The 144,179-nt window shown below is 35.1% G+C and overlaps 2 protein-coding genes and 1 non-coding gene across 3 annotated transcripts; 2 read left to right on the top strand and 1 right to left on the bottom strand.

Moving 5' to 3' along the window:
* Positions 1-27,092: 27,092 nt before the first annotated feature.
* Positions 27,093-86,233, top strand: LOC131158594 (abietadienol/abietadienal oxidase). The gene is made up of 9 exons (XM_058113461.1): positions 27,093-27,355; positions 28,499-28,820; positions 28,911-29,060; positions 29,600-29,845; positions 31,624-31,713; positions 51,652-51,730; positions 52,407-52,528; positions 61,406-61,533; positions 86,087-86,233. The coding sequence occupies exons 1-9, from the start codon at positions 27,093-27,095 to the stop codon at positions 86,181-86,183; spliced, it is 1,497 nt and encodes a 498-aa protein (XP_057969444.1). The 3' UTR covers positions 86,184-86,233.
* LOC131158933 (5S ribosomal RNA) lies at positions 35,276-35,394 on the top strand. Its single transcript, XR_009137560.1, has one exon. It is a non-coding gene; the product is annotated as a 5S ribosomal RNA (ribosomal RNA).
* Positions 86,234-121,058: 34,825 nt separating the features above from the next.
* LOC131158593 (uncharacterized) lies at positions 121,059-121,583 on the bottom strand. The gene has a single exon (XM_058113460.1). The coding sequence runs from the start codon at positions 121,581-121,583 to the stop codon at positions 121,059-121,061; it is 525 nt and encodes a 174-aa protein (XP_057969443.1).
* Positions 121,584-144,179: the final 22,596 nt, after the last annotated feature.

Genomic DNA, 144,179 nt, shown 5'->3' with positions numbered 1-144,179 from the left:
TCTATAAAGGATTTTCACTCATCATTTCAAAAACATTTTTAGTAAAATCATTTCTGATTTCATTTTTTAGAAAGGTTTTACAAAATTTCGGCAGCATGCCAACTGTAATTTGAACAATTTCCCAAAAAAAAATTGACCTGAAAAGGAGTTTATATATATATATATATGTAGAGAGAGAGAGAGAGAAGGGCATGCGAGAATCCTAGATTCATTACCAGTATGCAATACACAAATCTGCATCACCTATGTAGATGACATTTATACTACCAGTATCAATTCATTCTAGTATATTCACAAGATATTCAATGAACACGCAATAGTTGTGATTAGCATGCAATAAATAAATAAATAGTTATATGCAACCTAATAGGTAACCAAAAAGAACTTAGTCATCGTTTCGGAGCACTTTAAAAAAGCTTTTATAGCACTTATCACTTAAAATAAGCACTTTTGTTAAAAAAAAAAAAAAAAAAGTGGCGTTTGTTTGTACTACAATGAACACTTATTGCAGAATGTATCAAACTTACTCATACATTGTGCACCCCGATTAAAATTTCAAAGATGCCTAGGCAATTCCATATTATGAACTGTTCATTTATTTTTCAATGTGTTATCTTCTTCACATGCATAAGGTTGTAAACTGTAAATTGTAAGTCTGCTTGGATTTTAGAAGGAGCAAGGAATATAAGGAGGTTCAAAAAGACTTAAATTTTTCAAAAAATTGATGTGCATTATTAGTATTTTGAGCTTCATCTTTCCCTTATAGGTTCATACTTTCCAAGACCCACATAAATGCTAATTATACCAAGTAATATTAAATTCATAATACAGAATGTACTGATTTCATATTATTACTATGAAACCCCATAATGGCAAATATGTTGCAAAATCAAACTACCTTTTACATACCATCTAATGAAAGGAGGAGCCACCTACATCATCTGGATGAGATTGGTGCATCATTTGTTTGAGCTGCGCTTGCCTATTCATAAGGAACTCCAACTTGGCTTCAAAGTTGGACACCTTCTCCTTCAGCTGCTGGTTCTCCAAGCCATAGTTGGAAACTGTCTCTTTCAGCTGCTAGTTCTCCATGCCATAGTTGGACACCGTATGGTTCTTCATTTCCATCATCTGCATTCGGTGAATCATCTGATCCGCCCGAGACTCGGCGGCTCGACACGCTCATTCAAACTTAGCATGAGACGCTGCACTCATAGAAGATGATGCTGTTGAGGCTATGTATCCACTCCCAAGACCTTTCACCTAGCCCCGCGCTCATTCCCCAAGCACCTGAGTGGAGATCTCGTAATCCGTCAATGGCTGACTCCTTTTTGGAATGGGTACATCCCTCAGCTAAAGCATCTTCGCCTATTTTCAGTCATGAAAATGATAAAAATGAAGAAATAAGAATACAACTTCGACGTTTTGAATAAAATAATGAACTAAATAATATATTTGACTTACATGTTGCCCCTGCGCAACTTGGCACCACTTGCCTGATCGCCTTTGGTGTGTTCTCTGATAAAGATTAGCAATCAGCTCCTTTGCGCCAATCTCGGGATCACACTACATTATCATATAAAACATCATTAATATTAATTTGGCAATATAAACATAAATAACACTCATCAGGTAATGGTTAGATAATTTTATAGCAATTACCATTCGATGATTGATGAATAACCTCGACCCACCGCAATGCGTCGTGGGGAGTTTGTTGTGCTTCTCAGCATTTTTTTCATATATACTCCACAAAAAAGATGCAATGACTTTTTATTAGCCACATCAATATAAAAAAAGTAGTTATTATAATACAAACACATCACCTGATAGTATGGGTCTCAGAAATGGCGACACACCACCTCCTAGTCCTCTTAGGTTATCTTATCATATGGGTGCGCTTCTACTTGATCACCCATTGCCCTAAAATGTTTGCACATTTTGGTGCGATAGGTCTTAAATTTGTTGCATAGCTGCATGTTGACCGCCCTTTTTACATGGTTGGCATGGAGAATGTCCATATCGAACTCCTCCTGCATATGAAATGCAGTTAGAATGTTAGACAATTATTTGGATAGTATATTAAAAGTGAAAAAAAAAAAAGTTTGGAATTACTTACCAATATGTGCCTGTATAGCACCATGCGCTGAGCCTTTGTCACCTACGGCCAGTTGAATGCGGTGACTGGAGCATATTGTTGGCATATAATGTTGAGCTCCGGGGTCCAAGCTTTGCACCAAATGCCGCCACGCGGGGCCATGAAGCCTGGAGGAATGTCGATCCGTATCCGTTCCCCAGTCCTATGTAGGTGCTTATGTAGCTCGGTGTTCTTACACCACAACCTGACCTCGTCGTCTGTGCTGTAGAGGTTAATGCTGAAAGAAGAGTTAAAAAACAATATTTTATTCATACATGTGAACGACCAGCAATAGTTTTATTCTAAATCAATTACTCATAACCTTACGAACGCTGCTCACTATGGTGTGCAACTGACCTTAGGTTTGATCCCCAACTAATGGATCCATGTCTAGCTGGGCTCCCGAGCGCTGAGATCGTGATGGTGTCGTACAAGGACCGACATCCTCTGCTGGTCTCGAGGATTTCGGATCATCTACTAGTGATGATGTAGTTGAAAGAATGGACTGAAGTCGGCCTCGACGACCTCCTGGCGTCATGTCTGCAAAATATTACACAAGTAAATATAAGAAGATTGGATATTATATGGATCAATAATAAATATATTTTTAGTAGAATACACATGTCAGATACATAGTGACAACATAACATGTGTACCTAAACCTATGCGTCCTCAATATCGGTATCATCCTCACTTTCTAGAGTGTTTTCCTTTTCACTACAATACTCGACCATAGTTTCATCTTCCCCATCAATTTCATCATTGTCGATGAAGTCAACGTGTGCATATTGTTCAATTATAATGTCAATAGTCCCTATGTGTTCTGCTATAGCACCAACCCTATTCAATGGTATAGGATCGGCTCCTTCCGCTATAGAAGTCCCTATGTGTTCCACTGTAGCACCAACCCTATTCAATGCTGATCTTCTTGGTAAGCCTTATTGTCGACACTTTTCTCCCCATATGCGACTTCTTTTATATCATACGAACTTCGAGGAGGAATTTTTTGGGCCACATGCCATTTGCCCTTCAATTTTGTGCCCTTAAGGTAGAACACTTGTTCTGCCTACGTTGCTAGCACAAAAGGGGTCATTTTGATACCATATTTTGCTCAAATTGATATTGGTAAAGTAGGCGTCCGTGTTTATGCCACTTTTTTTTATTGATAATGTCCCACCATAAACACTTGAACATGTGGACAAGTCTGTTAGCTCCATACTGAAACTCTATAATGTCATCCAAGATACCAAAGTAGTTAATTTCTTCATCTCCTTCTGTGCCTAGCACTGCAACCCCACAATTTTGGGTTATTCTATGTAGTTTGAGGGATTTCGTATGAAATCGTAAGCCGTTGACAATACAACCGCTGTAGCGGTACACTCATTGATCGGGACCACATGCTAACGCATAGAAATCTTTACTTGTCGTTGGTTCTTTATTATAATACATGACTTTCATCTATTAATTAGAAATAAGCTTAGATGAGTAAACCATCAGTATTGAAAATATACATTGCTTACAAATCACATAAAATTTGTTACTTATGCGGCTCCCAAGCCAACTGACAAATTCCTTCTTATGTCTTTCATCAACATTCCTTTCATTTTAGGCCAGAAGTTCAGTTTTATGTTCGCTATATGCAATAATATTACATGTTAATGTCAACTAAGTATATATATGCATATGTAAATACAATGCAAAGTAAGGAGTGTGGAACCATGTACTCGATATATGGAACAATTTCATGACAATTATTGAGGACATAAAAATGCGCCTTTCGTAGGTCGTCCATATCAATAAAATTGTAAATCCGTGCACCGAACGGTCGAACATTTTTTTGAAATATAGAGATGCTAGGTTCTTCATCTTCGATATTAATAGCATGAATGTCTACATTTCGCTCATCATGAGTGAACCTTGTCCCTATATCATGTAGATACATTGAGAAAAATGTAAGACACTCACTGTCAATGTATGCCTCAATGATTGAACCTTTCAGTTGTGTTTTATTGCGCACATACCCCTTCAAAGTGGATAAGAATCTGTGCATTTTACATAGCATTAGTGACTTCTACGTACAAAGATAGTGAGGAAACCACGTGAATATTATAGAAAGACTTTATAATTTACCTCTCAATAGGATACATCCAATGATATTGCACTAGTCCTCTAATTATGGCCTCCCTTGGTAAATGGACGGTTAGGTGGACCATCACAACAAAAAGTGTTGGTGAAAATATTTTCTTTGGCTTGTATAGTATGATCACGATGTCCTCCTCTAACCGTTCAAGTACGTTACGCTCAATTTCTTGGAGCACAACTGTTAAAAGAAGATCCCCATCTCAATTAGCACTAAGCAAACATCATCAGTCAAGTGTCCATGAAGGAAAACGGGTAGAACCCATTGTAGAAGGACGTGACAGTCATGACTTTTCATTCCTACAATCTTCCCTTCCTTCATGCTTATGCATCGAGTTATGTTTGAAGCATATCCATCAGGGAACTTCACTAATTTCAACCATTTGAAGAAATTATTCTTCTTATCCTTCGAAAATGTGTGACAGGCTGATGACATGAGAAGTTTGTCCCCATCATGAATCAGATGAAACTCAGCCATATTCCCATATCTTCCATATCCTGACGAGCATTTGTAGTGTCCTTTGTCTTCTCATTTATATCCAGCAATGTACAAATGATATCAGAGCAGATGGGCGATACATGTATGGGCATGTGATCTCCTCTATCCTCGGGAACTTTCGCTGATAAATATTAGTTGCATGTGTATGAATTTGAGAAATGGAATTAAAGCTTATAAAAGATTATGTTTTATATCTATATGATTATGAGTACATACCAGTATATTTTATCAGATGATATAATCACTTAAATGAGTATATTATGATATAACTAAACTCATACTACCACACACTATAAATAATTTATTTCGTCTTACTGAGAGTTGTCTCACCCAAATATTCAAATATTTTAGAAACCATAACAGATCAGGAGATAGAGCTCTGAGATAGAGGGGAGCAAGTACCTTGATATATAGGGTAAGTATTTTGTGTAGGGGATGTGTTTGTGTAATCCCCTAGAGCGTGTTATGAATTTTTGGGTTGTGTATGGATGTATAGAACTCTGGTTAATTGTATTCTGGATAGTTTGTAAATATTGACTTTCACTGTTAGGTTTGTTTGTATAAGATAGATTGATTACCCGGTACCCTATTTCGGGTTGGGTTATGTTGATATGGTATCAGAGTTTGTGACATGGTAGATGATTGATTTATGGTTTAATGTAATGACTCGAAGAATAATGGTATTTAAATAATAAAGAGGGAGGGAAATGGAAACAAAAATAAAAGGAGGCGCGTTCGTCAACGACATTGCACTTTAGGAGTAATAACTGAGGCATTTAATCAAGGACTCGTCGACAAATACAGGGGATTCGTCAATGAGGATAATATAGGGTCTCGTCGACGAGGGTATGTTTTGTCGATGAGAAGATACCGAAAGGATATTTCGGGTGACTCTGAATTTCGTCGACAAAGGAGAGAGCTAGTCGATGAATTTCCTATTGATCTCGTCGACGAGGTGACGTGGCGCATCAACGAAGTTACTAATATAAATTGTGTGAAATTCGGGTTTAAAAGCAGAAAATTGGGAAAAATCACACACACACACACACACTCTCTCTCTCTCCTCTACGGTTTCTCTCTCCTCTCTATTCGATTTCGGCTCCGTCATTCGTCGGATCGACGATTTGAGGCCACTATGACGCTCCTGGGGAAGTTCTCTCCAAATTTGCCGAAGCGGATCATTGGTGGAAGCGAGTTGAAATTCATCCACGAGTTGAGGTAAGGCTTTTTATGCCAAATTTGGTCTTTCCGCAGTTGAAGAAAATGATGTACTCGAATAAATACTGACGTGTAGTTCTGGAAGTTATCATTTTCAGGGTACTGCTCAGGGTTTCCTACGGGTGTAAGACCAGCATTATAGAGGGACTTTTTAGTTGTCAGGTAAGGGAATAAATTAAAGCAGTTATTTTTCATTGAAATTACTATTATTTAATAGTAGAATAATTTTCAGAAAGCATGTGATTATATATGAGTATAATTGAGAAAATGTAAGTTTGGGAAAATACTATAATTATACAGGAAATGTGATTTTAAAACGGAATATATGGTTTCATTCAATTCGTTTGGCGTGAATATTATTTTATATATATGTTATACCATGTTAAGTTAGATTTACAAAATAAAACATGTTTACAAATATTTTTAGGAATAACATGATAAAACACAGTAAATTATGATTTCAGAATATATGATATGGTCGGCATAAGGCCGCAATTACTCATGTTATTTGACGCAAGGCCGCATTTATTCATATTTTCAGCGCGAGGTTGTAATTATTATGTTAATATAGGATTTAGAAAATGCTATTATTTGATTTACGATAAACAATATATGTTTATGTATTATATACTATTAGAACCTGAATGTTAGTTTAGTTTAGTTTCAGAAGCACGGTACTGTAGCTTATAGATCAAATATCTATGTTCAGATTGGTGCTAACCACCCCACGAGGGGGTGGGAGATGGATAGTCGATATGGCTTTCAGTGTAGAGTTGTAGACATCCACTTGGCAGTCCGTACTAGTGTATGGCGGGCCCATCGTACTTACATACATTTTTGAATCAGCAGTGGTCGGCCAACCATTGTTAGGTCATGCCTTCGGGCTGCACAACCCGTCATGGGGGGTAATACATGACATCAGTTAGTTATACATCCTGGATAGTTTTCAGTATTATAGATTATATCAGAAAATACATAATTAGTATGATTACTTGGAAGTATGAAATTATATGTTTATCTAACCATATTACGATTTATGTTTTATGATATGTGAAATGTATGGTATATGTATTACAACATTAAATATTCATATTGCCACACAGTTGATTTTAATTTATCTACCCTTACTAAGAGGTGTCTCACCCTAAGTTTAAATTATTTCAAGAAACCTGGAGAGACCTGCGGGTCAGGGCCGCCGCTGAGTGAGTTGAGCTTCCCTGCTAGAAGGGTAAGTTTTGATCTAGGATTAGGAGATTTTTGTTGTAAGATCTTAGGTTTATTTTGATTTTTTGGAGATTGTATATAAATACAGTATCTTTGGCAATATAGTAGACTATGATATTATGTAATTTATGGTTGATGAATGTGATTTACATTTACTGTTGCCTAGGTTCCGCTGTGTATGACAGGTGTCCCCACTACCCATGAGTTCAGGTTGACTATTTTATTTATTATGTTCTATTATATGATTAGTAAAGTAGGTTGTTAAATATTGTTTATAAAAAAAATTTGTATGAAAAATCAGGGCGTCACAGGAAGTCTCCGGTAAGTACTCTTAAACTTTAAATTTGTTTATGAAACTCTTAGGAATAAATATTGGACTTAAAGGATTGTTTATAAGCTTCAAAAATATTTTTGTAAAGTCCAAAGTTCTTTTCAAAGTAATGCAAACAAGTTTTGGAATCAATAACATGGAAATACACTGAGTTATAGAGTGTTCAGGGGCCTGAGTAAACTTAGTTAATTGAATTGCTACTACCAATGTAAAGAAATCAAAATAGTGCTAGTACAGGCGATTGAATGGAATTCAGGTCACCCTAATAGGGTCAGGGGACTGAGCTCACGAGTTCAGGTGACTGAACCACTACTACTAGTTTTGGAACACATATTTTAAATGGTTCAGACGACTAAAGTTCATGTTTTAAACTTACGAACTGCACTGATTTCTTTCCTATTTTGAGAGATATGGTTTCCAAACTTGGGGAAACGATAAGATTCCTTCCTAAGCTATAAAAGACTTATTATATGCCCATTAATTAGGGCACCAATACACATTGATATACATTTTTTATACATTGATTCATACTCTAAAAAGCTGTTGTGTGCATTCTTCAAGCCCTAAGTAGATTTCTGATTCTATCTTCTAAAATTCTCATACCACAAATCATAAAACCCTTAAATTCTTTGTAAGCTTCATTGTAAATTTTTGTTTAGAGTATGTGGCGTTTTTATTATTGTACAAAATCTGCTCTACTATGAGAGTTATTTGATTGTACGCACAATTGTATTGCTGTTTTGCAAACTGACGACTCAGGGATAGAGTTGTTGTGTAGCGAGAGGGTGTTCTTACTAGAGAGGGGTCTCCACCTTCTAATGGAGAGAGGGAACTCTACCTATTGAACGAAGAGAGTAAGGAAAATTCTCACAGCAAGTTGCTTAGGGCAAGGATGTAGGCAAGAAGCCGAACCTTGTAAAAAATCCTTGTGTTCATCTTCTTTCCCAAACTCTCTTTAATTTTTGCACTAATTGACTATAGCGTATGTTTTAAATTTATTGGGAAAATCTGTTGAATGCTGAGATTTGATTGGGATCACTTTGAATAATTAAATTGGTTTGTTAATGCTTTGTATGGTTTAAGTTTTCGGTTGAAAATCAGACGATTTCTGAAACTCTAAATTGAATTTGATTGGCTGAAGTAAGGTTATTTTTGTGCTTTGATTGTTCAAGCATAAGAAGCCTACTTGCTTGAGTCATATTGTTGAACCTTGTTTTAAATAAATACTCGTTCATTGTCTAAATTTAGAATGGATATTTAAAACTATTGAAGGTAAAATTCAAATTGGGTTTTTCAAATTACATATATACTTAGGATTGCTGGTATAGCCTTTCGCTGATTAGTTATTATGTGGTGATTAAGATTATTCATAAAGATTTAAAATAAATCAAGTTTCTGCGTGATAAAAGTTTAAATACCTAATTCACCCCCTCTTAGGACTACACTGTACTTTCAATTTCAGTAACACCCTTTGATTTTTTGAAAACTACAAACCCCCTAAGGTTTAAATTTATTGACAAAATAAACCTTCTACTAGCTTATCATTATTAGTCAATCATCAAGTATAAGTGAAAAAAATAAATTTATCTTTATTAAAATGATGTTTTAAATAACATCAAATTAATAAATTAAATTAAGAAAATTGGGTAGTCTAATGTCTTGAAAATTGAATAAGTAAATCTAAGACCTCATCAATTCTCGAATTAAATGATCTAATAGGTCCGATAGCTTTGAGTCAACCAATTGACATCAACATTATAAAATAGTTCTATTATTATTTTAAAATTTTTTAAAAATATATTTTAAAAATTAATTATAAATTATAAGTAAAATACGTGGTAGTTTTGATGCTACAAAATGTTTGTTAGATGTAATTTTAATAAAAATTTACTGACTAAACACGTCATAAAAAATAAAGCATATTTCAATATTTTTGAATTCAAGTAATCTAACTAACATATTGTTAAAAAACATATAAACTAAAATTTCAAAATTCATACTTATTAAATTAAAATTATAAAGTTGAATGTTAGTTCTTTTGTGTGCAGAAAATGAATGTTAAATGGATAAAAAATTTATATTAATTGGTTGATCTTTGGTCAAGTCAATTTACATTTTTTTTTTATCCAAGTTGCTATGTTATTAAATATTGGATTCAATCATACCCAAAAAACAAGCTGCAATTTGACCTATCGACCAACTTGAGCCCATTTTTAAGCTACATTTTATTTTTGAAAGATGTTTTTAGTCATTTAATGTACATGAAAATTATATATAACAAATATTTGGAGAAATATAATTACCTATGCATTTTTCTAAATTATTAGAATTTTTATTTTTTCTATGCATTTTTATAGTTTTAAAAAAATAATTAAATTAGTTGTCATGTTTATGTCAACGGTTGACCTAAACAAGCTAATAAGGCCACTTGCGTACACCAGTCAACGCAAGAATTTGGTACCTAATTCATTCACAAGTTCAATTTTCAAATTATATTCTGCTCAGTTGAACCATTAATCTGCGTTTTTCATCTAGACAAACTGTTGATCGCTAATGGTTGACTGATTGGGAGGTTTTTTTTTTTTTGAAGATAAAATTTTTTGATAGTTTTCCTCATATTCAAAAACTCAATGTCATCATGAAGGGGAGAATTAAATAAACTGCGGCGGAAATTGAGGGCCTATGCATGCTTTGAAACCGACAATTTAGTTTGCCAGCGGCTGTTCGCAGCTTTGACCGCCTTTATCAATCATCGCCGCTGCAATCTTTAGTTAATTATGCACTTCAACCCAGCGCAGCGCTGCGCTGCCGTGAAGTTAAGTCCGGCCGTTGGGTGCACAGCTCAAAGACATAAAACCCGACCCCAGTCCTTTCTCGAGCTCACAGCCACACCTCTCTCTCTCTGACAGATGCCCGCTATGCCTATAAACAAATTGAAAAGCGAGAAAGTCAAACTGGCTTGTGCTTACTTTTTATCGTCGTGTTGTGGTTCTCTTCGACTTGAAGGTTACTCCCCTGGTTTTATGCTTTTGCCGTTGAATGCCAGTCTGAAACATTAGCTTTAAACTAAGCATACTTGGATATATATACTGATTTACACAGGTCCAAATCAACTATTCAAATCCTAAACTCTTTAACATTTATATTGATTTCTACTGTAAATCTAATTCTTTATGTTAATTATCTGTCATGGTTCAAAGATTTAGATAAATCAATTCTTTGACAGTCATAATTAATTATGTGCATGTGAATTTGATCCATATATTTGGTACATATATTCATACTAGTAAAGGACCCCACATGTTTATATATGAGGGACTATATTTAATAAAGTAATTTTACAACATGGAACTAAAAGTAACTTATAATATTCATATAGAAAATAATAAAACTTTCAGAAGAACTTTTAGAATCCAGCATTCTTATTGCATATATGCAGCTACTTCACACATGTCTGTGTACAAACAGCAAAGTTCAATTACTGTTTTTTAAGTCTCACCAAACTCTTGATAAACACTCAATCAATTATATGTGATTATATATATATATATATATATATGTATACACACACATACATATATATTGATTAAATCACGTCTCCTATGTCTTAAATTAAAAAATATGTAAATATTTATAAAATACTTAGGCGACGTGGGAGTACTTAGATCTGCAAAACTTAGGGTCAATGAAATGAGTAGCACGCCAATCATATTACTTATTTATTTATTTATTAAAAATTTTGTTTATTTATTTTTTTATTGAATAATGTTCATGTCAAACTACAGTTGCTTATAATTATTAGATTCCAACTAATTGATGGGTGGAGAGGAGCACTCAGCCACTGGTTGTGGCTGAAACTCAGTGAGGATAAATTGCCAAATCAGTAGTTTCAATCTGAAAATAAATTACAGAGGAATAAAATCTCTCTCACGGCTCACTGGCTAATCTCTCTCACACACCACATTGCTCACATTTACTCACACACAACTCAGCTATTTATAGTAATTATAGAAATCAAATAATCAACAATGGTGGGTGCAAATCTTCAATAGAGGTGGGCTGGTAGGTGGAGTAGGTTGCCTGCAAATCTCCAATGTCCACAACGGTGGGCTGCCGGTCTTCAATGGAGGTGGGCTGCCGGTCTTCAAGTTTAATCTTCAACATCCCCCCTTAAACTTGACTCTCCTAATTTTGTCATTCCGAGCATTGTCTTCAGTCTTGCAAAAATATCATGTCTGAGTGGTTTTGTGAAAATGTCAGCAATCTGATCATACGTTCTGCAAGATATCAATTTTATTTCTTTCTTCCTGTAACCCTTGGCGACATGTTTTGCTTTGTATCTCTGGACTTCTCTTTGAGTGTTCTTCTTGGTCTTGTAGACCCATTTTACACCAATAGTTTTGTGGCTCTTCGGGAGATTTGTCAACTCCCAAGTCTTGTTCTTCTTGATGGATTGAATCTCCTCATCCATCGCTTTTCTCCATTTGTCTTCTTCGTTAGCTTCCTCAAAGCTAACCGGGTCGCTGGTTAACAATAGACAGTAAAGAGTAACATACTCTTCAATTGGTTCTGTAGTTTCATATAGGTCGGCTAGATTTCGAGCTCCTCTAGGTCTCATGTCTGAGATTTCACGCTCAATTGGTGATGGAGCTTCATTCCTCTGTGGTGAACCATGTGGAGGTGTCTGCAGCTCAGGAATTTGTGGCTCGATAGCCACTTCTCTTGTCTGTGTAGGTTCTTCTCCTTCAAGTGTCAATTCCGCATCTTTGGAACATTCAACCTGGTCCCATTTCCAGGATTCATTTTCTTCAAAGATGACATCCCGACTGTGAAAGACTTTCTTATTAATGGGATTGTAAAGTCGATATCCCATGGTGCTGTCACCGTATCCTACAAGGATACACTTCTCTCCTTTATCATCCAGCTTTGTCCTTCTTGCTTCTGGGATCTTGGCGTAGGCTATGGAGCCAAACACCCTAAGATGACTCACACTGGGCTTGTGAGTACTCCAGGCTTCATATGGTGTCTTTGTATTAAGACTCTTCGTCGGACACCTATTGAGCAGATAGACTGCACATAACACTGCTTCTGCCCAAAAACTCTTGGGCACATTCTTATCCTTTAACATGCTTCTAGCCATGTTAAGGATTGTGCGGTTCTTCCTTTCAGCTACACCATTCAACTGGGGAGTGTATGATGGTGTGAACTGTTTCTGAATTCCTTGTTGTCTAAGGAATTCCAGGAAAGCTTCGTCTTTGTACTCTCCTCCTTGGTCTGACCGGAGTGACTTGATGCGGAAGCCACTCTGTTTCTCCACAAGAGTTTTGAACTCTTTGAACTTATCGAATACCTCTGACTTCCTTTTCAAGAAGTAGACCCAGGTCTTCCTACTGTAGTCGTCGATGAAGGTGAGGAAGTATCGAATCTGTCCATTCGAAAATGGTCTTAATGGACCACACACATCTGTGTGTATTAGCTGGAGCGGCATGGTTGATCTCCAGTCGGTTTGCTTTCCAAAGCTGTTTCTGTGTTGTTTGCTCAAAATACAGCTTTCACATATCACATTTGGATGATGGATATTTGGTAAGCCTTTCACCATCTTCTTGCTTCCCAATTGTTTCAAACTTTCAAAGTTTAGATGCCCATACCTTAGATGCCATAGCCAGTCTTTGTCTTTGATGATAGCGCTCAAACACCTTGGCGTATCATGTTGGATGGCGAGCGGAAACATTCGATTCTTTGCCATTTGAACTCGAGTAACAAGCTTTCCTCGAGCATCTATTATCACCATCTGCTTATCACTGAGGCTAATTCGATAGCCTCTCTCCACGAGCTGTCCGAGACTAAGTATATTAGTCTTCATGGCTGGCACATAGTAGACGTTGGAGATGTAAGCATGATCTCCAGACTTCTGTTTGATCAAAACATCTCCTCTCCCTTGGACTGCAATTTTAGAATTATCTCCGAAAGAGATCTCCCCCTGAACTTTCTCATCAAGTTCAAAGAATAGGTTCTTTCTGCCAGTCATATGGTTGCTGGCTCCAGAATCAAGGTACCAAACACTCTGGTCCTGAGGAGTTGCATTGTGTGCCATCAGCATCAATGACTCTCCATTTGCATGATCTGTTTCGGCAAGGTTGGCCTCCTCGCTAACCTTTTCTTGTTGTCGTCCCCAACACTCATTGCTATAGTGTCCATACTTGTGACAATTATAGCATTGAATGTTTCTTTTATCTTCATTCGAACGATTTTTGTATCCTCCCCTTCTTCCTTGTCCTCTGCCTCGTGGGATATAGTTCTGTTGATTTCGTCCTCCTCTAGTGGGACCTCTTCTGTCTCTGCCACCTTCTCTGGAATTAAAATTTCCAGAATTTCTTCCACGAGATCCTCGGTCTCGTCCTCTTCCTTGCTGTGACGTCCCCCCTTTGTCGTATCTATCTGTAGTGAGGGACAACTTCGTTTGGAGAGCTTGCTCCATTGCTTTATCATCACTTCTTCTATTGACTTTTTGCTCATGGGCTTGGAGTGAGCCCACAAGTTCTTCTACAGACATTGTTTCCAAGTCTTTTGTTTCTTCCAGGGTCACAGCTATATAATCATATTTTGGATCTAAAGATCGCAAAATTTTTTCACAAATTCTCTCGTCATTGAGAATTTCTCCATTTCTTCTTAATTGATTTGATACTACCATTACTCGTGTATAGTAGTCTGAAATGGATTCAGTAGACTTCATTTTGAGAGATTCGAACTCACCTCGCAATGTCTGAAGACGAATCTTTTTTACTTTATCTGCACCTTTGTGTGTTCGATGGAGAGAGTCCCAGACTTCTTTAGATGTCTTCGCGGAGGCAATGATTTCGAACGTGGCCTCATCAAGGCCTTGGTAGATTATGGATTTTGCCTTGCAATCTTTCTTTCGATCGACTCGCAAGGTCGTTCTTTGAGCTTCGGGCATAGCTGCTTCGGCTTCTTTTGATGGGCTTTCTCTGTACCCATCTTCAACGATATCCATGACATCCTGAGAACCTAGAAGGGCTCTCATTTGAATCGACCAGTTGTCATAATTCTCTCGGGTCAATTTTGGAATGACCGATTGGATAGTACCGTTAGCCATCGAATTCAATATATAAAAAATAGAGAAATGGGGGCTGATTTCGGTAAATCTAATGCCACCAATAAATTCAGAAGATTGAAAAACCTTAGGAACCGGTTTTGGTTTGCAAAGAACCGGTCTAAAAATCACCGAACCGGCTATAGGAAAATTCTGGTGAATTTTTGAACTAACCGGTTTAACTTAACGGCCTTTAAACGGCGTTAACCCCTCCGTTAGGCCACGTGGCGCTTTCTGGGCGCGCCGCGTGTCGGCGCTTAGGAGCGGGTCGGAGGCGGGTCGGACCTCGTTCACGGATCCGGGTTGCAGGTTTGGCACGCGGGTCGCTGACCGGGTCGCGGGTCGTAGATCCGGGTCGCGGGTCGCTTTGCGGGTAGGATCTCGCCAATCGGGCGAGGAAGACGCGTGCAGGCGCGTGTCGCCGTCGTCGGAGTCTTGCCGGCGCGTGGGCAGAACGGTGCTTAGGTGGGAGGCGCGTGGAAGCGCGTGGGGGATATCCCGGTGTCTGTTTGAGACGTGGTTTTCACCGTTGGAATCGTCTCGAGCTTAATTGCACAATGGTAGGCTCAATTTGATATTTGGAGCAACTTCAAAACTGGGAAGAAACTTGAATTTCTTCTCTGTTCACCTCTGTTTGGTGAATTCCGGCGTACCTGGACGCTCTGATACCACTGATGGGTGGAGAGGAGCACTCAGCCACTGGTTGTGGCTGAAACTCAGTGAGGATAAATTGCCAAATCAGTAATTTCAATCTGAAAATAAATTACAGAGGAATAAAATCTCTCTCACGGCTCACTGGCTAATCTCTCTCACACACCACATTGCTCACATTTACTCACACACAACTCAGCTATTTATAGTAATTATAGAAATCAAATAATCAACAATGGTGGGTGCAAATCTTCAATAGAGGTGGGCTGGTAGGTGGAGTAGGTTGCCTGCAAATCTCCAATGTCCACAACGGTGGGCTGCCGGTCTTCAATGGAGGTGGGCTGCCGGTCTCTGATACCACTCTCTTTATCAGGCATTTTCTCTTCTTCAGATGAAGATTTTCCTTGATCCTCAAGAACCATCTCTTCAACTATTTCTCGAGTCCGAACCTCTTCACAATCAGGATCCAAACCAGGATGAGCTTTGGTTTCATTTTGAGGTTCAAGTTCAGATACATGTTCTGGTTCAGGTTCCAGCTCCCCTTCTTCCATTTCACTGCCGCCACCGCTCTCAACCTGCAATTCTTCATTCTTCTTCACTTCAATACTCTTTGACTGCTCACTACCCGAGTCCTTCGACAAAGCTGGTGATTTTGTTTCTCTCAATCCCCGTGGTGACCTTGCACTTCCTCTATCCTCTAAAAAGGAACGCTCTGATACCACTGATGGGTGGAGAGGAACACTCAGTCACTGGATGTGACTGAAACTCAGTGAGGATAAATACCAAACAAGTATATTTCAATCTGAAACAATAATACAGAGGAATTCAAACAACAAAATCTCTCGCTCACTCACTGGCTTTCAACTCTCAACACACCACATTGCTCACATTTACTCACACACAACTCAGCTATTTATAGTAATTATAGAAATCAAATAATCAACAATGGTGAGTGCAAATCTTCAATAGAGGTGGGCTGGTAGGTGGAGTAGGTTGCCTGCAAATCTCCAATGTCCACAACGGTGGGCTGCCGGTCTTCAATGGAGGTGGGCTGCCGGTCTTCAAGTTTAATCTTCAACATCCCCCCTTAAACTTGACTCTCCTAATTTTGTCATTCCGAGCATTGTCTTCAGTCTTGCAAAAATATCATGTCTGAGTGGTTTTGTGAAAATGTCAGCAATCTGATCATACGTTCTGCAAGATATCAATTCCACTTCTTTATTTTTGACATGCTCCCTGATAAAATGAAACCGAGTATCAATATGTTTACTTCTTTCATGGTAAACTGGATTTTTCGCAAGTGCAATCGCTGATCGGTTGTCGATGTAAACTTCTGTGGGGTTACCTTCAAGAAATCCCAGATACTTCAGTACATTCCTAATCCATATACCATGACAAACAGCTGAGCTAGCAGCAACATACTCAGCTTCACATGATGATAGCGTTACGATGGGTTGCTTCTTCGAAGACCATGTAAACGATGTATCTCCCATAAAAAATGTGAATCCCGTCGTACTTTTTCTTTCATCAAGATCTCTTCCCCAATCGCTATCTGAATAGCCGATAAGTTTGCAATCATCTCTTGATGAATAAAACATACCATCGGTGATGGTACCTTTGACATATCGGAGTATCCTTTTCGCTGCATTCAGGTGGGACTGGTCAGGAGTCTCCATGTACCTGCTGACAAGTCCAACTCCATAGAGTATATCTGGTCTGGTGCACGTCAAATACCTTAAGCTTCCAACCAGACTCTTAAAATATGTGGGGTCAACATCTCCTTGCTCATTCTTTCTCAACTCCAATCCTGTTTCAACTGGAGTTGTCACTGGGTTGCATTTGTCCATCCCAAACTTCTTCAATACTTCTTTTGCATAGTGGCTCTGGGAGATGAAAATTCCTTTCTCGCTTTGCACGACTTCTATGCCAAGAAAATGAGCCATCTGGCCAATATCTGTCATTTCGAATTCTTTGACCATGCTCCTTTTGAAAGCGGCAAACATCTCTGGATTGTTGCCGGTGAAGATCAGATCATAAACATATAGGCAGGCTATGAGCATGCTTCCATCTGTCTCCATCTTTATATATAGCGCATGCTCGTAGGGACACTTCTCAAATCCATTCTTCTGGAAGTAGTCATCAATCCTCATGTTCCACGCACGAGGTGCTTGCTTCAAGCCATAGAGTGTTTTCTTCAACTTGTACACTCTATCTTCTTTGCCCTTCTTTACATATCCAGGTGGTTGATCGATATAAATCTCTTCTTCCAGAAAACCGTTCAGAAAAGCTGATTTCACGTCTAGCTGGTAAATCTTCCATCTATTTTGTGCTGAAAGTGAAATAAGTAATCTGATGGTTTCAAGTCTAGCAACCGGGGCAAAGATTTCTCCATAATCAATCCCTTCTTTTTGCTTGTAGCCTTTGGCGACAAGTCTTGCTTTATATCTTTGAACTTCTCCTTGAGCATTCTTTTTGGTCTTGTAGACCCATTTCACACCAATGGTTTTGCGGCCCTTCGGGAGATTTGTCAACTCCCAAGTTTTGTTCTTCTCGATGGATTGAATCTCCTCATCCATCGCTTTTCTCCATTTGTCTTCTTCGTTAGCTTCCTCAAAGCTAACCGGGTCGCTGGTTAACAATAGACAGTAAAGAGTAACATACTCTTCAATTGGTTCTGTAGTTTCATATAGGTCGGCTAGATTTCGAGCTCCTCTAGGTCTCATGTCTGAGATTTCACGCTCAATTGGTGATGGAGCTTCATTCCTCTGTGGTGAACCATGTGGAGGTGTCTGCAGCTCAGGAATTTGTGGCTCGATAGCCACTTCTCTTGTCTGTGTAGGTTCTTCTCCTTCAAGTGTCAATTCCGCATCTTTGGAACATTCAACCTGGTCCCATTTCCAGGATTCATTTTCTTCAAAGATGACATCCCGACTGTGAAAGACTTTCTTGTTGATGGGATTGTAGAGTCGATATCCCATGGTGCTGTCACCGTATCCTACAAGGATACACTTCTCTCCTTTATCATCCAGCTTTGTCCTTCTTGCTTCTGGGATCTTGGCGTAGGCTATGGAGCCAAACACCCTCAGATGACTCACACTGGGCTTGTGAGTACTCCAGGCTTCATATGGTGTCTTTGTATCAAGACTCTTCGTCGGACACCTATTGAGCAGATAGACTGCACATAACACTGCTTCTGCCCAAAAACTCTTGGGCACATTTTTATCCTTTAACATGCTTCTAGCCATGTTAAGGATTGTGCGGTTCTTCCTTTCAGCTACACCATTCAACTGGGGAGTGTATGATGGTGTGAACTGTTTCTGAATCCCTTGTTGTCTAAGGAATTCCAGGAAAGCTTCGTCTTTGTACTCTCCTCCTTGGTCTGACCGGAGTGACTTAATGCGAAAGCCACTCTGTTTCTCCACAAGAGTTTTGAACTCTTTGAACTTATCGAATACCTCTGACTTCCTTTTCAAGAAGTAGACCCAGGTCTTCCTGCTGTAGTCGTCAATAAAGGTGAGGAAGTATCGATTCTGTCCATTTGAAAATGGTCTTAGTGGACCACACACATCTGTGTGTATTAGTTGGAGCGGCATAGTTGATCTCCAGTCGGTTTGCTTTCCAAAGCTGTTTCTATGTTGCTTGCTCAAAATACAGCTTTCACATATCACATTTGGATGATGGATATTTGGTAAGCCTTTCACCATCTTCTTGCTTCCCAATTGTTTCAAACTTTCAAAGTTTAGATGCCCATACCTTAGATGCCATAGCCAGTCTTTGTCTTTGATGATAGCGCTCAAACACCTTGGCGTATCATGTTGGATGGCGAGCGGAAACATTCGATTCTTTGCCATTTGAACTCGAGTAACAAGCTTTCCTCGAGCATCTATTATCACCATCTGCTTATCACTGAGGCTAATTCGATAGCCTCTCTCCACGAGCTGTCCAAGACTAAGTATATTAGTCTTCATGGCTGGCACATAGTAGACGTTGGAGATGTAAGCATGATCTCCAGACTTCTGTTTGATCAAAACATCTCCTCTCCCTTGGACTGCAATTTTAGAATTATCTCCGAAAGAGATCTCCCCCTGAACTTTCTCATCAAGTTCAAAGAATAGGTTCTTTCTGCCAGTCATATGGTTGCTGGCTCCAGAATCAAGGTACCAAACACTCTGGTCCTGAGGAGTTGCATTGTGTGCCATCAGCATCAACGACTCTCCATCTGCATGATCAGTTTCGGCAAGGTTGGCGAGGTGAGTTGTGAGGTCGAATCTCTAAAAATGAAGTCTACTGAATCCATTACAGACTACTATACACGATTAATGGTAGTATCAAATCAATTAAGAAGAAATGGAGAAATTCTCAATGACGAGAGAATTTGTGAAAAAATTTTGCGATCTTTAGATCCAAAATATGATTATATAGCTGTGACCCTGGAAGAAACAAAAGACTTGGAAACAATGTCTGTAGAAGAACTTGTGGGCTCACTCCAAGCCCATGAGCAAAAAGTCAATAGAAGAAGTGATGATAAAGCAATGGAGCAAGCTCTCCAAACGAAGTTGTCCCTCACTACAGATAGATACGACAAAGGGGGGACGTCACAACAAGGAAGAGGACGAGACCGAGGATCTCGTGGAAGAAATTCTGGAAATTTTAACTCCAGAGAAGGTGGCAGAGGCAGAAGAGGTCCCACTAGAGGAGGACGAAATCAACAGAGCTATGTCCCACAAGGCAGAGGACAAGGAAGAAGAGGAGGATATAATAATCGCTCGAATGTAGACAAAAGAAACATTCAATGCTATAATTGTCACAAGTATGGACACTATAGCAATGAATGTTGGGGGCGACAACAAGAAAAGGTTGTAGACCGGCAGTCTTCCCTTCCCTTCCTTCAATCTTCCCTTCCTTCATGCTTATGCATCGAGTTATGTTTGAAGCATATCCATCAGGGAACTTCACTAATTTCAACCATTTGAAGAAATTATTCTTCTTATCCTTCGAAAATGTGTGACAGGCTGATGACATGAGAAGTTTGTCCCCATCATGAATCAGATGAAACTCAGCCATATTCCCATATCTTCCATATCCTGACGAGCATTTGTAGTGTCCTTTGTCTTCTCATTTATATCCAGCAATGTACAAATGATATCAGAGCAGATGGGCGATACATGTATGGGCATGTGATCTCCTCTATCCTCGGGAACTTTCGCTGATAAATATTAGTTGCATGTGTATGAATTTGAGAAATGGAATTAAAGCTTATAAAAGATTATGTTTTATATCTATATGATTATGAGTACATACCAGTATATTTTATCAGATGATATAATCACTTAAATGAGTATATTATGATATAACTAAACTCATACTACCACACACTATAAATAATTTATTTCGTCTTACTGAGAGTTGTCTCACCCAAATATTCAAATATTTTAGAAACCATAACAGATCAGGAGATAGAGCTCTGAGATAGAGGGGAGCAAGTACCTTGATATATAGGGTAAGTATTTTGTGTAGGGGATGTGTTTGTGTAATCCCCTAGAGCGTGTTATGAATTTTTGGGTTGTGTATGGATGTATAGAACTCTGGTTAATTGTATTCTGGATAGTTTGTAAATATTGACTTTCACTGTTAGGTTTGTTTGTATAAGATAGATTGATTACCCGGTACCCTATTTCGGGTTGGGTTATGTTGATATGGTATCAGAGTTTGTGACATGGTAGATGATTGATTTATGGTTTAATGTAATGACTCGAAGAATAATGGTATTTAAATAATAAAGAGGGAGGGAAATGGAAACAAAAATAAAAGGAGGCGCGTTCGTCAACGACATTGCACTTTAGGAGTAATAACTGAGGCATTTAATCAAGGACTCGTCGACAAATACAGGGGATTCGTCAATGAGGATAATATAGGGTCTCGTCGACGAGGGTATGTTTTGTCGATGAGAAGATACCGAAAGGATATTTCGGGTGACTCTGAATTTCGTCGACAAAGGAGAGAGCTAGTCGATGAATTTCCTATTGATCTCGTCGACGAGGTGACGTGGCGCATCAACGAAGTTACTAATATAAATTGTGTGAAATTCGGGTTTAAAAGCAGAAAATTGGGAAAAATCACACACACACACACACACACTCTCTCTCTCTCCTCTACGGTTTCTCTCTCCTCTCTATTCGATTTCGGCTCCGTCATTCGTCGGATCGACGATTTGAGGCCACTATGACGCTCCTGGGGAAGTTCTCTCCAAATTTGCCGAAGCGGATCATTGGTGGAAGCGAGTTGAAATTCATCCACGAGTTGAGGTAAGGCTTTTATGCCAAATTTGGTCTTTCCGCAGTTGAAGAAAATGATGTACTCGAATAAATACTGACGTGTAGTTCTGGAAGTTATCATTTTCAGGGTACTGCTCAGGGTTTCCTACGGGTGTAAGACCAGCATTATAGAGGGACTTTTTAGTTGTCAGGTAAGGGAATAAATTAAAGCAGTTATTTTTCATTGAAATTACTATTATTTAATAGTAGAATAATTTTCAGAAAGCATGTGATTATATATGAGTATAATTGAGAAAATGTAAGTTTGGGAAAATACTATAATTATACAGGAAATGTGATTTTAAAACGGAATATATGGTTTCATTCAATTCGTTTGGCGTGAATATTATTTTATATATATGTTATACCATGTTAAGTTAGATTTACAAAATAAAACATGTTTACAAATATTTTAGGAATAACATGATAAAACACAGTAAATTATGATTTCAGAATATATGATATGGTCGGCATAAGGCCGCAATTACTCATGTTATTTGACGCAAGGCCGCATTTATTCATATTTTCAGCGCGAGGTTGTAATTATTATGTTAATATAGGATTTAGAAAATGCTATTATTTGATTTACGATAAACAATATATGTTTATGTATTATATACTATTAGAACCTGAATGTTAGTTTAGTTTAGTTTCAGAAGCACGGTACTGTAGCTTATAGATCAAATATCTATGTTCAGATTGGTGCTAACCACCCCACGAGGGGGTGGGAGATGGATAGTCGATATGGCTTTCAGTGTAGAGTTGTAGACATCCACTTGGCAGTCCGTACTAGTGTATGGCGGGCCCATCGTACTTACATACATTTTTGAATCAGCAGTGGTCGGCCAACCATTGTTAGGTCATGCCTTCGGGCTGCACAACCCGTCATGGGGGGTAATACATGACATCAGTTAGTTATACATCCTGGATAGTTTTCAGTATTATAGATTATATCAGAAAATACATAATTAGTATGATTACTTGGAAGTATGAAATTATATGTTTATCTAACCATATTACGATTTATGTTTTATGATATGTGAAATGTATGGTATATGTATTACAACATTAAATATTCATATTGCCACACAGTTGATTTTAATTTATCTACCCTTACTAAGAGGTGTCTCACCCTAAGTTTAAATTATTTCAAGAAACCTGGAGAGACCTGCGGGTCAGGGCCGCCGCTGAGTGAGTTGAGCTTCCCTGCTAGAAGGGTAAGTTTTGATCTAGGATTAGGAGATTTTTGTTGTAAGATCTTAGGTTTATTTTGATTTTTTGGAGATTGTATATAAATACAGTATCTTTGGCAATATAGTAGACTATGATATTATGTAATTTATGGTTGATGAATGTGATTTACATTTACTGTTGCCTAGGTTCCGCTGTGTATGACAGGTGTCCCCACTACCCATGAGTTCAGGTTGACTATTTTATTTATTATGTTCTATTATATGATTAGTAAAGTAGGTTGTTAAATATTGTTTATAAAAAAAATTTGTATGAAAAATCAGGGCGTCACAGGAAGTCTCCGGTAAGTACTCTTAAACTTTAAATTTGTTTATGAAACTCTTAGGAATAAATATTGGACTTAAAGGATTGTTTATAAGCTTCAAAAATATTTTTGTAAAGTCCAAAGTTCTTTTCAAAGTAATGCAAACAAGTTTTGGAATCAATAACATGGAAATACACTGAGTTATAGAGTGTTCAGGGGCCTGAGTAAACTTAGTTAATTGAATTGCTACTACCAATGTAAAGAAATCAAAATAGTGCTAGTACAGGCGATTGAATGGAATTCAGGTCACCCTAATAGGGTCAGGGGACTGAGCTCACGAGTTCAGGTGACTGAACCACTACTACTAGTTTTGGAACACATATTTTAAATGGTTCAGACGACTAAAGTTCATGTTTTAAACTTACGAACTGCACTGATTTCTTTCCTATTTTGAGAGATATGGTTTCCAAACTTGGGGAAACGATAAGATTCCTTCCTAAGCTATAAAAGACTTATTATATGCCCATTAATTAGGGCACCAATACACATTGATATACATTTTTTATACATTGATTCATACTCTAAAAAGCTGTTGTGTGCATTCTTCAAGCCCTAAGTAGATTTCTGATTCTATCTTCTAAAATTCTCATACCACAAATCATAAAACCCTTAAATTCTTTGTAAGCTTCATTGTAAATTTTTGTTTAGAGTATGTGGCGTTTTTATTATTGTACAAAATCTGCTCTACTATGAGAGTTATTTGATTGTACGCACAATTGTATTGCTGTTTTGCAAACTGACGACTCAGGGATAGAGTTGTTGTGTAGCGAGAGGGTGTTCTTACTAGAGAGGGGTCTCCACCTTCTAATGGAGAGAGGGAACTCTACCTATTGAACGAAGAGAGTAAGGAAAATTCTCACAGCAAGTTGCTTAGGGCAAGGATGTAGGCAAGAAGCCGAACCTTGTAAAAAATCCTTGTGTTCATCTTCTTTCCCAAACTCTCTTTAATTTTTGCACTAATTGACTATAGCGTATGTTTTAAATTTATTGGGAAAATCTGTTGAATGCTGAGATTTGATTGGGATCACTTTGAATAATTAAATTGGTTTGTTAATGCTTTGTATGGTTTAAGTTTTCGGTTGAAAATCAGACGATTTCTGAAACTCTAAATTGAATTTGATTGGCTGAAGTAAGGTTATTTTTGTGCTTTGATTGTTCAAGCATAAGAAGCCTACTTGCTTGAGTCATATTGTTGAACCTTGTTTTAAATAAATACTCGTTCATTGTCTAAATTTAGAATGGATATTTAAAACTATTGAAGGTAAAATTCAAATTGGGTTTTTCAAATTACATATATACTTAGGATTGCTGGTATAGCCTTTCGCTGATTAGTTATTATGTGGTGATTAAGATTATTCATAAAGATTTAAAATAAATCAAGTTTCTGCGTGATAAAAGTTTAAATACCTAATTCACCCCCTCTTAGGACTACACTGTACTTTCAATTTCAGTAACACCCTTTGATTTTTTGAAAACTACAAACCCCCTAAGGTTTAAATTTATTGACAAAATAAACCTTCTACTAGCTTATCATTATTAGTCAATCATCAAGTATAAGTGAAAAAAATAAATTTATCTTTATTAAAATGATGTTTTAAATAACATCAAATTAATAAATTAAATTAAGAAAATTGGGTAGTCTAATGTCTTGAAAATTGAATAAGTAAATCTAAGACCTCATCAATTCTCGAATTAAATGATCTAATAGGTCCGATAGCTTTGAGTCAACCAATTGACATCAACATTATAAAATAGTTCTATTATTATTTTAAAATTTTTTAAAAATATATTTTAAAAATTAATTATAAATTATAAGTAAAATACGTGGTAGTTTTGATGCTACAAAATGTTTGTTAGATGTAATTTTAATAAAAATTTACTGACTAAACACGTCATAAAAAATAAAGCATATTTCAATATTTTTGAATTCAAGTAATCTAACTAACATATTGTTAAAAAACATATAAACTAAAATTTCAAAATTCATACTTATTAAATTAAAATTATAAAGTTGAATGTTAGTTCTTTTGTGTGCAGAAAATGAATGTTAAATGGATAAAAAATTTATATTAATTGGTTGATCTTTGGTCAAGTCAATTTACATTTTTTTTTTATCCAAGTTGCTATGTTATTAAATATTGGATTCAATCATACCCAAAAAACAAGCTGCAATTTGACCTATCGACCAACTTGAGCCCATTTTTAAGCTACATTTTATTTTTGAAAGATGTTTTTAGTCATTTAATGTACATGAAAATTATATATAACAAATATTTGGAGAAATATAATTACCTATGCATTTTTCTAAATTATTAGAATTTTTATTTTTTCTATGCATTTTTATAGTTTTAAAAAAATAATTAAATTAGTTGTCATGTTTATGTCAACGGTTGACCTAAACAAGCTAATAAGGCCACTTGCGTACACCAGTCAACGCAAGAATTTGGTACCTAATTCATTCACAAGTTCAATTTTCAAATTATATTCTGCTCAGTTGAACCATTAATCTGCGTTTTTCATCTAGACAAACTGTTGATCGCTAATGGTTGACTGATTGGGAGGTTTTTTTTTTTTTGAAGATAAAATTTTTTGATAGTTTTCCTCATATTCAAAAACTCAATGTCATCATGAAGGGGAGAATTAAATAAACTGCGGCGGAAATTGAGGGCCTATGCATGCTTTGAAACCGACAATTTAGTTTGCCAGCGGCTGTTCGCAGCTTTGACCGCCTTTATCAATCATCGCCGCTGCAATCTTTAGTTAATTATGCACTTCAACCCAGCGCAGCGCTGCGCTGCCGTGAAGTTAAGTCCGGCCGTTGGGTGCACAGCTCAAAGACATAAAACCCGACCCCAGTCCTTTCTCGAGCTCACAGCCACACCTCTCTCTCTCTGACAGATGCCCGCTATGCCTATAAACAAATTGAAAAGCGAGAAAGTCAAACTGGCTTGTGCTTACTTTTTATCGTCGTGTTGTGGTTCTCTTCGACTTGAAGGTTACTCCCCTGGTTTTATGCTTTTGCCGTTGAATGCCAGTCTGAAACATTAGCTTTAAACTAAGCATACTTGGATATATATACTGATTTACACAGGTCCAAATCAACTATTCAAATCCTAAACTCTTTAACATTTATATTGATTTCTACTGTAAATCTAATTCTTTATGTTAATTATCTGTCATGGTTCAAAGATTTAGATAAATCAATTCTTTGACAGTCATAATTAATTATGTGCATGTGAATTTGATCCATATATTTGGTACATATATTCATACTAGTAAAGGACCCCACATGTTTATATATGAGGGACTATATTTAATAAAGTAATTTTACAACATGGAACTAAAAGTAACTTATAATATTCATATAGAAAATAATAAAACTTTCAGAAGAACTTTTAGAATCCAGCATTCTTATTGCATATATGCAGCTACTTCACACATGTCTGTGTACAAACAGCAAAGTTCAATTACTGTTTTTTAAGTCTCACCAAACTCTTGATAAACACTCAATCAATTATATGTGATTATATATATATATATATATATATATGTATACACACACATACATATATATTGATTAAATCACGTCTCCTATGTCTTAAATTAAAAAATATGTAAATATTTATAAAATACTTAGGCGACGTGGGAGTACTTAGATCTGCAAAACTTAGGGTCAATGAAATGAGTAGCACGCCAATCATATTACTTATTTATTTATTTATTAAAAATTTTGTTTATTTATTTTTTTATTGAATAATGTTCATGTCAAACTACAGTTGCTTATAATTATTAGATTCCAACTAATTACGTTCTTTGAAATATGTATAAAATGTTGGATCTTGCTGGGCAAGGTGCCAGCCAGCCAGCTCTAAATCTTAACTGCTCTCTCTCTCTCTCTCTCTCTCTCTTAAAGATGGAGAATATGATGAGAGAAATTTATAGAGCAGTAGGAGTTTGGGCATTTACGACGATCACGACGCTGTTGTTGGTAGTAGTTTTAGTGGCGAAGAAGTATGGAGTGCGGAGCCGTGAGAAAAAGCACTACGTGAAGAAAGGGGGTAGGCATAAACTGCCGCCGGGAAGAAGAGGGTGGCCGTTGATCGGAGATGGCTTCAACTGGTACAATGCTGTTGCTGGCTCCCATCCTCCTCGTTTTGTTCAACAACAGGTTCAAAGGTGCGTACATATTTATGTATAGCTGCCCATCCGCCAAACTTCATTAAAGCATGCACGTCTATCTACCCGTATGTGCAGAAGGCAAAAAATATTAAAGAAAAACTCGTCGCAAAAGATTAAGTTGTTGTTCCTTTTGATACCCCCATGCAGCTTTTCTATGATTTCTAGTTAATTTGATTGGCACTTTTCAAGAGCTGGATATAATTTTATATCTGAAAGTTAGCCTTGTTTTGATTTTATATTTTGTTTTGATTAATTTTCCTCTGGCAGAGTTTACTCTTTTTTTGGATTTTCTTTTCTGAATGTAGAACTTGTTTTAGTCTTTCTTTAATTTCATCTTCTTAATTAACAGTCTTTTCCTTCATAAGCCAACTCAATTCATCTGTCTCCTTAATTTGTTTTTAGCTCTGTTGAGAGGTTCATTATGCCTCCCTCAGTCAGACAAGCTAGCGTATATCCCTTTTCACTTCCAAGACTAAAAATTAAAACCTGTACTGTAAAAATCACATGTTCTAATAATTGGGATCTTTCCTAGCATAGTAGTCATGTAGTCAAGCAATCGTTGCTGATTAAACAAATGTTCAACCATTTTCAATCATCATGCATCTTTTGCTCCTTGTGCTAACAAAACCCTTCATCTCACCATTTTAACAACGATTAGCATTTTCAAAATATATATATGAGTATATAAACATATAAATATATATAACTATTTTCAAGGGGTCTGACGACATGCGTGCACCACTTTATTTTTCGTTTTGATTCATTAATTCATATCTTTTATCATAAAATTGAGCTTTTTAAGTTCTAGCTTAAAAGATCTCCAAATTTTTTCATCTTCAAGTTAAAGGATCCTGTTGTTAAAATAATGACATAGTTACTCTTAAAGCTCCGTTGCAATGCATTGGTATAGAGTATTAGTACTTTGCAGCATGCTAAGATTTTGCTACTTAATTAATAAATAAAAAATCTCGTCAGAACAATTTCACATCACTCAACTCGTATTAATATTGCATGACAAAATCTTAACATGTGAAGGTACGATTCCAATGCATTGCTCCTAAAAACATGGACTACGTATATGCCAAGATTTTGACAACAATTAAAACATAAAGTGTTATATTGGATGGGGTACTTGAACAGGTACGGGAGGATATTTTCTTGTTGTCTGTTTGGGAAATGGGCAGTTGTGTCAGCAGACCCTAATTTTAACCGATTCATAATGCAAAACGAAGGGAGGTTGTTCCAGTCGAGTTACCCAAAATCGTTCAGGGATCTGGTCGGGAAAAATGGAGTGATCACAGTGCATGGAGAGCAGCACCGAAGACTCCATGCCATTGCTTCAAATATGATGCGCTTAGACAAGCTCAAGCTGCACTTCTTGAAAGACATTCAAACCGTCATGCTTCAAACCTTGAACTTCCCCAACAACCAAGTCATTCTTCTCCAGGATGCGTGCAGAAAGGCAAGATATACAAACAAGCATGCATACGTACATATTTATAAAGCTAAGAGGTTTGATTACAAATGACTTGTTGGGTATACCTTTAACCAGGTTGCTATTAATTTGATGGTTAATCAATTACTTGGAGTGTCGACTGATTCCGAAATCAATGAAATGGCTCGATTATTCTCCGATTTTGTGGATGGTTGTCTGTCAATTCCTATCAACTTGCCTGGTTTCGCCTACCACACTGCCATGAAGGTATTCACCGAATACATTTCAGGGCGTGTTATTCTTTTTAACCTGCAACTAAAGAATTACAAATTATTGCCTTGTTTTTTAATTTTTGAAAATTTACATCAATTTTTCTTGTTCAAATTTCCAGCCCCTTATGTATATCAAAGTTGAAAATTTGAGGAAGTGATTATTTAAAGAACGAAATAAAAAAATCAAAACCATTTCCACAAAAACAAACCCTTAAAGTTCTCCATCTGTGGCATATATTAACTACTTGTCAATAACATGTCTATCTTTTACTTTTAAACTCATTAATATCCTAAGAAACCCATTATTGGTGGTGTTCCATTTAGATACAAGGATGACCCGACTTCGAGATGGGTCTTACACCCTCATGTCTAGTACCAAAATACCCCTCGATTGGGATGAGTTTTCCCAAATCTATATTAATCATTTTCCTAATTTTATATACATATATGCTCACAGACACACAATTATACTGCTTGGATCACGTAAAGGCAATTTTAGTTATTTTTGAGAGTGAATTGTGTATGCTTTAACAGGCAAGGAAGATCATAATAAGCAAGATCAACAAAATAATAGAGATGCGGAGAAAATTAGGGGGTGCTGCAACAGCAATCGGCAATGGCGTACTTGGAAGATTACTAGACGAAAAAGACATACCGGATGATGCTGTAGCTGACTTCATTATCAATCTGCTGTTTGCCGGAAATGAGACCACTGCTAAAACCATGCTTTTTGCTATTTACTACCTCTCTCGCTGTCCCAGGGCATTGAAACAATTACTAGTACGTTCCTGTATGAATTCTCACTCTCCTTACATTTAATTTTTCCACCTTCGCTCAAAAGAATATGAGGTTATGCTTGTTTTGCGAAACCTTTATTTTAACTGATAGAATGTCATTGTATTAGAACTTGATAGCTTACAAAAGGGAAAGTATTGTCATTATAAAACAAATGACAAATACTTTTTATTGGAAAATAAGAATTGATTAATCTTGTCAAATTTAACAATGAGAATGTATATTCCTATTATATTCTCTATCATGGTTAGAATAAGATTAACTTTTTTACAGATGACATATATTTTTATAAATTATATATCCTATACAATTTCTATTATATATATTCTCACCTTACATATAATATAAGAGGGATTAGTAGCTCCCTTGAAATGCTGGTGCTGGAAAATATATAGTGCTAAACTCAAGTCCCTGCTTGAAACCCTGTTTCTCTTGGTTTTAATAAGATTATTGTTGGTTTACAACCCAATAAGTTAAACTTTTAAATAAAGTGATAATCTAATATGATATTAAGGCTAGTAATCAGGAGGTCTTGGGTTCTAGTCTTGTTGTTCTATGTTTATTGTGTGGTATTTTAAATATTATTGTATTTGCTATAATGGGTCATATTATCGTGTATTTATCTCTCCATATAAACTTTAAAATAAAGTGATAATCTAACATGATATCAAGGCTAGTTATGAGAAGGTCTTGGGTTCTAGTTTTGTTGTTCTATACTTATTGTGTGGTATTTTAAATATTATTGTATTCCCTATAATGGGTCATATTATCATGTATTTATCTCTCCATATGAGTTGGACTGCACGTGCGGTGGAATGTTAAAGTTTGATATACATTATTGGTCCACAACCTAACAACTTAAACTTTTAGATAAAATGGTAACTTAACATACATACATACATACATATATATATATATATATATATATATATATATATATATATATATCCATGCTACAACCCTACGCAAAGTGATTGATTTTAATTGTGCCCAAGGCTATGTAGATGGGGCTATTTGGTGATTTTTTTTTTTTTAGTTTTTTGTTTTCATTGCATTATATTGAAGAGACATGTGATAACATGTTTCTTTGTATTACAAGTTGTCCATTTTTATTGTTGATTTTCAATTTTATTTGTTATAGCAAACGTGTTGCTACATTACTTTAAAATCAAGAACTCATTTTTGTAGATTAAATAATACTAGATATACATATCTTTTAATAAAAATATAAATAATTTTTAATAAAAATAAGAATGAAATAATGATGTGAACTTAATTTTTAACATTTTTCAATTATTATATACAATAGAACTGTTATTAGAAATGAGTTTTAAAATATAATAATCATTAGGTAAAATAATTATCGCTTACTGCAATATTTTCTAATTAATGTATTTCTTTTGCATATTCATATCACATTTTTTTTACTATTAGATTTTAGGATGAGGACAAATATGAACAAGCATTGTTAGGTTTTTTAATTTGTTTTATTCTTGAAAGTATAAAAAAATAAGGTTGCTAGCTCTTAGGTTTTAGCTTTTGCTTTTATTTTTTAGCTTTCATTTCTAATTCTTATTTCATAATTTTTTAAAGTGATACCAAACGATCCTTGAGTTGTGAAGCGCATTATGCTTACTTCTAATTATTAATAATATTTAATTAATTTGCTTCATAAAAAAAGGGTGCATGCTTGACTTTGACATAGCAACTGAGTTTTTTTCATCTTCCTCCCCTCACCAATTTGTGATCTTTTGGATATGTAGGATGAACAAGAGAGTCTAATAATAAGTAATTCTATAGGAGAAGACACACCTACATGGCAAGATTACAAAGCAATGTCTTTCACTCAGTGTGTAAGTATTGTATTTTTACTAAATGTGTAAGTTAATCTTAGTACAAACTATCCCTCTACTTCGTATTAATTTCCTATTGATTACCAATTAGACTTGATTGAATTACAATATAAATTCATATAAATAAGTTTCTAAACTGCAATCTTCACTTGCTCCTTATAAAAGTAACTTCTTATATGGAAATGCATTTATGCAACATGCATGAATTAATGTCAACACTTCTTCTGTGTACACAAGTTGTTGATACAATAATTAGACAAGATTAGTAGGAAGATGCGCTAATGCAAACCTTGCAATGAGAAATTTGGGCATCTTGCACGTACCTAGGGACAAAACTATTCTCCTACAATTATGCCCATTTTTTGTTTGACACATATTTGGAAAGGGCATTAATTGCAGCGTACATGAGTCGCTTTAGCTAACTATTTGATCAATGTGAAGGATGCAAATTCTTACTAAACCTATATTAATTACTTGGTTATCATAATGTTTAAATTCTTGCTAAACCTATATTAATTACTTGAATATCATAACATTTGCATTCACATTCACTACACTCGTGATAAAGGTATATTAACTGTGTTTGACCAACAGTTTTTTAAATACATACCAATATAATTAAGGTTGGGTCAACTTATTTCTATCTACTCTATTCATTCTCATCATGGTAGCACGTTATGTGATATTATTTGTTCCATTGACCTTTTACTACAGTCAACCAATTTAGATTTAATGTTATTCTTATTGATTGGCTCCGATTTTCATTATTGATCTATTTAGGTCAAGGGTGTTAGAATTAAGTGTTTTCTTTCACTCATTTGATAACTCAAAATTTAAACATCAGAAAGTGATTAATGAGATGCATCTCTCTGATAACACTAATGGCACCTTAATTTATTGCGTCCCATTTTATTTCAAGATGACTTGGTGCACATAGCCCAAATATTCTTTTCCAAGTGCTGGTTTTGACAAATAGATCCTAACCATTCATATATACATACATACATACATATATATATATATATATATATATATATATGTCCCATCATGTTCATTGAATGCTTTTATTTTAATTGTTTCTTTAGTTAATCTTTTCACTTTCTTGTTCTAAATATTTTTCAAATGAATTTAATCTTTTGCAACTCCATTTCATTTGATATTCATTAAAACTGATTTCATAGCATCTTCCCATTAATATGTGTTTTCTTTAACCAACTAGGTATGACTTCTTAGTACTTTTTTTTTTCTACCCTATTAGTCCTCTATTTCTCATTTTATATTTAATTTATTTAAGTTCTTTTCTTCTTTTGTGCTTCATTTGAGAAATTTAATCTTCTCTTGTATTTCCAAGGCAGAGTTCGATTCTTCTCATTTAGCTTTTTTCCATGAGCAAAATCAGTAAGCATTAGGCTAATCCGACCACTGACTGGGTTGATAGTAGTGAGCCAATACCATTTTGTGGGGTTCGTCAAATAGCGGTCTTGGGTTGCACTTAAGTTGAGTTTTCAAACATCATTTGGCCTATTGCTCAAGCTAAAATAGTACTCTTCTCGATTGAGGCTCCTTTAGTGATAGTCCTTTCTCTACACCTCCAAGTACTCAAAAATTATATATGTTATCCTCATTTCCTAAGGATCTTTAACCACTTAAAGGTATTTCTTACATCCCTCTTGAAGTTGACTCCCTATCCTTTATCTCCCTTCCAAATGAGCTTGCACTTATATTTATGGCAAGGTTTGCCCATATATGGATGATTTTATGGTAGGCTTTAGTTTCCTTTATCCTCATTTGTGAAGAATTTTCTTCACCACTCTTAGCTCAATTCTACCTAGTTGGCTCAAAATGGCTAGCAATTTCTCTTGGATTTTGCATGCATTGGCTTAGAGGTTCAGGTCCAATTGAAAATTGTCACTTTTCAAGGCCTCTTTCTCTAAACAAACCACATAGAAGCAATGATGGTCAACTTGGATTTCATCTTTCAAGTAGCTTTTTAATAGCAAAAAGTTGTCAAATGGGCAATAAAAGAAACTCTTAAAGTAGCTTTAAACAAGAGAAAGGGCAAGGAGTTTGTGTTGACTTATGGAAGGGCTCCAATAACATCTCCCCCTCCTCATGATATTAGAAATAAGAAAATAGGAAGAGTGATGAGAACCAAAATAAGGTGACCTAGAATAAGATCCAATCAGGATGTCCTCTATAGTTATATAGGTCTTGATGCATCCTCTTAAATTGAATTATATCCTTCAATGGGATTTAGATACTGATAGGATGTGGGTCCTAAATAAAAGGGATACAAGGCTAGCATGAGAAAAATAAGGACTCAAATTCTAATCAATTAGGTTCTTCCTCGTTTATTGAGGGTATGTGGTACATAATTTTGATTCACATTTTCTTTGGATTATGTGCAACATACCAACCTAAACCTTCTTTAATTTTTTCTTCTAATTCACGACTTAATTAAGTTGCTAAAGGTCAAACTAGATACTAAGCATAAGAAGAATAAAAGGGAGTTAATGTCAAACGTGTAGAAAAATCTCACCTATGTTAAGGAAGTTGAGAATTGATTGTTATTAAGGCCAACTCCATGGCTTTGGCTCCTAGACTAATGCCAAGGCAAACAAAGTTGTGTAGAATTTTAAACTAAAAAATGGGCGATTGCAGAGAAGTATGTGTAGAAGACCCTGGATAGACATTGCTCACAACTCTACTCTTGCCTTTCTAGGGGACTTTTCCATATGCTAGCTTTAGCTTTGGCAAGCTAACCTTGTACATACTAATTAAAGACTTCATAAATGAATCATAAATATATGAAGCCCTTAATGAAGAAAGAGAAAAAATGTGGCCAAGTTTTACTTTCTAAGTAGATCTTAGATGTTGCTTAACAAATCAATAACATTAATGATGGCAAGGTTGGAGGAAAGGATGACGAAATTTCCTTTGAGCTACTCAACCCAATCCTTGATCTACTAATCTTTTTTATTTCTTATATACTCATCTTCTAGTACAATTTCATTTTTAAGTCTACTAAATAGTTTGATGATTGTAGTGGTTTTAACCAAACTATTTGTATAAATTTTTTTTTTTAATTATACTCATCTTATTCTTTAAAATTACTCTTCCCTTTTCCTCATGGTGTGACTACTTTGACACTGATCATGCATAGAAAAATAGAAATCTTAAAGTAGTAGGCCAATTGCTCTTGCTAATTAATCAATTTAGAGGTTACCATTTATTAGTAAGTAAGATTGTGTTGCTAACCAAACTAGAAGACATTAATTGATATATTTTATAGGTACCAATCTAAAGGGAGATTAGCTGGCTGACAACCAAATTGACTTGGATAAATCAAGGAAACTTTACAAATTTAAGCTATTTTGAACCTAAAAATACCAGCTTACTTTGTGTACAAATCTATTGTCTTGATTTCTATAATCAAAGGTACCCTTGTACATGGAAGTAGATATCCTAGGACATCAACATATTAAGATGACGAAAATTGTTAGACATAGTGCAACAATTTATAATAGTGCACTTTTAACTTGTCTCCCGATTTAGCATTCAAGGGTGCAATCATGCCAGCACTAGTACACCGAATCTCATCAGAACTCCGTAGTTAAGCGTGCTTGGACGAGAATAGTATTAGGATGGGTGACCTCTTGGGAAGTCCCCGTGTTGCACCCCTCTTTTAAATTTTTTTTTTTTGAAACCTCATCTCTCAACTTAAGTAGCTTCCTAGTATAACAAAAAGTCTATATATATTATAGAGATAAGCTTTTCTAATTGCCCCTCATTGGATTAACCTTAATGCATTAACATGGCAATGTGTTTTTTTTCCACTGCGATGTCATCATTCCACCCTAGTCTAGATTGAGTTAGTTTAAAATATTCCCAAGTTCCTACTTGATAGTGACTTCATAAGTCCTTTTAACTCCTTTTTTTTTTCCTTTTTATTTTTTAGGTTTGGCAGGGGTAGTTTAGAGTGGATAATATTGCTTCAACAACAAATTTTACCCATTTTTAGTGAGAGTGTGTCTTCACATGCTCCTTTAACACTCAAATGGGACTAAGAGCATAGAATAGATCATCATTAGCACTTTTCATCTTTTTATCAATTTTAGATTTTTATGCCCATTCTTAAAATTCATGGCATAAGGGTTTGTCAACTATAGTAATTAGACCCTTTAATGTTTTTGAAAATGTTAGAATTTATAATTATGATCGACATTTATGAATATTTGGAATTTATGATTATGATTAATGTTTTTAATTGATGATTTGGGTCTATTGTTACCATAAAATTGATTTAGGGTTAATCTAAAATGAGTATATGTAGCCTAGATGAGGGTTTTGTAAGGACGTTTAATTCACTTCAACATACCAATGTAACTAGCCAAGTGCTAAATGACCTAGTGTCATTTTATCCCTATTTTCGATTTACCAAACATATTTAATCCAAATAAAGAAGCAAAAATCTAGGAAAAATAAAGAGAAAAGAGCAAACTTTTTATTAGGCAGTTGACCGGCTTTCCCCCCAAAACTAGTCATTGCCTAGAACTTGCACGCAGCAAACCCCTCACGGTGTTTAACTAACTTGTGACAAATTCAAATTTTGTGAGTTGACTCCACTAGATAGACTAAAGATTCTTGGCCAGCCATGTGTCCAATTAATGTCGCATGTCAATCTCCGACATAGGCGGTTAATAGTTGGCAGTACGTTATTGGCAGTTATTTTTGAATTCGAATTTCAAAATTTGAATTCAAAAATGTTTTCCCTGCCTCTACTAAAGATCTATAAAATAGCATCCTCATGGAGATTTTATGGCAGATAGAAGGGAGGGCAAAGCGAAGACTTTTAAGAGAGAGTTTCAATAGGATCTTCATTTGAAGAAGGGAAATAAGAGAAATCATACTTCTTTTCTTTTGAGAGACACTTTTGGGATGCGATTCGAAGTGAGAGTTCTTCCACTTTATCTACAGAGGTTATTGCTTCAAAAAGGTCAATGTCAAACCCTTTACTTCATTCTTTTCCATGCATACGTTTGATTTTGGCATGTGGAAGCATTCATGTGTTTCCTTGAATATTATTATCTATGCTTCATGATTCCTCTACTTTCATATGCCCAAATTGCATTTTAGGGATCACAGTACATGTTTCTTTCATATTTGCAAAGGAATAGGCATGATAGGATGTCAAAAATTCATGTGTGCATTGAATCCTTCTTCAAGCAGCCGATCAGCCACAATAGGTGGTCGATCAACCTCTTCTTCTTTCGAAAATGTAGTTGTTAGCTACAGGTAAATGACTGGCCCCTATATGTGGTCAACCACTAATTCCCAAGAGTGCATATTTTGCTTTCTCAGTTGACTTCTTTGGTGATTTCAAGTATGTTAATGTCTCTAAACATGGTAGAATACTTGTGATTGATATTTGGGGATCTTCTCTTCTGAGTTTTCATGGTTTCTCTATAAAAAAAAATCAACTTTTTCATCAACAACCAATGGATTTGCATGATTTTTCAAAAAAAGCATCAATGTTTTTGCAAAATGCTTCAAATCATTGGGGTCATAAATCCATGAAGTGGTGTTTGGGTGTTCTCCAATCTCTTCATCTCAAAGACATTAAAGTTTTTGCTAAACATTTTCATTTTACTTAGGGTCATACACCCATGAAGTGGTGTTTAGGTTTTCCAATATTTTTCAAATTAACGGCCAAGGCATGTTTGTGGTTCTCCTCCCAAAAAATCCACACTTTTGAAATGAGTTTCCTTCAAAATACACTAAATTTGTCTTTTAATAAATTTACCCTTTTAACAGACCATTCATGATGTGGTAGTTAAGTGGATTAAAATGCCTCTTTTCTAAGAGATAGTTCAAGGGATTTTAATTCGAGTTTTATGATTTACCTCCCAAAGAAACCAAAATCATGCAAATTCACAGTATTTGATATATTTTTTAAAAAATAAAAATGTGTTTTTTCGAGCTATAGATGACTTGATTCCTCTTTTGAGGATATGTAGGAAATTTACTTTGTAGATTCAAGCATAACAAACAAAAAACTCAAATCCCCTTGCATTTCTAACTTGTTTGGTATACATGTGTATGTTATATGTGTTATTTGTATTGTTTGTTTTGATTTTTATTAGGTATCAAAGTAGTAGAATCTTCATAAGTCCTATGAAAGCATTTTCAAAGGCTGATTGTTTCAAAAATCATTTTAAAAATCACACACACACACACACACACACAAACACACACACAAACACATAGAATGGGTGTTTTAGGGTGCTAACCATTGAGTTTTCAAAAATTAGGATTTGAAGTATTACCCTCTTTATACACAATCATACTCTCGAACTCAATGTCCTTAAAAGGCTTTCCTTTATTTTTCCTTTTCAAAAATAAAATAAAGTGGTGACTCCGTTCTCAATTTTGTGTTTGTGTGTTGTTTTTATGTATATGTGGTTGTTTGTGCTTGTCTTTCCCGTGCCTTGTGATGTTTATTTTGTATATGCAATTTTGGTTGATGATGTATGCTATGTATCAAGTCTTGTCCATGTCCATGTATTTGCATTGATAAGTGCTCTAATTCACACACTTCGCTACACCGCACGAGTCTTTTACCCATACTTCTTACCTTTTAGGAAATAGGAGAAGGAGGAAATAGTGAGAACCTTCATGAGGCTTGACTCCCATATAGGCCATTTGAAAATTTCATCACTCATTGTGTTCACTTTGAAGACAATCTAGGAGTGTTTAGAGTCATATTTCGTAAAGCCTTACCATGCACTAGATAACTTTCATCCTTACTATAGGATAGAGACTTTCGCTCGGTGCTTGATGTTGAACAAGAATGTTAGGATACATAGAGGCATGGACACTATCTAGGGGCATATCATTCATTTTTTATGTTTGTCTTAACCCTAATAGAATTTAATTGCATAAAAGGTATAACATGCCAATTGGATTAATTAAAGAGGTTCATGAACCATCTTATATCAAGACCATTTGATATATTGCTATTCCACCCATAAGGAAAATTTATCATACTACTATTAACCCAATCATTATTAGAGCTCAGCCACATAACATAGTGTTACTAGAATCTAGTCAAAATGAGAATTTTGATGATCTATGCATTCTCATTGATATAGAGACATTCCAATGAATTCAATGTCCCTTACTTTGATAAGTATAATGGAAAGGGTGTCCTAAGATGCATCTTCAGTTGCATGCTCACAAGATGACACCATATGCTAAAAATGAAAAACTATTGATTCACATATTCCATGAAAGTTTATCCAACCTAGCTTTGAAATGGTATGCTTCACTTGACAAAAAACGAGTTCAAGAATGTCAAGACTTAGCCAAATTATTATTGAAACAATACTAGTTCAATGCTAAAGTTTTCATAGATCGAATAAGTCTTCAAAATATCGAAAAGAGGGATTTAGAAACTTTTAAGGAATATGCTCAACAATGGAGGATGCCTGCAGCTCAAGTAAATCCACTATTATTGGATACCAAAATGGTCAAGACTTTTGTGGGAACATTGGAAGTTGTCTACTTTGACAAATTGATTCCACAAAGTCTATCTAACTTTGCAACAATTATGGCTATTAGGGAAAGATTTGAAAGTGAGCTAAAATTTGGGAAACTGACTGATTACAGCACTTTGAAATCAGTAAAATAAGTTTCTAGGAAGAAAATATTTGTCAACAAAGAAAAACTTGGAGGAGAACTGAATGCAGTTTCTAAGATCAAGGCACAAAATCCAAATCCAACTCAAGCTATTTGCACCAATACCACCTAACCTGTAATCAAGCCAATCTTAACCTAAAAACAAGAAGGGAATTCACTACTCTTCTAGTTCCCTAGGTTAACCTATACCAACAATTTCTAGCTCAAGGGAAAATTGTGCTAGTATCCATAAAATTGGGCAAAATATGAAATTTTATTATCTGAATTAAAATTGTAAAAATCATATGAATGCACCAGACTATGTTACTAATGTTTGTATAGCTCTGAAGCACCAAGTTCAATACCTTAATGATGCTAGTATCATGAAATTCTAGGAAGTAAAAAAATGCTTCAAATCCTAGTGTGAAAATAAATTGTTGTGATATGGACAAGATAAATACGAAGCACGACGGAATAAATACAACAAGTAAATAAAACTCAACCAGAAAATGATAAACAACAAGAACAACAACAAGATTTACGTGGTTCGGCAAAACTTACATCCACAGAAGTAATGACACAAAAATTAACTAATGAAATCTCAAAGTACACAATACACTTCTTAAATGACCACTCTCTCTCTCAATAAATGCCCAAAATGACATATATAAGAGTCTCTTAGAGGTTTCCCTCCAATTACCCAACCACCCTAACGTTCAAATTCAAAAGTCAAAAAAACTATCCGCAGTCTAGCCACACTCGTTGACAAGTACAAGGGATTCGTCAATGATCCAGAGAAGGACACTCGTCGACAAGAACATGACATTCATCAACAAGCCCATTTTCTACGCTCGGTATCTCCAAAACTCTGAGATTTTTCTGCCATCAGGATCAACTCGTTAACGAGCATAGGGCACTCATCGACGAGTCCCTGCTATGCTGCCCCTTTATTTTTTTTCTTCCTTCTCTGTTTATGAAATCCAAAGTATAAGAGTCACACCATAAACAACAATCTCCACCTTGGTGATTATACGCCCTTTAGGAGAATCCTGAAAAACATATCTAACTGCTTCACCTTGAACTTGAACCGCTCGGTTGAGTTTGTCTCCCTTCTATCAATTGGAGACATGGAGTAAGTCCAAGCAATGCTTGAACTTATTAAAAGTAACTGATTTTGTCAGAATATTTGCTGCATTTTCAAACATGTGAAATTTCTCCAACACAAGCTCACTCGAAGCAATCAATTCCCGAACCCTGTGGAACCTCACATCAATATGCTTGGTTTTAGCATGGTATATCTGATTCTTCGCCAAGTAAATGACACTTTGATTATCACAATGCAGCACCACTCCATCTTACTGTAACCCCAACTCTCTAACTTAACCGGTAAGTCATAGGACTTCCTTTGCAGCTTCAGAAACTGCCATATATTCTACCTTAGTCGTGAATAATGCTACCAGAGACTGTACTATGGATCTCCAACATACTGGTCCTCCTACAAAGGTAAATACATATCCCATTGTAGACCTTCTATCATCCATATCTCCAGCATAATTAGCATCTATAAACCCCATAACTGAAGGACAACCCCGTTGCTTGCCAAACATATTGCCATATCCCGATGTACCCCGTAAGTATTTGAGTATTCATTTGATTGCTTCCCAATGTTGCATTACTATATTAGAGAGAAACATACTTTCCACGCTCATGGCATGAGACAAATCTAGCCTCGTACACTCCATGACATACATTAAACCCCCTCACAGCACTAGCATAGGGGACCTTTGACATGTCCCGAATTTCCTCATTCGTATATAGGCAATCTACAGTAGACAACTTAAAATGATTCGCTAAAGGTGTACCCACTGGTCTTGCATCAACCGTGCTAAACCTTTCCAACACCTTCTGTACATAACCGCCCTAAGATAGTCATAACCTCCCTACAGTTCTGTCCTGGCGAATCTCCATCCCAAGTATTTTCCTAGTCAAGCCAAGATCCTTCATGTCAAATTCCTTATACAATAGGTCCTTTAATTGATTCACCTCAGTTAAATCTTTTGCAGCTGTCAACATGTCATTGACGTACAATAACAAGAAAATAAGAGAACCATCCTCAAGCTTGTTCACACATACGCAGCAGCTATACTCACACCTTTTGCAGCCAATCTTGATCATGTAAGAATCAAACAGTTTATACCATTGCCTTGGAGACTATTTTAGCTCATAAAGAGATTTCTTCAACCTATAAACTAAATTTTCTTTTCCCGGTTCAATGAATCCCTCTAGTTGTACCATGTAAATTTGTTCCTCCTAGTCACTGTGAAGAAATATCGTCTTCACATCCATTTGTTCCAAATGAAAATCATAATAAGCTACCAACCCCAACACAATAGAAGTATGTCAGATTACGGGAGAAAAGATCTCATCATAATCTATCCCCTTCTTTTGTGAGTATCCTTTTGCCACCAATCGTGCCTTGAATTTCTCTCTTTCCTTTTCTTAAATTTCCTCCTTTTTCCTATATACCCATTTGCAACCTATCAGTCCCTTCCCATCTGGAAGCTCCACCAAATCCCAAGTTTAGTTCTTATGTAGTGATTCCATCTCCTCAATCATCGCACCCATCTGCCTATCTTTCTCCTGGCCGTGCACTACCTCTTGAGATGTAGTTGGATCATTGCAACTAATAAGGAAAGCATTTGATACTAACTCTTCAAATTCATACCTTGGTGGAGGTCTGATAGTGCATCTAGATTTTCGTATAGGAATATCGTCGACTTATTGGTTTCCCGAGCTAGAGCTCCCTACAACTATAGGATCATGATCATTGTCGTTGCCCTAAGCTTTCAACTCTACCTACACAACATGTTCATTACAGCCCCAACTTTCTGTCTCTTGTTTCTGTTCATCACACTTTTGAGTACGCTTCACCATAGCCTTCTCATCAAAGACTACATCCCTACTGATCACCACGTTATTTGCCGCTAGGTCCTATAGATTGTACCCCTTTACACCCTCTGGATATCCCAAAAAGATGCAACGAAGAGACTTTGGGTCAAGCTTAGACCTCTCCTCAGTAGATATGTGAACATAGAGTAGACACTCGAATACCTTCAATCTGGAGTAGTCTACTACATTTCTCGTTCAAACCTCTTCTACCACTCTATCATCTAGTGACGCCCTTGGTGATTGGTTTATCAGAAAACAAGTCATACTCACTGTCACAGCCCAGAAGTTCTTTAATAGACCTGTATTTAATCTGAGACACCGAGCCCTCTTAGAAAGAGTCCGATTCATCTGTTTTGCCACACCATTTTGCTAAGGTGTCCAGAGAATTGTAAAGTGTCTCTTGATGCCCTGATCCACACAAAACTCCATAAATTGAGAATCATCATACTCGGTCCCATTTTTCAACCTTAAGTATTTGATTCTCCTCCCTGTTAGGTTTTCCACTTCAGTTTTCCAAATCTTAAACCTAGCAAACGTATCTAATTTGTGACGCATGCAGTAAACCCATACCTTCTGTGATTAATCATCAATGAAACTCACATAATACACATGTACACCCTTTGATGCAACTTTCACCGGGCCCCTAACATCTAAATGCACATAATCAAGAATACCCTTTGTCTTGTGTATAGCTGATCTAAACCTTGCCCTGTTCTATTTTCCAAGAACAAAAATCCTACAAAATTCCAACTGACATAATTTCAAGCCCTTCAACAATTTCCTCTTGTGTAGTTCTTTCATGTCGTGTTCCCCCATGTGCCCAAGGCGCATATGCCACAAGACCGTCTCATCTGATTTAGCATCTATGGCTACAGATCCACCTACAAAGGTAGTTCCCTGCAATGTGTAGATATTCCCATATAATTTCTGCCCTTTCATTACAGTCAAATTACCTTTCCATACCATCAGAATCCACCTTTGAACTTGTAATTAAAACCATTACAATCCAAAGTACCAAGTGATATCAAACTCTTCCTCAACTCTCGTATATGTCTTACATTACACAATTTTATTACAACACCATCAAACATTTTTATCTTTACATTTCTTGTACCAATAATCTTGCAAGAAGCATCATTACCTATAAGAACTGATCCAAAATTCACTAATATGTAAGTGTTGAACCACTCCTTGTTCAAAGTCATGTGATAAGAACATGTTGAGTCAAGTATCCAAGAGTTCGTTAGATTATCCGACATCGCTAAAACTGATAGAACATCATCATCACTACACACTGAACCTCCTTCTTGAACAACATTCACGGATTTTGAAGTACCCTCATGTTTCTGAGAATTTCCCTTCTTCCAATCCAGACACTCCGGTTTCACATGCCCCTTTTTACTACATTTATAACACCGGATTTCTTTCTTCTTCTTGGATTGATTTCAGGATTTCTAATTTGACCCATGTTTAGATTTTCCTTTGCCTTGCTCATTATTACCCTTTACCACAAGTCCTTCTCCTTCATCCCATATTTTCAATCTTTCATGAATATTTAACAAAGCACTTGTTACCTCTTCAAGATCAAGAGTTTCTTTTTCCCACGTAAGAGTGGTCACAAGATTTTCATAGGTATGTGTCAAGGGCAAAGGGTTTAACAAAATCAAAGTTTTGTCATCCTCATCAAACTTAACATCAACTCTCATTAAATTACTAATAATTTGATTGAAGGCATTAATATGTTGATCTAAGTTTGATCCTTCAACCATCTTAAGCCAATACAAACATTGCTTAAGAAAAATTTTATTATTTAGGGATTTGGACATGCACCAGCTCTCTAACTATCGTCATATAGCCGCTGAAGAATCCTCCCCCATCACCCGATAAAGTACTTCGTCGTCCAAACACAAGCGTATTGTAGAAGCGGCCTTTGCTTGCGATTCTCCCCATGTTGCCTCATCCATTCCATCCGATTGAACACCAAGTAATGCCCTTCCCATTCCTTGTTGTACGAGAATGTCTTTCACTCTACTATGCCATAAACTAAAGTTCCCGGTTCCATCAAATTTGACGATGTCGAATCTTGCAGAAGATGATCCCGATGCCATAACAACAATCGCTCTGATACCAATTTAATGTGATATGGACATGATAAATACGAAAGCCCAGCTGAATAAATACAACAAGTAAATAAAACTCAACTAGAAAATGATAAACGACAAGAACAACAACAAGATTTACGTGGTTCGGCAAAGCCTACATCCACGAAAGCAATGGCACAAGAATTTCACTAAGGAAATCTCAAAGCACACAATACACTTATTAAATGATTACTCTCTCACTCAATACATGCACAGAATGACATATATAAGAGTCTCTCGGAGGTTTCCCTCCAATTACCCAACCACCCCAACGTTCAAATTCAAAATTCAAAAAAACTGCCCACGGGCCAGGTGCACTCGTCGACGAGTACAGGGGATTCGTCGACGAGTATAGGGAATTCATTGATGAGAGCAGGGCATTTATTGGCAAGCCCATTTTCTACTCTTGGGATCTACTCATCGATGAGCACACGAAACTCATCGACAAGTCCCTAGTGTGTTGCCCCTTTATGTTTTTCTTCATTCTTTGTTTATGAAATCCAAAGTATAAGAGCCACACAATAAACAACACAAATCCAGTGCAAAATCATGGTAGCATGTCCATTAATTCTTTTGAAGTATGTGAAATCCATTGCATCATTCACTTCACACCTTCTACATCTTCCATTATCATTAAATTCACGCCAACAATCATTCAATACAATCTGTCATCCCTATCCAACATTGAATCTTTAATTCTCAAACCACCTATCCCATTTCCATATTCCTTATATAGAGTCATGCCTTGGAAATATGAAATAGAAGTTGTGAAAGCAAGAGGGTTGACCAAAGTAGTTGATTTATCTAGTACAGGTGGTATAAAAAGAAGTGGTCATTTCTACACTCTAGAAGAGTTGGAAAGAAAGAGAAAGGGTAAAGAAAAAAATGAATAAAGAGGAAGAAGATGGAGTAAACACAAAGAAGAGCAAAGAGGTTAATGACGAAGAGGTTCAAAAGTTTTTAGAACAACTCAGGATTAGTGACTACAATATTATAAAACAATTGAATAAAACTCTACCAAGAATTTCCACACTCAAATGGCTTGTAGCATTAGAGGGTCACAGAAATGCCTTATTAAAAGTATTAAAGAAGGCTCAAGCACCTTTGAAGGTATCAACAGAATAGTTTGAAAACTTTGTCAATGTCATGTCAACAATAGACAATATTTCTTACATGAATAATGAAATTCCACTAGATGGAGGAGTTCATGTGAATCGTTTACACTTAACCATAAAGCATGAGTAGAAGATCATACCCCAAGTCTTGGTTAATAGTGGTTTAGCACGTAACTTATGTCTGTACTTTACACTAGTGAAATTGAAAATAGACAAGTCCTCATTAAGAGAAAGTAATACAATAGTTAAGGCTTTTAATGTAACCACATGAGGAGTTGTGGGAGAGATTGATATTGACATTGATGTTTGTCCTTGTATCTTCATAATAGAATTTAAAGTCTTCAAAATTAAGCCTTCCTTCAATTTTTTACTGGGTAAGCCATGGATCCATTCAACAGGGGCAATGCCATCTTCATTGCACCAAAAGCTGAAGTTTATTCATGGTGATCATTTGATTATTGTGAACGGAGATGAGAATATTGGGGCAAATTCAACTAAATGCGGGACCCTACATTGTAGCTGAGTGAAATAGTTCAATATTTCAGAATAAAAAAACCTGGAGGTTCCAAAAATAAACATAGTAATTGCCGAATAAATATTAGAACAAAAAGGTAAAACAAAAGGAGAAACTTTATATGAGTTTAGACTAGTGATCTTAGATATTTTCAACAATTTTTCTAAGCCATCGTATGTTTTAAGAAATGGATTGAAGATTATACTAGGAGAAGATGTCAAGTTCAAGAAGTTCACTGAATTGTTTGAAAGCAATCCATCAATTGATCTATGGGGGGCATCGAATCGATGTTCCCATGTAGAAGTTATTTTCTAAACACATACCCTTCTTTGGTTTGACTTGTAGCCAGAGGATGAGTCCTCATTGTAAACAGGCTTATCCCTTCTAATTTCCCTTGTTTTTGTACCTTTACCATTCCCTTGTACCATTCCTTGAACCCTAAGACATTGTTGATTGCAATGAGAAAACCTTATCTAGTCATAATATAAGAAATAAGAGATTAGAGACATGAAAAATCTTTTTAAGACGACTAAAGCATGAAGATCAAACAAATGGAAGACACAAAAATAATATTCAAGGCAAAGGACTATATTTGGTATCTCATTGAGTCAAAACTAATGGAGGTAAAGGATATAATTATTTGCTCTAGCCAAAAAGGAGGTTGAAGGCAACAATCATTATCAACAAAGAAAGATCTACACTACCAAAAGCCCTATGTAGTGAAGAAAAATCTTTGGAGGAGTCCGATCTAACAACAGAGCCTAAGTTTTAGAGCTTTGTTCTCAAAAATGACATAATGACATTTTGAGAAGCAATAAAATTCAAATTTTCACCTTAATATGTCTTCAATTTCATTGTGATTTCATTATTATACATAGGATATGGTATTTAAAAAAGATAGAAAAAAAATAGAAAATATGTGATTATCGTTAAAAAAAAAAAAAGAATTTGCAAGTACCATCCCAATAACATATAAACTACAGAGAGACTTGATCTCCAAAAATGGGCTACGTGGGAAACCTATCGAATCAAATGATGGGTTTGGTCCAAACAGTTACAAGGTTGAGGTTTTCCAAATAAGATTTTATTCTTGTCAATTGGCTTCAGAAATCAAAGCTTATGATTTATACAAGACTTATAATATCAGAAAGAAGATTGACTCAATTGAAACTGAAGAAGTTAAAGATGTTCTTTGAAGTCCCAAAAGTTTAACTAGGGTAGTTTTAGAGAATGGATAGTCATTTTAAAGAATTCATTATTTTACATTCGAATTTCTTAGTCATTTCATGAGGAATTGAAAAGGTATTGTCAAAGCAATCAACAACAATTTTTCCATCAACCAAATTTTTCCTTAACCTCAATTTCTAGCATTCCTTTATTTCCTTAACCTCATCATTTGGAATTCCAAACTCATAATTGTCCAAACTCACACTATCCAAACTCACTCCATTTACAAAGTGTTTAGCATGGCAAGGGATGCCAAGAACTTGAATGCAAAAGACGTATTGTAGAAGAATGTGGAGATATGAATTAGTTTTGACAGTTTCACAAATTTCATGAAGGTGTTTGCCCAAAATAATGATTTAAGTCATAAAGGAGAAATCAATGCATTTCTCTTGTCGAATTTGGGTAAATAAATGACATCTTTATCATTTCCTAACATTTTAATTCAAGAATGTTAGAAAAAAGGGGCAACTATTGATATTCAATTTTTGATCAAACATACTTAATCCAAATGAAGATGCAAAAATTTAGGAAAAATAAAAATAAAAGAGTGAAAATTGTGTTGTGCAGTTGATCCGTCGTTTAGGGCGGTCGACTAGCTTTCCTCCAAAACTAGTAGTTGGCCAAAACTTGTAGGCAGTCGACTGGCCCCTCAAGGTAGTCGATTGACTTGTAAAAATTTAAATTTTATGAGTTGTTTCTACGTGATTGACTAGAGATTCTTGGCCAACCATGTGCCTTATTAATGCCACATGTCAATCTCTGACATAGACAGTTAAGAGGTGCTTATTCTTGATAGTTATTTTCAAATTCAAATTCGAAATGTTATTCCTTCCCTCCCTCCATTCAAGGTCTATAAGAAAGGCATCCTTGCGGAGACTTTAGGGCAGAACAAAGGGAGGGCAAAGTGAAGGTTTTCAAGAGGAATTTTTGAGTTCCAAGAGGATTTTCATTTGAAGAAGAGAAAGAATAGAAATCATACTTCTTTTCCAAATGAATATAAATCATACTTCTTTTCTCTTGAAAGAGACTTTCAGGTGCAATTTGAAGTAAGGTTTCTTCCACTTGATCTATAGAGGATTCTTCTTCAAAAAGGTCAATGTGAAACCTTTTACTTCATTCATTTCCATGAATATTTTTTATTTTAACACGTTGAAGCATACATGTATTTCTTTGAATATTATGATTTGTGCTTCATGATTCTTCTACTTTCCTATGCTCAAAGCGTGTTAGCGGGATCATAGTACATCTTTCTTTCATGTTTGTAGAGGAAAAGGCCCGATAGGATGTCAAAATTGCAAGTGTACATTGAAGTCCTTCTTCAGGCAGTCAATCGGCCACACCAAATGGTTGATCGAGCTCTTCTTCTTTTGAAAATGTAGTCACTTGCTATAGGTGGTCAATTGGCCCCTATATATGGTCGACCACCAAATCCTGAGAGTGTATATTTTCCATTCTTTCTTAACTTATTAGGTAATTTCAAATATGTTAATGTCTCTACATATAGTAGAGTACTTGTGATTGATATTGGGGTATCTTCTCACTTGAATTTTCATGGTTTCTTTACAATTGGGGGATCAACTTTTTTCATCATTTGGGGTCACATATCCATGAAATAGTGTTTGGGTGCTCTCCAATCTTTTCATCTCAAAGTTATCAATGTTTTACAAAAAGTTTTCATTTTTCTTGGGGTCATACACCCATGAAGTGGCGTTTGGGTGTTCTCCAATTTTTTTTTCAAACTGGTGGTCAAGTTGGATTTGTGGTTCTCTCAAATTTTCACACTTTTCAAATGGTTTTCCTGGTTTGCCTTCAAAATAAACCAAATTTGCCTCTTAGAAAATTTACCCTTTTAATAGACCATTCATGATGTGACAGTTGGGTAGATTAAAAGGCCTTTTTCTGGAAGACAAGATCAGGATTTCAAGTTAGTTTTGTTGGTTTTCACCCCTAAAGAAACCAAAGTCATGCAAATTCATGTAGTTTGATATCTTTTTCAAAAATAAAATTATTTTTTTTGAACATCAAATGGTTTGAGTCCACTTTCAAGGATATATAGGAAATATACTTTGTAGATTCAGCCGTAACAAACAAACAAAAAATTCAAGTCTCCTTGCATTTCTCACTTGTTTGGTATGCATGTGCATGCTATGTGTGTTCTTTGTATTATTTGTTTTGTTTTTTATTTGACTTCAAAGTAGTAGGATTTTCATAAATCTTATAAAACTCTTTCAAGGGTTAGTTCTTGCAAAAATTATCTCAAATGGGATGTACACACACACACACGCACATAAGGTAAGCACGACAACCATTCAACGCAATGAATGTTTTAGAGTGCTAACCATTTGAATTTTCAAAAATGAGGATTTCAATGGTTACCTTCCCTACGCACAATAAAATCTCTTTACATTTCTCACTTTTTTGGTATATATGTGTATGTAATGTGTGTTGTTTGTGTACTATTTCTCTTATTTTTTTTATTAGGTATCAAAGTACCTTTTCAAGGATTGTTTCTTTCCCAAAAACATTTCGAAAAGGATGTACACACACACACACACACACACACATACAAGGTAAGCACGACAACCATTCAACGAAATGGGTGTTTTAGGGTGCTAACCATTTGAGTTCTCAAAAATGAGGATTTGAAGTGTTACCTTCCCTATGCACAATCGTACTCTCGAACTCAAGCTCTTCAAAAGACATTCCTTTATTTTTCCTTTTCAAAAATAAAATAAAGTAGTGACTCCGCTTTCAAAGTTTGTTTACAATCACCAAATGTTGGCAATCCAAATGGGTCCTCAAAACCCAATATCAACACCTCTCTCTCCTTATCCTTCATCCATTCCCTTTTATCCTCTTCTTATATTCTAACTCAAGTTTGTTTACCTTCCTCTTTTCTTCCTTCTTTTTTTCTACAAACTTTTACAACTAGTATGACTCTTTAACTCCTTATTTCATATGATAACCCTTGTGTAGTAAGGCATTTATCCCAACACCTTTGACTGGGGTTTTCAAATAACAACCCATCTTATCAACATTCTACCTTCTCTATAATCAATCACCCCATAGCATATTCTAAGTGCCTGGCACCAGAAATTGATAAATAAAGCTCTCCCTCCATGTACACAAGGAATGCCCTTAACTTATCACTTTATTATAATAATTATTACAAACTTGAAGTTATCGCATATAACCATGCTATGGTTATCTCTAATGTATCCCTTATGTATAAATAGGTAATGAAATTGTGATGCTATCATCCTTGTTTACTAAAGTCTTAGTATTTTGAATCACCTAAATTTAAATTTGGTATGTTGAAGGAAAGTTTCACAAAGGTTTCAACTAGGCCCCTCTCTGCAGCAATGTACATGATATATGCTTTGTGAGGTGAAACATATATGACATTTGAAAATTTTGAAAACAACCTTTTTTTTCTGGAGAAGAGGAGGACAACTATTTGAAACTTGTTGGAAATTCCAAAAGATCATTATATTATATATGAGTAGTAAAAGTTGGAGATGAACATCCTCAAGCTCCCTCCCCATATTATGCTTACATACACATCTTTAAATTTAGCAACATTTAAAGATAGTTGTAAACAAACTAAAAGGCTAAAATGTTCTAGAACAAAATAATATCTCAATATATATAAATATATGATTATATAATTCTTTACTTTAATATAAATGATGTTTGATTAATTTATAATTATTCTTGACTTTGGTATTACCTTTCTTCTAAGCCAAACTAAGAAAGTTTTACTATTTTGTGGGGTTTGGGACATAATTAATATCTTTAGAGTTCATCACATTTGATTATAATGTGGAATACAAAATCTTTGTTCTTATTTCATGTTCTCAACATGTGTCTTCTACTACTACTACTACTACAAAACCTTTATCCTTATTTCATGTTGTCAACATTTCTTCTTCTTCTTCTTCTTCCATGCTTTAATTGTATATAATTAGAAAAAAAAAAAAACATGACAAGAAAGGAAAGAGGAAAGAGAATAAGTCTTGTATATATTTATTATGGGCAGTTAAAATATGTGGAATTAAACTTGGGTTCCCCCTATTGATTGATCCCCCCACCCTACACAAGGAATAAGGATTCGAGCCCTATTCTAAACAAATAATATTTATGTAAAAGTATGTAAATGAGGGTGATTTGATTAGTACTACTAGGGGTGATTGTGTGGTGCTAGGAACCACACCCTTTTAGGGGCCTTCTATAATGCATGCTCAAAAGAAAAATAAATAATATATGACATTAAATTATAATGACTAATTAATAAGTGAAATTGTATCACATATAGGTCATTGATGAAACACTTCGACTTGGAGGCATTGCGATTTGGCTAATGAGAGAGGCAAAACAAGACATTGAATACCAAGGTAATCTCTCTCTCTCTCTCTCTCTCTCTCTCTCTCCTTATTGTGTACTAGTGATCTGCAACTAGTGCATCATATTAATGTTTGTAAAATGATGTCATCCATATATATGTACGTACACACACACACACACAAGGACATATATATATATATATATATATATATATTATAGTTATAGTGCTTTAATATAATTTTTTGATAAAGTTCTTGAAGGGATGTGGTCATTTCCATCATTAGCCATATGGATAAAATATGTTTCCTGCCTTTATGAGGACTAAATCCTCCTCTAAAACCATATTCAATTATAATTTTTTTTAAAGAAAATGCTAGTTATACTCAAAATTTATATTCACTAGATCATTCATCCTTATGTTAGATTATTGATAAGGTGTCACTTTTTTAATTTAAAAAATATATATATTCTTCCTTATAATGATCGAGTGCACTGTCAATTAATAAAAACAATTAGAATATCAATTTTTTTTTCCTTTAAGAAAAATTTTCAAATTACCAATTACTTCACTCATTTTTAGTTCAATATGATACCTTTGCAAAGCATTGATGAGTTATACATGGCGTTATGTCAAGTTTTTATTTCACTCTTTCCCAATTCTTTTGGAGATATATGTAAAAGTTATATATAACAAAAATTCTCTTTATCTTTATGAATTTTTGGCAGGATATGCTATTCCTAAAGGATGCTTTGTTGTTCCGTTTCTTTCTGCAATCCATTTGGATGAGAATTTGTACAAGGAAGCTCTTACATTCAATCCTTGGAGATGGATGGATTTCGAAAACCAGGTTAGATCGATTATTTAAACATTTATTATTTAAAGTAGAACAATATACCCGATATACATATGCAGCATGTTGTCCACATGCATATACATCTGTGATAGAAGTTTTTATACCCAAGTTCATAGTGACCTTAAACACAAACAATCACTATGAGTATAGAAACACAATTACACGAAGAACAAATTGTTGTTTTGTTATCCCACATTGGTAGAATACTTCCACCTTAGTATAAAAGGTGGTTTTGAATTTTTTATATTATTTGTCCCACATTGAAAAGAAGTGTTTTTTAGACTTGAGGTTGAAGCTATATAAAGAGCTCAACTCTTCATTTGTAAAACACACCTCCAAGTTGTACTTTGTCAAGAAGTAGTGGATTGATCATCGGCGCCCGAGGACGTAGGTAATTCTATACCGAACTTCGTAAATTTCTTGTCTTGTTCTTTTTATTGCTTTATTATTGGTTTCTGCATTGTTTTAATTTCTTTTATATTCAATAGCAATAGTTTTAGTATTGGTGTTTGGCACAAGTGGGGTGCCCGGCACAACACAAATTTGTAACATGATTGAGTATGTACATGCACAACCATGTGCACAATCATGTGTTGAATAACCATAACAATCCATGCCTTCGATTTAAATCCCTTTAAGTCAAGCTCAAAACCTCATTCACACTCTCTCTCCTATAACCCTATGATTCTTCTTGTAATAGGTATGTGGACGAACAAGAACTCATACTCCTGCATGATTTAATATAAGGAAATTCACATTTTTCATATTTGGTTCTCAAGGAATTTAAGGAAATAAACTAAAACTTATGGAAATAAAAGAATACATGCATGCTTATTTTGTATGTTGTTTTTTTATTTGTAATCATATTTTAAAAAATATTCTTAATAGTATTTGATAAAAAGGATGAAGTTTGAATCAAGTGAGGCCACTCAAACCCTAAACAATTAACGTCCCAATGTAGATAAGCACATTATTGAACCTTATCACTCCTCCATATATATCGCGGTACAACTTCAACTAGCCATACTCCTTGCAAACCACAAATTAATCCCTTTTTAGTTAAAAAATTATATCAATTATACAACCTAAACTAAGATGTGATTTTACTATTGTGTCAAAACTAGTATTTATGATTCCCTACCAAATGTCATAAACTTGGTTGAGAAGAGGTTCCAAAGTTGGGTTAGTTTCTACTTTAATAGACAAGAAGATTTTTATGTTGTTAAATTAAAGAGACTAATGTCTATGTTGTCAATTCAATCTATCATTTTCCTTCTCCATTAGTTTTTAACTAAGCTTTAGAGTGGCACACAAGTTAAGTTGTTGACCATCTTTTGGATGAAATTAAAGCCCTATAAGAAACCTAGAAATATAACCAAAGATTAATAGACAAACAAAGATATGCTAAATAAAGGATATGTTGTTAAGATCACTTTGAAGGGAAATGGAACCAAAAAACTATTTAAAGTGATGGTGATGGGTAAAAGATTTTGATGAACATTTTTTGTATAAGCCTAAAAAATTTGTTGGTTGGAATCTATGTTAAGATAGATGACTAAGGACTACAAACAAGAAGGGAATCAACTCGAATGAAAGACAATTGAGGAGTTACTCTTGATATTGTTATGAAAATATGACAACATGGCTTTAAGGGATGAGGATACTCTTTATGATAGGATTGCTTTCTAGATTTTGCTAGAAATATGTATATGCAATAATGACACATAACTAGGCATACTTCTGGAGATATGATATGTCCAGTTTGGGTGCTTATATTCATACTTGGACCCAAGACCTAATAAATTATGCTCTCGTGTCATGTTAGTGTTCACCCAATATATATATTAAACCCACTCATAAGGTTTCCCTAGTCCTACCAATGTATCATATCAAAAGAAAATAAATTATGGCTAATGTATTTCTAGAATACATGTTGTTGGGAATAACGAACAAATTCCCGAAACCTGTGAGAAACAAAATAGAGAAAAAAATAACGTCAAAGAAAAATCAATCACACGTACAAGACAATATTTATGTGGTTCGGCAATTTTGCCTACGTCCACGAAGTTGCAGTGATTTCAATATTATCAGGAAGAAAACACAGAGAGTGCGGCGATACAATGCTCTCCCTCTCGCTCTCTCGCAGATACAACCACACCAAACCCTAATCACCCAAAAGCAATCCTTTTTATATGTTGCGCCTAGGGTTCCGTTCCGAATGGGCTCCAAAATTTTCCATGGACTAAGCCTTAGGATAGAAATCTCTAATTAAATAGAGGTCGGTTCGTCATCCAAATTAAAACACGACTAGGCTCCACAAAAGCCCAACACATGTTTCTCTTTTTTGGGAAGCTTCCAAACACGTTCATGGATGAGTAATAAAGCATTAAATTATGACCACCAAGAGTGTTCAATATCATCACTGGTGAAAGTAGCACTAATTATTGGGAAAGTGCATTATTCCCCTATACTATGACTTTGGTCCACAACCAGATCTCATCAACGTTCAATGTAAGGGATTGGCTATCGATGTATGGAGTGTGACTAATTTAAAGGTACTAGAATTAGCTAAATACAATTTTGTCTTCTTAAAATATTTCATTGAAAGATGAACTTAGGAGGGCATTGCTTCGAAGGCCAAGGGAACATAAGGACTTGAAAACGATATTTCTTTAATGACAGATAATGGTGATAGCACTTCACGATATGATGTCCCATATCATCTAGGAGTGAAAAATATTCATGAAGCCATGGAAAATTGTTGGGATGCTTCATATATATCTTGATAAGGAGGATTTACTATGAATATAAAGTGTATATAAAAGAGTAGTGCTTAGCATGGTCTACACTATAAATGACCGACCTTCCATATAAACTAAAGATAACAGAGATGCTAAGTCTCTCTCTCTCTCTCTCTCTAACAAAATTGACAAACTTTATTGATATGCCCTTACTTTTCGTGGAGGAATACCATGGTTACAAGACAAGTAATTGGGAGATTACAGATAAAGAAATTAAAACCCTCCCAAAAACAACACCAACAACCAACAAAACCAAGTCAACAAATCCAAACAATGGTAACTAAGAAACAAGTCTAAACAGGCCTATATAAAATTTTAAAAAAAAAAAAAAAAAAAAAACTTTAAACAACTCTAAATCTACTAAATAAAACTCGAGAGTTGAACTAACAACGAAAGGAAGTGAGACCCAACTTATCCATCTGAAGTATACCTTTTAGAGAACGTGGTAAAAAATTTTGTTTTTCACAGATGACATTGTTTCCCATTTCTCCTTCTTTTGCAAGAAAATCAGTTGCACTATTGTCTTTCCTATATTGATGGATCACCATGAAGTTCACTCCTTCTAGCTCCGCCACAAGCTCCTCCCAAAAATCCCAAAGATACCACAAGGTACATCTACCTTTCCAAAGCCATTTACAATAATTTGCGAATTACTTTCAATAATGACATTAAAATAACGAAGACGTTTGCACAAACGAATTCCTTCCATTATTGTTTTTAATTACGCACTATTGTTTGTACCATTGCCAAAATAGCTTGAAAAATATGCTTTCGCCATGTCATGGCAGTCCCGAATAATTCCTCCACTTCTTGAAGTACCTAGATTGCCCCTATAGCTCCCATCACAATTAAGTTTTTTCCACCCTACTGGAGATTTAACCCACAAAATAATTTTTTCAGGTATTTCACAAACTCCCTGATACTTAATTTGAAACTCCTTCAAAATCTTAATGTCTGACATCTTCAATTTTCGAAAAGAATTAGTGCTCACAGGTATAGAACTAACACAGTATCGAACACTTCTAGATCTGATATGCACTTTGATATAATCTTTCATTCTCGCTTTACATCTTCGATTCCAAAGGCATCAAGTCTCTTAATGTATCCTATTCCACAAGGATGCCATGAATAGTCTATTGTTTTAACCTAAAAATGAAGCATATGCCTTCTTTTGTTATGAGATTATTGTTTGCAATAATATATGGGAAGTAACATAGAAAGAAGGATAATAAGCTAAAACTCAACAATGACGTTGAGTTATTTACCATCACAGAGCTTGTAATGGGACATCAATGTTAATGGAGCTAGGAAGAAAAAAAAAAATGCACCTACTCACTACGTGAGGTCAAAGAACTTCTCTTGTTTTAAGTAAAGCTATGTACAAACACGCAAGAAAAAAAAAAACTATAATGCTCAAAAAATTGGATTTGAATTTATAAGCTAGTCAATGGAAATGGATTTAATAAATAAAATATGAAAGGTAATATCAAAAGGATTGATGACCAAAGGATCAAACTTGAATTCTATAGAAACAACTAATCAACAAAGGAATTTATCAACCTAATAGGGAATACATAACACAAATGAGTTGTGAATTGGTAATTAGCTTGTTTCTCTTGGCCCAATTCATAATGAGATTAATTACCTGTTAAGCTGAAATGGAAACAGAGAAAATGGAAACGGATTTGAAAAGGAAGATCTATTCCCAAGAGGTGGGGGTGAATTTGGATTTTAAAATTTCTTTGATTGATTCGTTAACTTATTTTCATTTCAGCTACCACACAAGAAAAGTAAGTTTTCAATTTTAAGTTCAATGGAAAATTAATTTTGTTAAAACCTTTATAAATGAATATACTAAGTTGAATATCATGTTTAGCACCTCAACACAATCCAATCAACACAATCCACAAAAGATAAAGAATTCAGTAATGCTGTCAAGTTTCAGCACTTTAGCAAACCAAAGTAAGGTTTAAGAATATTTGTTTAATGATAAAAAGCCATATATTTGTGTACCTGTTTTCTTAATATAAACCACAATTCTAACTTTCAACAATCTTCCAAAAACTCGAACTTTGAATAAACTTTCAGTTAATTAGTCTTGGGTGTTAACCAATCAACATACTCCCTTTAAGGTTTCTGCAATTTATATTGATCAACCAACGTACTCCCTTTCATTTTCTGCAATCCAAAAATTAAATTAATCCTTGGTTTATTTAATTTCCAATCTGCGTAGTTTATATGATCAAAAATTAAAATCCAACCGTGTAGTTAATATAAATAGGAAATTAAATGAGAGTAGGGAAGAGAGTTTTTACGAGGTTTGGCTATACCCACCTATGTCCTCGCCTTAGGCTAAACCACCCAAGGATTCCATTATAACCACTCCTTTATAGATAGGAGCAACCATACAATCTCTCCTTCAATAGGTTAAAGTGCGCCTCTCCAAGCAATACCCCACACTTGGTCTAACAACGATTAAAGAACCGGAACCATCTACAAAACAAGAACAAGTTTTGGTATACAAAGACATTCTTAACAAGAGCAGATTAGTACAACAATTCAACACTAAAATATACTTCAATTCAAAATAATAATTGAAAGAGTTTGAAGCCTTTAGAAGTATATCACCATGAGCTTTCTTTCTTGATTGAAAGAATTCAGTATAGGCTTAGAATTGTGTGAGAGATTCCCAACAAACCTCAGTAGAGAATGCAGAAAGTAATTGCACAAGAGAGCTTTTGAGAGTATTGAGAGTTTTGAGAGCAAGAAAGCTTGATTGATGTTATTGGAATTGGTGTATTCCCAAGAGGGGGTGAATTGGGTATTTAAAATTTTCTTCCTAGGTCAATTAAAATTTCAATAACAGTATTACACAAGCGTAGGGTATTTCTATACAATCATAAACTTAATCAAGAATTAAACGCAAACATTCAAGTGTTGAAATTTAAATTACATAAATTAAAAGCAGGTACAAGAAATGTTATCGGGGTTTGGTCAATACTACCTACGTCCCTGTCTCAAACTCACAAGCAAAAGGATTCCACTAGTTGCTCACTTCATAGGTGGAGCGACCCCGTTTACAACACCTTACCAGGATGGTGCACCTAGTTCTCTTAACAGGGTCTAAACCAGTCCGAGACTATTCATAGGGCTAGTCTTCCTTTTCCGATCATACGTCAAGAATACAACAAATATTCAAATAGAATATTTTGTACAACCAGATTGCTTCTAATACAAGCATATGTGTACAAAAATAAACACAAATACACTCACGTATGATATGCAAATTAAGCTCAATGTGATAATGTGATTTTCACAAAAATAATCTTTAATAAAGATGTGTATGATAAGTGTTCAAAGATTTTATGCACAAATAAGAACTTTCTCCAATAATTTTTATAAATAAAGTGTTGGAGAATCTAGGGTTTATGGCTTAAAATAATGGCACCATCCAATAGATTTTATTGCATTATCCGTGACTGAGGTGGAGTATATGACAGTTGCCAAAACTACAAGGGAGGTTTTATGGCTTACTGGTCTAGTAAGAGAGTTGGGGTTACAGCAAGATGGTGTGGTGTTGTATTGTAATAGTCAGAGTGTCATTTAATTGGCGAAGAATTAGGTATACCATGCTAGGACCAAGTACATTGATGTGAGGTATTATAGGGTTTGGGAATTGATTGCTTCGGGTGAACTTGTGTTAGAGAAAGTTCACACATTTAATAATGCAACATATATTCTGACCAAATCAATTACTTCAGAGAAGTTTAAGCATTACTTAGACTTACTTCATGTCTTCAAGTGACAGAAGGGAGACATACCCAACCAAGCGTTTTTAAGTTCAAAGTGAAGCAGTTTATGTTTTTTAGATTCTCCTAAGGGGCGTATAATCACCAAGGTGGAGATTGTTATTTGTGGTTCTTATACTTTTATTTTGATAAGTAAAGAAGGAAGGAGGAAAAACATGAAGGGGGCAACATAGTAAGACTTGTCGACGAAGGGCCTATGCTCGTCGACGAGGGAACAGCAAAGGTTCGTCGACGAAGGCTCTAAAGCTCATCGACGAATAATTATCGAGAGTAGGAAATTTCAGACTTTTGGTTTCATCGACGAGAGTCATGTATTCGTCGATGAAGGTTCTTCTTGGGCTTGTTGGCAAAGCCTTGTGTTCGTCGACGAGTGGCGCCTGGCCTGCGACAGTTTTTCTAAATTTTGAATTTTTGAACATTGGGTGGTTGGGCAAACGGGGGGAAACCTCTGAGGAAACATTATATATGTCATCTAGGCATATTTTGAGAGTGGGAGTGATAATTAGAGAAGTGTATTGTGTACATTTTGATTTCCTTAGTAAAATTTGTGTGTCATTGCTTTCGTATATGTAAGCTTTGTCGAACCACGTAAATCTTTGTGTTGATCTTGTTCTGATTATATGTGTTATTTACATTCACTTGTTATTATTTATTCTACTATGCATCTTCATTACACGATCCATATCACAACAACATGGAAGGAGAAAAACCAAATGATGTTCAATCACAAAGCTTAGCATAACTAAAAAGAAAAGTATATTATTCTCAAGTATCTATTCCAGTGGATTTATCTACTCTAAATTTTTTTCCATATTTCTTTTGATTATTTTGGGTTCCCTAAAATCTTTTTTCTTTGTACCTTATTGTCCTTTATTCTTATACTTCTTATGTTTTTTTCTATTTTTTCATGTACATGTTCTTTAACGAATTCCTTTGCTTGACTTATTAATAGACAATCTTAGTTTAGTCCCAAGGGAGCTCATCTTGACTAGGTTATGTTTGAATTGAAGTAGCATAACACTATGTGCACATAAAAGTTCTAGCAAAGAAATATTAAGGTAAATATAGACAAGCCTATTAAACAATTATGCTCTTATCTTTACCAAAATCTTTTACAAGGCCATGTGTGTATCATTTGCCTCATCCGCAACATTGTCTCACAATCAAACATTACATGTTAATTAATATGAGAAAATAATCCAATATATCAAATCTTTAGAATGAAAGACATTACTATGATATTTCACCTTCATGTAACTTTTCATTAAATCATAAAACATAATCTCTTTAGATACCAATTTCAAAGGACTATGGTTACAAAAATTGATAATTATTATAATTCTTAATTCAAATTAAATTAAAAATCTTGATCTTGCCCCATCCTTCAAGAAAAAAAAATAATGAAAATAGAACAAATAAAAACCAACAAACTTATAGTTTCACTATTGAAGTACTTGTCTATAAATCTACAAATAAAATTTAGTTTATTTGCTTTTGTTGTAATTTCACTCTGTCCAACTTGAAAACAACTTCTCAACGGTAAGAATCAATGAATTGCAAGACTATTAGAATTATAGTGAAGTTTTAAATATCATTTATGTTTACTATGTATAAAATACATTAAATTTTATAAATAAAAAATTTATTTCATTTATTAAGTTAAATTGTTTCATTAATTTAATTTGTTTGGATAGTACAATGTAGTTCATAAGATATATGTTATGTGCATAACTAAAGATTACAATATATTGCATATTCTATTTTATTAACGTATACTAATACTACCCATATAATACGAGTATAATATATTTTTATTTCAAAGAATTAGTTATTTAATTCCTCAAATTCTTATCCTTTTTTTTAATTCTTGTAGTCCAACTAATTTTTCTATGTTTTCAATATATTATTTCTTTTTTAGTCGTCCGTATCTCAAAATAATTTTGTCTTTTTTTCACTTATGGGCAATTTTGCCATGCTTATTTCAAAAATTTTATTATAATAATTTTCCTTAGGATTATAAGGCTAATTTTTTCCTTTCTTAAAGTTGCCTTCTATTTTTGATATCGTTTTGTTTTTGTTATTCTATAACTTGTACTTACTTGACCTAATATATTCACTTGCCTTCTTCTAAACAAAAGAGCTATTTTTTTTCTAAAAAATTATTTACTGTGTCACATGCATTAAACTATCTATTAGAATGCACTTACGTTTACTATGCATTCTAACTATTGCCCTTTGTTTTTCTTTTCTATTGAATGAAGGGAAAAAGAAACTGGAGAAACAATGCATTTTATTCTCCCTTTGGAGGGGGTGCACGATTTTGTCCTGGGGCTGAGCTAGCTCGCCTTCAAATCGCTCTTTTCCTTCATTACTTTGTGACCACATATAGGTGATCCTCTCTCTCTCTCTCTCTCTCTCTCTCTCTCTCTCTCTCTCTCTCTCTCTCACACACACACATAAACATGCACACACTTGCACAAAAACATATAAAGAGGCATGCACACACATACACTCAACACATAAATTTGGTAAATTTGCGCATTACCAATTAAAGAAAAGCATCACAAAGGGCTTGCTTATCTTTGTAGATTTTTTGGATTTCATGTGATGCTCCAAGCAATCTATTGGCTTGGTAACTTGTATAGAGGAAGCATGACCGCAAGTTAAAATGTTTAAGAAAAATTAATACCCATAGAATACTCAAGACCTTGTATGCAAAAGTTTTTTCCTTCCTCAATAATCTTGTTGGGGTTATCCCACATCGGTTGTGGAAGGGACTGAAAGTCAATTATTAAGTATGAGGAAAATCCTCACCCCTTGAGCTAGCTTTTGGGGCTGAGAAGGCTCTAGACCGCCCAATACTGGTATTAGAGCCATGGTTCAACATTCTCTCAAGGATGTCTGGTGGTGCTTGCTGATTTGGAGCCCGAAATGTGAGGGGAGATTGTTGGGGTATCCCACATCGGTTGTGGAAGGGGCTGATTGTCAGTTATTAAGTGTAAGGGAAATCCTCACCTCTTGAACTTACTTTTGGGGTTGAGAAGACCCTAAACCGCCCAACATAATCTTCTAATGTAGGTTCAAACCCCCTGAGTTTTCTGAAAATGACACTCCACCCATTGTGTTCTCAAAAACTACCAAAGAACCCCCTGAAATTTAATTTTATTGAAAAAATGAAATTCCATTAATTGAATGTTAGTCAACTATTATGTATATGTGGGAAACAAACTAATTATATCCATAATAAAGTGATATTTTCAAAATGACACCTATTTAATAAATTAAATTAAAAAATAATTAACATAGTGTCATAAAAACTAACTAAACAACTTGAAGACTTAATTGATTCTCAAATTATTTGGTCTATCTGGTCCAATTGCTTTAACTCAACCAATTCTTCTTCCTTTTTTTTTAAAGAAAAGAGGGTGGCACCTTCATTTATTTATTAATATACCCTCACTTTTGGCGGAAGAATACCGTGGTTATAAGATAAAACAAAAGGGAGAGTATAGAAAAACCCTCCCCAAAAAACCAACATCAGCAACCAACCAAACTAGGTCAACAAAACTAACAAAGAAGATAAGAACATAAACACAACCAAAATCAAAATAAAATACACCAAACATAACTCTAGAGATGAACTACCGACGAATGGAAACAAGACCCCACTTATTTATCTGAAGAATACCTTTCAAATAACTTGGTAGAAGGTATTGTTCTTCGTAAATTACATTATTTCCCATTTCTCCTTCTTTAGTAAGAAAATCAGCCGCACTATTGCCTTCCCTATATTGATGTATCACCATGACGTTCACTCCTTCTAGCTTTACCACGAGCTTCTCTCAAAATTTCCAAAGATACCACAAAGTACATCTACCTTTCAGAAGCCAATCAACTACGATTCGTGAATCACTTTCAATAATCACAATAAAATAATGCAAATGTTTGCACCGAATTCCTTCCTCAAATGCTTTTAATTCCGAACTATTATTTGTACCATTGCCAAAATACCTTGAAAAATCCGTTTTTACAATGCCATGGCAATCCCGAATAATTCCTCTACCTCCTGAAGTACCCGGATTACCCCTACAACTCCCATCACAATTAAATTTTATCCACCCTACTAGAGGTTTAACCCACGAAATAATTTTTCTAGGCCTGTCACAAACTCCCTCATGCTTAATTTGAAACTCATTCAAAGTCTTAATGTCCAACTTCTTCAATTTTTTTAAAGAATTGGTGCTCTTAGCAATAAAACTAACCCAGAGTCGAACATTTCTCCATATCTGATATGCGCTTTGATAAACTCCTTCCATTCTCACTTACATCTTTGATTCCAGAGGCACCACGTAATCAAACACAGAATCAGCCCAATTAAAATACCTTTAATAGACGATTTTTTAGCATAGTGGAACCAATTTGTCATTTTATTTTTTCAGGGAATGGATCATTGGAAAGGAATCCCCAACACCACACTAGCCCGACTGTAACGACCCGGCCCTTTACACTGACTCAGGTGTCACTCACATACATCAAATACCTATACCTGTTCAAGATATGGAAACAACCCGCCCTAAACAGGGACATACGGGTGTAAATAATACATAATCATGATGTAAATGTCGCGAAAAAACATAAACATCCATTGGGATTACTACTAGCCTTATACCAGAGTTTACTAATACATCCATAATTTACATACATTCGGACTTAGAGTAATCGTCATATTACAACCCTCCAAAAAGGACTTTCATCAAGTGTAGTACAAAATTGAGATACTTACGTAAGCTAACCAAAATAACCACCCTAGTCCCTTTATCTACTAGGACCGACGCACGGACAGACCTGAAAATAAAGATTGTAAGATAGGGTGAGACACCTCTCAGTAAGGAAGAAGGAGTTACAACAGTGTGTGACTGCATACATGCATATTTTCATTCAACATCTGGAATATAAATCAAATATTTTCAATACAGTAATGCATCAGGTATATCATCATTCATATTACAAAATTCCCACATTTGTCTTTCGACCATTTAATGATTTATCAGATGACCAACAGCAAAATATCCCTATAACCAGTTTTACCCCGTGGCTCGGGTTGTGCACTGGTACTCGTCCAATGTCCTGTTCGTGCAGACACTGCCGAGTACCTACATACGATCCGACTGCCCCCGTTGGCCCAATATCAGCCAATGGTTTCACCCTACTAGCCGACCATCTTGGTACCCACATCGTTTAGTACATGTGGTTGCACGTGTACATCTAGCTACGATATCGTGCCGTATCATATAACAGTAGTTTATTTCAACTCTGCAAAGAAAGTATTTTTCAACCCTCCCGGGACTCTCAAGCTGTGGTTCCATTTATCATAAATTCAATTTATACAAATATGATAAGATTTTATTTCCCATAATCTATATCAATAGTATAGAAATAATTCCAGCAGGTTCAAACTGGTGTCTTTCCACTCAGTTTACCCCTCTTTATTTACTGATGCGGCTCGGTGTATCACCAGCCTCTGTTTATCACATTGTCAGTATAACAAATTGGAATTTCATTCCCATATTCTATATCAGTAGTATAGAAAATACATTCATTTCCATTTCAACATATATCACACAAGTTTAATACAAAAACCCGCTAAATGATAAAAATTTAATATACATAGTTTAACTGAATAAATAAAGGATTCGAGTCTCTCCTACTATAGTATAAACACAAATAAATAATATTTGTAAAATTTGGAGATCACACATCGAAATCCTTATTTTTACCAAAAACCGTAAAATCGTCAAACCAGCATCTCTGCTCGGTAGAATTTCACAAATAAACAGTTAAATCATAGATAATAACATAAACTAGCTTTTTAGCGGTTTAGTTTTCCAAAATAGCTGTTGTAATCAAATTCCCCTTACCTTATATTCGAAATGAAACTTCGTACGAAAACGGTCCAAAACAATAACCCGAGATTCTAAAAACCTAAAACCACATAACATAACCTTACTATGTTTTCTACTGCTATCCAAATATCCAATCAAAATTAGGATCAGATTCCTACCTCGATTCTTATGAAAACCCGAAACTCTCCGAAACGATGATCCGATCCACTAAAAGTGTAGAGTTTTCTCTTCTGATCCACGCAGTACCCTCTGTTTTTGGAAACGGATGACGAACGGCGAAGGATCTTAGAGAGAGAGTGAGAGAGAGAAAATGAGAGAGAGAGAGAGAGAGAGAGAGAGTGAGAGAGAGAGAGAGAGAGAGGAGAGAGAGAGAGAGAGAGAATGAGAGAATGAAAGAGAATAAGAGAATTTATAGAATAAATCCTAACTTAGTCCTTAAGTAATCTAAATAAATATCTCTTCCAAGATATTTATATATAAATATCTCAAAATATCTCTTTTCAAAATATCTTCTTCTTTTTTTTGGGTCGGGTTACTACACCGACGCTTAACCTCTGAAGCCACCTCACCTAAAGAAAGAATGTGTTCAATGTTTTCTTGATTTCTCTGAACGCAGCAATCACCAGCCAAAGCCATCAATATACCTTTGTCCTGAATTCTATCATCTACCACCAAACATCTAAACCAGGTTCTCCATAAACACATTGAGGTTCTTCTAGGTAATAAAGAATGCTAAAACCAATCATTCCACACAAAATTATCACTTCTTCTCCTCACTGCCTCCCAAGCCATTTTTGTAGAAAAATTACCATCAGGGACAGGCTTCCAGACAAAAATATGCTGCCCACTTTTACCCGCCGGCACCTGGTGCAAAATTTTCCTTGTTTTATTGGCACCAACCAATTCCAAAACTAAATCAGAGTTCCAATTATTATTTAGCCAGCAATCCTTAATACACAGTTTCTTGTTCAAAATATCCTCAGTGCTCATAGATAACGGGTCTGATGACAGCCACCTGTCAAACTAAAAAGAAGAGTTCCCACCTCTCACCAAAATTTTAACATTATCCATAACTTCTGGAATGGTGGCCATAATTGATTTCCAGAACCGAGAGTCATTTGGTTTCCCCTTCCTTATTAATAAATGATCATTTCTGCAATATTTAGCCCTGAAAAAACCTACCCACAAATTGTTAGAAGTGAGCAATCTGAAGGCAAATTTCATGAGAAGAGATTTCTAAACTTCCTTAAGATCTCTTAGGCCCAGACCCCCTTTTGAGGTAGGTTTGCAAATTTTCCCCCAAGAGCGCCAATGAATCTTCCTTTTATCCTTCACCTCTCCCTATGAAAAATTAGAAAGAAAAGAGTTAATGCGAGAAAAAGTGACCTGCGAAACCTTAATAACAGACATCAAATGAATAGGCATGCTAGACAACACATGTCTTAATAAAATCAATCTTTCACGTTGCGAGAGCAACTTAGATTTCCACCCTACAATTTTTTTCCTAATCTTTTCCACAATAGGCTCTAATGTCCTAAAAGTCAATTTTCCAGACACCAAAGGAGCACCCAAATATGTAACTGGGAATTTATCTTCCATGAAACTCGTGATTCTCAATAAACCACGCTTCCGAGTAGGAGTGATGTATTTCGAAAGGAATAACGCTGATTTTGTCTTGCTGATTTTTTGACCTGACCACTTCTCATACATTTCCAAAGCGTAAACTAAATTTCTAATAGATCTCTTCCCACCATTCGCAAAAATAAGAGTATCATCCGCATATAACAAATATGAAACCAATAGGGCCCCAATCGGATGATTAAATTGACCAATCCGACCAATTTCATAGTTTTCCCTAAGCAACCTTGTCAAAACATCCTCCATTATGATGAATAAATAAGGAGAGAGTGGATCCCCTTGCCGCAAGCCTCTCGTAGATTGAAAAAATCTTATAAAGGTTCCGTTCATCAAAACAAAAAATCATGGGGACTCCACACAATTTTTTATGAGCTTGCAAAACATATCAAAGAAACCAAAAGCCTTAAGAACCTCCAGAAGAAAATTCCAATTCACTCTGTCATAAGCCTTAGCCATATCGAGTTTTACCATCACATTGTTGCCAACCATTTTTTTGTGCAAAGACTGAACCATTTCTTGAGCAAGTGTAACATTTTCAAAAATACTACTCCCAGGAATAAAAGCGTCTTGTTCATGCGAGACCAACTTATCAACAATCTCGGTTAGTTTAAAAACAATAATCTTGGAAATAATTTTATAAGCCACATAACATAAACTAATAGGCTGAAATTTATCAAAACTAGAAGGATTATCCACCTTCAGAATTAAAACAATAAACGAAGAGGAAAAAAACTTAGAAAGAGTAGTGCCCTGAAAAAAAATCCATTGCCGCATCCAAGATATATTTTTTTACAATGTCCCAACAAGATTTATAAAATTCAAAGCCAAATCCATCCGGTCTAAGACTACTTTCTTTGGGAATAGAGAACACTACTCTTTTAACTTCTTCTTTTGTCGGTTCGGCACAGAGGAAATTGTTATTAGCATATGAAATTTTCCTTTGAATTAACTCGGAGAGATCGCATGGTTCAACCGCTGAAAACTCTGAAATAAAATTATGGAAAAAAACAGTTGCTTCATTATGAATTGCTTCCGCACCCTCCAATATCCTCCTATCGTTTAGAACCATACGGTCTAGACGACTCTTATTTCGCTTCTGATTGATAACTGAATGGAAGAATTTAGAATTTTGATCCCCGTCAATTAACCATTTTTTTTTTTTTTCACAATTTGTCCTAGGCGAGATGCTTCCCTATTCTCCCACACCTGAATCTCCAACTTAGTAGTCAAGTAATCAGCTTCGACGTCCTCAGAAAAAATTGCTTGCAGTTGATTTTCTAAATATTTCATCCTTTCCTCAAGCGCTTTTAACTTGTCTCCCACTCTCCCAAATACATTTTTATTCCATTCACGTAATGTAATTTTAGTTCTCTTAAGGCGAATAGCAAGTTTTAAAAGCCCCGAGGCCGAGTCATTCCTGATCCATGCATCTTTAATGCATGACAAAAACAATCATGCGAGCTCCATATATTCAAGAACCGAAATAGGGTAGTACCATACCGAGAGAAAGACGTATTTGTATACACCACCATAGGGTTATGATCTGAGGATTTTCGACTCAAATATTTGACTTGAGTCGAACCATATAGGTTGGAAAAACCATTATTTATAAGAACATGATCAAACTTAGCCCAACTACGAGCCACCCCTTCATGGCCATTGCACCATGACATTCGCGAGCTTGTATTTGATAAATAAAAGAGACCACAATGATGTAAGAAGTCATTAAATTCCATCATAAGTAACAGAGGTCTTGGATTTTCACCAATTCTTTCAGTATCCATTCAAATAACATTAAAATCACCCAAGACCGACCAAGGAAAATCTGATTGACACTCTTCCAGTTGCGGCCATAACTCTTTTCTTTCAACATAAGAACATTTGGCATAGACAAAACTTACCAAAATTCTTTATCCGTCCTTAAAAAACCACCCAAAAATCTTATGAGTTGTGATTGAAATCACCTCAAAGACATTCATATCCTTCCAAAACAACCACAATTTAGCGCCCTGATTTTCATTAGATATAAAATGGTGATAATTCAAAAAATTACCCAACATTACCATATGCTCCTCGGCCACAAAAGGTTCTGAAATAGCAAACAACTCAACATTAAATTTTTTGATTAACTTCTTCAACCTACCTCTAGACCTACCTAACCCCCTGATATTCCAGAAAAAAATTGTATCCGTCATAAATTTAATTTATGTGGTCGGATGAGAACCCTATGAGATTTCCTCACATAATTTTTTACGGAAATCCATCCCAGCCCTGTATCAGACTCACACATTTTTTCTTTACCCTTTAAAACTGATATTTCACTTTTCTCCCTCTTGGATGAATAACCCCGAGCCAATTCCTTCTAATGCAAACTTTGGTCCACACCTTCAGTCAGTTTAAAACTATCCACATGATCTACTTCCTTTTGAGATATAGGTTCATCATTTGAAACTCGAGGATCATCATCACACCTGACTTCCTCACACTCCCCTTTATTCCTCTCTGTTGAACCTTCATTCCCATTATTTTCCAATCCTCTCTGTGGTATATCAGAGTTTTGCCTTGCATGATCCCCTTTTCCTTGAACCACAGGAATTTTCGCTATTTCAGGGCCCTTATCATTAATCTGCTTCGTCATATGCACATTACTAGTTCCTGCTTCTTGCACCACCTTTTTTGCCCATTTATTTACGTCGATATCAGTTTCTATTACACTGTCATTAGTCTTTGGTTTTTATATCTTTTTTTCTTTATATTTTTCATCCTCCCTTCGCTTCTATCCTACCCTGCAAACAATCAAGGTATGTCCTTACCTGCAACATTTAGAGCATAAAAACTCATCTTTTTATATTTGGCCTCTTGCCAAATACATTGTTTCGGAGATAAAACAAGAGGAAATCCCTTTACCGGCTCCATTGTTAGGTCAACTTCCACGCAAATACATGCCCTTAATGCTTTCGCACGGTTGATTGTTGCATTATCAGTTCCAAGATAACTACCAAAACGAGTCGCTATTATTTGGAGAAAATCCGTTCAATAACTCCGGTAAGAAAATCCATTCAGGAACCAATGGAGATTCTTTTTTGGTATCAAAATCCTTCGTCCACTTGAACAACTGAAAAGAATTGCCTTCCATAGTTCTACCTTCCCTTGCCCAACCATGCAGAAAGTCACGTTTGTTTTTCATGTGAATTAAGACGTGATAATCATCCATAACACTGATTGTTGGAATTTCCATCAAACCCCACGTTTTCGCAATCGATAACCGAATTTTATCAATAGATGGTCGATTCCTCAAAAATTTCATTACTAATGCAAAACGAAATTCTTCCTCAACGTTAACCATCTCTACTTCTAAGAAAATAAATCTCAATTCCCCATTGATACTAACGGGCAATCTCATAGGAATTTTGAACGCAGGCATCTTCGCTTTTTTACTCACAACTTGCGCATATGACTGCACCCCAGGACTTTCCTGGACGGCATTCCTCGCCGACGGTGCAATCGTCGACGGGGGACGACACTGGATTGCAATATACTGAAATTAAAGTTAAACTTTTCTAGTTATAAAAGAGACTGGCCCACATTGTTTGGCAACTCCCTGAGTAGCGACGGCGTGCAATTTCCTCTCTCCTCGACGGTGACGGCTCGCAATTTTGTCACAAATCATTGTTCTGTGTTACCCCTCGTGTGTCTCCCCAAAGATAGCGGCAAAGAGTGTTTGTCGAAGGAGAGTGGTGTCACGGCTTGTTGCTGCCGCTGTGCAGGGGCAGGGGCGGAGGCCACGCACAGATCTGGATTTACCATGGCTCCGATCGGACGACGGAGAAAAAAACGTCAGCGACAAGGCCACATTGGTTTTGCCAAAGAAGCTCTTTGAAGGCGGTAATGTTTTCGGCTTTGTTATTTTAAAGATCAATGAGGAACTTTTGAAGCAATAAGCGATGGGCGGCGAATCGGCGACCGCGATTGTGAAGGCGTGAGCGGTGAGCAATGGGCGACAATGGATTAACCTTGCACGAAATAGTGACGGGAAGAAGAGCATAGGAAGACTTGGGAAGCTGACAGGAGGCGTTTGACGTAGGCGGCGTACCAGCAGACCCGGGCAGAGAGGTGCCAGGGGGCGGGATGGTGCCGTTGCTGAAGGCGGAGCTTTTGAGGTAGTTTCTGCCGCTGGCGGCGGCGAAGATGGAAGCTGGTCCTAGAGGATAAAGGAGTCGCAGGTGAGGATTTCCTATTACGGTGGGGAAACAGAAGAGAAGCCAAAGATGAAGACTTTACCAGGCAAGCCAAAAACCAAGAGCTGACCGTGAAGTTTCCAAAGAAAAAGACCGAAGGATCCAAGTAAATCAGACACAATATCAGGAAGACGTCGTCGCTGGAGGAGAGTCGTCGTCGCCGAAGGGGGAAGGTCGTTGTTGCCGGAGAAGGAAAGTCATTGTCGTGGCCAACCCTAGTCCTAACTCAACATAATAATAAACATTTTGTAGTGTTATAATCACTAGGTAATTGTTCACACATATTTTTCAAAAAAAATTAATACAGTAACATAATATTTTTCTTTGTTATTATGATATCAACTCAACCAATTGATATCATCATAACAAAAGAAATTATGTTACTATATTAATTTTTTTGAAAATATGTGTGAACAAATACCTAGTAATTATAACACTACAAAATGTTTATTATATGTAATTTTCATAAAAAATTAATGACTAAACACATAATAAAACTAAAAAAATATAGTTCAATATATACAAGTTTAAGGAACTTATCAAACATAATGTTAAAAAAAAGATAAACTAAAATTTCAAAATTCATTGTTTATAAAGTAAAATTATAAAATGGGATGTTAGTTCTTTTGTATGTAAAATATGAATGCTAAATGCATAAAGAAAGCTCAAATTTATATTAATTGGTTTACCATTGTTTGTGACAATTCACTTGACTTTTCTTGATTTTATTCAAGTTGTTTTGTTATTAAATATGATTTTCAATAAAATCCAAAAAGTAAGGCACAAATTGACCAACCGTTTGATCTAAATCAAATTTTTAAAATTATATTTTATTCGCTAAAGATATATTTAGTCATTTAATTTTTGTGAAATGTATATAGCAAATATTTTGTAACAATATAATTATTTACGTATTTTTTTAATTATATGCATTATTATTTTTAAATTTTTTTAAATAATAATTTAATTATGTTGTCATGCTCATTTCAATCGAGTGACTTGGCTTATTCATTGAGTGTTCAATTCACTAATAAGTTTAATTTTCAAAATATATTGTAATTAATTGGTCAACTTTTCTAACTTAATTTATTAAATTAATCTCAATTTCTTAATTTATCTTATCAAAATTGAGTGGAAGGGTAAATTTGTCATTTTATTAAGGATAAATTTAATTTGTTTTTTCATTAAACTTAATAGTTCATTAATGGTCAATTAATGGAAGGTTCATTTTGTTATAAAAGTAAATATCAGGAAGTTTTGTCGTTGTTATCGAAAACTCAAGGAGTGTTATTTTCTAAAAAGTGTGGGGGTGTAACTAGATTTACCCTTAAAATTATTCTTATGATAGTCCTTTATAGTTTGGATGCTAACTCCTACAATAATTGAAATTTTGTATGTTGTAGATTAAGTTATGTGCTTTGCATGTTGTAAAAACAAAATGAAATAAAAAGACAAAAAAAAAGTAATAGGAAAAATAATTAGTTTGTCACTCAAAGAAAGACCATTATCCTTAAGATTGTAATAGAAAGAGAAGATAAAAATTTCAAAACGTCACTAAAAAACATTAACATTAGAAAATAAGTATCTATACAGAATAATAGTTATTGAAATCAAGAAGGAAGAAGACGAGAAGGAAAAAATGAGTTTTTTATATATATTCTTTCACAAAGCCATGTTAAAACAAAATCTCTGCCTATTTAGAAAAAAAACATTTTAAAAATCATATCTAACTCATGTTCATGTTAATAATTTTTAGCTAAATACAAAATTAAAAATTACAAAATAACCAGAACCCATGAGGAGTTTGAGAACTTTTAAAACTTCTCTAACAATCCGCCACAAGGTCTAGAACTCAAAAAAAGAAAAATAATTAATAATGTACGTGAAAATAATAAACAAAATAATAATATGTTATAGGCATAGGTGTCTAAATAAAACCATGCTTGGTGACATTCATTTTAATTTATAGAAACCATAATTGACTAGGTCTAGTATTAAGTCATTTGGCTAAAAAATTCAACAACGTTACTGCCTGAAAATTGAACGATCTTCAGAAACGCTCCTTAATTGATTACGACCACCTGAAAAAAGAAAGTAAGGATGACTTGGAGTGTAATCCGGGGAATCACTTTGATGCCTAAAGGACTAATGAGAGGCTATGAATTGCAACAGTAGAAAGAAGTGGATATGAATGAGATACTTACCTATTCTCCAAGTCCTTTTTTATAGTGGTGGAGGTTGATCCTCCATCAATCCGGTCATTAATGAGCATTATTGTGTTTAAGGAGGTTTTATAGGTTTTATGGACATTTATGTGGAGGTTTTGTAACCATCCCTCTCATCAATGAGTATACTAAAGTCTACCCATCGGTTATGCAAGGAGGTTTAATGGTGGAATCAAAATCGTTCCTCCTTTTTAGGGAAGATAGTTTGAGGTATTTTGAGGTATATCTGTCGCCCCCCCCCCCCCCTCTAGTTTCAAATTTTTGAAGCTTGTTTCCAATGTTCGAAGACTTTAAACACTACCAAGTCTTTTTTTTTTTACCCGCTGTTATTGGTTCAGCCAAGCCGTTCTAGCTTCTGCCGAGCCGCATACTTCACTTATTTTACAACGTGCTTAACTCATTTAAGTCGTCGCCAGATCCTGCCGAGCCATCTGCTCAGCTCGGCCCATGCCTCTATCGACTCATCCAAGCCGAAGAGACCACTTCCAAACCGTATTATTGGCTCGCCACGTACCTCTACGGCTCGGACAAGCCGAGGAGGCTTCTGCCGAGCCGTATGTCTGGCTTACCTCGTGCCTCTATTGGCTTATCAAAGCTAAATGGGTTCTTGCCGAGTCATCCTATTGGCTTGCCCCGTGCCTTCATCGGCTTATCCAAGCCGAGTGAGCTCTTACGGAGCTGTATGATCGGCTTGCCACATGCCACTCATCCAAACTGAATGGGTTCTCACTAAGACATGTGATCAACTTGACATTTCCTCTATTGGCTCAACTGAGCCAAATAGGCTTATATCAAGCCATTTTTTGGCAGTTGTTTGACGGAATCATTGGTGTGATCTGAACAGCTATTCAGTTTTTTTTAACGAGCCGAGCAGCCCCTTTATGGAATTTTAACCATCCAAGCAGCCTTTTTTTTTTAGATTTCAACTATCCGAGCAACCTTTATTTGCATTTCAACCATCCGAGCAGCCCTTTTGTTGTATTTCAACAGTCTGAGTAGCCCTTTTATTTGGATTTAAACAATCTGAGCAATCCTTTTATTGAATTTCAACAATCCGAGCAGCTCTTTGGTTGGATTTTCACCAACTTAGCTAAACTAATCTTTAAGGCCTCATGAGTCATGCTCATCAATTGGGCCAATTCTTCAGGTCTCATAAGCTATGCTCATCTTTTGGGTTGATTCTTTAGGCCCCATGAGTTATGCTCATCAGTTGGGCTAATTCTTCAAGCCTCATAAGCAATGTTCATCTGTTGGGCTGGTTCTTTAAGCCTTATAAGTTGTGCTCATCATTTGGGTCGGTTCTTCAGACCTCATGAGTTGTGCTCATCAGTTGAGTTAATTCTTTATGCCTTATGATGTATGCTCATCAGCTGAGCTGGTTCTTCAAGCCTCATAAGTTGTGCTCATCAGTTGGGCTGATTCTTCAGGCCTTATGAGCAATGCTCATCACTCAGGTCAGTTCTTCAAACTTCATGAGTTGTGCTCATCAGTTAGACCGATTCTTCAGGCCTCATGAGTTGTGATCATCAATTAGGCTAGTTCTTTGTGATTCAAAACTCTCTGGGATTCGCACCTGTTTGAGATTCAAACCTATTTTTGGATTCGCACTTGTTTGATACTCGCACCTTATTGTGATTTGTGCCACAGGTTCACTTTCATGCCAACTTTGTTTTATGAAAGGGCCTTCTTCATTCATTCTTTTCCTTATCTCCAATGGAAGTCTCTAGCACCCACCTAGGTACGCCCTTTTTCCCCTTTCATCTTTATCTTGTGTTCTTTTGCTCAACTACATGTTGTTTTTCTTGTATGCATCACTTTTTTTCCCTAACTTTTGGCATTTTCCTCACATGTTCTTCACACGTTCTTCACATGTTCTTCGCGTGTTCTTCAAAAGTTTACTGAAGGTTTTTTTTTTTTTTTTTTTTTGTCTATAGTCAATCAGAGTAAAAGTTGTTTTCGTGTGCCTTCTTTTAGGAATCCCACGCTTGCTTGGGATAGACCCCTCTGAAGCCCAGTTTCAACAATAGTTAGCATAAGTAACGCTAGGCCCCGCCTTAAGTATGAGGATTTATTAGACCTGCGTCATTCGTATTTCATTCCAGACAATATCTATCTTAGGTTGCTATGTAGCTCATAATCGGCCCTTCAATCCGGTTCAAACAAGGTTTGTTTATATGTTAATTATTTCGATACTGAGCTTAGGTTACCCTTTCATCCATTTATATCTTGTGCTTCGATTTTATAACCTATCTCCTTGTCAATTGGCCCCCAAATCATACCTTACCAAGGTATGCTTCGCTACTCTCCTCATCTGAAAGGGCTACCATCCTTCAATTGCATTATTTCGGTCCTGCCATCATTTATTAGTAAGCACTCTATAAAGAAGGAGGAGTTTTATTTCAACTACCTCCTAGAGTTCAGTTGTTTACCCCTGATAATTCGTCTATCCATGACTAGAAGCATAAGTTCTTCTTTGCATCTAGGGAGCTTAACTTCCATGGGCCCCGCATTTGGTCAACCCCTCTTGATGGTGATATATTTTATCCTATCTTCCTTTTTGTCTTTTTATTCATCCTGTTATACATCTAACTCTACCTACCTTTTGAGTCCGACAGCGCTACATGCTCCCTTCTTTGTCTCCCATGGAGCAAGCCATCCTTGAGGAGCTCCAAGCCCCAGCCCAAGAAGGAATTATTCCTTATTCTAAGCTGCTTAGAGATCAAAACCTTATACAATGTAACTTTAGTCATGTTCCATCTAGTCCTTACCTTTCATTTCCGTAAACTTTGCAATTTTATAATCTTTGTGCATTCATCATTTCTCATGCCTTATTTTTTTAGGCATAGACCAGAGTCGCCTCGAGGACATGCTCACAAAAAAGAAAAGAAAAGGGTCAGCAAGACAAAGACTTCACTGGGCAAATCTTCCCAGATGGAAGATGCACCTAGGACCACTAATGAAGCCCTTGCTCCACCACCTTCACCAGCTCCACCTGAAGGGTCAGGTTTACATGACTCGGTGGTTTTTGGTACGGTCCTCTGACGTGTTGTACTATTGGAGGATTCTTACAAGCTGAAGATGATGCTCCCAATATCCCTTACTTTAGCTACCTACCATACCGCTTATCAAGTGTGTTTTTGGGTTTTACGTGTTTGTGCACTCCATTTTACTAATACTTTTTTTTTTCAGCTGGCATCCATGAATCTTACTTTGGAAGACAAAGCAAGTGAAATGTATCGGGGTTCAATGGACTTGTGGTAGCAAGACCTAATGTTACAAGAACAGCTAAATTCCAATGCTACCCGAGAGAAATCTCTCAAAGAAGAGATCACCCATATCTGAAGTGTAGAGATCCCGGTTGATGATAATGCTGCTATTGATTATGCTCTTTCTGATTTCCATAACTCCGATAGTCTTTTGCAAAACAAAGGGAAATTCATCATCCAATCGTACCGAGGGGGCTTTTAGAGATGTCAAGAACAATTCAAAACAAAGTATCCCAACATTAACACAACTAGTATCTGTTCAGTTGGCTACAACAATGAAAGCCCTCCATCAGGAGAAGAGGATGAGGAGGATGACGATGAAGATAGAAAATCTAGGAATTAAAACTTTTTTCGGGTTATTTATTAATCATGTAATTGCTTTTAAAAGCATACAATTATAATAATATTTTTTCTATAAATTCAAATTCTACATGTTCTTAATCGCATTCTCCTCTATATCTTTCAATATGTATGCCCCTGGTTTGATCTCCATTACTATCTAATATGGCCTTTCCCAATTGGGCTTCAGTTTGTTTAGCTCTAATTCGGAAGGATTATTCCACACTTTCCTTAACACAAATCTCCTAGCTTGAAAATCCATGCTTTGACTTGGGCATTGTAATATTTGGCCACCCTTTGTTGGTATGCCGCAACCTTGATTTGGGCTTGATTCTATTTTTCTTCCAGTAAATCTAACTCTGCTCTCAACTCTTCACTGTTCACTTCTTCACTAAAATGTTGTCTCTGCCAAGAAGGGATTCCTATCTCTGCAAGGATGACCGCTTCTACTCCGAAGTCAAGTTGGAAAGAAGTTTCTCCTGTAGTCGTTCGCCGGGTTGTGTGGTATGCCCATATGATTGAAAGGAGTTCCTCCACCCACCTACCTTGCGCTGACTCCAGGTGTGTCTTTAGGTTGTGCAAAATTGTTCTATTCATATTTTTCACATGCCCATTGCCTTGTGGATGTGCTACAGATGCAAAAAGTAATTTTACGCCAAGGTCGGCATAAAAGGTTTTGAAACAACTATTGTAAAATTGCCTTCCATGGCCAGCCACTATGGCCCAAGGTACTACATATCTACATATGACTGAAGTCCAAATGAACTTGGTGATGTTCCGTTCTATTATATGGGACATAACTTCAACCTCTACCCATTTGGCGAAATAATCAATGGCAACCAGCAAGAACTTCTGTTACCCAACTGCTTATAGTAATGGCCTTAGTATGTCTAGTCCCCATTGAGAGAAGGGACATGAATTGGTTAAGGGAGATAATGTGCTAGCAATTAAGTGAGGTATATTGGCACATTTTTTACATCTATCACATCGTTTCACCAGCTCTATCACGTGTTTTCTCATAATGAGCCAATAATACCCTTATCGTAGAGCCTTGTGAGCTAAAGCACTGCTAGCCAGATGGTTACCGCAAATCCCTTCATGAATTTCTCTCAATATATACTCTCCTTCTTTGCTACCCAAGCACCATAAATATGGCAACATCAAAGATTGCCTGTACAACTCATTGTCTATGATTATGTACCTGGATGCCTTCCTCCTTATCTTCATATACTACTTCTTGTTATTAGATAAAGACCATCCCGAGGGTACATATCAGGATGGCCCTCCAATCTTCTTCATTCTATTTTATTGTTCTTATATTAACCCGAGTCTTCTCATAGATTGGCTTCTCTATTCACTCCAAGTAAACAACATTTTCCCAATCTGGTTTTGAAGCTAAAGCTAGCTTTTCTAGTGCATCAACTTTTGAATTTGCTACCCGAGGAATGTTTTTTATTGTAAATTCAGAGAATGTCTAGATATACCCTTGTGCCTTTTCCAGATAATTATTCATTTTTTGATCTCTGGCTTCGAATTCACTCTTCACATGTTCAAACACAAGTTGGGAATCACTCGAGACCCAAAGCCTTTTTACTTTGAGGGACATTGAAAGTCGTAGTCCTGCCAATAAGGCTTTATACTCCGCATCATTATTGGTCATTGTGAACTCCAACCACAATGCATATTGCACTTCATATCCATCCACGACTGTAAGGATTAATCTTGTACCTCCTCGTGTACCGTTTGAGGATGCATCCATATGTAGCATCCAAACTTTCAGCTCTTCTAAATTTTCATGAATAAGCTCAACCACAAAATTAGCTAAGACTTAAGCTTTAATTGTTGATCTTGGCTTGTAGTGGATATCGAATTCTCCCAATTCAATCGACCACTTCACCATCCTTCCTAAGGTCTCCGGCCACAGAAGGATTTGCCTTAGTGGTATGCTGGTCACCACAATTACCTTGTATGCCTGAAAGAAGGGTTTTAACCTTCTAATTGCATAGATGATTGCAAAAGCAGCCTTTTATATTATTATACAGTTCATCTCTGCTCCACACAATACCTTGCTTGTATAACATATGGGCTTGTGCAGCCTACCTTCCTCCCCAACTAAGACTACACTTATCGTGCATCGAGTAGAAGCCAAGTACAAGTATATATAGATCTTCTCCAATTCTTGCTGATGTCAAAAGGGGTGGAGAACTGAGGTATTTTTTGATCTGTTTGAAGGCTTTACCTGGCTCTTCTCCCCATTTAAACCTTCCCACCTTTCACAATGCTTTGAAGAATGGCGAGCACTTATCCCCTAAATAGGAGACAAACCTACTCAGCGAGGCAATTCTCCTTGTTAACACTTGGACTTCCTGCTTCATCTAAGTAGCCCACATCTCCATCAAGGCTCGTATCTTATTAGGGTTAGCTTCTGTTCCCCTGTGGGTTACCATAAACCCTAAAAACTTCCCTGTAGACACGTTAAATACACATTTGGCTGGGTTTAGTCTCATTTTGTTCCTACATAATAATTCAAGTGCTCCACTCAAATCCTTGCCATGCTCCTCCGCTTTTAGGTATTTTACTATCATGTCATCTACATAAGCCTCCATGGTATTCCCCAGAAGATTTTTGAATATTTTGTTCACCAACCTCTAGTAAGTTGCTCCGGCATTTTTTAATCCAAACGAAATTACTCTATAGCAATATAGCCTTCTTTCAATGATGAATATAGTCTTCTCTTCATCCTTGGTTGCATACAAATTTGGTTATAACATGAGTACGCATCCATGAAGCTTAAAAGCTCATGCCCGGATGTGGAGTCCACCAATTGGTCAATTTGTGGAAGAGGAAAAATGTCTTTGGGACACGCCTTGTTCAAATATGTAAAATCGTTGCAGGTCTGCCACTTCCCATTTGACTTCTTCACTTGGACTACATTGTTAAGCCGCTTTAGATAGTTAACCTCCCTAATGAAATTAGCTTTTAAAAGCTTGTTTACCTCCTCATCAATTATCTTGACTCGTTCTAGAGCGAAAATTCTCTTCTTCTACTTCATGAGACAATGGTTTGGATCCACCTGTAATCTATGATCAATGACTGCAGGGTTGATTCCTAGCATATAATATGCACATTAGGCAAAAAAATTTGTGTATATTTTCCCAATTCCCAATCTAAACGCACCTATCTTGGTTGCCTTTTATCGAAATACTGATCAAGTCTTCATCTAGCATGTTGATCTGCAGGTACTCACATCTTACCTCCAGATCTTCTATTGCTAAGGTATCCCATCCCTCTGTCTTTCCTTTCAGTGCCATCATATAATAGTCGTATGTCACCATCAAATCTCCTTTTACTACTTTGACCGCGTTTGGGGTAGGAAACTTGACTTTAGATAATAATTGGAGGTCACAGCTTAGGTTGCATTAAGTGTTGGACAACCTACTATTATGTTGTAGACAGAGGGGTGATCAACCACTAGAAAGACTTTCATAAAAGCAACTTGTTGTGGAGGTGTCCCCAGAGCCAACGGGAGTGTAATCGTGCCTAATGGATGGACTACATCTCCCCCAAATTTCACCAAGGGTGTGGAAATAGATTTCAAAGGCTCCCTTACAAGTTTCAGCTTTTGTAGTACCGACCAAAAGATTATGTCGGTTGAACTTCCGTTATCAATTAGTCCTTACCCGATAATTGGCAATGAGTAATGATGCCACCAAGGCATCAACATGAGATTGTAGCACGCCTTCTTCATCTTCTTTGGTGAGGGTGATGGTCTCCTCCTGCTTCTGCTTTTTATGATTATGCTTTTGTTCTTCCATCAGGAGCACCTACGTTGCATACCTCTTCCAGGCACCTCTACTATCTCCCCTGCTAGCTGGTCCCCTAAAGATCACAGCAATCTCTCCTACAATCTAATCTTTCTTTTGTTCATCCTCTAGTTTTTTATGATCATGAGCTTTTGTTCAGTTGTCACCTCTTTTAAAGAACCTTGATAACTACCCCTTTCTTATTAGGGTCTGAAAAGGAAGGTGTATTCCCAAAGGGGGGGTGAATTGGGAATTTAAAATTTCTTTATACCCTCTTTAATTAATTCTTTTTTAACTCTTTTTGGTTTCAGCAAACATAGATACAAAGTTGGTTTACAATCACAAGTTCAGTGGAAAATTAATTTAGTTATAAACCTTTATGAATGAGAGTTCTAACTTGAATACTTCTTTCATCAATTTAGTTCAACCAACCAAGATTCCTAAAACAAGATTCACAGTATAGAATGAATTCAGCAATGCTTCCAAGATTTAGCAATTGAGTAACTCAAAGTAGAGTTTAAGAATGTAGCTGATAAAAACTTTGTATTAGTGAACTTAATTTCTCAATATTAAGCACAATGTAAATTTCCAACACTCTTCCAAAAACTCAAAATTTAAATAAACTTTCAATCAATGAGTCTTGGGAGTTAACTAATCAAAGTACTCCCTTATGGTTTCTGTAATAAATATTTATCAACCAATGTACTCCCTTTCTGGTTTCCGCAATCCCAAAGTCAAATAAATTTTCAATTTATTTATATTTCAATCCACGTAGTTTATATGAATAGAAAAATTAAATTCCAACCATGCAGTTTATATGTGCTGAAAATTAAGAGTAGGGAAGAGAGTGAGACGCGAGTTTTACGAGGTACGGCTATACCCGCCTACATCCTCGCCTTAAGCAAACACACCCAAGGATTCCACTATACCACTTATTTACGGGTAGGAGCAAACTTACACACTCCTTTGACGGGCAAAAGCAGCCTTACAATCTCTCCTTCAATAAGCTAGAGTTTGCCTCTCCAAACGATACCCCATGCTTGGTCCAACAACGATTCAAAGACCTGAACCGTTTACAAAAAAAATAAAAGCAAATTTGGTGTACAAAGACATTCTCAACAAGAGTTGATTAGTACAACAATTAAGCACTACAATATACTTCAATTCAAAATAATAATTGAAAGCATTTGAAGCCTTAGAAGTATATCACCGTGAACTTTCTTTCTAGATTGAAAGAATTCAAAGTAGGTTTAGAAATTTTTTGAGAGATTAACAGCAAAACTCAATAGAGAACTTCAAATAATTTGAGAGCAAGAGAGCTTTAAGAGTTTTGAGAGAAAAAGAGATTGTTTGCTGTGTATTGCTTGGTGTATTGAATCATTAGCCTTGGGGGTATTTATAGATGTTAAAAAAAGAGTATTTCGTGTTCCCCTAGTGATTTGGAGTGTTTTCCAAGTTTTCATAACATTTAGAATTCAAAAATTCAAATTTGGAAACTTCTCGTTATATTTAAAATTTGAAATCTCGAAGAGTCGATCGATTGGGAATAAAGAGCAAGTCGCTTGGATTCATTAAAACATTAAGAATTTCAATCTCAGCAAGGAGTCAGTTGACTGGGAACAATGAGTTAGTCACCTTGGTCCTCTCGGGTTCTCTCAAAATTAGTCTATTTATTTGTCAGTCGCCTGGATTGACTTTGTCAGTCACTTGGATAGACAAAAACTTGATTTTTCATTTTGTTTCCAATTTCTTTTTGCCTTTTTTATTTCCCCAAAATAATTTAAGACTTATGAAAAATATTTTCCGAGATTTTTCAAAACATGGTCTCTATGTCAATGAGTTTCCTAATAAGCTTCAAATTTAATCAAGTTATCGTTTGAATGAAGTACTTACATAGAGACTCTCTTAAGATTTAATTCTATTCTAAGCTTGGAGTCTTCATGCTTGTCATTTGTTTAGTCCATCTTGCCTCTGAGTTTCAATTCTCTAAGCTTCCATCAATTCTCTAAGCTTTCATCAAGGTGTCTTTGGAATATATTCTTTGAGCTTTCAATTCTTTTTCATGTATTCTTGCAATGAGCTTTGTGATAACTTTGAACTTGAGCTTAAAAACCTGATTCTTGAAGTATCATTACTTTCAACAAAACATATTAAATTACCTTTTATTTATTATTATCAAAACAAAATTAGTAAGTCATGTTAGGCCAACAGAGCCTCAACTTCATTTTTCCGGTGGACGCATTCTTTCGTGTTATGCCCATGATTCTTGTGGAACTTGTAGAATTTGGATTTGTTTCATTTATATGATGGTGCGTGCATAGGCTCCGGCCACGAAACATAACCTTTTTCCTTGATGTGCATTAGGACATTTTCTTGGGAAATGTTTAGGGGAGTGTAGGACTAGAACTTAGGTGTAGGTTCTAACTCCGTTAAGCTACTTTGCGGTCTACTACTCTCTTGTATTTTCCATACTCTAGCCATTTCTTCTGTATCTTTCAGGCCTTTTATTTTTATGTCAATTCGGCTCCTCTTTGTGTCCATCACCTCTTCTAGGTTGATGTATTTCTAAGATCGTGCCATCAGCTCTCCCATATTGGCTGGGGGTTTCTTACCTAGTGAATTCAAGAAATCCCTTGGCTGACGAGCCATTGTAAGGGCTACTACTGCTACTCTGTGATCTAAGTTTCAAATATCTAGGGTTGCATTCATGAAACGATGCATGAATTTCTTTAATGTTTCCTTTTCTCCTTAAACAAGGCTCATTAGATGAGCCGAAGTTTTTGCTATCCTCCGGTTGCTAATGAAGTGTCCAGTGAACTGCTGGTCCATTTCAAAAAAAAAAAAAAAGATTCGATTGAACTAGGCTTCAAAGTTCAATACTATGCCTTGGCATTCCTTTTCAAAGTGGCTGCAAATGCCCAGCACACAATTGCATCTGGTGTGCCTTGCAATTGCATCAGCACTTTAAAGGTGTCTAAGTGATCAACAGGATTGGACAAGCCATTGTATCCCTCTATGTTTGGCATTTTAAACTTGCTAGTTAGGGGAACATTTATTACCTCTTTAGTGAAAGGGGGATTTGAAGATTTGACTGGGAAACTCCTTGAAGGATGGGTTATTGTGAGCTTCCTTCATCATTTTCTCCAATTAATCATTTTTTTTTTTTTTGAATTTTTCTTCTAGTTCGTGTCATCGTTGTTTATAAATACCCAAGTCATTCGCGTCTTCAACCTTCTTTGCCGGATCAGAAGTCTTATCAATGATTTCTGGTGTGACTGCAACCTTTCCACATGACTCAAGTTCTACTCGGTCAGGGTGGAGAGCTTCTTATGATCCATTTTCAACTATAGGATTATATTGAACATGTCCTCCATCCCTTTCTGAAATTTAAGGAACTCACCTCCCATTATGCTAGAATTGTCAAATGGTGTGGAAAGTATGGATTGGGGTGATTGGTCACCCACAATAGGTTTTGACTTCTAATTGTGTGACGTAGTCATGATCTAGGATTGGAAAATAAAACTCTCAAGAAATTCCCATAGACGATGCCAACTTTTGCTGCCTAAAAATCGAACAATTTTCAAGATCGCTCCTCCTTGATCACAACCACTTGAAAGAGAGAAAGCAAGGATGGCTTGGAGGACCCAGGGTGTACCCCACGGAATCACTCTGATGCCTAAGTAAGGGACTAATGAGAGGCTATGAATTACAACAGTAGAAAGAAGTGGATATGAATGAAATACTTACCTCTTCTCCAAGTCCCTTTTTATAGTGGTGGAGGTTGATCCTCCATCAATCTGGTCATTAATGGGCATTATTGTGTTTGTGGAGGTTTCGTAAGTTTTATGGGCATTTATGTGGGGGTCTTGAATATAGTTTTTTGACTATCCCTCTCATCAATGAGTATATTAAAGTCTGTCCATCGGTTATGCAAGGAGGTTTAATGGTGGAATCGAAACCATCTTACCTTTTGAGGGAAGATATTTTGAGGTATATCAAACAAGTTACACATTTTGCTCAACTATTACACTTGTTCAGGGTTTAGCATTATTAGAGATCATATGTTTGATCTTGAATCTCATTATAGCCTATAGAGAAGAACTAAATTCTAGTCATGGCCTCATGACCACTATTACTAAGTGAGTCCTCTAAAGGCACATGATTTATTTACTTGTGTTGAAATTATTTAGGAAGAAATCTTTCCTTATTGTACTAGAAGCATAATCACCTTGGAAATGGGGAAGAGGTGCTCTCCTATAACAAACTAGTTGTTCTTTTATGAACTATCCATTCAATTCTTATGGGATCTCCGATCTCATAAACGGGGTTGATCTAGTAACCGCTCCCCATTTTTTGTTAAAATGAATTCATTTAATCAAATCAATCATAGCTCAACAATTGCAATGCATAAAAATTGCAAAAATAAATTTTCCATAATAGGTTAAAGTCAAGTCTCTTAATCATTCAGTCTTGATACATGTACTGTATTGTGTTATTAATTTAAATTCCATTTACATCTATGGAGTATGTTATATTTCTTAATTTCTAAGACAATAAGTATATCTTGTAATGTAAAGACATAGCAAGTGCCTCCAAGGAGGAGAACAAGTCTCCTAATACTAGGAACTAGTTTGATTGTGTATGAGAGCCATTCCTAGCTAACTAGGGTGTTGGCTATGGGGTTGAACCAATTTTCCCGGTGTTTGGTGCAACCTAGGTTTCTAAAGGGCTTGTCTAGGGTTGGATTTTTAGGTTTCCCAAAAATATAAAAAATAAATAAGCCATAGCATGCAATAAATTTTACACTTGGAATATCTTTTATCAAAATAACTTTAATAAAACCTTGAATTATATATCCCTTACTTACTTATGATTAATGAATAAGTATCCTAAGACAAACTCAAAAGTAATCTGCACTGCATAAAAATCTTTTTACATCCCAAAAATGTTCATATACAAATTTTAAATTTCAATAAAATATTTTACCATTATTTAAACATATATCTATATGAACTTATAATAATTAATAGTAGTTTAGAGATGAAATTATAAAATATACAATATTATTTAATTGAATTATAAAACCGAAAAAGTTATACATGTGCCCAAAACTATGTATTTAATATAAAGATCTTTAGTCCCATTTAGAGTACATTTCAATTAAAAGCGATCTCACAATATAATAACTCAAAATTACCTCTAGAACAAGCTCATAATTAGAATTGTTTTGTCTAGACTTAAGTTTTCGATCACCGACTCCTCGACTAAATTGTTGGAGCAGTTAATTGTGTTGAAAGATAATGTTTACTTTGAATTCATTGCAAACTAAGCCCTTCTCTCTCAACCTATGCATTTGATAGTTGCAGTTAATAAACAATTAATAATTTTAAATGACAATTAAATAATTTAAGAAAAAATTTTCCACTTATCATGTGCATGAATTTTCTATTTACTTTCTGCAAGATAGGATAGTTCTATTTGTTTACTTATGTAATTATAAAATATTTCCTTTAATTTTTTTTTATTATAGGTGGGTTCAACTCAAGGAGGATCGAATGTCCTTCTTTCCCTCTGCTCGTCTAGTGAATGGTTTCGAAATATCTGTAACAAGACGACATGAAAACTAAGTGATATCATTAGGGCATATTTTTAAACTTTTTAAACAGATATTGTCATATATCCCCATTTTATAAATATGATTTCTATGACTTTTGAATTATTTTAAAATCAAATATCCATGTGTTTTATGTTGATGGTATTCATTTGAAAGTTTTAATCAAAGCATTAATTTTTATTAGCCATATTGAAAAATATTCCTCATTAATATACTTGTATATACCATGGAATTTTGAATTTTATTGAAAAATAAAATAAAATAAATAATACATAATGGCAAAGATAAAGGAGATACAAGAGATTTACATGCCTTAATCATTTACTTTATATACATGGTAGAAGGATTAATAGCACTTTTACTCTATTCTATTAACTCATCTTAACTCAAAGAACGCAAAGTACACTCATTTATGTACACTGTCATGTGTGTTGCAAGTGATTGCATGTGAATGATTTTGTGTAAAATATATATTTTTAGTTTGGATATTTTTTTAAGAAAATTAATAATATATTCTCATAATTAAGTTTACAAACATTTATCTAATAATATTTAAAGTTATTTATAAGAATGTATATTTTGTATAAAACAACTAAATATAAAGATAGACATAAATGTTTTGACAAAATTATGACACACCAGATCTTAAAAACCTAGGCATGATATGGTAGGAATGCCCTAACAAAAATTATGCAAAATATTATATTTTAGTATTTATATACAACAACAATAACAACAAGTCTTTAGTTCCACTAGATGGAGTCAGCTGCATGAATTATTTTCTGTCAATTCACCTGATCGAGAGTGTTTTCCTCTATTAGATGAAGGGCTATTAAATCCTTTCTGTCTACCAGATTCCAAGTTATTTTAGGCTTACCCTTACCCCTTTTCATGCTAGAAACAATAACTAAATCACTCCTCCTCACAGGTGCTCTACTAGGCCTACGTTTCAAATGCCCAAACCATCTAAGCCGCCTCCCCTTTATCTTGTCCTTCACCGGTGCTATGCCTAAATTATTGCATATATGCTCATTTTTTTACTTTATTTTTAAATTTTATACTACTTATTCACTTTAACATTCGTATTTCAATAGCTTTTACTTTTTTTACATATTGTTTCTTAGTTGCCCAACATCCTGAGTCATAAAGCATAGTCATCCTCATAGTTGTCTTATAAAACTTTCATTTTAATTCTAAAGGTATTCTACATTCACAAACCACACCTAACGCAATCCTCCATTTTACCCAACCTGGTTTAATTTTATGTACGACATCTTCTTCAATTTCTCCTTTCTCTAGCATAATAGATTCAAGATATCTAAACCTATTAGTACTATTAATCTCTTGATTATTAAGTTTAATCCTCTCTCCACTACTACTCCTTACATTACTAAAATTGCATTTCAATATTTTTCATCTTATTCCTACTTATCCTAAACCCTTTAGACTCTAATGTAACTCTCCAAAATTCTAACTTAGATTCCACTTCGCTCCTACTATCATCAATCAACACGATATCATCTGCAAAGAGCATACACCAAGGGATCTCATTTTGAATATTCCTAATAAGTTCATTAATTACTAAAGAAAAAAAAAATAAGAACACAAAGTAGATCCTTGATGTACACCTATTATAGATTTAAAAATCTCTATATTCCCCTCATATAGTCCTAACGCTAGTCCTTACTCAATCATACATTTCCTTAATGACCACAGTATATATACTGCAAACCCCCTTCTTTTTTAAGAGCCGCCCTTTAACTTCTCTAGGTACTCTATTGTAGACACCCTAATTTTTACTAGGGGCCTTTTTAAAGAAAACCGGGCCTAAGAAAATTGACCTTAAGTCCAAGCATTGAGTCCCAACTGTTTTAAGTTGTTAGATTCCCGTCTAAGGTCTTAGTCACTTCAAAATAACTTTCAAAAATGAGTCCCGATATTCTTGGGAAAGATTTTACCATAGTTTCTAAACTGGTTTGCTTTCGTAAAAATTTTTTAGTTGCAAAATTAATCTTAATCCAGAGGTTGTAAAATAAACTATGCCCTTCAGATTTCAAACTCAGTCCCTCGGGTAGAGTCTAACCTTAGTGATCAATTGAGTTTCAAAACAAAAAAAAAACAAAAACAAAAACAAATCAAGTCCTTTTATTCCTTTTTAGAAATTGAGATTCTTAAATTTTAGTTGACCCATTTTTCATAATATAGGTTATTTTAGTTGCAAAATTAATCTCATTTAATTTTAGTTGAGGTCCCAAGATAAAATGGTATTTTCAAAAATTAAGTCCTTTTTTTAATTTTCATTCTTCTAACTTTGGGGCAAATTTCAAGATTAAGTCCAATTGTGTTCTAAATTTTTTTTAATTCGGTCTTTTAGATCTTTAGATTTTAAATTGAGTAGGCTTCTTTTAATTTCAGAACTGGGTACCCTGGTTAAACCTTAAAGTCATTTTTATAGCCTTTTGAGCAAAATTGGTCTTCCATAGGATAGGAGGCCGCATGTTGTGAAGGGGAAAAAGAGCACATGATGTACACGTGCAAGGAGTTTACAACAGAAAGTTCAAAAACAATAATATAGGAAATAAAGTGCAGGCACACATAAGGAAATAAAACTGGAAAGTGACCTTGCACCTGAACCCCAACCCGAACTTGAATTCGGGTTCATTCGCACCAGCTTCAAATCCCCAAACCCGTTTTGAAATTTAACCCCAGAAGCCCAGCTTGTGTTTTAAAGCCACCTCCTCAAACCCACAACCCATTTTTCACACTTTACCCTAAGCCCCTTTTTAAATGTTAAAACCCCCAGCCCACTCTAGTTCAAAAATAAAACCAGCCCAACCAGTTAAACTCCCGAGCCTAGTAGAAGCTGTTTAAAACTAAGCCCATTTTGAAAATCCACAAAGCCCATAACCCAGAGCCCACTTTATTTTTTAAAAAAAAAACAACCAAGCCCCTACTCAGTTTTTAAAAAAAAAAACAAAACCAACCCACGAAATTTTTAAACCACCAAGCCCATTTAAAAAAAAAAAATAGGGGCCTCTAAGCCTGTTTTAAAATTTTTATCCCAAGCCCACTTCCCAAATAAACCCAAGCCCCAAATGCACACACACTGCACACACTGCCCACAATGCACACACAGCACACTGCACACACTGCACATGCAGCGCACTGCACACACAGTAAACACTCACGGCCACACTAGCACTTGGAGCACTTTCAAGACTCACACACAGCACTGTTCCCGCACAGCTTTGCACAGTCACTCACACACACAACCTCACCCACTCACAGGCTCAATCACTCAGACCCAAAATCATACACCTTCCCGATAATTTTCAGAAAAGACAAATAAAAAGTGGAAGGAGGCAACTTAGCTTCGAAATCAGGGCTGCGCCTCCTCGAGAATCTCGCCACCATAGTCGTTGTCTCACGAGTGCCTCCGGAAGCCGAAAGCTTCAACCTTTTATGAGGTGAGAGCGTTTCATATCTCGGTTTCTTCAAGGAGTTGCCGAGGTGTGAACTTGGGAAACGACCGGTTGGAACTTTATGAGATTCTCAATCGGAGGGGTAGTTTGAGAATTATTTTTGCTTCGGGTTTAGACAAACAGAGAGAAGAGGTTAGGGTTCCATTTCTGGAGGATAGGTGAATAAGAGCATTAAAGAGGGAGTTCCCCGTGAGGGAAGAGAAGGAGAGAAGAGAAATGAAATATAGAAGAGTTGGAGTCGACGACGAAACATCCGGAACAAGCTGCCCGACCAAGAATCGCCGACGATGAAGATGCCTGCCGAAGTGGAGTTTGAAGAAGTTCTTTTCCGAAGCCGAAGATCCGAGGTTACGAAGGGTGTCTCGCAGGGAGAAGAGAAAGAGAGTAAAGGAGAAGGAGAAAGAGTGTTGAGGGAATGGGAGAGCAAAAATGAGTAACGTTGATTTTTTTGGTCTAATCCCTTTTTTGATTATAGCAAACTATAGAATCTCATTTGTGCATTTAGTCTTTGAACAGATTTATGATGAAGATGGCACAAATGAGGAATGTAAAATGGAAGCCAAGAAGTACCTAATTGAGCACATATTTTGGCGTATTCCATAGAGTATTAAGGAACAGAAGCATGAAGATTTTATTTATTTTTTAAGTTATAATAGTAATTAGATTTCAATTTGTGCATGCATAATCATATGATTTGAATTGAAGCTCTCACAAAATGACCAAGACCTTATATTGACCTTAGGGGCATAAACTTTTTATGAAAACATTTTTTCCAAAACAAGTTTTTTTTTTTCAAAAAACCCATTTGTGTTTCTTCCGTTGCATTGATGAACACATTTCTCTATCAATAACTTCTTATCTTAAAATGTGTCCAACATAAAAGTTGTGAGATTTCCGTTGATACCAAGTAAGTTCAATTTGGAGTTATATAGTAAAAGTTATGTGCAAAATACTGAAGGGTGTCCGTAGTAGAAAAAATTTCCTTCATGTTTCTTCCGTCTCATGGATGAGTAATTTTATCAATCAAAAACTATTTATCTTAAAAAGTGTTCAACATGAAAGTTATGGTATTTTCTCTTAGCTTTCTGTTGATATCAAGAACATTCAATTTGGATCTTAAACTGAATACCATCTGCATGGCTAATACAGATACTTGTGAATTGCATGCTGGTAGTTAACTAGGATCTTGCTTGTGGCCTTGAATGATCATATACAATCATACATGCTAACTAGTTGACCGAGGATATAACTCTATAAGACTGATTTTAAATACAAAATTATTTTACGAGTCTTATGAAGTATCATAGTTGTGACAATGTTAAACTTGATGTTTTAACCTTAAGTGGTCACTTAAACTGTTGCATACAAGTTGGACATTAGGATTACATTTATTGAAAATGAATGCAAAATCAATGGGATAAGTTGGTACATGTTGGATCCTATACGCTTTGAGCTAAATTGAAATACATGTACAAGTTTTCAAATTCTATGAATTTTCCTAGAGTGCCCTAAAAACTTATGCAAATTCTCTAAGTCTAGGAAAATCTAGTTCATGGACACCACTTGGTCCAAATCTTTGGATTCTGAACTTCACTCAGGACCTAAATGGTAAAACATCATCCTTTCAATTAAACATTTCATGGTTTGATGATGGTCCATAAACTATGACAAATGCATGACATAGGGGGGAGTTTTCATGTCTCACACACTCATTGAGTATTTTAAGTGTTGTTATCTTCGTAATTGAACCCCCACAACATAGCTATTGCATAAATTCTTAATATAAGCCTTAATTGGCTATCATATAGTGACTAAAATGCAATATGTCATGTTTGTGTACTAAATGCGTAATATTTGTTGCATGCTAAAAATCCTTTGAAGGATGCATATATGATGAATGCGTGAAAATTGAACATCATCATTGTCTAAAAATGCATTCAAGTGTGCATACAAATATAGAGGGGAGTTAAGTCCCATCATTAGAAAATAAAATAGAGTTTTATTTTAGTATTCTTATGGATTCATATGCATCATTGTTTTTGTTCTTTAGTCCAAAGCTTTTATAAAAACCATGAACATCATATCTTGCTTTTATGGATTTATAATTTGATATGGATTATTCTTGGGATGTTTGAATGTCATTGTAGGACTTAATTTCAAATTTTATAATGCATATGTATTCTATAGGGATTTTACTGGTTGATAAAATGGCTTTATCCTTACCTAGTAAAACTTTTTAAATTCATTGCTTATACTGTTTAAACTCTTAATGAATTTTCACAATTTGTATCAATATAAATAGTTAACAACATCTAAGTTAGGATTCAAGTCGAAAGGGGAGCTTTCGAACATAAAGTTATATTTTTGTGCTCACCAATTTTTTTTTTTGGCTTAGATCTGTATTAAGTTGTATTGTGGCATGTACATTAAAGTACGATGATTTTTCTTGAAAATCTTGAATTAAACATATATTGCTAGCCATAACGTCTTCAAATTTGCCATATGATCCCTGTTTAAAATTTTTCTGATATTTTTTGGATCTATATGGGTGTATTTTTCTAGTTAAAATATCTTGTTCTTAAACGTCTACCAGAAAAATAAAGCTAGCATGATTTTTAAAGTTTCATTTTCAGCAAGCATAATCCCAAATACTTATTGATAATATCCAAAGGGGAAAAATTTTAATCTTTATGGCAACAAATGAACCTTTAATAGATAATATTTCGTTCTCTTGCTTCAAAATTAGTAAGCTTAAATGCATCATGACATGTGCTTTTGTAATGTTCTTAAAATCAATTGTGTGTCATGAAATTTTAAAATTCAAGTCTTCTTGTCATAGAAGAAATATGTTAGCCCTTTTGCTGATGACAAAAGGAGGAGAAGTATTTGAAGCAAAACTATCATATAAATTGCATGCTCTTGCCGTTTTGTTAATTACAAAATGGAAAATGATAAATGTGTTTTACTGAATATTTTTTAAATCAGCTCCAACATAAACTACACATTAAACTAAATTGATCTCAACTGCTCAACTTAGAAATTTCTAAAGTCTTCACGTGTGAATATGAACTTTATTGAATATCATTTTAAATTATACATTTTGTAAGGGGGAGCCTTGTCAAGCAATCCCAATTTTGCTCCTATGTTTGTCATCATCAAAAAGGAGGAGATTGTTGACTTTTTGAGTCCGATCCTTATTTTGATTATGACAAACCATAACATCTCATTTTTGCATTTAGTCTTTGAACAGATTTGTGATGTAGAAGGCGCAAATGAGGGATGTAAAATGGAAGCCAAATAGTACCTAATCGAGCACAAATTTTGGCGTATTCCATGGAGTATTAAGGAGCATAAGCATGAAGATTTTATTTATTCATAAAGTTGTAATAGTAATTAGGTTTCAATTTATGCATACATAATCATATGATTTGAATTGAAGTTCTCACAAAATGACCAAGACCTTAGATTGACCTTAGGAGCATAAAATTTTCATGAAAACATTTTTTTTCCAAAACAAGTTTTTTCTCAAAAAACCCCTTCATGTTTCTTCCGTTGCATTAATGAGCACATTTCTCTATCAATAACTCCTTATCCTACAAAGTAACATAAAAGTTGTGAGATTTTCCCTTAGCTTTTCGTTGATACCAAGTAAGTTCAATTTGGAGTTATATAGTAAAAGTTATGTGTAAAATACTGAAGGGTGTCTGCAGCAAAAAAATTCCCTTTATGTTTCTTCTGTCTCATGGATAAGCAATTTTATCAATCAAAAACTTCTTATCTTAAAAAGTGTTGAACATGAAAGTTGTGGTATGTTCTCTTAGCTTTATGTTGATATCAAGAACGTTCAATTTGGAGCTGTATAAATTATGCCTAAAATACAGAAGGGCGTCCGCGTAGAAAGCGTCCCAACGGCCGAAAAACGGCTAGTTTTCAAATTTATTCATATTTTAATACCCCAACGGCCATAAAATGGCTATATCTCCAATTTGCCTATAAATATTAAGTCTATACACTTGGATAAGATAAAAGAGACACTTGGAAAGCCTTATTGAAAATTCTTTCATTCTTATTCATCTTTATACTCGCTTTGAATATCAAAATCTATTTTCTTCTACTCTTTCTTTTTCAAAATCTTTTTGGGGAAATTCTTTTGGGTTATACAAGCAAGGCTTGAGCATATATTCTCTTCCAAATATTTTGATTGAGAGCCTTCTTGATATCTTTTTTAAAGGTCAATCTTGAAGAAATATTCTTCTCCTACTCTTTATTTTGAAAAATCCTTTGGAGAAAATATTTTGAGTTTTACAAGGTAACTTTGAGAAAATCATTCCACTCTCTCATTTTTACTTGAAAAATATTTTTGAGAGGAATATCCTTACTCTACCAAGCTTCAAATTTTATAGATCATTTGAGAGTGCATTAAGGTTTTTACATTGTACAACTCAACTTATTGAAAAGCATTTCATTGTACGAAAAATTCATTCCTTATATCATTAGCATTTATGGTTTCGGATTGTGAACCATGGTGAGGTAGTTATGCCTCATGTGGAAGTAGTGGATTGTAAAGAGGTAACTACTCCTCGTGTAAGCAGCGGATTGTAAAGAGGTAGCTACACCTCGTGTAAGTAGTGGATTGTAAGGGAAGTTTCGCCCTGGTAAGAAGTGGATTGTAACGCGAAGCTTCATCCTAGTTTTAAGGAGCGGATAGTGGAATCCTAGGGTAGTTTGCCAAAGGTGAGGATGTAGGCAGGAGTTGCTGAACCTCGTTAAAAACTTTGTGTTTGCGCTCCCTCTTCCCTACTCTATTTAATTTATGTACTTTACTTTCCGCACTTGTATGCTTATGTTCAATTTGTGTTGAATGTAATAATTATTTTAAATATTTGCATACATTATTATTTGTGGGATTCATGCTTGTTTAGAAAGACCCTAAGTTGTGTTATACTGATTGTGGAATTATAATAGGGATAAATTGACCTAGAAAGAATTTTTAAATGTCTAATTCACCCCCCTTTTGGGAATACACCATAACTCTCAAGGAAGAAACAAAAGAAAAGCAGTTTTTGTTTTTTTGGCTTTGAACCACGGGATGTTGACAAGTGGGCTGCTTCTCATCCACACACGTAGAGGGAGACGTGTTACACCCTGAGCCCTTCGATCAACACCTCCTATCAATGACCGTGATCAAACCATGTCCTCAATCCCCTTTAAATGCTCTTACCCACTCCGTACCTAACACGTGTCATTGGTCTTGACCAAACCTTAAAGTGGTTGACCTCCCCCCCCTCCCCCCCAATGTGTGAATCGATTCTCCCTTGAACTGGTTGGGTCCTTTGAACCGGTATGGAAACTGTTTAATCTCCTTATTTTTTTTATAATAAAATTTAAACTTTCAAAAATTCATAAAAATCAATTAAAAATTTGTAAAAATTGTAGAAAAATCACAAAAAATTTTGAGAAGTCTTCAAGAAAATAAAAAATATTTTTTTTATTTATTTCATATTATGAACTTGATTTTGGAATTAAAAAAATTTTTTTAAATCATAAAAATTCAACAAAAACCAGAAAAATTATAAAAAAAAAATCAAAAAAATTGGAAAAAGAATTCTAGAAATACTTCTAGGCCATTTTTCTCTGCTCTTTCATCTTAAAATAATTTCTAAGTAAAAAATCATAAAAAAATAAATCAAAAATACAAAATGCACAAAGATATAAAGCTAGGAAAATATTTTTGCACTTGGAAAAATGTCATAAAAATCACAAAAAATCAGAAATTTCAGGAGGGAAATCAAAAAATGTTTTTGACGCAATTCTTATTGTTTTTGCTTAATTGTCTTTGTGTTATTCAATTAAAAAAAACACAAATCATATTTTTGAGATCAAAATTGCTCTTATACTTGGAAAATCACGTAAAAATTCAAGAAAAATCATAGGAAATTATGAAAAAATATTTTTGAGTTGGAAAACTCATCTTCATCTTTTTCATCCCCAAATGTGCTCCAAAACCCTTCCGGAATAGTATTTTCCCCTACTTAGAAAATTCTATAAAATTTCAAAAATCCCAGGAGTGTATTTTTGTAAACTATTTTTTCAATTTTTATCCCTATGATTTAAAAAGGAGGCATGAGCTCTTCGGAGTACTGTATGTCCCGGTTCTAAGGAAATACTTATATAGTATTTTATTTTGTGCATTTTCCTTTATTTGTGAAAGTTAGTAATTTTTTAGGCTTATTAAATTTAATTCATGGGATAATTCTTAATTAATTAGGTACCGTTCGTAAGAACGAGCGTAGGAGGTGCTAATTCCTTTCCCTTGCGTAACCGTACTCTTGAACCTAACTTTGGTAACGCAGACCGATTCTACCCTTAATCGGGTAGTAATCATGTGTTCTAACCACACTAAAAGGTTAGTGCTGATTCCATACGCTTTATTTTCCACGAAAATCTCATTTTCAAAATCCACACACTTCATTATCATTTTTGAGTCGTCCCAAGTTCGTGTTCGGGAACATCATGACATCTATCATAAGCTTTCTTTACGTTAAAAAAAAAAACCATATGCAAGTCCCTTTTCTTTTCCCTAAACCTCTTCATTGAGCATATTAAAAGATAAATAGCTTTTGTTGTTAATTTCCCAAGCTGATTTTATAAAATTTTCGTCTTTAGTCTTATTTAAAGTTAAATTACTCTTTCCCATAATTTCATTGTATGACTCATAATCCTAATTCCTTGATAGTTAGTACAATTTTTAATATCATCTTTATTTTTACATAAAGGTACTAACATATTTTTCCTCCATTCTTCTAGCATTTTCTTAGTTTTTATAATGTTGTGGAATAGATTAGTTAACCAAATATTTCCTTTATCCCATAAATATTTCCAAACTTCAATTTGGTATTATATCTAGTCCTATAGATTTCCCGTTTTTCATTTTTTTAATGTCATCTTAACTTCAAAGACTCTAATTTTGTCATATTTTATACCAAATTCTTTTTGTCTTAACAACTTTTTGGACTTCTTGATCCACCACTAACTTTCTTTACTACCCAAGTATCTTCTTCTGGACTCACCTAAAACCTATTTTGTTATCCTTACGATAAAATTAGTCATTTTATTCCAAACAGTATCCCTTACAATCTAATCACACTCTTTAACCAATTTATTTTTGAATTCTTCTATATTATCTACCTTCAAGCACCACCATCTAATCTTTATGTTACTCTTTTTCTTCCATTTTTTACTAGGACTCTATGTTGTGTAGTCAAACTTTCACCTGAATAACTTTACAATCCTTACAAGATAGACAATCCTCATTCATAGTTAAGAAGAAATCTATTTGTCTTTTATTATACCCACTCTTGAAATTTATTGAGTGTTCTTCTCTTTTTATAAAACAAGTATTCAATATAACCAAATCATAAGACATGGCAAAATCTAATATTGTATCATCTGCCTCATTTTTATCTCCACATCCATGGCCTTCATGTATCCTCTCATTGTCTATATTGTCTTTTCCAATGTGTCCATTCTATGATTATTGGTGTAATCCTAAGAGGAGGGTGAATTGGAAACTTTAAAAACTTTAGCTAACTATCCAGTCGATTCACAATCTTTATCAAAAATAAATTCAAAGCATATGCAACAATCACAACAATATAAACAAAATTTAAAACATATACAATATTCTTAACACAATATAAATATAATCATAAACATACACAAGCGGAAATTTAAAGAGTGTAGGGAATGTGAAGCAAACACGATGATTTTTATGAGGTTCGGCTATCCCCACCTACGTCCTCGCCTCAAGACAACCCCGCTTGAGAATTTCACTATTCCACTCCTTACATATGGCGGAGCCACCTTATACACACTCCTTCACTCAGGTGGAGCCTCCCATTACACCACTCCTTCTAGGCGGAGCAACCTCTCCAACCGATACCCCACGCTCGGCACAATTTTATACCCGAACCACAAATACAATGAGAATAAAAACTTTTGCGTACAAAGAAATGCTTCTCAAAAGTTAAGTTGTACAATGAAAATCTAATACACTCTCACAAGATAAGATTGAAGCTCTTGTGTGTTTCTCTCAAGAAGGTTTTTGCAATAAAAGAGAGTAAATGATCTTTGAGTGAAATATGTATAATGAATGCTTCAAAGATTCAAACCCAATAAAAGATTTCTCCAAAAATATTTTTCAGGACAAGAGTAGGAGAAACTAGGGTTTTGCTCTCAAAAAGATTTTTGCAACATAAATATAGATGACCTTTGATGTGAAAATAAATGCACAATAAATGCTTCTTCAAAGACTCAAGAACAATAAATAATTTTGCAAAATGAAGAGAGTGGATAAGAGTGAGTGCTCTTTCATTTGAGAAAATGAGTAAGAAATGCCCAAAAATGTAAGAGAATGAAAATATATGTGCAAAGATGATTACAAATGCTTTGGGCTTGGTATTTATAGGCAAATACCCCAAGTGACCATTTTATGACCGTTTCAGTATTATAAAAATAATTTATTTTGAAAACTAGCTGTTTTCTGGCCGTTTCTACGCCTTTCCCTAGAGGTTGCAAACACCCTTCAGTATTTCAAGCATAACTTTTTTCTAAAAAACTCCAAATTGGACTTTTTTTTTATATCAACATAAAGATAAGAGAAACTCCCACAACTTTTATGTTGAACACTTTTTAAGGTAAGAAGTGATTGATTAAGAAAATTGATCATCATTGAGGTAGTAGAAACATGAAGGGAATTTTCTACTGCGGACACCTTTCATTATTTTGGGCATTACTTTTTCTAACAAACTCCAAATGGAACGTTCTTGGTATCAAAAGAAAGCTAAGAGGAAATCCCACAACTTTTAAGATGAAAATGGATTGATTGAGAAAATTGCTCATCAATGCGATGGAAAAAACATAAAGGGATTTTCGAAAACTTGTTTTGGAGTTTTTCATTCCAAAAATAATTTTTATACTTGAAATAATTTTTGCACATTTGTAAAATGATTTTCCATGAAATATAGAGTGCCTAAGGTCAGTCTAAGGTCATATGAGAGCTTCAATCCAAATCAGATGATATGCATGCACAATTGAACCCTAAAAACATTACAACTGAAAAATGTAAGGTATTCAAGCTTTGCTCTTCAGATATCCTTAGAATGCGCCAAGATATGTGCTTGTTTAGGTACTTCATGGCTTCCATTTTGCATTGGTCATTTGTGCCTTCTGAAACTTAAACCTATTCAAATACTTAACGCACAAATGAGATGTGATTTTTCATTATCAAAACGAGATAAGACTAAAAGAAGTCAACAATCTCCCCCTTTTTTATGATGACAAACACAAGAGCAAAATAAGGTCGGCCTGACAATGCTCCCCCTTACAATATGCATAATTTCAAAAAAAAAATTGTCAATATAATTCAGGCATATTTGAAATGAAGACTTCTAGATTTTTCAAGCTAAGAATTTAAGGCCAATTTAGTACAATTGCATTTTGTATTGAAGTTGACTTTGAAAAAATATTCAAAAGTGGAAATGTAGGAACCCAAACCCAAAAAATGAAAGAAAATAAATAAAAGAAGAGAGAAAAGAACGAAAAAAAAAAAAAAGGAAAAGAAGGAAAATTGGTTTGGCAGAACCCAAACCGTCGATGGTTTCACTAACCTTAGGAAAACCGTTGATGGTTTTAGTCAACCCAACATGGTCAACTACCAAACCGTCGATGGTTTTGTTATTGTAGAGAAAACCGTCAATGATTTTCCTATGAATTTGCTTACTTAAGGGCTAAGCAACACATATTTTTCATAACTTAAAATTTTAATCTCTCTCTCTCTTTCTCGTGGCTCTCTTTCTCTCTCTCTCGTAGGCTCACCTAGAACCTGTCATCGATCTTCGATCATCTCCCCCTCCTCTCTCAACTTTCCGATTCATTTTCGGTAGCGAGATCGAAAAGTTAGGGTTTTCTGTTGACTCTATGAGTCCAATCCTGTTTTAATAATGATAAATCACTTGGTATTTGATCTATACATTAAGATTGTGAACAAGAACTATATTTAAGTATGCACGGAAGGATAACAAATCATAGAAGCCATAAATGTAATAACCCAGGAAAAAAATTTAAAAAAATAATTAAAATTAATAATTAATTAAATAATTAAAAAATAATAAATAATAAATAAAATTAAAAAATAATTAATTAGAATTAATTAAATAATATGATATAATATAATAATGTAATATATTAAATTATAATATAAGATTTTATATATATATATATATATATATAGGTTAAGTTAAAGTAAGTTAAAAAAAAAAAAAAGATAAGGAAGCTGAGCTTCCGGTGCAGAGAAAGAAAGAGAGCTTTCCGCTCTCCGTCGCCTCTCTGTCTCCACCTCACTCTCTTCTCTCATTTCTCAATGGATATTCAATTGATCGGGAAACGGAAGGTGTCGTTGGGTTCCTAACTCTGCCATCAATATTTCTACTAGAGCATATTTGTCGTGGGAGCAGCGTAGGCACCATTCCTAGGGTAAGGCAGTTTTTTCCTAATTTCTCAATTTTTTGTTAGATCTTCAGTCAAATCGACGATCAGGTACCACCATGGGGTCCTAGTCGTGATCATCGTCATTTTGATATAAGTAAAGTTTCAATTTGGGTTTTCTAGGCCACACTCCAAAGTGAGAGTGGGATTTGAAAATTTTGGTAATTTGGCTATATTTAAGGGTATATTTATTTATTTAGAATTTATGGATTTAGGAAATATTAAAATAATATTTTATTTAGGATTAATTACATGGAATTAGGATTTTTGATTCAAAGTCCGGGTGAGCACCACAGGTATTTTTCGGGGTCCCTATTAGCATAGTTCAAGAAATCAGGTAAGGGAAAAAATATATATTAAACCAGAATTTTTATGAATTTAATGAAAAATGAATTGTGTTATATTTACATGTATACGTCTCAGTATGGGTTTAAAATATAAACTATTTAAATTATATTTTTTTCGAATTTAGGGCTGTTTATTAGATATGTACATGTGAAAATGAACTGATGAAAGTGGAAAAATATTTTCAAGGTAATTATGTAAGGAATGAAAAGTATTTTCGGTCTATAGACGTTAAATGTTGATTGGCGTATTTTACAAGTAATGTATGAATTTTATTACTAAATTGTGTGGCATGAGATTCTGTGCAAATATATGTTAAATGTATAAGATGCAGGTTAAGTAAGTAATGCATTGTAAATAAAATATGATATGGACTATGTTGCTTGTGTGTGTTAATGCAACCATGTAAACAACTGAAAAATGCTAGGAAAACAGCTGAAAAATGCTTGGTAAAACAATTGAAAGATGCTGGGTAAAACAGCTGAAAGATACTGGGTAAATGTGTAACAGCTGAAAAATGTTGGGTAAAACAGTTGAAAGATGTTGGGTAAATGTATGACAGCTAAAAAATGCTAGGTAAAACAGCTGAAAGATGTTAAGTATGAAATGAAATGAAATGAAAAGGGAAATAAATGAAATGCAAATGAAATGTGAAATGTGAACAATGTAAAATAGGAAAGAGTCACGTAAAGTGAAATGAAGTGAAATGTTAAAGTTATGAACAAGAACATAGGTGAATGGTTGAACAATGACAGAAAGAATAATGTATTATGGTATTAGCAGTATTTATGCTAGTAGAACATGTTATGTTTGGGTGAGACAAACTCTTCGCCCGACGGCTTGCTGAGAAAGGTGAGTGCCCTGATTGTATCAAGTGTAGCGGTAGGCTGCATAACATGCTAGGGCAGAGGGAAACTACTTGTATAGGCGAGTAGATTTCCCTATTCTTGGGAGCCTTCGTCAGTAAACTTTTGTATGAATTGTGTGAGTACAAGATCAATTTATCACTTGAGGGCTTATTGAGTAAGGTGAGTGCCCTAGTATGCTTTAGATATGACCTTTGGGTTGCCTAAGTATCATAGCAGAGGGGTGCTACTTGTATGGGCGGGTAATCACCCTTATCCTTAGGTAATCTTGTGGGTTAAATGTTTAGCACGTGATTGATTAGGTTTAGTGAATGATTTCGATATTAAGTTAATGATTTGCAAATGTTATTAAAATGATATTTATAAACTCATGTTAGCCACACACTATTTTAATATATTGTTTCTTCCCTTATTGGAGATGTGTCTGACCTGAATATAAATGTATTTTTTTTCAGGACCTCCTTAAGATCGAGCTTAGAGAACTCAAGGTTTTATAGTATTTTTGGGAGATATAAGAAGAAAAAAAAAAGGGTATAAACATTTTAGTGATGTTTTTAGGAATGTTAATATTTTATATTTTATGTCTTATGTTTTAAGGATGATAAGAAAGGAATGATTGTGAATACTGGATGTTTTTTGGGGATATGCATATATGTTGAATATAGGTGGAAGCATGGTTTATTACAGTGTGTAGATAGATTTTAGAAAATTCTGGTATTACATTTGTGGAGATTATATTTATGTTTTCCGCTACGTATATGTTGATTATGGATTATCAAGGATTTTATCAGGTATAAAGTGTCGGACCCGGGTTTAAGGGTTTGGGACGTTACAATAAAGAATAAAGTATACACAACTTGGCAGAACCATGGAACTTAAAGAGTACAAGAATGAAGATGCAAGAAACAAGTTCAAGACTGTCATGGTAATGGGTACTTAGAACTCATATATTTACTTTCATATGATTTAATTTGAGGTTCAACATATACCCTAGAATGACTTTAGGACTCATGCATTTCATAAACACCATTAAGGGACATTCATGGACTTAGATATATTTTCAAAATCCTGAAATATGTTTTATAAAATAGACAAGAAAGGGAGCAAAGCAAATTTTCAAATTAAGAAGAAAAAATTAAGAATTTGTAAGTTTAGAAGACTAAACTCCACATTCAGTCGTCTAAAGATTGCACTTCAGAAGATCAAATTCAGTGTTCAGTCATCTTAGGATTGCACTTCAGAAGACCGAAGTTAACCTCAGTCGTCTGAAGAATTTCTTCAAAAGACCAAAAATTAAGTTCAGTCGTCTGAAGAATTTATGGTGAAACACAGAACCTGGCAGAAGCACCTCAAAAGACTCAGACTTCAGTTGTCTGAACTCAACACTTCAGTCGTCTGGGCCTTTAACCTCAGTCGTCTGACCTGTGTCAAGGTTGATGTTTCAAAATTTTAAGGAACTTCAGTCGTCTGGGCCTTTGACCTCAGTCGTCTAAACTTGCGGGAAAACTTAAAATTTTAATTTTTAATAAGAGAACTCACAAGATATTTTTTAATCCAACGGTCAAGATTGATTCTAAGGATAAGACACCTATTTATAAATCATCTAAACCCTAGTGCAAAAGCTAGGGTCAACAAGAACAAGAACAACGATAAAACTCAACCACAAGAAGAAGAAAATCAAAACTTGGCAATACGTTTGAGCATACTAGCACAACTTAGGAGATCACACTACTGAGGTTGTGATTGGGATATTAAATCTTACGCAACACATTTGAGCTAAACCTACTTTGATCCTCAAAAGGTTTTCCTGTGATTGTTATATAAGCTTATTTGATATTGAGGTTTGGTAAATCATACTTCTTGTTAAGAGTTAGTTGCAAGGAGTTCTTCATATATAGACTAATCTACTTGTTGATATTCATTTTTTAAAGAACTTGTCATTGCAAAATCTATTTTTGAATATTTGATAAGAGGTTGATCTTGTGTGTGCATATAGTAAATCACTTTTGAAAAGATTACCACTTGAGAAGAGCTTTAGTTATTGATTAAATACTTTAGGTTCAAGTGTGTTTTCATTCAAAGACTTGATATTTTTAATATAACAAATCTACCTATTTGAATATCCTTAGTGTCCATAACAATATATTATTGAGGGATATTTTCTAAAAAATATTACATTAGGATTTTGATCTTTGGTATACATATCGTATTTATATATATTTGCATATTACAAAGATCATTGTGTGTTTGAATATTTGAAAGAAAGTTGTTGATTTTGATTGATCTAATATTCAAGACAAAGTTTTTGAATAAGTTTATATAAGATATATTTGTGCATTTTCGCAAAGTGAACTAGAACCCTATTATTCTCCAAAGCATTTAAATATATAATTACTTGAGAGTTTTGGTGAAAAGGGAAATTGTGTATTGAAGCATATTCATTCATAAACGATTGTATCGTTTCATACATTTCGAGCTTCAAGTTTCATCAGATGATTATGTATTAGGAATTTGAATTGCACTCACGAGCTTTGTTGGAAGCAACTTTGAGTGTTTTACAGATTTCATTATATTCACGGTTCGGGTTGTGAACCGGGTTTTAAGAGAGAGTTGTATCTCTTATTAGCAACGGAGTAGGAGGAAGTTATACATTTTGTAAGCAGCGGATTGTAAGGGAAGCTCTGTCCCAATTTAAGGCGCAGGGATTATAGTGGAATCCTTGAGTGGGTTGCTCAAGGCGAGGATGTAGGCCGGGTTGGCTGAACCTCATAAAAACTGTGTTTGCATTCTCTCTTCCCTTATCTCTTTAATTTCCACAATGCACTTCATTACAAACATCCAATCATTCAACTAAACTAATCAACTATAATTAGAAAGCAAACAAACAAGCCAATACACAGCACTTATGTAATATAAAAACTCAAAATGGTTGTTTGTTGATATTTGCCAAATTTGAACAAAGCCCTATATTGAATGAGAATTTATGTTTGCTGATGTAAAGCCCTGTATAAATGAATCCAATCACTCTTTCCAAATATTTAGAATTCAAATTAACTTCAGGTAAATTTATCTTTGGGATGTTAACCAAGTAACGTACTCCCGTATGGTTTCCACAAGATATGGTATAACCAACGTACTCCCTTTCGGTTTCCGCAACCCAAATCAAAATTAAACCTTTAGTTTGTTTGATTTCCAAATATACGTAGTTTATATGATTTTCAAATTTAAACCATCCACGCAATTTAAATATACACTGAAAATAAAGAATAGGGAAAGAGAGTGAGATGGAGATTTTTACGAGGTTCGGCTTATATGCAGCCTACGTCCTCGCCTTTGGCAAACCACCAAAGGATTCACTAAACCTGTTCCGTTAACGGGTGTAACAAACATTTACAACACTCCTTTTTTAAGGTTAGATCCTGCCTTCTCCAAACGATATCCCCTCGTCTAGTCATTCTTTAACTAGGCTAGAGTCTGCCTCTCTAAGTAATATCCCCTTACTTAGCTAACGATCCAAACAATCCTTGGAATCGTCAATCTACAAGAAGAATAAAAAGAATAGAAGTGTACAAGAAACACTCTCTAAAAAGAGCAAGTTAGTACAAGTTCAGCACTATATACTTCAATGTAAAATATCAATATGAAATAAAATGAAGCTCAAGTGTAGAATTTACCAATATCCTTCTTAGATGAGGATTAAGCAGTAGGAATTCAGAGGAGGAAGGATTAGCACTTCATAATATGTTAGCAAAAGAGTTTTGCAATGAGTGAGCAAGGTGAACTTGTAAGAACAAGAGTGCTTTTAGTTTCACAAACAGATTTTTCAATTCTTGGTATGTTTTTAATTTGCAAAACCATGTATTTATAGGCCTTCAAAAAAGTTTCCTTGTTGCAAAAGTTTCCTTAGAGAGTTTCCTAAGTTGTTAGAAAATTTGGAGCTCAAAACGGCTATTTTATAAAATATTAGAATTTAAAAATTTGCTCGTTGAACAGTGTTCAGATGCCTGAAGAGTCAAGTTCAGTCATTTGAAGTTCCTGAAACCCTTTAAAAAATGAACTAGATAGATGTCTGAAGAGTGGGTTCAGATGTCTGAAGTGTTGGGTTCAGATGTCTGAAGTGTCGAGTTTAGACATCTGAACAGCTACTTCCTGCTTTAGTCTTGTCCCAGAAAATCTTCATATGTCTGAAGTGTTAAGTTCAGACATCAAAAGTGGTTCTGTGTGTTGTTCAGTCAGCTGAAGTTCCTCACGTGAACAGTGTTCAGTTGGCTGACAACTGTGACCCCGCTTTAGTATTTTGGCCATGAATTTTTTTGTATAACTCCAAATTAAGTGTTCTTGATGTCAAACGAAACCTAAGAGAAAAACCTACAACTTTTATGTTAAACACATTTTAAAATAAGGAGTTTTTTATAGATAAAAATCACCTAAATTAAGATGTATAAAAACTGACAGCATTTGGAAATACTCTTTTTGGTGTTTTTCATTCCAAAAATGATTCTAACTTTTTTAAAATAATTTTTGACCTTATAAAAATATTTTTCAAGTATTTTAAAAGGTATCTAGGTCCAATAAGTTAACCTAAAAGCTTCATAATATTTCAAACGATATTTTAAACATTAAAGCACTTACATGAGACTTCTAAGACATTAACATTCAAGGTTCTTGAGTCTTCATGCTTTGTCCTTGGATTGAGTCCATATTTTCTTCAAGATTCCATATTCTTTGAGCTTCCTCACTTTGCCTTTCTTTTGATTTTTTGACTTTAATATTCCTTGGCTTTCAACAACTCATTCATGTCCTTATAATCTTCAAGGTTTAATATATCATCTTTAAATCCATGCTTCGACTCATTTAAGCTTCATTTGATCCTTGTGAATACTTTGACCTTGCTCTCTCATATATGAGCCCTGAAATATCATTACTCACACAAATACATTAAATTTCACTTGTTTGTTAGCATCAAAACAAGATAATAAGATTTTAAGCCTTGTAAGGCCAACAAAGATTAATATACCCAAAATTGAATATGAGTATACAGAGGAAGACTGGAAATCAATACAAATCAATGCTACTGCCATGGACTTGATTTTCTGTGCATTAGATGTAAATGAATTTAATAGGATAATGGCATGTAACTCTGCTAAGAAATTTGGGAAAAATTAGAAGTTACATATGAAGGGACTAAGGAAGTCAAGGATAGTAGGATGAACATGCTCACCAGTGAATATGAAGCATTTAAAATGATAGCTGATGAATCAATACAATCCATGTACACTAGATTCACACACATCATAAATTCTTTAAATGCACTTGGAAAAATTTATGAGTTGATTAGGAAAATACTCAGGGGATTACCTCCAGTGTGGGAAGCGAAAGCTATGGCAATAGCAAAAGGGAGAAATCTCAAGAAGATGTCGTTGGACGAACTCATTGGATCGCTCATTTTCTATGAGCTTGCAATAAATGAGAGGGAAAATGAGCAAAATAAGGCAAAGAAAACCACAGCACTTAAGGCAACATCTCACAGCTCCAGTGAGGGAAGTGAGTCAGAATCAGATGACGACATGGCCTTGCTAACAAAGAAGTTCATGAAGTCCTTGAAAAAGAATAAGAAGTTCAACAGAAAATTCCGAAACTCAAAATTAGAAAGAGGAGAGTCAAGCATGAAGAAAAAGAAGGAAAATCCTCCAACGTGCTACAACTGCAGAGAGATTGGACACATCAAGCTTGAGTGTCCCAAACTAGTGAAAGCCTCAAAGAAAAAGAAGAAGGTGTTGAAAGTCGGTTAGGATACACACAGCACTAGCTGTTCAGAATTTGAATCCAGCAACGACGAGATTGCCAATCGGTGTCTAATGGCACATGATGACCTTAAGGTACAATCATCATTTTCATCATCTTTATGTCATTCTAGTGATTCTGAAAATGAAAATGACATGATTTCATATGATGAACTAAAACAAGAATACCTATACTCTATTAAAATGCTTGAGAAGAAAACAAAGAAAATTTTTGAGTTGAAAAGTAAAGTCAAAGAACTTTCAAATTTAGTTGAAGGACAAAATGAATCTCATGCATCTTTCATAAAAGATATAGATTTGAAAATTGAGGAATTAGAAAAGAATTTGAAAGATAAATATGAGATTATTTGCAAATTCATTGAAGGACAAAACAATTTTGAAAAGCTCCTAGGAACTCAAAGAAATTCAATAGAATAGGAAGGTCTTGGTTTTAATGGGAAAGAAAATCTAAAATAAAGACATCTTCACATGAGATATTTTGTAAGAGAGTCAAAATCATACGTTCCAACTAAGGATTATCATAGACATATTACATGTTTTAAATGTAAAAGGTTGGGTCACATAAATTTGATTGTCCTTTTAAAAATAAAGATATTAAATTTAAGAAAGTATGGAAGGTAAAAGGAGAATCTAGCACTAACCCCCCTGGACCCAAGAAAATCTGGGTACCAAAGCTAGTTGTCTGATTATGTCTTGCAAATATGCTTAAGATCATCATCCTCAAAAGATAGATGATATATGGATAGCGGATGTTCACATCACATGACTAGGGATAAAGCAAAGTTCACATCCATCACACCCAAGGATGAAGGATTTGTCACATTTGGAGATAATGCTAAAGGAAGGATCACAGGTGTAGGTAAAGTTGGTAATGATTCGTTACCTATTATTGATGATGTTTTACTGGTTGAGGGCTTAAAGCACAACTTATTGAGTATAAGCCAACTGTGTGATAAAGGTTACAAAGTGTCTTTTGAACATGACAAGTGCATAGTTGAATAAAAAACTGATAATAAGATATTGTTCACTACTAAGCATCATGAAAATGTTTATACCACCAGCTTTTATAACTTAACCTCACAAAGTGTGACATGCTTCTCTGCTATGAATGAAATCAGTTAGATTTGGCATAGGAGACTAGGACATGCAAATATGGATTTAATATCTAAACTAGTTAAGGGAAACTTAGTTAAGAGACTACCTAAGACAAAATTAGTCAAAGATAAAATTTGTGAGGCCTGTCAACTAGGAAAACAAGTAAGAACAAGCTTTAAGAAGAAGAAAGAAATCTCCACTACTAGGTCACTTCAAACGCTACACTTAGACTTATTTGGTCCAAACCCAATTCAGAGTTTAGGAGGAAAATCATATGCATTTGTCATAATTGATGATTTTTCAAGATTTACATGGGTAGTATTCTTAGGTTACAAAGATGAAGCATGTGAACAATTTATAAACCTATGCAAGGAAATCCAAAATGAAAAAGGATATACTATCAAAAAAATTCGAAGTGATAGGGGTAGAGAAATTAAAAATCAAGGCATAGAAGACTACTATAATTCTTTACGAATTGCCCATAACTTTTCGGCCCCTAGAACCCCACAACAGAATGGTGTAGTTGAGAGAAAGAATAGATTTATACAAGAAATGACCAGAACTATGCTTAACAAACATAAATTACCTAAGTATTTCTAGGCTGAGGTAATGAATACCTCCTGCTATGTTCTAAACAGAGTATTGATTAGACCATCTCTAAATAAGACCCCTTACGAGTTATGGAATGGCCATAGACCAAACATATCATATTTTCATGTCTTTAGCTGTAAATGTTTTATGCTTAGAGACAATGAGCATCTAGGAAAGTTCGATGTGAAATCAGATGAAGTCCTAGGGTATGCATTAGACAGTGAAGTCTATAGTGTGTATAAAAAACGAACATTGACAGTTATAGAATCTATTCATGTAGTGATCGATGAGTCAAATCCCTTCTCCAAAAGAACTAATGAAGATGAAATTGAAATAAACAAGGAACTTGAGAAACTATCCATTGAGAATGATTCAAAAAAGAATAATGAAATTAAGGAACCTTCCACTAAAACTAATCAAATTGAAAATGAGGTTAATGAACCACCTAGAGAATGGAAGTACATTAAGAATCATCCCATTGATCAAATAATAGGTGAACCATTACATGGAGTAGCCACTCGATCCTCTCTTAGGAATATGATTAGTCATTTTGCATTTCTATATCAAGAAAAACCTAAGAACGTGAGTGAAGCTATAGAGGATGAATCATGGGTGTTGTCCATGCAAGAAGAATTAAATCAATTTGAGAGAAACAAAGTATGGACATTAGTTCCTAGACCTGAAGATAAGTCAATCATTGGAACAAAATGGATATATAAGAATAAAAAAGGACTAACATGGGATAGTTGTTAGAAATAAAGCTAGACTAGTAGCTCAAGGATATAACCAAGAAGAAGGTATAGATTTTGAAGAAACCTTTGCACCTGTAGCTAGAATGGAAGTCATTCGAATGCTTTTAGCATATGCAATTTTTAAGGATTTCAAACTATATCAAATGGATGTCAAAAGCGCATTTTTAAATGGTTACATAAGTGAAGAAATGTATGTAGAACAATCCCCAAGTTTTGAAAACCGCAAGAATCTAGATCACGTTTATAGACTGACAAAAGTCTTGTATGGTTTAAAGCAAGCTCCTAGAACTTGGTATGAATGGCTAAGCGGTTTTCTATTAGAAAATGGATTTGTCAGAGGAAAGATAGATACAACTATGTTCATAAATACTAAGAAAGAAGACATTCTCCTGGTGCAAGTATATGTAGATGATATCATATTTGGAGCCACAAATAAAGACTTGTGCAATGAGTTTGCTAATACTATGCAAAATGAATTTGAGATGAGTATGATGGGTGAACTAAATTTCTTCCTAGGACTTTAGATCAAACAAGCCTAACATGGAATATTTATAAATCAATCGTAGTACATTAGAGATCTACTCAAAAAGTTTAATATGGAAGACGGAAAAATACTAGGTACACCTATGAGCGCTTCATTGAAATTAGATAAAGATAAACAAGGTATACTTGTAGATGTTAAGCTTTATCATGGAATGATAGGTAGCTTATTATATCTAACTACTAGTAGACTTGATATAATGTTTAGCGTATGTCTGTGCGCAAGATTTTAGTTTGCACCAAAAGAGTCACATTTGCTAGCTGTTTAACGAATACTTAGATACCTAATAGGAACCATGGAAATTGGATTGTGGTATCCCTAGGTACACATCTTTTGAGATTATCAGCTATTCAGATGCTGATTTTGTGGGTAGCAAAGTGGATAGGAAGAGCACTAGTGGTACTTGTCATTTCTTAGGACATTCCTCAGTCTCTTGGTTTTTCAAGAAGCAAAATTTAGTAGCTCTTTCCACAGCTGAGGCTGAATACATAGCGGCAGGTAGTTGTTGTGCTCAAACGCTATACATGAAGCAACAACTGAAGGATTTTGGGTTAAGCTATGAAACAGTCCCTATAAGATGCGATAATACAAGTGCAATAAACATCTCAAAGAATCTCATATTACATTCACGAACTAAGAATATAGAAATACGACATCATTTTCTTCGTGATCATGTGTATAAAGGAGATGTGACACTTGAGTTTGTATGTACGGATGAACAATGGACAGATATACTCACCAAACCACTTGCGAATGATAGGTTTATCCAAATTAGGTGAGAATTAGGCTTGATGCATAGTTGAGAGGTTGCCTAGAATTATAGTAAATGACATAATTCAAGGGGAGCAACGTCACTTAATATTCACAATTTGTCAAAAGTCTTGTATTTAGCTCACATGTCCTCATTTGATATCACATTAATCAACATTTAGTGTCGAATTTTTTAAAGATGTAAACAGTTGGTATCACCTAAATCAACATTTGGTATCCTCACATAAACATTGCAAATTTGGCACACTATGTATGTTCACAATGAAATTTACATTCCACAACACAGATTTATACATTAGCAAGGGGGATGGTTGATGTAAAAAGGGGAGAAGTAATTTTTTTGTCCAATTCGATAGTTGAACAAGTTTAAAACTTTAAGATTACAAATGGAAAAATTATAAAATTATGTACACTCACGCACTATTTTTTATACACCTTTTTGTTGATGTTAAAAATGGGGAGAAAATTAAAGAGCAAAAATTGGTAATGAGCAAAAATGTGTTGGCAAGTCTAATTGTGTAAAGGAGAAGAATAGAAAAAATTGTTGGCAACACTAGTTGTGTTAACGGGGGAGAAATATTAGGTCACAAGAGGAATCAAGGAATCAGGCTAAACAACATGTGTATGAACATGAGCATTTCACTTGGAATCAGGCTAAACGGCGTGTGTATGAACATAAGCATATTTATTGGTTATTTGATGCATTATTTGAGGGGGAGCCTTGTTAGGCGTAACTCATTGTGTATTTTTGCTCATGTATTTGTCATCATCAAAAAGGGGGAGATTGTTGACTCTATGAGTTCAATCCTGTTTTGATATTGACAAATCACTTGGTATTTGATCTGTACATTGAGATTGTGAACGGAAACTATATTTAAGCATGCACGGAAGGATAACAAGTCATGGAAGCCATAAAGAATAAAATATACAGTACTTGGCAGATCCATGGAACTCAAAGAGTATAAGAATGAAGATGCAAGCAACAAGTTCAAGAGCGTCATGGGAATGGGTACTTCGAACTCATGTATTTACATTTTCATATGATTTAATTTGAGGCTCAACATATACCCTATAATGACTTTATGACTCATGCATTTCATGAACACCATTAGGGGACATTCATGGACTTAGATATATTTTCAAAATCACAGAACATGTTTTATAAAAGAGCCAAGAAATTGAGCAAAGCAGATTTTCAAATTAAGAAGAAAAAATCCAAGAATTTGTAAGTTCAGAAGACTGAACTCCACGTTTAGTAGTCTGAAGATTGCACTTCAGAAGACCGAAGTTAACCTCAGTCTTCTGAAAAATTTCTTCAAAAGACCGAAGATTAAGTTTTGTCGTTTGAAAAATTTATGGTGAAACACAGAACTTGGCAGAAGAACCTCAGAAGATTGAACTCAAACTTCAGTCGTCTGAACCCCACACTTTAGTTGTCTGGGCCTTTAGCCTCAATCGTCTGACCCTGTGTCAGGTTGATTTTTCAAAGCTTTAAGGAACTTCAGTCACCTAGGCCTTTGACCTCAGTCGTCTAAACTTGCGGGAAAACTTAAAAATTTAATTTTTATTAAGAGAACTCGCGAGATATTTTTTAATCCAACGGTTAAGATTGATTCTAAGGGTAAGACACCTATTTATAAATCATCTAAACCCTAGTGCAAGAGCTAAGATCAACAAGAACAAGAACAACGATAAAACTCAACCACAACAAGAAGTAAATCAAAGCTTGGCAATACGATTTAGCATACTAGAACAGCTTGGGAGATCACACTACTGAGGTTGTGATTGGGATATTAAATCTTACACTATACATCTGAGCTAAACCTACTTTGATCCTCAAAAGGTTTTATTGTGATTGTTATACAAGCTTATTTGATATTGAGGTTTGGTAAATCATACTTCTTGTTAAGAGTTAGTTGCATAGAGTTCTTCATATTTAAACTGGTCTACTTGTTGATATTCATTTTTTAAAGAACTTGTCATTGCAAAATCTATTTTTGAATATTTGATAAGAGGTTGATCTTGTGTGTGCATATAGTAAATCACTTTTGAAAAGATTACCACTTGAGAAAAGCTTTAGTTATTGATTAAATACTTTAGGTTCAAGTGTGTTTTCATTCAAAGACTTGATATTTTTAATATAACAAATCTACCTATTTGAATATCCTTAGTGTCCATAACAATATATTATTGAGGGATATTTTCTGAAAAATATTACATTAGGATTTTGATCTTTGGCATACATATCGTATTTATATATATTTGCATATTACAAAGATCATTGCTTGATTGAATATTTGAAAGAAAGTTGTTGATTTTGATTGATCTAATATTCACGACAAAGTTTTTGAATAAGTTCACATAAGATATATTTGTGCATTTTCGCAAAGTGAACTAGAACCCTATTATTCTCCAAAGTGTTTAAATATATAATTACTTGGGAGTTTTGGTGAAAAGGGAAATTGTGTATTGAAGCATATTCATTCATAAACGATTGTATCATTTCATACATTTCGAGCTTCAAGTTTCATCATATGATTATTTATTAGGAATTTGAATTGTGCTCACGAGCTTTGTTGGAAGCAACTTTGAGTGTTTTACAGATTTCATTGTACTCACGGCTCGGTTTTTGAACCGGGATTGAGGAGAGAGTTGTATCTCTTTTAAGCAGCGGAGTAGGAGGAAAGCAGCGGATTGTAAGGGAAGCTCCGTCCCAATTTAAGGAGTAGGGATTATAGTGGAATCCTTGAGTGGGTTGCTCAAGGCGATGACGTAGGCCGAGTTGGCTGAACCTCGTAAAAACTGTGTTTGCATTCTCTCTTCCCTAATCTCTTTAATTTCTGCAACACACTTCATTACTTACATTGCATGTATGTTTGTTAAATAATCTCACACAAACTTAATAAGTAATTAGTTAAATTTCGAAAGAGGGACTACGAAGTAAATAAGTTTCAAAGAATTTTTAAAATACCTAATTCACCCCTCCTTTTGGGATTACACCTAAATCAACATTTTCCGTTTTCCGAACGGAATCAGTTTCTTTTTCAGGAACAGGTGAGGGGATTAAGTTAAGTCAGGTTTTTATCAAATTTGAACCGATTAAACTGCATTATATATATATATATATATATATATATGTATAATTAAGATTTCAAAGGTTCTTTCGAAAACCAACCGTTCAAAATGGACTTTACAAATATTGGGTTTATTGTACAGTGATTGAATAAAATGAACGGTGGAAAGCTTGATTTTATCATACGAACTAAATATACTATATTTTTCCTTGGTTGTTTACTTGATTATGTTCAAATACTAAAATCGTGTGGTAGGTGAATGATTTATATAGCTTATTGAAATACCGAATTTGGGTATGGTTGTGAAAATATGTTGTAAAATGGTGATTTACACTGGTTGTGAAAATACTGAATTGTTTGTGAAAAATACTGGAACTGTTGGTGTGAAATACCGAGTTGTACTTGATGGCCGAGGGCTAGGTTCTATTTGACGGCTGAGAGCCAAGTTGTGTTTGATGGTCAAGGGTCGTGCTCTATTTGATGACTGAGAGCCAAGTTGTATTTGACGGCCGAGGGTCAGGTTCTATTTGATGACTGAGAGCTGAGTTGTATTTAATGGCTGAGAGCCGAGTTTTATTTGATGGCTGAGAGCCTGGTTTTATTGTGAAATGAAAAATTTTATATGAATTGAGATTTACACTACAGTTTTCATTACTTAAATTGCATGATATTGTATAAGAACTGTAACGCCCCGATTTCATACCAATTTTTTATTTTTCAACATCCATAGAAAATAAATATTCAAAATCAAACATCAACCATGTCAAAATCTCTGATACCATATTAGCATAACCTAACCCGAAGTGGGATACCGAGTAATCAGTCAAACTTATATAACAACCCTATCAGCGGAAGTCAAAATATAAAAAACATCCAGAATACAACTAACCAAAGTACTATACATCCATATATGTATACACATCCAACACATTTCCAAAATCAATCAAAACTCTAGGGGAATCCTCCATCCCTAGCTCAAAATACTCACATTGTCTAATTAGGGTATAAGCTCCCCTCTATCTAGGAGCTCTATTTCCACGCCTATCATGGTTCCCTGGAATATTTAGATAATTGGGTGAGACACATCTCAGTACGAAGGAATAAACTATTCACAGTGTGTGACAGTATGAATTTCATTATATCGTAATATACATATACATTACAGTGATAACACCATTTGAGAAAATACACCAATCATTCTCCTAATCATACAGATAAAAAACACAAGCTTTTATAAGCTTTATTCCTATCTTTCATCTCATTGACATCTAACCCATATTTACTAGCGAAGATTCCTGAGGATAGGGGAGATTACACGCCCATACATGTAGCTCCCCTCTGCTCTGATATCGTTTGTAGCCCTGCTTGATTAACTCGGGTACGACTACAACAGATACTTATCAAGGCACTCTCCTTACTCAGTAAACCCTCATGCGGAGAGTTTTACTTCACCTTATTTATCTATGTTATTGAACTCACACTCTTTCTTTTCACTTCAAATTTCATTTCATCATCTAGCACATTGCCCTGAGAATATTCTTTCTACGCCATGCTTCACCGCATGGTCGAGATTATGCTACTCTGAAGATATTCACCACGCCATCCTTCACCCCATGGTCGAGGTTATACTACCCTAAAAATATTCTCCACGTCATGCTTCACCCCATTATCGAGGTTATACTACCCTGAAAATATTTTCCACGCCATGCTTCACCCCATGGTTGAACTTATACTACCCTGAAAATATTTTTCACGTCATGCTTCACCCCATGGTCGAGGTTATATTACCCTAAAAATATTTTCCACATTTCATCGTTCACCTTTCACATTTTTGTACTCACAATTCATTATTCATACTGCATTATTCACACTGCAATGTTCACATTTCAGTTTCCACAATTCAGTATTCCCATCTCAATATTCACATTTCAAAATTTACATTGTAGAATTCACAATGCAATATTTTCATTTTCAGCGTTCGCAACTCATCTCATCATATCAATGATATTTTCATCATTTCCACACACATTTCATCTCATAATAACATATATATCTCATTTCACGTTATTCAAAATTTCTCAGTAAAGTATTTTTTATATTTCATATTTCATCATTTCTCAGAGGATACTCTTCAATACCATCACTTTTCAATGTTTCTCAATAAAACAATTCTCATATCTTTATAATTCAGTATATAGACGTCACTGGGTTTCTCTTATATTCATTACTACACAAAACATCTCATTTATGTTTTTATTATATTCTCATAAATCTCCATGCACATTACACAACCTAATTTCAACATATTCTCAGTATAAATCATATGCCACAAAATTTCGTGTAATATTTATATTATAATATTCAAAGGTAAAATAACATATTTTCCTTTTTCACATATCCATTCAACCAGTAATTTCATAAAATACTGCTATAATATATTGCTCTTACCTAGTTTATTGAGAAGTTCGTAAACACTCAAATCCTACGCCCGCGGCGTCCAAAACTCAAAACCCTAAAAATCATATTTTTCACTAGTTAAACGACTCATTTCCCAGAACAATTTTCATCTAACACTTCCTAGGTTTCGAATACTCCAAATAGTCTATTAAACATTAAAATACATCACTTACCCTGATTTTGGGATAGTACCCAAAAACTCCAAATTGAAAATCTTCTCTAGCTAAGTTGTAGAGAATCTCTCCACGAGCCTCGCGGCAGTTCCCGATCATCAATCCGAGCTATAACGAAGCCGGAATCGAAGAGAGAGAGAGAGAGAGAGAGATAACTGTAGGTTAGAGAGAGAGAGAGTGGGAGGAGAGAGAAAATATGCTAAAAAATGAGGGTTTTCATATTTATAGGCCGGTATCCGTTGACAAGTTCAAGTGATTCGTCGACAAACCCATAAACGCACTTCGTCGACAAAGAGGCTACTTCATCGACGAAACTGAAATTTCCTAAAATATCCCCAAACTCTCAATATCTTCTTACTGACGAGACACGTGTACTTCGTCGATGAAATCTACGGGACATTCGTCGATGAAGACCCTACGTTTGTCAACGAATCCCTGTTGATCTCCCTTTTTAAATTTCCTTCATTTTTCTTATTCTTTCCTCTTTCTTTCTTTTCTCTACTTTATTACTTCATTAATTTAATTTTCTGGGTCTCTACATTCTCCACTCCTTATAAAATTTCATCCTCGAAATTGTCATTCACCACCTTTTCATCCTTACAGAAAATATCCCAATTTTATTAATTACCATCACTTATGGAGGAGGAATACCATGGTTACATTTATGGTCCCAGGAGATTACAATAATCCAAATAAAAATTCCCCCAAAACCATTCATAAACAAAATCAAACACTACCTATCCTATATTACACTATTCATATCAAATTAAATACCTTCAATCCTGAGTCTCACTGAATAGGTGTGGGTATCTCTGGCGTATCTATTCCTCTAATTCCTAGGAAGCTTCCTTTACTGCATGATTGCGCCATAACACTTTTACCAATAGAATCCTCTTTGTATGCAGCTCTTATTCCTTCCAGTCTAAAATATGTACTGGCATCTCTTCATAAGATAATGTATCATCGAGCTCTAGTGCCTCATAACTAATCATATGGGAGGAATCTGGGACGTATTTCCTCAACATGGAAATATGAAATACGTTGTGGATTTAGTCAAAACCGGCGGTAAAGCCAACCTGTAGGCAACTCGACCCACTCTTTTTAGAATCTAAAATGGTCCAATATACCTAGGTCTTAGCTTACCCTTCCTCCCAAATCTCATAACTCCTTTCAATAGTGCCACCTTTAGAAACACATGATCCCCTGCGTCAAACTCTAACTCTTGTCAGCAAGTATTTGCATAACTCTTCTGTCGACTCTATGGTGTTCTAATTTTGTCTCTAATGAGTGTGACTTTATCACAAGTCTTCTGTATTAGCTCTGGTCTTAGTATCTGCCTTTCCTCAATCTCATCCCAATACAACGAGGATCAGCACCTCCTACCATATAGCGCCTCATATGGTGTCATCCCAATGCTGGCCTAATAGCTATTATTATATGCAAATTCAACCAATGGAAAAAATTTTATCCAACTACCTTCGAAGTCCAGCACACAAGCTCACAGCATATCCTCCAATATCTGTATCATTCTCTCCGTCTGGCCATCTATCTGAGGATGAAATGTTGTGCTGAATGACAACTAAGAATCGATGGCCCTTTGCAGACTCCTCCAAAATTGAATTGTAAACCGTGGGTCTCGGTCCGAAACTATGGACACTAGCATGCCATGCATTCTAACTATCTCTTGTATATACAACTATGCCAGTCTGTTTAAGGAGTAGCTAACTTTAATAGGCAAAAAATGGGTAGTTTTCATAAGTTGATCTACAACTACCCAAATGGCATCCTGTCTATATGTGTTGGTGGTAATCCTGTAACAAAGTTCATCGCTATTTGTTCCCATTTCCACTCAGGGATGTAGAATGGCTGCAATGGTCCCACCGGTCTCTGATGCTTAGCTTTTACCTGCTGGCATGTTAAACACTGATTCACAAACTTGACGATCTCTTTTTTCCTACCGCTCCACCAAAAAGACTTCCAAAGATCCCTATACATTTTAGTACTACCAGGATGTACCATATACAGGGATCGGTACGCTTCCTCCAGAATCACTTTTTTAATCTTAAGGTCGACAGGTACACACAGCCTGGTACACGCTTTTGTTCTTTCCTGTAAGGTTGCTTGTAGTACAAGATTGGCAATAAATGCATAATGATCGCCCTCTACAAGTTCCACCCCAAGCCTTTCTAAATCCATCTGAATCGGATGCTGCATCACCACTGCAGATATTGATGCTCCCACTGATTTTAGACTCAAAGCATCAGCTACCGCATTAGCCTTTCCCGAGTGGTAACTAATGGTACAGTCATAATCTTTTATTAGTTCTAACCATCTCCTATGCCTCATGTTTAATTCTTTTTGAGTGAAGAAATACTTCAGGCTCTTGTGATCGGTAAAAATATCACACCTACCCCCATAGAGATAATGTCTCCAAATATTTAATGCATAGATCTCCATTTCCAACTCCAGATCATGGGTAGGGTAACTCTCCCTTGCTACATAAGAACATAGTTGAGTCTTTTATGTGAAGCATCACTGTAAATTACGAAACCTTCTTCACCTGAAGGAATCGTCAACACTGGGAAAATGATGAGTCGTTGCTTCAACTCTTGGAAACTCTGTTCACATTCATCGATCCACTCAAATTTCACACCTTTTCAGGTCAATTTAGTCAATGGACCCAACAATTTATAAAAACCCTCAACAAATCTATGGTAGTACCCAGCTAATCCCAAGAAATTTCTAATTTCCTACACATTCTTCAGTTGCACCCAATATGCTACCGCCTCATTCTTGCTCGGATCTATTGAAATACCACTCTTGGATACCACATGTCCAAGGAAAGTAACTTATTCCAGCCACACTTCTTGAGTTTCGCATACAATTTCCTTTCCCTCGGCACCTATAGCACTATCCTCATATGTTCCTTATGCTCCTCTAGGATCTTTGAATACACCAGTAAATCATTGAACAATACGACCACAACCTAATATAAATATTGGTGAAAAACCCTGTTCATCAAATCCATAAATTCTATAGGAGCATTTGTTAGTCCAAACGGCATAACCAAGAATTCGTAGTGGTCATACCAAGTCCTGAATGTTGTCTTTAAAACATCCTCTGCTCTAACTTTCACCTAATGGTATCCAGACCGTAGATCTATTTTCGAGACAATCTATGCCCCCTATAGCTGGTCAAACAAATTATCAATGCAGGGAAACGGATATTTATTCTTGACAGTCACTTTATTAATTTCTTATTAGTCCATGCACATTCTCATCGACCCATTCTTCTTCTTCACAAAAAAAATCGGCGCTCCCTAGGGCGACACACTAGATTGAATAAATCCCTTATCTAATAGTTCCTGCAATTGTTCATTCAACTCTTTTAGCTCTTCCGGTGCCATTCTATATGGCGCTTTCAAAATCGGTGCTGTCCCCAAAACTAGATCAATAGTAAATTATACCTCTTGATTAGGAGGTAGTCCCCGCAAAATCCTCAGGGAAAACATCAGGAAAATCCCTTGCCACCTAGATATCCTCTAATCTCAACTCTCCTTCTAATACTTCCTTCACATAGGCCACATATCACTGACAGCCTTCTAGTAATCCCTTCTCACCTGAATAGCGAATAACAACTGTGGTGCGGTGCGCACACACAACCCCAAAAATTTATACTCCTGTTCTCCTAGAGGTCTGAACACTACCTCTCTCTTATGGCAGTCAATATTGGCATAGTGGGCAGCTAGTTAGTCCATCCCTAGAATTATCCCGAACCCATGCATAATTAAAACCACTAGATTAACTGGTAAAGACCTCCCCTGAATATAAACTGGGCAGTTCCTGAGTACCTTCTTACATATCCCTACAGCCTTTTTTGGCGTAGCCACTGACAAACTAACACTAACGGTTGAGTTTCTAACCCAAAAAATTTAACAAATTCCTAGGCGATAAAAGAATGAGTCACCTTTGAATCAAACAAAGTTGTAGTTTTATATGACAGTATTAAAACAATACCTATCACGACATCTCCTGCTGCCTCAGCATCCCTCGATGTCAGTGCATAAACTCGTGTCAGGGCAGTATTCCTTTATTGTCCACCTCGAGGTGCTTGGTGACCTCCTCGGTATGGTCTAGGAACAAGCGTGATAGCTGGCAGTGCTTGGCAGTCTCTCACCATATGCTCAGGCTGATGACATCGGCAACAAATAATCTCCCTGACCTGACACTCCCCCAGGTGTCGCCTGTTGCATGTGGGACAAAGAGGGGGCATCTTCCTACCCTATACTGCCTTATCTTCCCCTCCTTATCTCTGTCCCCCTCTATAATCCTGCCTCCTCCAAGGCCCTTGACTGGACCCTGCCTAAAAATCTAGAGGCACAAGCTTTTTTCCCTAGCTCTGCGCTGCAATGCCTCTCTGTAGACCACTCTCAATCACTACAGCTCTATCCACTACCTCTGTAAAAATTTGGGCCCGAAAGCCTATGACCTGCTTAAACAAGTTATGTCGCAGGCCCTCCTTGAACTTCCTCGCCTTTCTCTCCTCATTCGGCACTAAATATGGGGCAAACCGGGACAGCTCAATGAATCTAGCTGCATACTGTTGTATCGTCATTTGCCCCTGCGTCAAGTGCAAGAACTCTGCTGCCTTCGCACTCCTAACAATAGCGAGGAAGTATCTTTTAAAAAAGATCTTCCTAAAGCGGCTCCACGTCATCGCTACAAGGTTAGGTCTCTGCTCCTTTAGTAATCTCGCTAATCTCCACCAGCTTTTAGCTTCCCCAGTCAATTTGAATGTCACAAACAATACCTTTTGCCCATATGTACATAGGAGGACTGCTAACATATCCTCCATATCCTGGACCCAGTTCTCATCTATCAGTGGGTCAGCCCCTCCAGAGAACGACGGGGGTCTCATATGCGTGAACTGCTCAATCGTGCAACTTCACTCCCCTAAACTCGTAACCATCTCTGCCATCACCTGCTGGGTGACGCTATGTAGCACTGCATCAGAGTCTCCTCCACCCATACTGGAAGGCCTTGCATCATCACCTCTAGTCTGTGCACTGCTACTCCCTGAGTTCATCGTGAAAATGGTATAAAACAGTTTTAGAATTTCATCATCTCAACATCACTAACACACTCAACAAACTAAACTCATAAAATATTCCTATACAATCATTCATTTCCAATATCCTCAACCCAATTTAAGATTCAGTCCTACCACTCAGAAAAAAAGAACCGGCGATAGTATCCATGGTTTTCCTGAAGTCGTCACCCCAAGAAAATCACAGAAACAATCACAGAACTCCTACCTCTAGGTTGCAAGATAGAACCCTAAATTTCCAATCTCATCCTTTAGCAATAACTAACTCATATCTCAATCTATCCATCAACTATTCTCATTAAAATTCATTTCTATACTCTGGTATTGTATTCTGCTATTTACTAAAATCTACAGAATCTAGCAACCTTGACCTTAATACCAAACTGTGACGCCCCGATTTCATACCAATTTTTTTTTCAACATCCATAAATAATAATTATTCAAAATCACACATCGGCCACATCAAAATCTCTGATACTGTATTAGCATAACCTCAACAGAAGTGGGATACCGGGTAATCACTCAAACTTATATAACAACCCTATCAGCGGAAGTCAAAATATACAAATCATCCAGAATACAAATAACTAGAGTACTATACATCCATACACACACACACACACACACATCCGACACATTTCCAAAATCAATCAAAACTCTAGGGAATCCTCCATCCCTAGCTCAAAACACTCACCCTGTCTAATTAGGGTATCAGCTCCCCTCTATCTTGAAACTCTATTTCCAGGCCTGTCACGGTACCCTAAAATATTTAGATAATTGGGTGAGACACATCTTAGTAAGAAAGAATAAATTATTTATAGTGTGTGGCTGTATAAATTTCATTATATCATAATATACATATACATTACAGTGATAGCACCATATGAGAAAATACACCAATCATTCTCAATATCATATAGAAATAAGACAAACTTTTATAAGCTTTATTCCCATCTTTCATCTCATTCACATGTAACACATATTTACCAACCCTACTACAATATCGTTTGTAGCCCTACTCGATTAACTTAGATATGGCTACAACTGATACTTATCAAGACACTCACCTTACTAAGTAAGCTCTCAGACGGAGAGTTTTACTTCGCCATATTTATCTATGTTATTAAACTCGCACTCTTTCTTTTCACTTCCAATTTCATTTCATCTTCTAGCACATTGCCCTGAGAATATTCTTTCTACGTCATGCTTCACCCCATGGTCGAGGTTATGCTACTCTGAAGATATTCACCACGCCATGCTTCACCCCATGGTCGAAGTTATACTGCCCAAAAAATATTCTCCATGCCATGCTTCACCTCATGGTCGAGGTTATACTACCCTGAAAATATTTTTCACGCCATGCTTCACCCCATGGTCGAGTTTATACTACCTTGAATATATTTTCCACATTTCATCATTCACCTTTCACATTTATGTATTCTCAATTCATTATTCATACTGCATTATTCACAATCACCATTCATCATTCACATTGCATTATTCACATTGCAATGTTTACATTTCAATTTCCATAATTCAGTATTCCCATCTCAATATTCACATTGCAAAATTTATATTGCAAAATTCACATTGCAATATTTTCATTTTTAGCATTCGCAATTCATCTCATCATATCAATGATATTTTCATCATTTCCATACACATTTCATCTCATAATAACATATATATATATATATATATATATATATCCCATTTCACGTTTTTCAACATTTCTCAATAAAGTATTTTCATATTTCATATTTCATCATTTCTCAGAGGATACTCTTTGGTACCTATCACTTTTCAATGTTTCTTAATAAAACAATTCTCATATCTTTATAGTTCAGTATATAGACATCACTAGGTTTCTCTTATATTCATTACTGCATAAAACATCCCATACATGTTTTTATTATATTCTCCTTATTCTCCGTGCACATTACACAACCTAGTTTCAACATATTCTCAGTATAAATCATATGCTACACAATTTCGTCTAATATTTATAGCATAATATTCGTAGGTAAAATAATATATTTTCCTTTTTCACATATTCATTCAACTGGTAATTTCAGAAAATACTGCTATAATTTATTCCCCTTACCGATCTTATTAAGAAGCTCGTAAACACCCAAATCCTACGCCCGCAACGTTCAAAACTCAAAACCCTAAAAATCACATTTTTCCCAAGTTAAACAACTCATTTCACAGAACAATTTTCATTTAATACTACCTAGGTTTCGAATACTCCAAATAGCCTATTAAACACTAAAATATTTCACTTATCCTGATTTTGGGATGGTGCCTCGAAAACTTCAAATTGAAAATCTACTCCGGTTAAGTTATAGAGAATCTCCCCACGAACCCCATGACGGTTCCCGATCGTCAATCTGAGCTATAATGAAACTGGAATCGAAGCGAGAGAGAGAGAGAGAGAGAGAGAGAGAGAGAGAGAGAGAGAGAGAGAGAACCGTAGGTTAGAGAGAGAGAGTGAGAGGAGAGAGAAAATACGCTGAAAATGAGGGTTTTCATTTTTATAGGCTGGCGTTCATCGACAAGTTCAAGTGATTCGTCGACGAATCCATAAAGGCACTTCATCGACGAAGAGGCTAGTTCGTCGATGAACCTAAAATTTCTTGAAATCCCTAAATTCTCAGTATCTTCTTATCAATGAGACACGTATACTTTGTTGACGAAATCTACGGGACATTCGTCGACGAAGACCCTGGGTTTGTCGACGAATCTCGGCTTATCTCCCTTTTTAAATTTCCTTTTTCTTATTCTTTTCCTCTCTCTCTCTCTCTCTCTCTCTCTCTCTCTCTCTCTCTCTCTCTATCTCTCTTTTCTCTACTTTATTTCTTCATTAATTTAATTTTTCGGTCTCTACAAGAACCATGAGGACCAATTGTATTGTGAGCACGGTACCGTTGTTAGAGAATTATTTGGCCATGTGCACCCACACTATAGTGGAAATCTAGGGTGGTTTTAGCTGATTGGTCTGCGTAGAGTTATTGAACCTTCCCTAGGGTCCGAACTAAGAAGTGGTAAGGCAATCGGACTTGCAACTGGGTTGTGGATGCCTACAAACGTACTTGTAGATGGTTACTTTGATTTTTTCTAGGTTGATCCCCAAGGGTTAAGTCTAGCCTCTGGGCCGCACAACCCATCATAGGGGTTAAGCATGTTGTTTAGTCCCAGGGAGTGTCTTTACGCATATATGTTAATTTATGTAAATGGTATATATTTATTGAACTGGTTTATATTGTGAAAGCAAATGCATATTTTCAGAGGTATAAGTGTAATGACCTAAAAATATATATACGATTAAAGTATAAAAATAATAATAATAAAATAACAAAAATGCTCATTAAGTTAATATCAATACAGAAGTGCTCTTCTGTCGAATCTTTGATTCCATATTTAATGCCTAAGAAAGACCATGTCTTAGCGAGTGCTCATAGACCATTGCGACTTAGTCACTTCCTAGAAGTCGGTCTGGTTAAAAAGAAATTTTATAGGATAAACAGCACAAACTCTGTTTGTACACGTAAATAAATACATATATATAAAATAATATTTTGACATAAATAATTTGTAAAAATACATGACAAAATAACAATAATAATATAGGTATCCTATGTGGAGCCCACAAGACTGTGTGGGGTCTATATGAGTCCCGAAGTCGTGTGGGGTCCACATAAGTCTCGAAGCTATGTATGACTCATAAAATCGTGTGAAGACTAATGAAGTTACGTAAGACCCACTTGGATCTCGAAGTTGTGTGGGGCCCATAAGCCCATGTGGGGCCCACATGAGTTTTCAAAATTCGAACTTAATTCTTTGAAAAAAATTCTAAAACATAGCTTAAAAATAATAATAATAATAATAATAATAATAATAATAATAATGATTTAAAAAAATAAAAAAGAGTTAATTAATTAATTAAAATTTAATTAAATGAGAGTGGTGGCAAGCACTCCCACATGACCTCCATTCCTATCACATACCTAACTCATGCCTAACCCATCACATGCTCATTCTTTAATTTTAAAAAAATTATAATTTCACCTCTCTTTTCACACTTTGACAAATTCAATTTTCTTCCCCAAAATTCTCTCAACATTCATTTTTCACAAAATATTTCCAAATGAAAAGAATGATTAGTAATTGAAAGAATTAGTGGTGGAAGGAGAATTTTTACTATAATTAAAATTTTCACTTACCCACTATTTTCGATCTCATTTTTATAAAAGATATTCGTTGTGATCGTAGCATAAGGTTAAGTAAAAGATAAGTAAATTTGATTACGTTAGGATTTTTATTTAAAATTTATACCCGAGTTTATTTGTAAGTAAATTTGATTATGTTAGAAAATTATTTAAAATTTATACCCGAGTTTATTTGTAAGTAAATTTCAATTATGTTAATTAATTTCATAAAATTCTCCTGAGTTTATTTTTACGCATATTTAATTATACTATTTTATCTTTAATATACTTACATTTATTTTTGAGTTAAGAAATATTCTAAATCTCTCAAGCATTTTACATCATTAATTTCTATTTAAGAAAAAAATTTTAACACAAAAATTATGTAGTATGAGTTTATTTATACGTTGCATATTTTACGAAAATATGAGTAAAGATTACATGAGTTGAAATATTTTTACGTTGCGTATTTCATGAAAATATGAGTAAAAATGAGATTTTCATGATATTATTTTAATTGTATAAATTATATAATAAAAATATTTTAAAACCCCTTATGGCTCAGACGATACAGAAAATTACGAATGCTCGGTACCACAGCTTAAAGTTTAAACGGATCAGAGTGCACTCACACTGTTTGCAGAGTAGTTTTATATGGTAGTGGATTTCTCCTGAGTGCACACTTGGGTCGGATCAAGGTTTAATAGGGAAAATCTGACTTAATGATGATGTACGTTGATTTAGTTTGGCAGGCCAGCCAGTTAAGTCCAATTTTCGGACCGCACAACCCAGTCATAGAGGTAAACATAACTTACGATTAACAGGCCTAAGGGTGATTTTTATAGTACGTGTATATACATATTTAATTACGTATACAGAGCTATTGATGAATTGAAGGAAAAGTATAAGTTTATATAAACATGGTCATTATTGTGCCTAAATGATGATCTAAACGAAACGTATAAGTACATATGTGTGTATAATTAAAAATTATAATTATAGTTTTTAAAGTTAAAAGTTTAATTTAATAGTTATAGTATATGATTATAAAAGTTTACTGTTGCAGTTGATGGGAAAAGTTTTTACGCAAAATTTTTTAAATTTACATTTATTTTAAAATTATTTTTTAAAATTATAATATTAAGTATTATTTTACAAAATTATGAAAGCTCATTTTGGCCACACACTAATAATAATCTTATTTACTTACTGAATGTCATCTCACCCCAATCATTATTTTACATTTCAAATTATTTTGAAGAGTGTATCATAAATCTAGCATAGCAAGTGCATGGGCGGAAATAAAAAAGTAAAATAGAATAAAAAATTTAGCATAATACAATTTAAAATATGTTTGTGTATTTCAGAATTTTAGAAATTTGAATTCTAATAGTTGAGACATATATTTGTAATAAAGTTAATTAGTACTTTGGTAATAAAAATAATTTAGATTTATTTGCGTCCACTGAAAAATTTATATTTAGGAACCCACTCGGCTTCGAGTCCTTACAATTGGTATCAGAGCATAAGATATAGGTTCTGCATACTCTAACATATAGATTTTACCAAAGCATAGACATAAAACATGATTTGGGTATGATTTGGTAGTTTAGAATATTTCTTTTAGTTTGTCATATTATTATACGTTAATAATAGATTTATGATTTTAAAATAACATTTGATCATTGTTTGATCTTAAAGATAGTAACATTGGAAGAAATGAGATTAACGTGAAGGCTCCCAAGGATAGGTAACAACCTATATTTTCTAAGAAAAATGGTAGTATTATTGAAGACACTTTAATTAATTTAAATATGTTATTTATATTTGTAGAAAAATGTACTCATATTGATGATTCATAATTAATTGTCATATGCATTAATAATTTAAAATTTTCATATATAATATTATAATAATATTCGAGATTTATTTATTTTCACTGTTATTATTTTTACTAAAAATATAAAAAATAGCACATTAGACCCTACTGAGCTTGGAGGTGCTACACATACAAGTAGATATGAACAAACGGTCTATTATGAAATCTGGATTTACCCATAGAAGTTAATACAACTTAATTTTTCTATATTATATATATATATATATATATAGATATATAAAGCTTTATACAGTAAAAAAATAGAAAAATAAATAAATAATAGTCTCGTGGGTAGAAATCATTGGCTATAGCTCACTTACCCCCGAAGCAAAGTAAAGGCATGAGATCACTTGGGCATAGTGGGGACTCGAACCCGCGATCACATGGATGCACGGCTGGTTCCTTACCACTAGGCCACCTACCCAAGTGGTGACTTGAGTATGAAATTAATTATAGTTAAAGCATTAATGAAGATGTAGAAACATGAACAAAACCTTGAGTCCCCAAATTTTGCAATACGCATCGCTCACTCGATTTACGCAGCACACGTCACTCTCTCTTTATTTCCGCGACACATATCACTCTCCATCGATTTTTGAAAAATGCGCCACTCAAGGCACGCGTCGCTCTCTCTCGATTTTCACGACACATATCATTCTTCCTAGATTTTTGCAAAGCGCGTCGCTCGATATCGGTCACATGCATTGCCCTCTCTCAATTCTTGCGGAACATGTCGCTCTCCCTCAATTTTTGCAAAAACATGTCGCTCAATATCTATGACATGCGTCACTCTCTCTCGATTCTCGCGGCACACGTCGCTCTCTCTCGATTTTCGTGACACACATCATTCTCCCTTGATTTTTACAAAGCGCGTCGCTCGATATCAGTGACAAGTGTCGCTCTCTCTTGATTCTTGCGGCACACGTCGCTCTCCCTCGATTTTTGCAAAAACGTGTCGCTCAATATCTGTGACACGCATCACTCTCTCTCGATTCTCGCGGCACACGTCGCTCTCTCTCAATTTCCACAACACGCGACCATACCCCTATAAAAAAGAGTCTGCCCTCCTCAAATTCTAAACATCACAGCTTTCTACCATCTTGAATAACCACATTTCGGCTTGTAGAGATTAGTTCTTCCCAACTTTTCTTTTGGTTGTCTCATTACTCGAAAATGTTGCCAAATCACCCAACTCCCCAAGTTATTGAGAGTAGCACTAGATCGCCAATCCAAAGATGGAAATCCAGCAAGACACAGTTGGAGATTTTAGAGGAGACCTTCCGTAGCAGTCAAAGGGAACTCCCTTATGTGGAGCGGGCTATCTTGCTTACAGCACGACTCCAATGATATGGTCCAATCGAGCCGAGAAATGTATGCTTTTGGTTTGAGAACCGTAGGCGTAAGCGGGGATCAGTTGAAGAAGCACTATTTCAACTATTGCCCCACCAATTATCCATCTTACCTCCTCCGCCACTACCGCCCTTAACAGTGTCCCTGCCATTTTCCCAATCACTTGTACTCTCATCCCTATCGATAATATTCCGTCTATGAAACTTACAATTAACATCACACCAATGAGTCATACCCTTTACAATGGCAGCATCACAGTCATCACACTAAGGGTTTGTAATAATGTTGGTCTACTCCACCTTTGCAAAGAGATCCAAAAAGCATTGAGACTCATGTACGGGCCACCGAGGGCTCATTATGAGCATCCCCACCAAAGGCCACAAGGGGAAGAGGGCAGCCTTTCCTCCCTTGCCGAACAAACGGGCGTTCTCTCCCTTTTTCCGACCCAAGTCGGCGACATTACAAGAGGTCAACTCTACCAAGAAATAACCAAGGTAGTTAGCAGTGACACCATTAGCACTTCGATAGATGTTGATATTGAGCTAAGGCTCTAAAGGCAAGATTTTGTTTCATTTTGTTTTATATATATAATTATCCTTTTCCAGATCTTCTAAATTTTTTTTTCCATTTCAACTCCTATTAGACTGACGATTCACACTTTAGTTCCCAAAATAAAATATTTCGCCAAATTGACCTTCAATCTATTTTAAGACTTAGCAAAATCATTCATCAATCTACTCTTTCAAATAGGAGGGGAGAATGTGATGACCCAAAAAATATATATATACGATTAAAGCATAATAATAATAATAATAATAATAATAATAATAATAATAATAATAATAATAATAATAATAATAATAAAATAACAAAAATATTCATTAAATTAATATCAATACAGAAGTGTTCTTCTATAGGATCTTTGATTTCATGTTTGATGCCTAAGAAAGACCTTGTTTTAGCGAGTGCTTAGAGACCATTGCGGCTCAGTCGCTCCCTAGAGGTCGGTCTGGTCAAAATGAAATTTCATAGGATAAACAACATAGACACTGTTTGTACACGTAAATAAGTACATATACATAAAATAGTGTTTTAACAGACATAATTTGTAAAAATATATGTTAAAATAACAATAATAATATAGGTATCCTATGTGAGGCCCACAAGACTGTGTGGTGCCCAATGAGTACCGAAGTCGTGTGGGTCCCACATAAGTTTTCAAAATTCAAACTTATTTCTTTAAAAAAATATACTAAAACATAGCTTAAAAATAATAATAATAATAATAATAATAATAATAATAATAATAATAATAATTTTTTTAAAAAAAGTTAATTAATTAATTAAGTAATTAATTAAAATTTAATTAAATGAAAGTGGTGGCAAGCACTCCCATATGACCTCCATCTTTATCTCATACCTAACTCATGTCTAACTCATCTCATGCCCATTCTTTAATTTTAAAAAAATTATAATTTCACCCCTCTTCTCACACTTTTACAAATTCAATTTTCTTCCCCAAAATTTTCCTATAAATAGGAAGCTCTCAACATTCATTTTTCAAAAAAATTTTCAAAGAAAGAGAAGGATTAATAAGTGAAAGAAATAGTGGTGGAAGGAGAATCTTTGCTATAATTAAAATTTTCACTCACCCACTCTTTTTTATCTCATTTTATAAAAAAATATTCGTTGTGATCGTAGCACAAGGTTAAGTAAGAATTAAGTAAATTTGATTATGTTAGGATTTTTATTTAAAATTTATACCCGAATTTATTTGTAAGTAAATTTGATTATGTTAGATTTTTATTTAAAATTCATACCCGAGTTTATTTGTAAGTAAATTTCGATTATATTAGTTAATTTCAAAAAATTCTCCTGAGTTTATTTTTACGCATATTTAATTATATTAGTTTTATCTTTAATATACTTGCATTTATTTTTGAGTTAAGAAATATTCTAAATCTCTCGGGTATTTTACGTCATTAATTTCTATTTAAGAAAATATTTTTAACACGAAAATTATGTGACATGAGTTTATTTATACGTTGCATATTTCACGAAAATATGAGTAAAGATTGTATGAGTTAAAAATTTTTTTATGTTGCGTATTTCACGAAAATATGAGTAAAAATGAGATTTTCATGATATTATTTTAATTGTACAAATTATATAATAAAAATATTTTAAAACCCCTTATGGCTCAGACGATACAGAAAATTACAAATATTCGGTGTTGCAGCTTAAAGTTTAAACGGATTAGAGTGCACCCACGCTGTTTGCAGAGTGGTTTTATATAGTAGTGGATTTCTCTTGAGTGCACACCTGAGTCGGATCAAGGTTTAATAGGGAAAATCTCACTTAATAATGATGTACGTTGATTTAATTTGGCCGGCCAGCCAGTTAAGTTCAGTCTTTGGACCACACAACCCAGTCATTGAGGTAAACATGACTTACGATTAACAAGCCTAAGGGTAATTTTTACAGTACGTGTATATACATATTTAATTACGTATACAGAGTTATTGATGAATTAAAGGAAAAGTATAAGTTTATATGAACATGACCATTATTGTGCCTAAATGATGATCTAAAGAAAATGTATAAGGAAAAGTATATATATGTGTATAATTAAAAATTATAATTACAGTTTTTAAAGTTAAAAGTTTAATTTAATAGTTATAGTATATGATTATAAAATTTTACTGTTATAGGTGATAGCATAAGTTTTTATGCAATAATTTTTAAATTTACATTTATTTTAAAAGCATTTTTTGAAGTTATAATATTAAATATTATTTTACAAAATTATGAAAACTCATTTTGGCCACACACTAATAATAATCTTATTTACTTACTGAGCATCGTCTCACCCCAATCATTATTTTACATTTCAAATCATTTTGAAGAGTGTACCAGAATTCTAGCGTAGCAAGTGCATGGGCGTGAATAAAAAAAGTAAAGTAGAATAAAAAAATTAGCATAATACAATTTAGAATATGTTTGTGTATTTTAGACTTTCAAAAATTTAAATTTTAATAGTTGAGACATATATTTGTAATAAAGTTAATTAGTGCTCTTGTAATCAAAATAATTTAGATTTATTTGAGGCCGCTGAAAAATTTATATGTAGGAACCCACTCGGGTTCGGGTCCTTACAATAAGTGTGAGTATTATTTTACGAAACGCTATTTCGATTAAATGTAGAATGGGATGTTTTCTATATACACTAAAACTCATACTAGCCACACACTAATATTAATTTAATCTGCCTTACTGAGAAGTGTCTCACCCCATTATTCAAATCATTTTTCAGGACCATCTCGAGATCGAGCTTAGTGAGCTCCGAGGCAGGGTGATAGCTAGTTTTTGTGAGTGTCTGTAAGAACTCTAATGTATTTAAGTAATGTCTGACGTTCCTGGATATATAGTATGGTTGGATGGACCATGTTGGGTTTTCTATTTTATAATGGTTTGTGATATGAGAATTCGGAAACTTCTATGTATAATAATACCTTAGAACTCTGGTAATGTATTTGGAGGATGTTTCATTTATTTCCGCTGCATTTATAAAATGAATATGGTATCCTGAATACAGACGTTACTAAAATTGCACCTCGGGCCCCACGTGGCGGGTTGAGGCGTTACAAGAAACGATTACAAAAAAAGGTCAATAGGATGTAAGTTATATGATAAAGAATTTTGCTCAGGTACCAATTGTGAATAACAAAAGGTCAAGAGGATGCAAAAATTTTGCTCAAATCTTTCTCTCCCTTTTGTCATCAACAAAAGGACTAAGCTAAGCATAATATTATTTAAGAAAAAATCCCTTAACTTGAGAAGCTCCCCCTTTTTTACACAAAAAAATGGACTTTGACAACAGTTATATAGTTGTTTGGAAGATTTGACAATTTTGTGCACAAACAACAATAGAAGTGGTCATTTAAGATCAAAAAACAATATGTTAAACATGGTCACTACTACGTAAGACTTGTTAAAAAATTTAGAGTTCAAAATAAGTCTTATGAAATCATAATTTCAGTCAACTAGTTACCATGTATTTCTATACATGATCATTGAATCAGTCATGCAATACCCTAGTCAACTATCAACATGCATTCACAAGGTCTGCATCAACCATGCAAATGGTGTTCCATTCAAATAACATGCACATTTCTTAATAAAATATCAGCATGCAAGCACACATTCTGCATCAACCATGCAAATGGTATCAATCAATTCAGTATAACCAATAATAATTCAATATACCAGATATTAATCATCCATCAGATAAATATGAACACTAAGCAAGTTATGGATAGTGAGTTGCAGTACTGTTCCCATAAAAGCATATAAGCAAGGAAAAAAATAGTGAGTGAATTTAGTACCACAAGACTAAAATGTTTAGGAGACAAAATTATTGAATTTGTTGCTCCCCCTCACTGTGGCAGCCTAAATATTGTGTTCTCCCTTAGATATTTTCAGGCAACTTCCCTTGTGTGCAATAAGCCTAATTCACGTCTAATTTAGATAAATCTATCCTCTTGAAGTGGTTTTATGAATATATCGGCCCATTGTTCATCAGTGCACACAAATTCAAGTGCCACGTCTCCCTTTTGCACATGATCATGAATAAAATGATATCTAATCTCAATGTGCTTAGTTCGTGAGTGTGACATGGGGTTTTTAGAAATATTTATTGCACTAGTGTTATCACACTTGATTGGAACTATATCATAGTGCAATTTGCAATCCATAAGCTGTTGTTTCATGCAGAGAGTTTGGGCATAATAACATCCAGCCGCTATATATTCAGCCTCGACTTTGGATAGTGCAACTGTAATGACTTGAAGAATAATGGTATTTAAATACTAAAGAGAGAGGAAAATGAGAATATAAAAGAAGGCAGTAGCAGACTTCGTTGTCGAATGCTTCAAGTTAGTCGACGACGTTGCACTTTGGGTTCGTCGATGAGAAGATACCGAGAGGATGTTTTGGGCGACTCTGAACTTCGTAGATAAGGGGGAAAGTTCATCGACGAATTGCCTTCTTGATCTCGTCGACGAGGTGACAAGGCTTGTCAACGAAGGCCAGTGTATAAATAGTTCTAAACTCGGATTTTACATAGAAAATTCAACCTAAAACCCACACTCTCTCTCCTCTTCATCTTCCCTCCCTTCTCTTTAAGTTTCTGGGCTAGATTTACGTTGGTTCGATGATCTGAAGCCACCATGACACACTTGGGGAAGTTCTCTGCATATCTGCTAGAGTGGATCGTCGGTGGGCTTATTTTGAAATTCATCCCTTAATCAAGGTAATGCTATTTATTTAGAATTTGGTTTTCCCATAGTTATAGGAAATGCTATTTACGGAAAAATATTGAAGTTTAGTTCTGAGAGTTGTCATTTTCAGGGTATTGAATGGGGAACCCTGCGGGGGTAGGACCAGCATATTTTAGGGGGGTTTCTTTTCAAGTAATCAGGTAAAGAAATAAACTAAAGCATTTATTTTTCCATGAAAACAATTATTAAATTATTAGTAGGTTTATTTTCATAAAATAGGTATTATATTTGAATATTATATGAAAAATGCATATTTGGGAAAATGCTACTGTTATACAGGAAATATGATTTCAGAATGAAATGTATGGTTTTATTCAGCATTGTGTGACGTGAATATTATTTTATGTGAAAAGTATTATGTTATGTCAATTTTACAAATAAAGTATGTTTTCAGAAATTATGAAATAATGTAATACATTATGTTTCAAAATACATGATAAATGAATTATTTATTCAGAATGATATGTATGAAATGTTCGGCGCAAGGCCGTGATTGATAGCCGACTCTAGGCCGTGTATTATGTATGATTTCAGCGTAAAGCCGTATTTATGAAATGTTTGGCGTAAGGTCATAGATACAGAAGAAATTGGTGCAAGGTTGTATGTATGTATGTATTTATGTTATTACAGAAAATGCAATCAATCTATTTATGTTAAACAATATATTATCATGTATTATATGTTATCAGAACCCGGATGTTAGTTTAGTTTAGTTATAGGAGCACAGTACTGTAGCTATACAGATCAGATTATTATGTTCAAACTTGTGCTAAGTGCCCCTACTAGTAGAGGGGGTGGGAGATGGATAGTCGATGGGGCTTTCTGTGTAGAGTTGTAGACGTCCACCTGGCAATTCGGACCAAGGTGTGGCAAGCCCATCATACTTACAAACATTTTTGACTCGGTAGTGATCAATCAGCCATTGTCGGGTCCCGTCTTCGAGCTGCACAATCCGTCATAGGGGGTAATACATGATATTAGCTAACTATACATCCTAGGTAAATTTTAATATTATCAGTTGTCGACCTTATAAGTCACGCCCGATTTTGATAATGACAAATACTCATTATATCTAATGGGTGTTTGAGGTTATGTGCCCGAACTCAAATTGGCAGATCAAGATGCATATAGAGAAAGTGAAGAGTCAAGACCAAATCATTTTATGTTGTAATATATTTCTTTGATGTAAAAGGTCTGTAATAGTAATTAGGGTTTATGGCTTGTAATAATTGCATGCATCACCTGCATGATCTAATAGGTAAGCTCATAATGTAAATGACCTTAAAAAGACCTTATTTTTTTGGTGTCTTCAAAAAGAACCTAATAAGGACCTTAGGACACTCACTCATGCAAAAACTTGTTTGATTATTTGAAATCGGGTGATTGTTGGATGAAAAAGAACTGAAATGCACAAAAATGTGCACTTTCGGTCGACCGACTTAGGAAGTTCATTTTGGCCTTGGTCGACCGAACTAGGTCTGCATCAATATGTTGACTGTAGCTCAGTCGACCGAATTGTGTAGTTCATTTGGCCCCGGTCAACCGAACCCTCATGAAGTTAATAATTTGACCTCCTGATCGACCAAGACGTTTTTGTATTGCACCAACTTGGTCGATCGAGCATCCTCGGGAGTTGTCCTAATGGTTTGGTCGATCGACAGGCCTAGTTCAAATCAGCCTAGTCGATCAAACCTCGGACATACCAAAAATCGCCTCATTCGGTCGATCGAAAAGTTAGTTCATTTCAGTCCCGATCGACCGAACCATGCAAAAAGGCTTCGGATTTAAAGATCCAGTCGACCGACCTTGGCAGTTCAAATTTGGCCCAGTCGACCGAACCATATGAACTTCGGTCGACCAAAATGGTTTTTGGTCGACTGGACCTCTTGGGTGCCCTGAATTTTTTACCGTGGCTAAATATTTTAAACAGGGTTAATTATTTTAAAATGATTTAAAACTTTCCTAATAATGCCTAATAGGTCGCCAACGGCTATAATTATTTCATTCTCTATAAATAGTCCATCATTTGCAAAAATCAAAAGAGGCTTGATTAGGAGAAATTCCCTGAAAATTCCAAAACCTATAATACTCATTTTTGAGCCTCCTACACATATTCTTACCTGATCTTACTACTCAAACTTCTTTGAAAGTGTGTTTAAGTGTGGTTGTTCTATAGGTTTGCTCTCCTTGCTTTACTTGATTGATATTATTTTTATTAAGAGCAAAACTTTAAGGATTCTTAGGGGACTTTGTTAATAAGTCTATCCTAAGGAGACTTTATTAGATCCTCTGAGATTGCACCTTCATTGCAACATCTTGAGAAGATTGTATTTGTTTTTGTTTGAAAAATCCTTTTAAAATCATTTTCAAATATCTAGTGTGCCTTATATTGAAAAATATATTTGAAGAGATATTTGTTTATGAGATAAAAATATTTGTTGCAATATTCATTGACTTACACGTTATTTTCTGATACAAAGATTAAATATATTTTGCAAACCAAGCATATACATTATTTGATATTTGCACGATTGAGATATTCTGCTGATTGGAATATTTGAGACTTGATTGACATCTTTGTTTGAGCATTTAGATTGAATATCTTGTGATACAAAGATCATATAGGTTCGCACTCTCATGCACTAATTACATCGATAGTAAATATATTTGAGAGTTGATATATTAGACCACATTAAGCTTACTTATTATATCGTTAGTGGTGTATGTGATTAAACGTAATTGGGTACACATCTGCTTTACATGAAAGCATAATCACTGTACCATTTCATTGTAATACACATCTGTTGTATTTCCTGGCACGGGCCTGAAGAAGGAGATTAGCCCTGGAATAGTCCCGAATTAGCTTAGACCCGGTTAGGTGTGCCATCATATTAAGGCGTGTAGGTTGAGGTCAGCCCCCCTAATTGACCTGGTTAAGGTTGAGGTCAGCCCTATGCTAATTGACCTAGTTGTAATCAGTGCCGCTCCACCCTTAAGTGAGCTATTAGTGGAATCCTCGGGCTTGCGAGCTAGAGGCGGGGATGTAGGCATAGTTGGCCGAACCCCAATAACATATCATGTGTTTGTTTATATTTTTGCACTTTATATTTACCGCACGTATATGTTATTATGTGAATGATGTGCTCGATTTAAATTTTTGTATATCATATTTATCGGCGTATTTGGAACTCAATAGAAAGACCCTAGGTTTTAAAATTTCAATTCACCCCCCTCTTGGGAATACACCAATTCTAACATCAGTTATATCAGACATTTCATGTATAGTAAGATTTATTAGAAATTATGAAAGTATATGATTATTCAGTATGTTATGATGAATGTTTTCTAATATATGAAATGTACTGTATATGCATTATAGTACTAAATATTCATGTTGCCACACAGTTGTATTTAGTTTATTTTCCCTTACTGAGAAGTGTCTCACCCCCAACATTAAATCATTTTTAGGAAACCCTGAAAGGCCGGCAGATCGACACCGCCGTTGAGATAGGTTGATACTACCCTGCTTAGAGGGTAAGTTTTGATCTAGGAATAGGAGAATTGTGTTATGGGTTCCTAGATATGTATATATTTTTGTACTTTTGGAGATTGTATGTAAACACAATATTTTGGAATTTAGTTAACTTTGGTTATTATGTATTTTATGGTTGTGAGAATGTGATTTATATTTACTGCTGTTTAGGTTTCCGCTATGAATGACAGATATGTCCTTATTACCCACGGGTTCGAGTTGACTATATTAATAAATGTATTTTACTATATGATAAGATAAGCAGATCATTACAGCATCTGATTTCTATTTCTTGGAAAACCAAGAAACTAGAGATTTTCCTAAGAAATGACATGAACCACTCATGCTCTTTCGATCAACTTTGCTATTGGCAAAGTCAGCATCGTAATAGCTAACAATGTCAAATGAGGTATACCTAGGGTACCATAAGCCTAAATCAATGGTCCCAATGAGGTATCTAAGTATCCTCTTAACTGCGAGCAGGTGTGACTTTTTTGGTGTAGTATGGAATCTAGCACATGTTGTCTTTTTTAGTCTGATCCCTATTTTGATGCTGACAAAGCACAAGTATCTTACGTATGCTTTTAAGTGCTTGAGCAGATTTATTATTCAACACACACATAATGGGATTGAACATGAAAGCCAATGAAGGACTTAAAGCTTATACTCCTGGCATATTCCATGGGAATGAAGAGCAAAAGAAGAAGAAGAATTGTTTTAATTGTAATTGCATTTAGAGTTGTCTGTAATAATGCATATCATGCATGATGTTGATGAAAGCTCAGAATCGCCATAAACGTACCTTAGGGACCTAACCTTTCAGATAAACCTTTTTCATAAAAAACTAAAATCAAATAAGGTTTTTAAATGAATTTGGTGTAAAAAATAACGCCAAACTTGCATTTTAACTAGGCCCGGTCGACCAACCCTTTTTACGTTCAAACACACCTTAGTCGACCAACCTGTCTTATGTGCCCAGCTGACCGACCTCACGAAGGTTATAGAAGGCTAGTCAACCGACCTTATTCAGGATTATTTTAAAGTGCCTCGGCCGACAGACCCTTAAGTGCATTAATTTGCTCAATCGACCAACCTTTGGATTTTGACCAGTTTTGCTTATCTCGACCGACCAGCCATCTAAGAACAAATTAGCCTCAGCCAGTCGACACTATTCACTTGGCAAATTGGCCTGAAACCTCAGTCGACTGAACCTACATAGGGTTCGGAATTGACTTTGGCCAGCCGACTGGTGGCTTCCATGGTCAACTAACCATCTTTGAAAATTCAAAATTTAACTGAGATTAGTTGGTCGGCACTAGCGCAAGCCGACCAAACCTCTCGGGTCTAGCAATATTCTCAGTGCTAAACACGATTAATTTTTTAACTAAATAATTTAGAAATACCCTTTGTGTTCCTAACGGTCATTTTTCTTGGAAAGTCTATAAATACCCCCTTCATAAACATAATTAGAAAGAAGATTAGCCCAAAAATTCCCTTAAACTTTTTGCACTTTATTTAACTCTCTTTCTCATATTCCCTTGAAAAATCATTCTTGAAAGAGAGAATTGTTTAGCTCTCTTCATTTGCAAAGTTATTGCACTTGAAGATAGTTGAACATACATTCTTGTGGGCATTTATTTTCATCTTAAAGCATTCACTCTTACTCACATTTTATTTTGAAAAATCATATTTGAGAGTAAACATAAAGGTTCTCCACATATTTTTTTCTGATAAATATTTTTGGAGAAACCTTTCTTACTTGTGAATCTTTGCACATTCATTACAAGATTCAAAGGCTCAACTTGGTTTTTATTTGCAAAATTCTCTTTGAGCAAACCCTAGCTTTCTTAAACAATTTTTTTGAATATCATTTTTGGAAGAAAGCTTTTGGGATTTCAAGATCTTTGAAAAAGCATATATTTTCATTTTTCATATTTTATCAAAGATCATATACGTTTATTTGGGCAAAAATCCCTTGAAAGCAAAACCCTAGGTTCTCCTACACTTTTAATGAAAAATATTTTTGGAGATAGACTTATTAGGGTTAAATCTTTGAAATATTTTATTATATACAAAATTATTTTGAGAAAAACACTCATACTCTACTAAGCTTAAATTCATATCATCTGAGAGTGTGTTGGAATTGGTGTATTCCCAATAGGGGGGGTGATATGGGTACTTAAAAATTCTTCTAAGGTTAAACTAGATTCCACAAGCAGTATTACACAAACCTACGGTGTTTCTATGTAATCACAAACCCAATCAAATATTCAAACAATAAACATAAATATACAGGTGCAGAAAGTAAATTGCAAAAAATAAAGCTAACACCAGATATGCTCTCAGGGTTCAGCCAATACTGCCTACGTCCCCACCTCAAGCTCACAAGTAAGAGAATTCCACTATAGCTCACTGAACGGGTGGAGTGGCACCTAATACAACACCTTAACAGGATGGTGCACCTAACTTTCCTAATCGGGTCAAAGCCAACCTGGGACTTTTCACAGGGCAAGTCTCCCTCTTCCGACCACGCGTCAAGAATACAAAGGATAATCAAATATGGTGTAAAAGGAAATGCTTCTAATACAAGTAGATGTGTACAATATGAAGCTTAAATACACTCACATATGATATGAAATATAAGCTCGAGTGTGTATGTAATTTTCTCAAAATACTTTATGCAATCTTTAAGTTAGATGTATATAATACAACACTTCAAAGATTCAAACCCTAATAAAACTGATTTTCTCCCAAAAATATTTTTCAAATAAAGTACAGGAGAACCTAGGGTTTTGGCTCAAAAATATTTTTGCAAGCACAAGCACGTGAACCTTTGAATTTTGTAATGAATGTGCAAGATTCACAAGCAATGAAAATATTTCTCCACCAAAAATATTTAGCAAAGAATAATGTGGGAGGAACTTGAAGAACACTCTCAAAATATGATATAAAAAATAAATAAGATATGAGAGTTAAAAGATATTTCATTTGTAAAACAAATGCCCAAAGGAATGCTTAAAATAAATATCTCTTGAAAGATTCTCAATGTAATAAGTATAGGAGAGTATCAAGGAATGAAAAAATCAAAAATATTTTCAAAGGATTTTCAATTAATCAAAATGCTAATCACCTTTTAATCTGAGAAAATGAGCACATATATATAAACATGGCACAAATTATGACCGTTGGTGACACCAAGGGAATTATCAGAAAAGTTTAAGTAAAGTTAATAAAAATTAACCCTGTTTTACCACGGTAAAAATTGAGCAACCCGAGAGTTTTGATCGACCATATTTGAGGTTCGGTCGACCAAATCACTAAGTTCGGTTGATCAGGGCATTTTTTAACTAAGGTTTTGGTCGACCATATTTGAGGTGATTTTGAACCCTCTGAGGGTTGGTCGACCAGGATATGTTCGATTGACCAAATTCAGAGGTTTGATCAACCAGGTCATTTTTCAACTAGAAGTTCACTCAACCAGGGCGTAAGGAATCAGCAAAGTGCCAATTCAGTCGATTGTGCGGTGCAAGTTCATTTTAAAAGTGGTTGACCAAATGATCAATAGTTGACCCTGAGAGGTTCGGTCGACCGAATAGTCTATGTAGGTTTGGGTTCGATCGACCGAACACACTTAAAGTGTGCATTTAGGTCCTAATTTTTATCAGAAGTCACCCCTGTTCATATGGGTATAACTTTTAAGTTATGGGGGACTTTTCATATGATGTTTAAGGACCTAAAGTCAGTCTATGGTCATTGATCTAACCCAAAAAAAATCTGGCGTCGATCGACCGAAGGGTGATCCCTAAGGTCCTATGATTCCCTATGGTCTGTCTACAGTTATGTTGCGCTTATATTCCTACCATGCATGTCAAGCATTAATTATTATAGACCGATATAAATTATTACAAACCCAAATATAATAAATGCATTTACAAATGAAGCACAAACAAGTCTTCTTCTTTTACTCTTCATTTTCCCATTGAATATACCAGGAGTATGATCTTTAAGTTCCTCAGGCTTCCATAAATCCACTCTCATGTGTGTGTTGTATTAAAAACCTGCTCACAAACTAGATGCACACATAAGATCATTGTGTTTTGTCAGCATCAAAACAAGAGATTAGACTCAAAAATTCAATAGAGTGCATTTTAGAGCTTCATTTTGCACACATTTGCTTTTGTAGAAACATCTATTTGTACACAAAAAATTATTATCATTGTATTCCAAGCATGGCCTGAAGAGGGAGATTTAGCCCTATAAGGAGTCCTAGTTTGGCTCGAACCTAGTTAGGTGAGCTAGGAGATGCACCTTCCTATCAAAGGGTGTGCGACTTGGTTCCACTCGGAAAGTGAACCGAGGTGTCTCTGCCTTGTAAGGAGAACCAATTATGGCTCAGCCCTATAATTGAACTAAGGAGACTCCACCCCACAAGGATTACTAGTTCTGGCTTAGCCCCGTAATTGAGTAGGGAAGTCTTCACCTCGTAAAGAGAGTTGTAAGTGGCGTCACTCCACCCTATTAAGTGAGCAAATAGTGGAATCCTCTTGCTAGTTAGCTTAAGACGGGTATGTGAGCGAGTTTGGCCGATCCTCGATAAAAATACTGTGTTATTCTCTTCCCTATACTCTTTACTTTACTGCACTTACATATCCATATTTAAACTGTTGTGTATAATTTAAATATTCGCATATATCAAAATCTGTGGAATTTATAATTTCTTAGATAGACCCTAGGTTCTGTTATACTAACTGTGGATCCTATACATAGGACATATTTGACCTATGAAGTTAAAAATTTCCAATTCACCCTCCTCTTGGGAATACACCATTCCTCACGGCACACATACATACACTAAACATAATATCTAGTATGCTAGCTGTCAGGTATAGTAGGCTACCAATCATACCTCGATAGAGCTTAACATCTATTGGTATACTTTACTCATCTTTGTCTAATTTTGTGGAAGTACTCATAGGTCTCCCTATAATTTTACCATCTTCCATATTGAATTTCTTGAGCAAGTCTTTTATATATTTAGATTGGCAAATAAATGTTCCATGTTTAGCTTGTTTTATCTAAAGTCCTGGAAAGAATGTAAGTTCTCCCATCATGCTCATCTCAAATTCATCTAGTATGCATTTGGCAAACTCATTACACATCTCTTCTATTGACCTTATAGGTCACACCCAGTTTTGATTATGACAAATACTCTTGGTACCAATGGTTGTACTGAGAATTGCATGCAGGTTCACCTTGTTGCGCTTCAAGATTAAAAGACATATCATGTTGGCGTGCGGTGTTCGTGCCAAAGAATGAAGATCTATGTGTTGTATTTTGTATTCATTTGTTTATTTCTTCATTCTAGGATGTAATTTATTATGAACTGTGTGCTTGTATGGCTTGTAATAACTTGGACCTTAGGTACCTACACTAAGAACACAAGTCCCCTACATCACTTATCATACCCAGGGGAATCAAAATAAGGCTAAAATGAACTTAATGGGAAAATATGAGAGGGTTCGGGCGACCGAACCTATGCCGCGTAAAGCGGCTCAAGCGACCGAACCAGTCAACATGTTGACTTGGTCTTCGGGCACCTGAACCTATTTTGAATGTATCTTCCTCGGGCACCTAAACCCTTATCAGAGTACTTTTCAACTACTCGAGCGACCGAACATTTACATTCAAAAGAGGGGTCGGGCGACTGAATTGTCTAGTTTGGTTTACCAAACTGTGAGTCGGGCACCCGAACTATCGAATAATTGCTACTAACTTTGTTTCAGCCATCCAACTCATCCTTCAAGCACACGAACCTCTAAAAGATGAATTTTTTACTATATCTGTTTGGGCACCCGAACCTTGCAGGTTAAAATATGTTTACCGAATTTTTAAATGGGGTAAAAAGGGTTAATATTCTTAATGGTCCTTTAAACAAATTTAATTATACCCACTATGTAACGACCTGCTTAATTTTCCTTTTTTTTTTTTTTTATACAATCACATTCTACATGTTCTGATACCATACTAGGGAAAACCCAATCATTAATCTAAGTAGCAAGAAGCGGAAATCAAATAAACATATTCATATATAATTATATA

The sequence above is a fragment of the Malania oleifera genome, chromosome 6, assembly GCF_029873635.1.
Source record: "Malania oleifera isolate guangnan ecotype guangnan chromosome 6, ASM2987363v1, whole genome shotgun sequence".
Lineage (NCBI taxonomy): Eukaryota > Viridiplantae > Streptophyta > Magnoliopsida > Santalales > Ximeniaceae > Malania > Malania oleifera.
The sequence above is the reverse complement of the archived record's forward strand: the minus strand, read 5'-3'. Positions and strand labels throughout refer to the sequence as shown.

Excerpts from the sequence above, each read along its gene's own strand:
- LOC131158594 (XM_058113461.1), top strand. The coding sequence starts at position 27,093 with ATGGAGAATATGATGAGAGAAATTTATAGAGCAGTAGGAGTTTGGGCA. Across the intron at positions 27,356-28,498 it reads GTTCAACAACAGGTTCAAAG|GTACGGGAGGATATTTTCTT; the intron begins GTGCGTACATAT and ends GTACTTGAACAG. Across the intron at positions 61,534-86,086 it reads TACTTTGTGACCACATATAG|GTGGGTTCAACTCAAGGAGG; the intron begins GTGATCCTCTCT and ends TTTTTATTATAG.
- LOC131158593 (XM_058113460.1), bottom strand. The coding sequence starts at position 121,583 with ATGAGACCCCCGTCGTTCTCTGGAGGGGCTGACCCACTGATAGATGAG.